Source organism: Cicer arietinum, chromosome 1 (genome assembly GCF_000331145.2).
Source record: "Cicer arietinum cultivar CDC Frontier isolate Library 1 chromosome 1, Cicar.CDCFrontier_v2.0, whole genome shotgun sequence".
NCBI lineage: Eukaryota > Viridiplantae > Streptophyta > Magnoliopsida > Fabales > Fabaceae > Cicer > Cicer arietinum.
The window spans coordinates 3,294,191-3,436,055 of NC_021160.2; the positions used below are offsets into that span (position 1 = coordinate 3,294,191).

The 141,865-nt window shown below is 29.6% G+C and overlaps 21 protein-coding genes across 28 annotated transcripts in view; 9 read left to right on the forward strand and 12 right to left on the reverse strand.

The window, feature by feature from the left end:
* The window catches only part of LOC101506021 (protein MALE DISCOVERER 2-like), a 5,935-nt gene extending 2,814 nt beyond the window's left edge, over nt 1-3,121 (forward strand). Inside the window, exons 7-14 of the mRNA XM_027330437.2 lie at nt 165-266; nt 378-421; nt 499-933; nt 1,035-1,225; nt 1,324-1,456; nt 1,548-1,705; nt 1,856-2,038; nt 2,551-3,121. Coding sequence (XP_027186238.1) covers nt 165-266; nt 378-421; nt 499-933; nt 1,035-1,225; nt 1,324-1,456; nt 1,548-1,705; nt 1,856-2,038; nt 2,551-2,811 — 1,507 coding nt within the window. The 3' untranslated portion in view covers nt 2,812-3,121. The remainder of the gene's footprint in view (nt 1-164; nt 267-377; nt 422-498; nt 934-1,034; nt 1,226-1,323; nt 1,457-1,547; nt 1,706-1,855; nt 2,039-2,550) is intronic.
* Nucleotides 3,122-3,960: 839 nt separating this feature from the next.
* LOC101514386 (protein DOG1-like 4) lies at nt 3,961-5,171 on the reverse strand. The gene has a single exon (XM_004486217.4). It carries the CDS (start codon nt 4,916-4,918, stop codon nt 4,214-4,216), a length of 705 nt encoding a protein of 234 aa, XP_004486274.1. The 5' UTR covers nt 4,919-5,171; the 3' UTR covers nt 3,961-4,213.
* A 1,314-nt stretch (nt 5,172-6,485) lies between these two features.
* LOC101506337 (uncharacterized) lies at nt 6,486-11,702 on the forward strand. 2 transcript variants are annotated; one of them, XR_012163317.1, is made up of 10 exons: nt 6,486-6,679; nt 7,390-7,753; nt 7,845-8,089; nt 8,692-8,776; nt 8,889-9,074; nt 9,155-9,322; nt 9,431-9,649; nt 10,099-10,164; nt 10,560-10,731; nt 10,827-10,998. XR_012163317.1 is itself a non-coding variant. In XM_004485848.4 (10 exons), the coding sequence occupies exons 2-10, from the start codon at nt 7,418-7,420 to the stop codon at nt 11,175-11,177; spliced, it is 1,677 nt and encodes a 558-aa protein (XP_004485905.1). In that variant the 5' UTR covers nt 6,489-6,679; nt 7,390-7,417; the 3' UTR covers nt 11,178-11,702. The 2 variants fall into 2 exon arrangements, 1 of the variants encoding a protein (XP_004485905.1); XM_004485848.4 differs by lacking the exon at nt 10,099-10,164 and adding an exon at nt 11,084-11,702 and having other exon boundaries at nt 6,489-6,679.
* A 1,989-nt stretch (nt 11,703-13,691) lies between these two features.
* Nucleotides 13,692-15,498, forward strand: LOC101506991 (CBL-interacting serine/threonine-protein kinase 20). The gene has a single exon (XM_012712535.3). The coding sequence runs from the start codon at nt 13,990-13,992 to the stop codon at nt 15,349-15,351; it is 1,362 nt and encodes a 453-aa protein (XP_012567989.1). The 5' UTR covers nt 13,692-13,989; the 3' UTR covers nt 15,352-15,498.
* A 5,192-nt stretch (nt 15,499-20,690) lies between these two features.
* On the reverse strand, nt 20,691-23,325 carry LOC101506657 (CBL-interacting serine/threonine-protein kinase 12-like). Its single transcript, XM_073369329.1, has 2 exons — nt 21,629-23,325; nt 20,691-21,161 (listed from the first exon to the last, which is right to left on the reverse strand). The coding sequence occupies exon 1, from the start codon at nt 23,159-23,161 to the stop codon at nt 21,650-21,652; it is 1,512 nt and encodes a 503-aa protein (XP_073225430.1). The 5' UTR covers nt 23,162-23,325; the 3' UTR covers nt 20,691-21,161; nt 21,629-21,649.
* Nucleotides 23,326-41,883: 18,558 nt separating this feature from the next.
* LOC101507319 (calmodulin-binding receptor kinase CaMRLK) lies at nt 41,884-45,830 on the forward strand. The gene is made up of 2 exons (XM_004485851.4): nt 41,884-43,572; nt 44,709-45,830. The coding sequence occupies exons 1-2, from the start codon at nt 42,174-42,176 to the stop codon at nt 45,347-45,349; spliced, it is 2,040 nt and encodes a 679-aa protein (XP_004485908.1). The 5' UTR covers nt 41,884-42,173; the 3' UTR covers nt 45,350-45,830.
* A 4,963-nt stretch (nt 45,831-50,793) lies between these two features.
* Nucleotides 50,794-55,211, forward strand: LOC101508159 (nucleobase-ascorbate transporter 2-like). Its single transcript, XM_004485854.4, has 13 exons — nt 50,794-51,223; nt 51,515-51,612; nt 51,756-51,932; nt 52,179-52,279; nt 52,543-52,618; nt 52,695-52,754; nt 52,961-53,145; nt 53,262-53,358; nt 53,614-53,759; nt 53,837-53,928; nt 54,025-54,102; nt 54,189-54,349; nt 54,849-55,211. The coding sequence occupies exons 1-13, from the start codon at nt 51,133-51,135 to the stop codon at nt 55,059-55,061; spliced, it is 1,575 nt and encodes a 524-aa protein (XP_004485911.1). The 5' UTR covers nt 50,794-51,132; the 3' UTR covers nt 55,062-55,211.
* A 227-nt stretch (nt 55,212-55,438) lies between these two features.
* Nucleotides 55,439-59,514, reverse strand: LOC101507624 (O-fucosyltransferase 8). Of its 2 annotated transcripts, XM_004485853.4 has the most exons (11): nt 59,174-59,514; nt 58,731-59,100; nt 58,401-58,487; nt 58,189-58,288; nt 57,958-58,028; nt 57,703-57,791; nt 57,454-57,574; nt 57,217-57,360; nt 56,460-56,788; nt 56,104-56,344; nt 55,439-55,844 (listed from the first exon to the last, which is right to left on the reverse strand). In XM_004485853.4, exons 2-11 carry the CDS (start codon nt 59,043-59,045, stop codon nt 55,536-55,538), a joined length of 1,806 nt encoding a protein of 601 aa, XP_004485910.1. In that variant the 5' UTR covers nt 59,046-59,100; nt 59,174-59,514; the 3' UTR covers nt 55,439-55,535. The 2 variants fall into 2 exon arrangements, with proteins under 2 accessions (XP_004485910.1, XP_004485909.1); XM_004485852.4 differs by having other exon boundaries at nt 58,731-59,514.
* Nucleotides 59,515-62,782: 3,268 nt separating this feature from the next.
* LOC101508483 (shaggy-related protein kinase eta) lies at nt 62,783-66,894 on the forward strand. The gene is made up of 12 exons (XM_004485855.4): nt 62,783-62,972; nt 63,990-64,082; nt 64,219-64,278; nt 64,362-64,634; nt 64,719-64,793; nt 64,877-64,933; nt 65,165-65,305; nt 65,422-65,472; nt 65,559-65,654; nt 65,766-65,849; nt 65,933-66,034; nt 66,271-66,894. Exons 1-12 carry the CDS (start codon nt 62,958-62,960, stop codon nt 66,361-66,363), a joined length of 1,140 nt encoding a protein of 379 aa, XP_004485912.1. The 5' UTR covers nt 62,783-62,957; the 3' UTR covers nt 66,364-66,894.
* A 664-nt stretch (nt 66,895-67,558) lies between these two features.
* LOC101508790 (probable LRR receptor-like serine/threonine-protein kinase At5g45780) lies at nt 67,559-72,621 on the forward strand. Its single transcript, XM_004485856.4, has 11 exons — nt 67,559-68,201; nt 68,281-68,413; nt 68,637-68,708; nt 69,513-69,656; nt 69,765-69,836; nt 69,930-69,989; nt 70,102-70,172; nt 70,253-70,399; nt 70,484-70,822; nt 71,186-71,577; nt 72,203-72,621. Exons 1-11 carry the CDS (start codon nt 68,018-68,020, stop codon nt 72,521-72,523), a joined length of 1,935 nt encoding a protein of 644 aa, XP_004485913.1. The 5' UTR covers nt 67,559-68,017; the 3' UTR covers nt 72,524-72,621.
* Nucleotides 72,622-76,156: 3,535 nt separating this feature from the next.
* LOC101509109 (uncharacterized) lies at nt 76,157-79,072 on the forward strand. Its single transcript, XM_004485857.4, has 2 exons — nt 76,157-77,436; nt 78,563-79,072. Exons 1-2 carry the CDS (start codon nt 76,772-76,774, stop codon nt 78,780-78,782), a joined length of 885 nt encoding a protein of 294 aa, XP_004485914.1. The 5' UTR covers nt 76,157-76,771; the 3' UTR covers nt 78,783-79,072.
* Nucleotides 79,073-79,466: 394 nt separating this feature from the next.
* Nucleotides 79,467-86,288, reverse strand: LOC101514714 (uncharacterized). 2 transcript variants are annotated; one of them, XM_012716176.3, is made up of 5 exons: nt 85,511-86,288; nt 84,947-85,309; nt 84,443-84,658; nt 80,115-82,103; nt 79,467-79,988 (listed from the first exon to the last, which is right to left on the reverse strand). In XM_012716176.3, the coding sequence occupies exons 1-5, from the start codon at nt 86,205-86,207 to the stop codon at nt 79,651-79,653; spliced, it is 3,603 nt and encodes a 1,200-aa protein (XP_012571630.1). In that variant the 5' UTR covers nt 86,208-86,288; the 3' UTR covers nt 79,467-79,650. The 2 variants fall into 2 exon arrangements, with proteins under 2 accessions (XP_012571630.1, XP_073226066.1); XM_073369965.1 differs by lacking the exon at nt 84,947-85,309.
* A 6,810-nt stretch (nt 86,289-93,098) lies between these two features.
* On the reverse strand, nt 93,099-101,734 carry LOC101509434 (uncharacterized). The gene is made up of 5 exons (XM_004485858.4): nt 100,990-101,734; nt 100,309-100,677; nt 98,333-98,551; nt 93,623-95,614; nt 93,099-93,496 (listed from the first exon to the last, which is right to left on the reverse strand). The coding sequence occupies exons 1-5, from the start codon at nt 101,711-101,713 to the stop codon at nt 93,156-93,158; spliced, it is 3,645 nt and encodes a 1,214-aa protein (XP_004485915.2). The 5' UTR covers nt 101,714-101,734; the 3' UTR covers nt 93,099-93,155.
* Nucleotides 96,445-97,736, reverse strand: LOC113784343 (uncharacterized). The gene is made up of 3 exons (XM_027330486.2): nt 97,671-97,736; nt 97,488-97,578; nt 96,445-97,395 (listed from the first exon to the last, which is right to left on the reverse strand). Exons 2-3 carry the CDS (start codon nt 97,500-97,502, stop codon nt 96,553-96,555), a joined length of 858 nt encoding a protein of 285 aa, XP_027186287.1. The 5' UTR covers nt 97,503-97,578; nt 97,671-97,736; the 3' UTR covers nt 96,445-96,552.
* Nucleotides 101,735-105,470: 3,736 nt separating the features above from the next.
* Nucleotides 105,471-107,059, reverse strand: LOC101509761 (receptor-like protein 51). The gene has a single exon (XM_004485859.4). It carries the CDS (start codon nt 106,870-106,872, stop codon nt 105,571-105,573), a length of 1,302 nt encoding a protein of 433 aa, XP_004485916.1. The 5' UTR covers nt 106,873-107,059; the 3' UTR covers nt 105,471-105,570.
* Nucleotides 107,060-107,605: 546 nt separating this feature from the next.
* LOC101510081 (cellulose synthase A catalytic subunit 8 [UDP-forming]-like) lies at nt 107,606-113,263 on the reverse strand. Of its 2 annotated transcripts, none has more exons than XM_004485861.4 (13): nt 112,970-113,263; nt 112,742-112,818; nt 112,200-112,251; nt 111,965-112,112; nt 111,475-111,750; nt 110,835-111,180; nt 110,601-110,738; nt 110,242-110,367; nt 109,944-110,156; nt 109,630-109,864; nt 109,329-109,528; nt 108,688-109,041; nt 107,606-108,463 (listed from the first exon to the last, which is right to left on the reverse strand). In XM_004485861.4, exons 1-13 carry the CDS (start codon nt 113,145-113,147, stop codon nt 107,876-107,878), a joined length of 2,931 nt encoding a protein of 976 aa, XP_004485918.1. In that variant the 5' UTR covers nt 113,148-113,263; the 3' UTR covers nt 107,606-107,875. The 2 variants fall into 2 exon arrangements, with proteins under 2 accessions (XP_004485918.1, XP_004485917.1); XM_004485860.4 differs by having other exon boundaries at nt 112,742-112,821; nt 112,970-113,260.
* A 2,259-nt stretch (nt 113,264-115,522) lies between these two features.
* On the reverse strand, nt 115,523-118,909 carry LOC101510620 (uncharacterized). Of its 2 annotated transcripts, none has more exons than XM_012714023.3 (5): nt 118,378-118,909; nt 116,502-117,568; nt 116,231-116,398; nt 115,961-116,134; nt 115,523-115,751 (listed from the first exon to the last, which is right to left on the reverse strand). In XM_012714023.3, the coding sequence occupies exons 1-5, from the start codon at nt 118,769-118,771 to the stop codon at nt 115,737-115,739; spliced, it is 1,818 nt and encodes a 605-aa protein (XP_012569477.1). In that variant the 5' UTR covers nt 118,772-118,909; the 3' UTR covers nt 115,523-115,736. The 2 variants fall into 2 exon arrangements, with proteins under 2 accessions (XP_012569477.1, XP_004485920.1); XM_004485863.4 differs by having other exon boundaries at nt 115,961-116,140.
* Nucleotides 118,910-125,716: 6,807 nt separating this feature from the next.
* LOC101511155 (uncharacterized) lies at nt 125,717-126,318 on the reverse strand. The gene has a single exon (XM_004485864.4). It carries the CDS (start codon nt 126,034-126,036, stop codon nt 125,860-125,862), a length of 177 nt encoding a protein of 58 aa, XP_004485921.1. The 5' UTR covers nt 126,037-126,318; the 3' UTR covers nt 125,717-125,859.
* Nucleotides 126,319-130,601: 4,283 nt separating this feature from the next.
* LOC101511467 (uncharacterized) lies at nt 130,602-131,405 on the forward strand. Its single transcript, XM_004485865.4, has one exon. It carries the CDS (start codon nt 130,689-130,691, stop codon nt 131,166-131,168), a length of 480 nt encoding a protein of 159 aa, XP_004485922.1. The 5' UTR covers nt 130,602-130,688; the 3' UTR covers nt 131,169-131,405.
* Nucleotides 131,406-131,530: 125 nt separating this feature from the next.
* LOC101511790 (target of rapamycin complex subunit LST8) lies at nt 131,531-136,742 on the reverse strand. Of its 3 annotated transcripts, none has more exons than XM_004485866.3 (11): nt 136,556-136,742; nt 136,287-136,457; nt 135,366-135,467; nt 135,173-135,285; nt 135,005-135,074; nt 134,517-134,594; nt 133,995-134,111; nt 133,814-133,908; nt 132,470-132,549; nt 132,311-132,370; nt 131,531-131,842 (listed from the first exon to the last, which is right to left on the reverse strand). In XM_004485866.3, exons 2-11 carry the CDS (start codon nt 136,392-136,394, stop codon nt 131,715-131,717), a joined length of 951 nt encoding a protein of 316 aa, XP_004485923.1. In that variant the 5' UTR covers nt 136,395-136,457; nt 136,556-136,742; the 3' UTR covers nt 131,531-131,714. The 3 variants fall into 3 exon arrangements, with proteins under 3 accessions (XP_004485923.1, XP_004485924.1, XP_073225818.1); XM_004485867.4 differs by having other exon boundaries at nt 136,287-136,452; nt 136,556-136,734; XM_073369717.1 differs by lacking the exons at nt 136,287-136,457; nt 136,556-136,742 and adding an exon at nt 135,799-135,948.
* Nucleotides 136,743-137,993: 1,251 nt separating this feature from the next.
* Nucleotides 137,994-141,737, reverse strand: LOC101512335 (WAT1-related protein At3g30340-like). The gene is made up of 6 exons (XM_004485868.4): nt 141,175-141,737; nt 140,937-140,999; nt 140,530-140,646; nt 139,911-140,310; nt 138,292-138,443; nt 137,994-138,216 (listed from the first exon to the last, which is right to left on the reverse strand). Exons 1-6 carry the CDS (start codon nt 141,354-141,356, stop codon nt 138,042-138,044), a joined length of 1,089 nt encoding a protein of 362 aa, XP_004485925.1. The 5' UTR covers nt 141,357-141,737; the 3' UTR covers nt 137,994-138,041.
* Nucleotides 141,738-141,865: the final 128 nt, after the last annotated feature.

The following is a 141,865-nucleotide window of genomic DNA, read 5'->3' on the forward strand; positions in this document are numbered from 1 at the left end:
AGTCATTGAGAGGCAAAAAATAAGCTAGCAGTGTGACAGTTTTCATCATAGCATATTGTGTGTGTGTCTTCAATTGTTGCATTTTTGTCTTGTTAACAAAGTATGCATATGACTATTAGTTTTGTAATCTCTTTCTTGTGTTTTTGGATGGATGGCATGTGCAGTGTGTGGCATAGCAACTTCAAGCAATGGAACAAACCAGATTCACTGATTATTCCAATTAAAGTAGCACTTCTGAAATGCCTCAATGCCTTTTCACTGCCACTGTGTGTGGATAATAACTTTTAACCTATTCTTAATCTCAATTTAAACACACATATGCATACATTTTCCTTTCATCATGCTCATCTTGTACTAAAGTTTTCTCTTTCTTGTAGGTTCAAACAAGGCCATGAAGAAAAATTTGGCGACCTTCAACCTCGTGAGTCACGATCCTTCGCTAAATTATGTTTTGTTGATAAAATAATTTTTTTGCTTCTAATCTCTTGCATCATGTAGGTGCTAATGAGGCAGAGATTACCATGAATGTGCCGAGCCTTATCAATTACGCACGTCGAAGGTTACTCGGTGAATCGAGTAACCTTGCAGCTGAACCTTATAGTGGTGGACCTATAACAGATTTCAGTTATGATCCAATTATCATTAGTAGTGGATCTATTCCAGCTGTTCCAGATGTAGATAAGAAACAAAATCAGTCACACTCACCTTTGCCTTCTCCTTCTGATTCTGCTTTTGATGGAAACCAAACAAATCAACAACATTCAGCTAATGGTGGTTCTGGAAAGTTGTGGAAATATATAATAATTATCATAGTTGTGGCTGTTTTGCTCATTGTCGTCGTAGTTCTTTCCATTTGGAGAAAAAGAGCAGCTAAAATAATTAAACCTTGGAAAACTGGTATAAGTGGACAGTTGCAAAGAGCTTTTATAACAGGTACTAGTTTCTCCAAATGAGCGAATGAAAAACTAGACCTTGTTTACTATTATTATTGTGTCGATAATAATATTATCATATTTTGTTATTATGTTATGAAGGGGTTCCTAAGTTGAATAGAGGAGAACTAGAGACAGCATGTGAGGATTTCAGCAATATTGTTATTAGATTTGAAGGATGCACTGTCTACAAAGGAACACTGTCTAGTGGAGTCGAAATCGCGGTTGTTTCTACTCTTATTGATTCCTCTCAAGAATGGTCTAAGAGCATGGAATTGAACTACAGGAAAAAGGTTTTTGTCCTCATCAATTCTATACAAATAAGATGATTATTGCATTTAACAATCTCAAAAATCTCTTTTGCTAATTTAGTTTCTGTTGTATGCTATAGATTGCGACATTGTCCCGCATAAACCATAAGAACTTTGTTAATCTTATTGGATACTGTGAGGAAGAAGAACCATTCACAAGGATGTTAATATTTGAATATGCTCCAAATGGAATCCTATTTGAGCACATACATGGTAATGCTCATTGTTTTTAGTCGTTATATTGCTTAGATATATCTAATAAAATTATGCCTTGTAATATATATTTTGTTTGTTGTATTTGCAGTTAGAGAAGTTGAACGTCTTGATTGGAGAGAAAGGGTGAGGATTATAATGGGAATTGCATATTGTCTTCAGTACATGCACCATGATCTAAATCCACCAGTAGCTCATAGCAAAGTTGCTTCAAATATGATCATGTTGACTGATGATTATGCTGCCAAGGTACATAATTCTATTCTCTCTTAATGTTTTCTTTTGTTATAATTCTTAGCTGAAACAATCTTTAATCAAACTTTACCTATCTTCCTAGCAAACTTCAGATTACTAGACTTCATTTTCCTTAGTTCTCTCTCTATTGTATTGATTTTTCAGCTTGCGGAGGTCACTTTTAGAAATATTGAAGCACCATCTAGGACATCTAGAGGGGATTCAAAGAAATCAGATTTGCGCCGTGCTGATCTTGATGACAATGTCTTTGACTTTGGAATATTGCTGCTAGAAATCATTTCTGGTAAATTGCCTCAATCGGAAGAACAGTGCAATCTTGTCAACTGGGTAAGTTTCAAACAAATATCCATCATTCTTCACATGAAAAAAAAAACATTTTCTGTTTTCATTTCATATTTTTACTTTTAATTGCAAAACTACAGCATTGTTTTCAGTTTCACTATGTTTCCATTTCCAAATATTAACGCATCAAACATTTGTTTTCATTACTTCCTTCCTATACTAACCAAACAACACCAAGCATGTGATTAATAACAAAAATATCAGTTTATTTCTTATATTCGAAAAAATTATAGAGAAAACAACTTATGTTTATGGAAACAGATTTGACACAGTATCTGCATCATCCAGTTTTCAATCTCAATTGTTTGATCTCAAATTAACAGTCGCGTTTAAAATTAATTTTGTGATTATATAATTTGAGTTGTCTGATCTCATTCTGCATGTAAACGCCTGTTTTTTCTACAACAAGGAATCGAAATCCTTTACATAAGTGCATCTTCCTTGTTTTATGTATACATATATGGCTGTGATAAACTAAATCCTGGTTAATTTTGTAGGCTACTGAGTGCTTAAACGACAAGAGAAGCATCAGCTATATGATTGATCCAAATCTGCAGTCTTTCAAGGACAATGAACTTGATGTAATTTGTGAAGTAATTCAAGATTGTATACAACCTGATTCAAAGTTAAGGCCTACAATGAGAGATATAACTTCAAAATTGAAGGAAGTTCTTAGTGTGACACCTGAGCAAGCTGTTCCAAGACTTTCTCCACTATGGTGGGCTGAATTGGAGATATTATCAGTGGAGACTACTTAACAAGTTTCAATCTCACTCTCTTCTCTGTGTTTTGAAAATCAACAAAGACTCTCTCTATCCTCTGCCAAGCTACTAGAGTGGTATATATTGATATTTGCTGCTAAAAACCATTTTCTTCCTTCAATCTCAATATTGTTCGTTTGTAAAAAGTCTTCATCATTATTAATACCTTAATTAGCTATAAATTAATGTCCAAATGAAAAGTGTGTTGTGTTGTTTTGCAAGATCCTTGATGTAAATTAATTGTATTTTTGTTGATGAAGTTTGGGATGTAAAAATTATGACTTAATGAACATGCAACTTTTATACAGATGATCTGTTGAATTATTAAGACTAGTATTTATTGAGAAATTACAGAAAACCATCTCACAATTGAAAACTATGCATTATTGAAGAAAATGCTCAAAGGAAGAGAGAATAATAAATTAAGGAAAACTATGAGGCTTGAGAAAGTATATTTTGATTGCCAAAGTTTTTCTTGAGAATCATTCATTCGACGGCCTTTTTCAACAAATGTTTTATTTTTATTTTTTTTATATATAAAACACAAAAAATTATAGATCAGACAAACTCACTTTCAAATAAAAAATTATAAATCAGACGAACTATGAATGAATTACTAAGACTCGTTCTCTTAAAATTAAAAATTAAAGGTAAAATAAAAGTATTTTTATCAATTGTTTGAGACTCTCTAGTGACATGTTGCAAAATTTCACAACTTTTGCCTATTCTATATTTTGAATTATTATTCTATTTTTTCCTGACAGTTAATTAAAGACTTAACGACGTCACATGCCACATCATTTTCTTGGGAAATCCTTTTAGACGTCAGCTTGTGAGTCCTACAAGAGTAAGCATGACATCAACAACATTTCTTCCTCTTGAATTTCATCAACACCTGCTTGTTGCGTGTGAGATGAAATAATCACTTACCCTTCTCTTTTGCCATGTTTTCTTAGTACTGCTTATGTTTGCATGTACGTGGCTCTTAAAACATGTACCATCTTTACACATACACAAACATATTTTGTGACTATACAGAAGAAATTGATGATGTAATGCACCGGCACTATGGCTTCTTCCATACTTTTCATGCTTCCTAAGAACACTTACATTTTTATTGACTTTCTCCTTTTGCTATCATAACAGTTAAAAATAATCTTAGTTATATGTCTTTGAAATTAAAGGAACGAAAACATATCATATATACTCATCTACGTACTAGCAATTTCTTTCCTTTTTCATACATTAATTGAAAACTTCTAAACCCAAAGCAATAACAACACTACTACTAGTACTTGATAAACTAGACAATTTTTCATTTTTGAGAGCTAGTTAATGAAGGAGTACTAGTACAACTTAATTAATAATAAGCCTAAATTAAACGTACAAAACTCACTACTCAAATTTCTTCATTTAATATGCATCCAGCTGCTAAATCTCTCTTCATTCCAAATTTCCTCAACCTTAACTGTATACCAATATTTGCAGCCAAAAACTCCACACACTGAATTGGAGTAAGAACATCCAAAACCCCTTTAAGTGTCTTAAGTCTAACACAATCAGAAGTTTTCATAACTTTTTCCAAACCACCAAACACAGCCTTCAAAGCAACACCAACCAACCCATCAACTCTTGCATCACCTTTCCTTGCTCTGCATGAAAGCTTCGCAAGCTCCACCATCTTTAAATCCGCCATAGCCACTTGTTGTCTCTCCATCTCTCTCTCCACTTTCTCTTCCTCAATCCTTACCCTCACTCTCAGTTCATCAATCTTCTTCTTCTGTTCCTCTGTCATATCAAACGCTGCGTTTAAACCGTCGAGGATTCGAAAGACTGTTGAGGGTTTCCAACCAGTTACCCAAAGGTGAGCATTTTCTAAAGGACTAAGCCATGTTGGTGTGAAAAAGATAACAACATCTTCATGTGCTGCACCCCATTTAACAGTGTAGTATTCTTTCAAATGGGTTGTGACTTTTGAAACTAGTGATTGTATCTCTTGTTCTTCGGTTTTGGAAACTTGAAGAAGTTGATGAAGAATCTCTTCAAGCTTAAAAATCCATTTTTGGTAGAATTCAGAGAACTTCTCAACGACTGTGTTCTTCATTGATTAATGTGAATGAATGGTTTTGGAAAAGAAAAAGTAGAGTCTGAATTTGTGTGTGTTGGGAATGTGTGTTTTAAAGAATAAAAGGATGGGAAGGAAGATGAACAGATGGAAAAAGGAGGGAAAGACACGGAAGTGAAATAGTGTAGTGAGCAATGCATTTGCATGGATTAGTAGCAGCAAAATTGGTACAAGTGTGTTTGATACATTGCAAGAAGAGAGAGAGATATATACGTGAGCGTATCATAGTGTAGAATTGAATAGAATTGGAATTAGCAGCTTTATTTGTATAATGGTCTTTTGACTGTGTTGAAAGGGTGTGACGAGGGTAGAAAAGTAAATTAGGAATTAACATGAATGAATGTAAAAGCAATTTTGGAGTTATGTGTGTTGGGAAGAGAGGTACGTGTCATTGTGTCAGGAAATTGGGATTCCACGTGGAGGGTGATTAGGCAGACTGAGTGGGTCATTGCAACTTGCAAGGGCCGATCCACCTCCTTCGGCCAAACCCATGACACTACTTAACATTATTATTTACTCATACTATTAAGGAAATAGCCGACTATCATGCTGTGCAACAACACCTATCATGGTTTTTTTTTTAGAATATTAAAGCTTAAAAATATCTGCATGTCTCTAAAAATTTAATGTTTTTTTTTAAATATTAAAAGTTTAATTTTTATAATAAAAATTAGAGTCTTTAAAATAGTTGAATTGACCATCATAAAGTAATAATTATGTTATTTTTGGATTTAAATTAAGGATCTCGATATTTAAACTCTTTCAATATTTTTTAACTTACCAATTGAAATATTTATAGGCATATATATCGACTTTAAGTATGAGGTGATATACAATATAATTTTTAGATATATTAAAATTTAAAGAAGAAGCATTTTTAATTGTGTTTTTAATTAGTGATTTTAATATTTAAATACATTTTTATTTTTTTTAGTCTTCAAATATATTTTAATTATAAAATTATTAATAAAAACACTTAAAAATGTATTTATAATTTATAAAAAGACTATACATATATTTAAAATAAGGTTTGTAATTAATTTCTCGTATTCTCATATATTTTAGCCGTGATTGAAAAGAATTTATTATATATAAAATTTGAATGGATATTAATATAATTGTATATTTTTTTTATAAACACACTGTATTAATGAAACTATATCACAAATTTTAAAACCAAAATAGATATTCACTCTTTTTATAAAATCATATCACTAATTTTAGAACCAAAATAATTATTTACTTTTTCTAATGTAATTGTTTTTGCTGTAAAACAAATTAAGTTCTCATAGTTTTTATTTTAAAATTTAATGTTCTAAAAAAACATCTCATCAAGTTTGCTTTGTACGAAAAAATAAATAATTTTATAGAAATGTGGGATAGAAATATAATAGAAGGGATATGAAGTTAAGTTTATTGTTAATCTGATGACAAAAAATTCTTTATTTTTGTTCTGATTTAATTCGTTTTTTAGGTGTATTTTTTAACTTTCTTTAAAAAAAAGTTATTTTAGTTCTAAAAATAAAGCAAAAAGATATTTAGAAAATAATAATATAATCTGCGTCCTCCCTCGATTCTCACAACTCTCAACGTCCTTCTCCCCCTCCGTGCTCACTCCGTTTGTCAGTCGTCTGTTTCCCTCTCTACGCGCCGGCTGTTCTCTCTGCCCGCCGCTCCGTTCGCCTTAAACTGCCCAGTTCCGTTCGCCTCCCTGCACGCTGTTGTATTTCCGTTCGCACAGTAAGCAAGCAGTTACTTGATTTTGATTTCGTTCCGTTGCTTGTTGATTTAATTTTGTAGTTTGTTGATTTCGTTCTCTTGCTTGCTGATTCACTACATTCGCTTCTGATTTTATTGTTTGATTTTCGTCCTGTTGTTGATTTCTTGTTGATTTTGTCCTGTTGGCTTGTTTGATTTTCGTTATTATCTGTTTTACTTGCTGATTTTTGCTGTAATTTGTTGCTGATTAACTACCGATGCTTCATTGTATTTTGGAGTGATTTTTCTCTATTTGTTTTCTAGCTTTGGTCTTGTGCAAAGTATTAGCCCTAGGTCTACCTAAAACTAAAATAGCGAACAAACCCTACTCGCCTCAATATTTAGGAAATGGATTTGGTGCAGTAACTGTGTGACTCAGTTACTGCTGTGAACTGTCCGATCTAAATTACATGATCGATATAAGTTATTGTTAGTTTTATTATTATGTAATTTGAACCATCCAATCTCGAATTTACGGTCAAGATCATTTACTGTGTGAAACTGTGTGCAGTTTCAACCGCAGGCAATTCGTGTCCCAATTTTTAGCCAACCAATAGTGAGCCATCACATGCTGGTTACTTGGTTTACATTGACAGTACAGTCGTGTATTTTTAGCACAGCGTCTCTTTGCTAGTTTCACAATCCTTTTTGTTACAAAAGAGACTAATGATATAACGTTGTTGTATTTGTAGCTGATTTTAAAGTGTTTTAGCAAAGAACATGACTTCAAAAAGGGAAAGGGTAGAGAAGGAAGGTCTCGATTCTGAATCGAAAAGGCAAAGAGTGGATGAGGAGTCTTCCCCCTCTCCTCCTCCTGTCAACATTGCAAATCCTCTTTCTGGATTGGCCAATAATTATGCTGATGTTGATGAGGAGGAAGATTATTACCGAAGCGACATTAGGAATGATAAGCCTAAGCATAATGGGCATAAATATGACGCGGATGATGATAGTGATGAAGAAGATGATTCACAGGAACAACTATTTGGGGGAAGAAATAGTCGCCAGGTGGAGGTTCGGAAGGATTGTCCATATCTTGATACTGTTAATAGACAGGTATTTGATTTATTTGGTCCATTGTGGAATGTGTATTTTGCTAGTTTCCATATGTAGTATGTATTTTATTTTTGTATGATTTTGTGTGCAGGTTTTGGATTTCGACTTTGAGAAGTTCTGTTCTGTCTCTTTGTCAAATTTAAATGTGTATGCATGTTTGGTTTGTGGTAAGTATTACCAAGGGAGGGGGAAGAGGTCTCATGCGTATACGCATAGTTTGGAAGCTGGCCACCATGTTTATATCAATCTCCGGACTGAAAAAGTCTACTGTCTTCCCGATAGCTATGAAATTAATGATCCTTCATTGGATGACATTCGGCATGTCTTGAACCCAAGGTGTGTCTAATTTTTTCATTTGGCTTTGCTTGCTGTGCACAATTTTGCAAAATCATATTGCCCAGTAACTATAATGTTTTTATCTTTGGTGCAATTTATTTATCATTGTATCTGCTTTTGGCCTTGGCCCTAGACAGTGTTGTCCTTTTGTCTATGTTGTCAATCGCAGATCACATAAAATATTGATTAGTTCAAATTCCGCTATGCTATGGTGCTATAGCGCGTCACTATAGCTGCTATTTGACAACATTTCATTTTATGCTTGTTTCGTAGGTCATTAATAATAATTTTTCTCTTCATTATATATTGAATAGATAAGAGAATGTTTTTTTATAGGTTTTGGTCATTCTGTCAAATATGTCATAATTTTTTGCTCAATGAATTCAGTTACCCTTACCCACTTAGATTTGTTATGCATTTTATCACTTTCAGTCATCCTAAAAGATTTTTTTCCCCTTAATTCAAAATTGCATAGAAACCTTTAAATCTCTACCATTAATTAAACTATTTTTTAGGTTATCACTTACGTTTCCATGCTCACTTTACCATGTCATTTTGTTGACTTAACTTAAAGATTAACTCTAGGATGTACCTATCTGCAGGTTTACTGCGAAGGATGTGGAACAACTTGACAAAAATAAGCAGTGGTCTAGGGCACTTGATGGTTCTAGTTATCTTCCTGGAATGGTATATTTCTTCTTTCTTATGGAAAATGAAATTTTGCTTATTGTTGATTGGCAGTTTCTTCAAGCTTGATGCTTTATGGCTTATTTTTATCTATTATATAAAAATATTTCAGGTGGGACTTAATAATATTAAGGAGACTGATTTTGTGAATGTAACAATTCAATCCTTAATGAGAGTTACCCCCTTGAGGAATTTTTTTCTTATCCCTGAAAACTATCAACACTGCAAATCTCCACTTGTTCATCGATTTGGTGAACTCACTAGGAAGATCTGGCATGCAAGGAACTTTAAAGGACAGGTCTGTTTCTGATGCTGTCATTGTAAATATACATACATTTTTAGAATTTTGGTATGTATCTTTGATATGCATGTCAACAGGTCAGCCCCCATGAGTTTCTCCAAGCAGTGATGAAAGCTAGTAAAAAACGGTTTCGGATAGGTGCGCAGTCTGACCCAGTTGAGTTCATTTCGTGGCTTCTTAATACGCTGCATGCTGATCTTAAAACTTCCAAGAAGAATATGAGCATAATTTATGAATGTTTTCAGGTTCTTCTTTTCACACTAATTTCTTTTTTTGTTGATATATTATTGCTGGTTGGAAGTTGTAACTAGTTACTTGAGTCGTGTTTTTTATTAAATTTACGGTGTTTGCAGGGTGAACTTGAGGTTGTAAAAGAGATTCCTAACAAAAGGATCACTGAAAAGAAAGAAAATATTGAGGACCAAAACAACAATGAGAAACTTTTGGATGGGGGAACTGGGCGATATGCATCTGTCAAAGAAACTTCGAAAATGCCATTTCTAATGTTAGGGTTGGACTTGCCCCCGCCACCTCTTTTCAAGGATGTGATGGAGAAAAATATAATACCCCAGGTACTTCCTCACTCAATGTCATTTTGCTTGTTAAATACAGGCATGCCAACGTGGCCTGAACCTGTGAGTACTCGCCCAAACCCGCCCCAATTTCGACAGAGAAAAATGTTTAAGCGGGTTTGATTTTTTCCTCGATTTCCAAAATCAGGGTTGAACTCAAAAACCTCCCTGTTACGTTGAAGCTTGATTCTTGTTAGTTTGGCTGTTATATCAAAGGGATACATCATCATACTATAAATTAGAAAAATGTGGATATGAACATCAAGAAGAATGTTGTAAAACCAAGACTGGTAACTTATTGTCACTTTAAAACCATTATTAAAAAACTATTACTTTGTTAAGTAAATGTTTTGATTATGGTTGTTTTGCATGCTAGATGGGATGCATCTTGTCTGCTATTTTACTATCTTATCTTTGAACATTATTTTTTGGTTTCAACTTTCATGCAGTCTGTGTGTATCAAGACACTCCACAGTTCACATAGATTTGCATAGCTCTTAGCTTCCATGAAGCTGGTAAAACAACTTATTTTATTGAGCATAGTCATGACTTATATGGTTTGTTTTGTTGCATTCATTTAATTTTTTGTAAATACCATGTCAATGTCAATGTCAATCATTACTTTACCTAGAGGACTAGCGTCAGTGCTATCTCATTTTTGCTTGGCCGTTGGACATTTTAGTGTTGCCTAAGTAGATGTTTTATTTGAATCCTCTGCCTTGAATATGCCATGAGGTAAATGCTTCATAAAAAAATAGTAGCATTTCCACTGAAGCAAGGATGATTAGTTCTTTTTGCAATTCTATGATGAAGTCCCTTCTATTTTGTTTTGCTGTTTTCAATTCATTTTAGTTTTAAATGTAGAGGTTTTATCTATCCCTCTTGCTTGCTGATAAGGTTTGGTTTCCAGGTTCCACTCTTTAACATACTAAAAAAGTTTGACGGCGAGACTATTACAGAGGTGGTCCGTCCTCATATAGCAAGGATGCAGTATCGTGTTACCAGATTGCCTAAGTATATGATTCTTCACATGCGGCGATTTACTAAGAACAATTTTTGTGTGGAAAAGAATCCTACTTTAGGTAGGAATTTAATTGAAATGAACCAAAATTTATTCAAGTTAATATCAGCCTACTTATTTCTAAGTTCACCTTAATCCAATGAATGTTTATTTCAGTCAACTTTCCTGTGAAGAACCTGGAGTTGAAGGATTACATTCCCTTACCAACACCAAAAGAAAATGAGAAATTGCGCACTAAATATGATTTGATTGCAAATATTGTTCATGATGGAAAACCTGGTGAAGGGTCCTATAGGGCGTTTGTGCAACGAAAATCAGAAGAACTATGGTAAGCTATATTTCCGATAAGATAAAAATGTATAAATCGAATGTGTGTTTAACATTTTTTAAGGCCTAACACTTTGATTTTCTAGGTATGAGATGCAGGATTTGCACGTTTCAGAAACACTTCCTCATTTGGTTGCGCTTTCAGAAACTTACATGCAAATATACGAGCAGCAGCAGTGAAAGACCAAGTTCAAATCCTTTTCTCGGATCACTTTAACCTGAAAGCAAGTGTTGGGTAGGATTTAGATTATGAGACATGAAATTTGGTTAACAGGCAGTGGGGTAGATGCTTTTGGGGAAATATAATGTGCGATTATTGAATCTGAGTGACTCATAATATTCAGACATATTGCATAGCCTTGAGGGACTCGGTTGATATATCTTTTTTTTTTGTACTTGATCTGGTAGTTCGCTTGAGTAACTCATGGAATGTGAGGTGTCCACTAAGCTAATCCAGATTACATTGCATTGCTTAACATTTTCCATTCTCATTGATGAGGCGGCATAGAATATACTGATGAGGTTAAGATACATTTGGTCTTTGAATCTTCAAATTGCATGATGCATAATGTTTCTTTCAACAATGTATTATTTAATTACATATTTTTGGTTCACGCTGTAAAACTGCATACAAAAGTTGATGTTATTGTGCTAGTGGATTATCATAAATTTAACTTAATGCAATAATAGCAATCCTTATATTTATTTGCTTGGGTGCAGTATACAACGACTTTGTGTCTTGATTTGGTTTTATGTTACCTTATATTTATCTCTCAGCAGATTATGGTTATGTTACCTTAAAGTTATCTCTCAGCTGATTAACCATATTCATTCTTACCGGCCTCAACCCTTCCGAAGGGCATGTGGTTCCATCACCTAGCTTCCCATGCCTTCATGTTTTCTATGCTTCTCATGGTTACTGTTCAAATGAACCCGCACCCATGTTATCATGATGTTAAATACTTTTTTGTCTCGTTAATAAAAGTATCCTAAAAGTGATTATATTATTGATTTGTTATTCTTTAAATCCTGTTAAGAGAGCATGTTAAACTCTAATGTTTTATATCAATTGCTTATATTATGATATTTGATTCGAAAACATTTTGAGCTAAATACTTAGCAATTTATTTCATATCTTACTGATTAGTGATGATAAGATCAGAGACAATGTTTTCTGCATACATAAGTTTTATAATTAGATAATGTTAATGTGTTGTACTAATTTATTGAGTGATCTAGACCTTACTTATAGATGCTTTTATCTCTGGTTGAAAAAACATTGATGTTATCAAAACACCTTACATATAGATGTTTGTGTTCTACGCTGAACAGTCTCAGATCCACATCTACAATGGTCAATCATGATTTTTTGAATTTAGAAGATGTTTGTGTCTTCTCTGAAAACACAATTGGTTCACCCAGAAATCGATATCGATTCCAGTCGAAGCAACTTTCCCTAGCTTCTACGTCTGGCTGAAATAGATTCATATGCAAGTCGCGTGTGATTTCTCAACATTGTCCTTTAAAAAAAAGGCCGTAGCAATAGGGTTACAGAAGATAAAAAGATTCATCTACATACATTTGTCTATTACATTTTTGGAATATATAACAGGGGAGGAGAGATATTTTAATAAAGGGGACGAGAAATATTTTAATTAAATATATATTTAGTTCAAAAGAGAGAAATGAAAAAAATTTAATTAAATATATGTTTAGTCCAGAAGAGAGAAATGAAGAGATTTTACTTAAATATACGTTTGATTCACAAGAAAATGGTTCGTTTAGTTTGAGGTATTTGAAGAAGAGAGGAGAGAATATTTACAATCAAATTGGTTCAATTTTTTAGGAGAGAGATCAAAATTCTTTATAGAGTATTTTTTTTGTTCTTCAAAGTTGGTGGATTTGGAGTAGAGGAGAGAGATATTAAAAGACAATTTTATAATGTTGACAAAATTACTCTCAATTTTTTATTAAAATCGTAAGTTATCCTTATTGGTGGAATATTTAGTAACTTAGGTTATTTTTTGCTCATTCTTTTTCTTACATAGGAGCTTTGGTCTGCTGCAAGTCTGTGCTGACTGCTATGCTTGGGCCTCTATTGCCTGCTTGGTGTATTCAGTTTGATTTTGTCATCTGTGGGTTTGATTTTACAGATAATTTCATGATTTTTTTGTTTTAATTGATTTTTTTTCTTCTAATTTAGATCATATAATTTAATCAATGACTAACAATTAGTGATCTCATTTTCTCGATATAAAAATTGTCTCATTTGATGTGTTCCATATATATACAAGTAAATATCGGACAGTAGATCTGATTTCCGCTAGTGTTATTTTTTAGAATGTAAATGTAAATCTCTTTATAAGTGTTCAATAAATTTTAAAGTTTTTTCTACCTTAAGAAAATTGAGATATCATCTACTCACCTTAAATTTTTTAGAGCAACAAAAAATAAATAAATTTATTGTAGATTTTTTTTATACAGTCAAATAAATTTATTTACTTTTTTAGCTCTATTTATTTGCTTAACTTAGTTCAGTGAAAGGGAAGAACAATAATATTGATCACAAATTCAGATAAATGCATTCCATATTCACTATTTTTATACATTACAGTTATCTTGATTTGGTGTTCTGTTACCTTAAATTTCTCTCTAAACGAATTAGCCATAATTAACCATATTTACCAAAAGCCTTTATTATTGTTGAGCAAGAGGAATACCCTTTTGCCTCAACCCTTCCAAAGGGCTTGTGGTTTCATCACCCAGCTTCCCATGCCTTCATGTTTTCTATGCTTCTCTAAGAGTTCCATCTCCACATTAACACAATGGAGAGCATAAAAACATGGGTTGCCTTTTTGTTTCTCTCATGCTTAAACCTCATCAATGTTTTTACTTAGCGATTGTTGTTTTGGTATACCAAAATAGTTATTGTTCTGGTACACCAAAATAGTTCTACATTACTTAGAAATCGAGGTAAAAAGAAACTAGAAAAATGGATAAGAAAGCAACAATTCTAATGCAAAAATATGAAATAGGACGCATGCTTGGCCAAGGAAACTTCGCCAAAGTGTACCATGCAAGAAACTTGAAAACAGGACAAAGTGTTGCCATCAAGGTGTTTAACAAAGAAATGATCATGAGAGTAGGTTTGAAGGAACAAGTAAAGCGCGAAATCTCGGGGATGCGTCTCGTTAGACATCCCAACATTGTGGAACTCTATGAGGTCATGGCAAGTAAAACAAAGATATATTTTGCAATGGAATACGTGAAAGGTGGCGAACTTTTCGACAAAGTGTCGAAAGGTAAGCTAAGGGAAGATGTGGCTAGGAAATATTTTCAACAGCTTATTGAAGCTGTTAATCATTGTCACAAGAGAGGGGTTTATCATCGTGACCTTAAACTAGAAAATCTTCTCCTTGATGAAAATGGTGACCTCAAAGTTTCAGATTTTGGTCTAAGTGCATTATTGGAATCAAAGAAAAAAGATGGTCTTTTACACACAACATGTGGTACTCCAGCTTATGTAGCACCTGAAGTTATAAGGAAAAAAGGTTATGATGGAGATAAAGCTGATATTTGGTCTTGTGGAGTTGTTCTCTATGTTCTATTAGCTGGTTTTCTTCCTTTCAATGAGAAAAATCTAATGGAAATGTATAAGAAGATTACAAAAGCTGATTTCAAGTTTCCGCAATGGTTTCGTTCCGATGTTAAAAGGCTTCTCTATAGAATTCTTGATCCTAATCCAAGAACAAGAATTAGTATTGACAAAATCATGCAAAATAGTTGGTTTTTAAAAGGTTATAACCAAATTGAAGCACCTAAATTACCGCCTTTATCGCCTACACGCGGCGATATCTGGGATGTTCATAATGTATTTGATTTTGATTTATTATCATCACCATCAAGTAGTTCATATGGAACTCCAAGTCCAATGTGTGTTATTAACGATGATGAATGCAACATGAAGCCTTATTGTTTCAATGCATTTGATCTAATATCACTCTCTTCAGGATTCAATCTTTCAGGCTTGTTTGAGAAAGATATGAATGAAAGAGAGAATGCAAGATTTGCTACAAAAAGACCACCTTCAATAGTTGTGTCAAAACTTGAAGAGATAGCACAAATAGATGGTAGATTTAAGGTTATGAAGAAAAATGGGATCATTAGATTGGAAGGAACTGAGACAGGGCTAAATGATCAACTAAGTATAGATACAGAAATTTTTGAAGTTACATCATCATTTTATATTGTTGAGATCAATAAAATTGCTGGTGAGACATTGGAATATAGGAAATTCTGGGATCATTATTTAAAGCCTTCCCTAAATGAAATAGTTTGGGTTTGGCAAGGATAAGAACAGTATAATCAATAGTAGCTTCAAAAATATGTTTATAGGCTCCTCTCTTTTTTGATAGAAGGTGCTCTTATATCAAATTGTGTTACCATCTTGTTGCAACTTTCTTCTCAATTCTACTTCTTTCATATAATTTTTCTTCATATATGAAGGTGAAATTTCTATGTATAGAAATGTGCTTACTATTTCTCTTGGATTTCATTATTTTTCACACCAGAAGAAATATCAGAATAACAAGAATCAAAGTTAGCTCCTATAATTCTATATATATATATATAGCTAGAATTACATTTTAGCTCAAGACAAATTAAAAAAAAAAAGTCAGCACTTAATTAAATCTAAAAGAACTTCAAGGGAGTTATTGTTAAAAATATACACAACTTTGAGGCTTGCATTGCAATTTGAACTGTCAAAATGAACAACATTTTAGAATTAAAATCATACATTAAATTTAAAGGTACTTACAGGGCTAATAGGATATCAACCAATGTAATAAATTACAGAAATTTAATTGTTATTTACAAAGTTTTCACATTGATAAATATATTTACTGTGATTTCTATATCAAAATATCTGATTTATTTTTCCAAAATTAATTTGTAAAGTAAAATGTGTCTCTCTTTGTAAATTAAACTTTTGTTTGACTTATTTGATGTGTTTGAAAACTGAATTTACTACGTCCAAAGAGAAGATCTTTTTTGGAACTTTATATATCTGTACATTCAATAATCTTTCATTGGAATTTCAAACACTATATTAATCTTTTTTTTATGTAGAACACTTTCAATTTACAAATTAATTTTGTAAAAATGAGGTAGTTAATATAGTACGAGACAATATCAATTCCTGCCACCAAACATTTATGTGATCGATTTGAGTGTAAAAAAACCAAAGGAGAAAGCTTTCCAAAATTGTAGAGGATATGGTTCAAGCATATCAGTGATTTAACTATTTAACAAGGTGTGCATCAAAAAGTCCAAACTATTATTTATCTTTTTAGATTGAAATAATTCCAAAAAATAAAGGTTCCAGTGAACACACGGAAAATCAAAGAGTCAATATCATGTTATCCACATTAGTGGCCAAACAGTCAGCGTGTAACCTAATCTGGTACACACACCTTTTTAGATAATTTAGTATAATATATAGTAGTACTAATTGATGTCTAAACTTCATCAGTTACTTGTGTTACTCATATATGGTAGCACGGTGCTTAATCCTTGTCCCACCTAATTTGAGTATAAAAATAAGTTATTTGTTAATTAAGTAAATCAAACAAGAGGACTCTCTATATAACAGAATTATTTTTTACATTAAAATATTTAATAAAAATTATATTGTTGCATTTAAATAAAAATATTATATTACTAAGGATCATATTCAAATATTAATGTGAATGAATGTTTTTGTTATTACTATATATTCGAATTAATATAAAATATGTAAAACTAACTTTGTTATAATTTTTTTCAATACTTATGTAATATTTAGTTTTTAATTATGTTGAATACTATCTATATTTGATAATCAAAAAAAAAAAAATATATATATATATAACTCTAAATTTATGACTTGCACTTAACACTTAAAATTTCATGAATGATAACAAAAAAAAAATCTTACTTATGTAGTATATTTACTAAATTTTATAACTACATCCCAAATTCTTGGTTGTTTAAAGTTTTGGCATATAGATTAATAAATAATTAATGATTTAAATCAAATACGCTTATGTGTCTCTTGACGGTGGGTGGATTACCGTGTCTCTTGATGATGGATGTTTTTTTTAACAAGCAAAATATAACTAACTTGAATAAAATACTAAGGAGAATTCTCGTACAAAAATATACTATTTCGGTTTCTACATGTATGACTCGTTTATAAAAATTTAAAATAAAATAATTTTCATATTAAATTTTTTAATGATTTTTTTTTCAAAATTATATTTTAATTATTGAAAAGAAGTAATTTATCTTTTAATTTGTTGTATTACTTAAAGATATATTTGTTAAATTAATTAATATTTTTTGATAAAGACAGGACATGTTTTTTTTACAAAAGAATCCTCCGTATAGAAAATGAGGTAGTAGTATCTAAAGATATGGAGGAATATGTCACCAAATAAAAAAAAAAAGATACGGAGGAGTAAAATAATATTTTCCAGATAACATTAAAATTGTTTTGGCATATGGAGTGCAAGATTAGTTTATCGTGAAATGCTTGTGATAAGTGTAAGGGATTTTAATTTATGACTTTGAAAATTATTGTGCAGCGAATCCTGGAAGGACAGGCTTGACTTAAGATTAGCTTATCTTCTTATAAAGTTCCATTTTGATTTGTCCTTTTATTATAACCACTTATCATCCACAATTAAAGTTTGTTTACCTAACACCTCTTTTGCTTTTAATATTCCAATAATACCTCATATACTCACTTAAACGAATGATGTCAACAATAATCATCTCTCTCTTTCCTTCTCTTTAATATTCTAATAACACTCTTTTTCCAAACATAGTCTTGTAAAGGATTTTGGAATACTTACGTAAATTCTTTAAATTATTTTCACCTCCTTATAATAATATCTAAAAACTATATTATAAAGAGATAAAATAAATTTTTAAATTCTACTTCAATTAAAAAATATTATATTGTTAGGTCGACTATCGTGTTCCGATTTTAAATTCAAAAATTTACAATTTTGTATGTGAATTTGTTATTATCGTTCCGTTCAGCTATATACAGCAATAAAAAATATTAAAAATAATTTGAAAAATTTATCTAACTTCCCAAATAACACATATTTAATTTTAGTGTTTTCACTAGTTTATTGTATTTTTTATAATATTATTATTATTATTATTATTATATAGATTTTTTAAGATGTTACAAGTAACATTTTAGTTTATAATTTATATTATATATTTTTTCCTCATTTTTATTCTCAATATCGATTAAAAATATATTTTTACGGTTTTTTTATATCTATTGTATATTTATCTACTATCAACTATCTTATTTATAATTCACTATATTTTTAAACATATAGTATATATTAATGTTTTTAAAATTATATAATAGAATAAATAAAGAGGATGAAAATGAAGATAATTTATTTTTTTAATTAAGAGCTTCATCTCGTCCCTCGTTTCACTTTTGTTTTTCCTTTTTCCTGTGGTAAGGTCAGTTCCCTCAAATTCTAGTGTTTTTTATAATCTACTTTATTAGCTTTAGAAAAGAATTATCCCCTTTTGCCTGGCTTGTATAGAATTTTATATGGAAACGGAAAAACGAATAACATTTCAATTACAAAATTTTAAGATTTTTAAAATTAAAAATAAAATAATATGATATTATCATCATGCATCTTTTTATTTTATTTTAATATTCTATCATTTAACCAATATAAAAAAAAACTAATTATCAATTATTTCAAATCCTCTATTGAAATTTATTTATATTTTGTCAAATATAACTTTTACTATTTACTTTATATTAGTAAGAGATTTCAGTCAAATGGAGAAATAAACAATAAAAGGTATAACAATAATATTACTCACTGTGGAAGAAAATATATTATTAATATTATTGCTATAAAATTAGTAATATTACCTAAAGTATAAAATAATGATAATAATAATAAAAATAATACCTCAAATGGAGAATTTTTTTTGTCTTCCATTGAAATATTCCTTTTGTTCTATATATTCTAATATTATTTGTCCACACTTCCTCTCATTTATGGATTTGACTTCTTTAAAATAAATAAATCACTTGTTATTATTATAATCATTCATACATAATTTAATCATACATGTGAATGTGAATGTAATAAGAGACATATAAGGTCTAACGCCTGAGTGCAAAAATCCTCCTTGTGATAAATAAAATATCAAATTAAACCATGATAAATTTTTTGACAAGAAAATAAAATATTAAATCATATATGATTTATAGTTTTTTTAAGATTTTTCTGAGACAACAATCAATATTAATAATTAATATTGTTGGTATTTTGTGAAAAAACAAATATCTAACTCACAATCTTGTTATTATTACAGCCATCAAATGGACTGGGAACCCCTAACTTTATGGATGGAAAAGTTGAGTGATTTTAGATAGTGTATTAGAGAAGTCAAAAGAAGCTATTGCAATTTGCCAAACATTGATTTTGCTAATAATATGGATAGCTTTTGGAGTTGCAAGTTAGCTGCATTCAAGGAATAAGCAACATTTTTGGGAATTATTCACATGAATGATTGAAAGGCATTGCAAGGGAATGGACCACTTTCTTTTACATTCACAATCACATTCACTTCACGCGATGTTCTGTTGCTTCAAATAATTACTTATAAAGTCCTACTTTGTTTTCATTGTTGCTTCCATACTTATAATAAATTCATTCGTCTTCTCATTGTTAACCAAATTTGTAAGGAATTCATTTTGGATTGTATAAAATTTGGACAGCAACCGTTGTCGTAGTAGTTGAAAATTGAGTATTTATTTTAACTATAAAATGTAAATAAAATATAGAACATTCAACATATAAAATTAAGATATCAATATAATTTTTTTTAAATTAAAATATAGAATAAAAAAAATTAGAATCCTACCTAATTGATATGCAGCCCTGCAACTAATATACATTTTGCTCTAATAATAATAAAAAAAATTAACAGACAGTTTAATAAATTATAGGTCCGTTTGTTAAGGCTTTTTTTCGATCACTTTTAAAAGTTTTCATTCGTTTTACTACAGTTTTTCAAAAAAAATAAAAATCCAAAAATAATCTAAAAATTGTTTAAAATAAAAAACTTTGTTTTTCAAAATAAATCATTTTTTATAACTGATTTTAAAAATTAAAAAAAAAATGATTTTCAGTGCAATAAAGAAACAAAATAGTTTATGTTTTTCTTAAAAATCTCTAAAAATAATTTTTAAATTATTGAATAGTAAAATATTTATAAAAAAAATCTATAACAAACTGACCCAATATCTCACCAATGATAAATATTTTTTGACCGATTGGAGCATTGTTATATTACAACAATCAAACAGTAATAAAATGATTACATTTCAATGTTAGACAACAAAAAATTTCAATCACAGCTCAATTTTCAAAATAAATTGATTGTTCATTTGTATGAAACAATGGCTTATATAGTGTATGCAACTCAATGTTGGATCCGGATTTCCTGTAGTTAGGAAATCTTAAATTCACACAATCAAGCTATTTTGAGTCAGAAAAACGATTCCATAGTTGACAGTTAAACTTCAAGATCTAAACCTTTAAAATTTCTCAAGGCAATTTAAATCAAAATGAATATGTTGACAACTTGAGATAACCCACAATTTCTCAGCCTTAAAACTGAACTTTATTCTTGAAAATAGTTACTTTGTAAGAATTAAACAACAATCCACAAATATAACCAACTACCTATGTATATAACCAAACCAGGTTTTGATCTATTTCATGGGCTAATTCCACAGAAAACCAATACTTGAAAAATTGTCTGAAATTACAAGGGTGACTAATGTCGGTTCTCAGACATAGAAGTTTAAGATCCTCCTTATCGGAACGTCTGATATAGTGACTTAATCAATGTCAACTCAACAAAAACAAGAGAAAACAAATTACGACTTTAAAACTTAGTTCATATTGCTTTCTTTTATTTTTTGTCAAAACAAACACTGCAATTAGGTCATCATCTCAATCGTGAGGGCCAAGAAGACTGTGAGTTTCTGCTTCTAAAAGGCGGCGTCAATCATCGTTGATATTGAGTAATTTTCAGGAACCGGTCCAAGGTGGTCCACTGTAGAAATATGAAGCAGGGAGACATGAATCACATATTAAACTGGTAGTACACAAGAAGAGACCTCTATTATTGTTCCCATATAGCCTTAAAGATTTTTTCCTCCATCAATCTCAAACTTCTAAAATTAATATGTACTATGTAGCAAGCACTAAAACAAAAAACATTTGTAATGCTTCATGCACTAGCACTAAACTGTTTTTGCTATTTTCTCACTACTTGCTATGCTCTAAGAAGCAAAAGTAATATACAAATACGGAACAATACACCAAAGAAAAACATAGAAAAATATCCTCCATTATTAGCTAAATTTCAATTAGCCTTTCTTTGTATAGGAATTGGATTTGGACATACAAAATACATTAGCATCTAATGCTCAAGTCAAGGAGCAAATCTAAAAGGAGGACCATCATGATGGAACAAAAAAATTATCATACACAATCTATAAAGAACAAACATAAAAGAACCTTAATTTTCTCTTCTCTATCTCACTCTTCAGGTAAATAATGTGGAGATTCATCAATATCCGAAGTTATGCTGTGATGAACTGGTTCAGAAAGCACACGTAGTAAAGTCGGTTCGGTACGTGGTGACAATGCTGAAGAAGTTGCTGATTCCTCTGCCATCAAATTCTGCAATCCAGGTTTCAATTCGTCGTTACAGAACCTCTCGTATTCAGCTCTGTCCCCTCCTTTTTTCTTCACCTCAACAACAACCAAAGAAGGTGTAAGTTCAAATATCTCAGCAGCAATAGTCAATGGTCCTGTCACACCTTCTCTTGTACCTTCCAAACTCACCCTACAATCCTTCTTCCTCACAGAAAAACTAACCAACTGAGCTATCTCTTCCAGTTTGTTGATGATCTTGGAAACCGGCGCAGCTGTCACAAACCTATTCTCGTCGCCTTTTTCCTCAAAAAGTCCAGAAAGATCAAAACCAGGTGAGAATGAAATAATGTCAAAAGCATTCAAACTAGCAGGTCTAGGCAAAGGAGCATTCCTCCTTCTAGTCTCAAACTCAGAATCCGATTCCGAAACCGAGTAATCAGAAAAAGATGCTATAGAAGCTGTATCATCTTCATTGTCAATAAAATTATTATTATCATCAACACTACAAAGCCTATCATCCTCAACATAAAACTTAATTTGTTTGAAGCCTTTTTTAAACCACCTATTCTCCATGATTTCAGGAATAGCAATCCTAGTTTCAGGCTTTGTATCAAGAAGCTTAATGAGAAGTTTAGACAAATCAGGTGAAAACCACCTGGGACACCTAAACTCGCCTTTATAAATCTTCTTATACATTGCCATAACATTTTGATCATGAAAAGGTAAATAACCAGCCATCAAAACAAACAAAACAACACCACAAGACCAAAGATCAACTTTAGCACCATCATAACCTTTCCTAGCCAAAACCTCAGGAGCAACATAAGCAGGTGTGCCACAAAAAGTATGAAACAAACCATCTTGTCGAATTTGATCAGAAACAGCACTTAAACCAAAATCAGATACTTTTAAATTACCATTCTCATCAAGCAACAAATTTTCAGGCTTTAGATCTCTATGGTAAACCCCTCTAGCATGACAAAAACCAACGGCTGAGATCAATTGTTGAAAATACTTTCTAGCAACCTCTTCTTTCAATCTACCCTTTGCAACCTTATTGAAAAGTTCACCCCCACGAACATATTCCATTACAAAATAGATCTTTGTTTTTGTAGCCATTACCTCAAACAGTTGGACGATGTTAGGGTGACGAACACGGCGAAGAATTGAGATCTCGCGTTTTATGTGTGCAACCAAACCACCCTTTAGGATTTTCTCTTTGTCGATTACTTTTATAGCTACACCTTCACCGGTTTTGATGTTTCTAGCGTAGTAAACCTTCGCAAAGGTTCCATGGCCAAGGAGCTTCCCAATTTCGAATCGACCAAGTAAAAGACTCGATGTTTCTTTCTTTGATGGTGTTTTTGCCTTTTGAGAAAGCACGTCCGCCATCGATGAATGAAAAAACGAAAATGGAGGTGTTTTGTTTTGTTTTGGTTGATGGAGGAGAAGGGTGTGGTTTTAATTGGTTTGATGTTTTCTATGTAAGAGAGAGTGTCTCTTTTGTTTTTGTGCTTAAACAAATTCTCATGTACATTTGGCTCATATTAAGAGAGAGAATGTGTAACATAGATGCTTTTATAAGGTATAGTATATGCCACCATTAACTTTTTTCTATTTTTTATTTATTACTACAGATTCTTACTCGTTTTTATTTTTATAATTACTTAGTAGATGCCACGTAACCATCGCTCTTGTTCCCTTTTCAATTTACTTGATTTTTTTCTCTAATTGTTTTATTTTCTTGCCGTTGCTGACGTGAAGCTTGCGAGTCGCAACCATCCATTCATTCATTTTCGCATAATGGAATTATTATTATTAATATTAACCACCTGGCATATATATAGCTTGGAGGACAAAAAAGTAGTAATTGAATTCAATTTGCCTGCATTATAAGATTCTCCAATCATGAGTTACGAATCCAGTTGTCGCTACTCAATTGTGTTTATTACGCTTTTAAATTTGTCCCAATGGATCCGTAAAATATCGCATACACCTTTATGCTTTGTTTGGTGTCAAAAACAAAAGTAGAGGAAAGGAAACGAAGGGAGAACAAGAGAAAAGTAATACAAAATCGAATAAATTAGATTGGTAAACTATTTTTTATTTACAGACTAACTTCAACATCTTATAGGAAAAAATCATTATTATAAATGTGTGCAAAATTTATTGCTTACAGATGCAATTATTTATGAAACCAAAAAAATGTACGATTACTTATTTAAACTAGGGTATTATTGTAACTTGGATTAATTATATCATTTTTCAAGCTTTTCTTCACAAATTGGCTAGAAAAGTTTTTGTCTCGGGAACTGTGAATTTTTTTCATTTCCCTTGTTTGTCAATGCTATTCAAGACGAGAAGTAATTTAGAAGCATGTGTTTCATTCTATTCCTTTGTTTTATCTTCTGGTAATAGTTGGTTCAAACACAGTGTTAATTTTGATGAAAATAGGTTAAATAAGAAAGTATAAAATCCATAAAATATGAGATGTAGATTTTCAATAAAAGAATATGAATAAATTATATACAATTAATTAAAATTAATCACGTATATTCTATTAACTATATTAAATTTAAAATTTTATATTTTATATTTTATATTTTTTTTTATGAAATACGTGTAGATGCTTTTAATTAATTGTAGGTAATTTATTTGTAATTTTTCAGAAACAACCTACAATTTATTTTCATAAAAGTATGAAATTTCATTGACTAGATTTTAATTGATTATAGACAGAGTAATAGTCGTAAGTATTATATAGTATTCGTAGTATTCTTGCTTATTTCGTGAAATATTTATCTTAATAATAAATATTTTTTCAAGTAAAATGTAAGAATAATTATTAAACTAAAATGTAAGAATAATTAAATATTTTGTGAATTGTAGGATCTATTTTGAGTATGATAAATCAAGTTATCCCATAAGTAAATTTCATCAAAGTTAGACTTAATAATACATTATTAAGATATCATTTTATTTATTATTTGAACTATCACCTACCTTACCGTGTATGTCTCAAATAGTTCATAACTTCCTAAGCTCCAAATCAAGAAAGCGAAAGAGTTCAATGCAATGTAGGTTCGACCTAAAATATTTCAAATAATTTAAAGTAGCATTTTTTTTTTCAAATTGCATGGAACTTCATACAAATGTATTAATTTTCAATGAGAAATTATTTTGAATTGTTTTTTTTTTTTATGAATTACCGTAATTGTGGTAATAGACATTTCACAACTATGACTATTTGGACTGACTATAAAATTATTGAATACAAATTTCATTTAAATGGTTAAACAAGAATACTAATCGTTGATATAAATTGTTATTGAAATATTCTTGTTTTTTTATTTAAAAAAATAATATTCTAGTTTAGATTTGGGAACACTCACACAGAGAACATGAACTTCATCTATTCAACACACATGTGTCTATTGCTGCTGAGGTGTAGCATGTTGCATATGCAAGTAAACTTAAAGTCGGTTTGAAAATTTCAAATGAAGTAGCTCCCTATTTTTTGGGATCTAGAAACACACGTACATCTTAGAATGTTAATAAGTGTGATTCTCTCACGTTTGATACAGAAAATGTGAATGCTCTTAGCTGTTCGCCAGGTGGAATTTAACTAGTCCATTCAAAAAAAACTGAAGCCGTGAAATGTATTCGGGTCAAATGTGTAATTGTACTCAATTTATAAAAGTATTTTATTAAAAACACATCTCCTTAACTGTATGCTGTATAGGCAGTGACGTCTTTCAAAGAATATTTCATACATCCTTCTCTACTACACTTAACGTGTCTAAATATACTGTTAGATTTGTTGTAAGAAAAAAGAATCGTAGATAATGGCCTTCGTGTGTGTATATATATATTTTGTTTCAAGAGATACAGTAAATATCAAATTCGAATATAGAATATAACATTCAACAAATTTTGATAATATTTATATTTTTTAGTTAAATTATAATTTAATTAAGGCTATTTTTTTTTTTTAAATATGTATGGGATATTCATAAGTACTAATCCTTCATATTTGATAAATAAAATTTAAATATATTTTTAATTTTTTTATTTAAACTAAATTTTAATTCTTTAATTTTTAAATACATATTTGGTTGAGTGGTGAAAAACTGTCATCAACAGTAAATTTAAAATGATCTCAATGTGATTTTTAGATGCTACAGTATATATTTTTAATTCAGTTTACCACGATTTTTGGTGTTTTCTAACCACATACTAAATCTAGGATTTTCTTCTCTATTTAAAAAGAAAAATTAACCGAAGTTCATCTTATGCTCTATATATATATTTTCAAAGATGAGGGAATTCCAAAGTTGTGGGAAAGTGGACAATTTAAGATGAAAAGACAAAATTGTATAGTTTACCCAAAAAGAAAGTGCAACGTGAGAGCATACTAGCTAGTAGCTAGTATCAGTTGTCTTCATGGGTAACAAACAAGAGTAGTTGATTGGTGGGTAGAGATGGTAGGTGCACTACTCAAACGACTAATATAGATAACGAATTAAATGGATCCACGCCATCACTCACATCACAATGAAAAATACACTTATATTATATTATATCAACTTTTTCGGTTATAAAATAAAAAATATTTTCAATTTAACGTATATATCGACCTCTTACTATATCTAAAAAAAATTATTCACTTGATCGCAGGCACAATATGCAATTTAATATTTTAATTACAATGTAAGATAATTTGGTGTAGAATTTAAAAAAATGATATTAATATAAAAATCCTATTTTAAAAATGTCCAAAGTCAGGTTAGAACATTCAATATACATGTGTTATATTTTTAATGTATTCTCTCAGTTATAAATATAAATTAAAATTAAAATATATTTAATTAATTTAAATTTTGAATCTAATATAAACATTTATAACAGAAATAAGTTCACATGTCATTTTAACGTCAAATACTAATAATAACAATATTATATTAAGGGTGGAGACTCAACTTTCATTTTTTTTTTTGTTAGTTGAGATTTTCATTATCCACTTTTAAATTCATCTCAATCACTAATTAATTTGACTTCATATTTTTTAATGGCAGATATTAGCATGTTTTTCGTGTTACATAAATATTTTTATGACATGGAATTTGACACATTGTATATTTTATTCTCTGCTCGAGTATTAATTTGTAATTCTCGCACCTTGAGCTCCATGTTTATAGCACTCATTAATTTGTATACACTATTGAGATAAGGTGTAAAAGATTGTATGTCCAAATAAATCAGCTAAAAGATTGTATGTCCAAATAAAAGATTGTTATATATTAGTAGTGAAATATTATATGTTTGTTAAAGTACGTGGCTGAAATTAAACAAAATAATTAAGTTCAAAATAAAAACCATGACCGATCATGAAGGTCAATAAATAATACTTAAATCCTATCACAATGCAAAGTCGGTCAAGTTGTTGAGATTAGCAACTTTGAAAGTCAACTTTATGGTCGGTGACGATGAAGTGATCACACGCAATAATAATAATAATAATAATAATAATACAAGAATTTATTAGGACTTCAATTTTCGCTGAAGAGACTTGAATGCGATTTTGTGAATATGCACCCTTATGTCCTGCAAACATTTAAATAAATACTAGTATCTTGAATAAAATTAACAATAACTTCAAAATCATGACATGCATGTGAAAACGTCGTTGATAGTTATCCATGGAAACATCAACAGAAAACGTGGTGAAACCAAAAACATGCATTAAAAAATTCAAGCATAAGGTACAAATAATTATTTTCTTTTAAGAAAATCATACTAATACTTAAAATGGTGATCTCTGGAAACATTTTTTTTAATTGACGAGGATTGCACAAGCAATGGAGTATATAATTTAATTCGACATAATTTGAAAGTAAAAGAAAAATTTAGTAAAACTAAAGTTTATACGGTAGAATTGTTTTCTTAACTTATAAATTAATGATATTTTTTTAATCAAATAATTATTTGTAAAATATTGTATTTTAAGTAAAATTATTTCATAGAAAAAATATTTTACTATTTATAAGTATTTTATTAAATATTTATATTTAAAAAAATTCAACATCCATTTTTATTAAATGTTATTTTACTGAAATTTTTTATGAATATTTATTTATTATAATTTTTTAATTAATATTAGATAACAACTCATTTAATTATTGATTCAAATATCAAAGTGCAAGTACGGGTTGAATTAACACATGAAAGGTAAAAATCCTCAAATGTAATTTAACTTGTAAAGGTATATATATTTTGAGTGTCTCTATTTTATTAACACAAGTAGGAAGACCAAGGCTAGCTCGAAAGTCTCTCTATTTGTGCTTATTTTGAATCATCATTATTTATATGATTAATTATTTGAAAGTCTCATTGATTCTAAAGACTTCGTCTAAATAATCTGTAGCTATAGATGTGAGATTTTTCAAGCATTATATGAGAATCCTGTTAGGGTGTGGATTGAAAGTCTAAGTCGGTAAAGTAAGGACTTTAGGTTTTATATTTCTTTTATCGTGTGAATTTAATTAGGCTTTAAAGTTTCCTTTGCTATGAATTATAGAATATATATAAAATGAGATATAAAGCACCACAAGAATACGATAGAATAGTGATAAATAGAGCGGTACATGGTTGGTTTTTAAAAAAAATTAAATTATATTTATTTTAAAATCAATATATGAATTTAGATTTATAATCAAATTTATTATTTTGTTTGAAAACGATTATAAAACCAATTGAAAAATTGGTTATCGTTAAATAACTTGTTTCTAATTAAGTAACCGGCTTCGAAAAATTTAATTTTAAAATTAATTTTTTTTTTCAAAACCGGTTAAAATTTAATTATTTTTTAATATTTTATTTAAATAATTTATTCATAGTTTAAAAATTGGTTATTTAAAAAAAATCAATTTTTTTGATAAGTTTTCTTAAAAATTTTCTCACCAAATTTTTTGAGAAAAAATTCGATTAAAAATTTTTCTGAGAAAAAAATAATAATTTTTTTCCTATATTTTTTCAAAAAAAAAAATTAAAAATTTTTCAAGAAAAAAAAAACTCAAAACTAACAAAATAATAGAGGTCTATGAGCCTCATCCTTTAAGCCCACAAAAAATAATGAAATAATGAGTCGGGACTTTAAAAAAATTATTTTAATAGGGGACCTAATATTAGGAGTTTAGTAAAAAAAAATTAAATGAGGCTTTGGAGTTTGAGGTTTTTTTGACAGCTCTAGTAATAAGCAATTGATTAAATGAAGTAAGTAATATCTCAATGAAGTTAGTAATAAATTGTCGAAAAACGCTGCCAAAAGGTGCAATGTCGATGGGGTGATGGCAAAATCAGAATCGGTTTAGAGTTTTGGGGATTTAGGATTTCTAGGGGTTGAGTGGATAACAACCGGATAAAAACCAAATCCAAAATATAAAACATAAGTGGGTATTCAACCGGTTCATAAATAAACCGGATTATAACCATACGATTTTAACCGGATATTTAAGATGAATTTGGATTCGATTTTGAATTTGGGCCTTATAACAAGATTTTTTGCACAACCCTAGTGATAAGTGTTTAATTTATCATATATTTGATATTTGTTAAAATACTTATTACCTTAATTTGATAGAAAACATGTTATTTTACTCTAATCCTTGTAAATATTTAGTTATTCATGTTTGAGATATAAGAAATGATAATATGCTGTATATTTATTTGTATTATTAGGTAAAATGAAAGTAAGTATTTAAAGAGAGGAGCAACCAAGATCATTTGAGTCAAGATTTGATGAAGGCAAATAGAAGTAGTTGAGCAAGCACTCTTTTGGTTAAGCGAATTCAAGGCAGTGAGTATGTTAAATTTTGCAAAGCTAATCTCAATAAGCAAATGATAATCTTGTTGAGCAAAATTAAAGACGATTTCACAATTGGAATTTGTTTCACCATAAAGTATACTCACTCGCTAAACGAATTAAATGTTCTCTAAACGAAATGTCAATTATTAAAAAACTATTTAAAGTTGAAGCATATGTTATTTAAAAAGAATTGGAGAGAGAGAGATAAAAATCATTAGAGAAAAAGGTGGGAAACCATAATTGAATACCAATTTCTCCTCTTTTCATCTTGATCTTGTTACTAGTAAATTCAAAATCTGGAGTTGGTTTGGGAGATTTGGCGAAGGAACCAATTCTCATATTACACCAGCTCAATTGCACATGTTATCATTATTTATGCATTCTTCCCACTATGATTTGAACCATTGGACAGAAACTAGCACTCATTTTCTGAACAACAAAATCTACAAGCTACACTTGCCACATGCATATGCATGTATCAAAACATGACAAAAACACTTATCCAACAAAACACATATTGTACACTACATAAAACAAACCTATTATGCAGATAAAAATCACAATTATCTCATGAAGCATTTAGAACACAATTAATAAAAAAGACTATAATTTAGATATAAAATCATAAATATATCATATATTATCTCTTATTATCTCCATCAAATATTCCTAAATGTTTTTTAAAATTGTATAACAAGTAACATATCTCATATTGTATTGTATAAAATAAAAATCTCATATTGATATCTCTTTTATTATCTTATAGTAATCAATTAAAATATTTTGATTTTTATATCAAAAAGTAAGAAAAAGTATAATTCAAATAAGATTATTGCAAGTATTATTATTAGCGTTAAAAAAACCTATATCATTTTTGTCAAGACTTCATTTTAGAGTTTGTTTAAAATCTCAATGATTGTTGATCTCATGTTGCCCCTTCTATCCATAATATAGATTTGATTTAAACGCACTTTTGATCCTTTTGATTTATTTAAAATGAATTTTTAACCCTCATTTTTAAAATTGAGGTTTTAGTCTCCTATTATTTAATTCTTGGGATTTTTGGGTCCTGTTGACTTTATATTTAGATACATTTGTGTGTGTTGGATAAAAAATTTCATGTCATTATTTTTCATTATATAATTAATTTTATTTATTTATGTTAAATATTAAAAATCAAATTATTTTATTTATATATTAAAATATATAAATTTAAAATATTTAAAATCATTGATTTTTGTTTAACTTTTTTTAAAATAATTTAAAATATTTATATAAATATTTTAAAAAAATTATCCAACAATATTTTAAAATATTTAGATAAATAATTTAAAATTTCAATTATTTTATTTTTAATATATAAATAAAATAAATAATAAAATTAAGTACAACATTAATGACATGAAAATTATTTTATCGAATTTACAAATATCACTTAAGTGGTGCATCGTTAATGAGACTTTCACATAATAAAAAACAGTGGACATCAAAACAATTCCAAAAATTAGTTAATAGGACAACGAAAAAGTCACTTAATTTTAAAAACAAAGAGACAAAAATTAATTTTTTAACAAAAGAGAAAAATTAAAAATACACTTAAGTTAATAGATTTCTAACATGTGAAAGTGGCTTTGGCTGGGCATTGTTGCTAGTAAAACAATTATTATGGACCATCTATGTTTTCTCAAAGTCAAGTAAACAGAACATCTTTTTTTATAATCATTTTTTGTACATATTTAGATGGGTGCTGAAATAGCCATAGGCTAACAAAATTACGTTTTATAGTTTCAACAAAATTAGGTTGTTATTATAATTTTCACAAACTCAAAATATTTTTAGAAAATTTTTACTAATACTTTTATATTTATACTCTTACTTTTATATTTTATACAAAGTGTTTATTTTACTTTTTTATTTTTATAAAAAAATTATTTTTTCTACTTCACTAAATTCAATTTGAATTTCGAAAAAATAAAGAAAAGAAAATTGAAATACATTTATTTCAAAAAATTTGAATTCGATTTGGTACATAATTGTATTTTAGAAAATTTAAATTTTGTATACTGAATTTTTTTTTTAAATTCCGAAACACATTTATGTAATGGAAAAATTTAAAGTTTTTTTTCTTCAGAATACAAATGTGTTATAGAATATATTTTTTTCTAAAATACAAACATGTACTACAAACCAACATATAATTTGTCGTTTTATCTATAAAAAAGGTAAAATTGGTTTTTTTTTATTGAAATGTAGTTTAGGAGTATAAATTTGGAAGCATTAGTTAAAATTTTCTATTTCTAAACATACATTTAGTGCAACAAAACTCACAATTTACTTAACCAAAAAAACAGGGAAAACAAATTCTACTTAGACAAAACAAATGTGTACATATTGCTAATGTTTATGGCAAAAGCCAAAGATCCTTAAAGAAAGCCACACGTACAATAATATTTTTACTACTAAATAGTAGTCTATGCTTTAGCAAGTAAAAAGGAACGAAAAAAAAAAACATAACACAGTTAAATCAGGTAAAGAGTAGTTGTGTAAACCTTGTCATCCGAAACACATGGAGTTGAGGGATATCTAAATAACATTTGTTGCATTTCTGATATCATATGGCATATTTGTATTCATTTGTCCTTTACACTTGTTGTTTGTTTGCTGAATAAATTAAGTAGAACTTGTAGAAGACATTCTCCATGTGTTCATTCAAAAAAAAAAACTTGCACAATTGATTAATCGTGACCGACCCTTGTGTGGCAAAAATCCAAAGAATCATCTATCTACCATATTTGTCCTTATTATTAAATGTGATGTTCTTTGTTGGTAAAACTCAAGTTGGTTTTGGAAAATTGTGGTAATTTATTTCTCATCCAATAAAAATTAGTAAATACGTAAGTAGTATCTATAAATTTATTTGTATTCCATTTATAAATGTATTTATGTGATATATTTTTATTGAATCTTATATAAATTGCTCGCAATTTTGCAAATGCAACCTAAAAAAGAATCTTTTTATTTATGTTTTAATTTTTTTGAAGTTGTGGTATTAAAATTTTCTGGACACCAAAACAAAACTGTAAGCTACTTAATTAAACTATAAGCCCCTTAGTATGTTTTTGTTTCAAATTTCATAAGCTATACACTTTGAAACTCCAACCAAATCAACTATATTTCCAAAATTTTGGTAACGACAAAAAATTGAGAATGTGAGAAATAGGAAGATCTTAACTCTGAATAAATACTTAATATTTAATACGAGCCATAATTTGCTCACAAAAAATCAACTAATAACCACTTTCACAATTCATGTTCTCCAAAGCACCCGTACAAACATTTTTACTTCAAGGTATAAGTGAATTATTTTTAAAAGTATATCCGTCCTAATATTTAAGTTTAATAGTAGTTTTCATCTTTTGATTTTCTTTTATTTTTAGAAATTGATTTTCTTATTTTAAAATATTTTAATTTTAGTTTAATCTATAAATTTTTGGATTAAATATCACAATGCAATATAATTATTTGAAATGATTAACATTTATCATATTGTAAGAAAATTCTATAAAAAAATCATTTTCAAATTATAAAATATTTTTTGAATTTATTTTTATAATTTAATTAATTAAAAACAAACAATTAATTTATCTAAATAATTTTATATTAACAAATTGTATATCATATCAATTAAAAATATATCATATTAGTATTTTTACATCCAAAAATTTGAATAAAAATCAAAATCGATAAATTTTAAAGTGTGAAACCCGATTTAAAAAATAAATTAAAATAAGAAATCAAAACTATAATTAAATTTAATATTTATTACTTACTTATTCATAATTACTTAAAAAATATAAAATAATTAGGGATGTTTTGATTAAAAAAAATAGTTTATACACTTGCAAATTTAAAGAGAGACCTATTAAAAAGGAACAACTAAAATGTTCAAGTGGATCCTATTTTTAATGACGTCATAGTATTATTTAAAAAAATTATGATATTATGTGAATATATTTCCATATTTTATAAAGATGGAAATAAATTGGGCCGAGTTAGGCATTGTCTTAGTCTAGCCTATAAAAACATTCAAGGTCTATACCTGGTATCTAATATTTCATAGAATTACTTTATAGATTTAAGTCTCACTTTAATAGAAGTGATGTGTTAGTCTACTTAAAAACCTATTTAATTTTTGATATTTTTGAATAAGTAATCAAATATATCTATTAATAGATTAACGAATTAATATCTCAATGAAATTAAGTTCTATTTTGATATTTAACATCACATTTTGAAAAATATGACTTTATATACATTATATTTAAATTATATTTTATAATAATACATTTAAATATATCAAAACTAAGTAAGGTTAATATGTGTAAATTACTAAAAGTTGAATATATATATATATATATATATATATAGCAAAAAGATCAACTAAAAAGGCTTATTATGTAGCATGTAGTCTGACATTTTTAACTAAATAATTTTTTTTAGAAGGATTAACCTCATCTGTTTAGAAAAAAAATTTGGTCTGATATGGATTTGACATAGACTAAGCTCTAATTATTCTCATCTCAATTACTCTACATCAATTATAGTATTATTCTCTTGTGTATCTCAAAAAATAAACTTTACTTGTAAAAAAGTTAATGTATATTGTGTGTCAAACGAGCAAATAATACTCTTTAGCCCACCTTCACTGTCACCCAAAATGCCCCTCATTGTATTTTTTATACATAATTGGATCGTTTTATTTTAGACTTAATTGCAGTTTTAGTTTCTCTGTTTTTATTGATTTTCAAAATTGGTCCATCTATTTTAAAAGTCGACAGTTTTAGTCCCTCCCTCTAATTTCTTAACTAAAAAATGATGATGTGATATGATTTAAATAATGTCACATATGATACAACGAAGTAGAATGATTATCACTGATGAAATTGAAATAAAATCCCGTAAAAACTTAGATTTCAACTTCAGAAATTTTTCATATTTTTAATTTAATTAATAACATATGAATAACTAATGCATCTAGATGATTTTATATCATTTAATTGTATGTCACATCATTAAAAATATGTCAAATCATTTTTTTTAGTTCAAAAATTTAAGTGAGGGACCAAAACCATATTGACTTTTAAAATAGGAGGATCAATTTCATGAATTTATAAAAATAGGGAGACTAAAACTGCAATTAAGATTTTATTTTATTATTATTTTTTACTTACAAGTGATTTTATTGTTAGTCTTCTAAATTCACATTCGAGATGAAGCGTACATAATTAATGACATAAATTATCATATTGGTCTTTTTTTTTTAAGCAAAACTATTTTTTTTTATTCTTTAAGATTAGCTTAATTTTTGTTTAGATATATTAATTTTTTTTTATTTGATTCTTTAAAATACATTCATTTGGATCAATAACTTTTAAGATATATTAAATTATGCTTGTAGTTTTTTAACTTTGAAAATTTTATTGAATTACTATCATGAAATGTTAAGATCTAATTGAAATATCGCAATAAATTGATTATTCAAACTACTTTGTATGTGAATGAAGTTAAATACGTTAATTATGTAGATAGACCTTTATTACCATCTTAAAGGATATTTATGAGTTTAAATTGTTGTTGAAATAATCAAAAAATATATACATTTTATAAGATTTGATTAATGTTTTCATACGCATTACTACAAGAGATGTGTTATTGAAATATTTCGTAAAGTTTCAAATGATAAAAAACATTTAATTGAACTAATTATTATTAAAATTAAAATAAAAAACCAACGGTGTAAAAATAATATAACTTAAAAAAAAATAACTTAAATAACATAAACAATACAGATATCATTGAACTATTCATAAAATAAAATAAAAATATGGTTGAACTATGATATCGTAGTGCACATTTTTCTGGGAGAGATCATTGTACCATTCTTTAGACCCAGACAGATTCGGTGTAGATCATTTTATGTTCAGCCCAATGAACCCATTAATGAAAAGGCTTTAATGGGCTTTAAAAGGCCTTGGTTAAACAAAATTTAGAAAGTTCTCCTTATACCTCCAGATTGTTCCTTTTACCCCGTCCCTCGACAAATTATATAAAATATTGAAGCTATCCTTTTTGGTTTTTTTTACTCCTTCCAACAAATTTAAATTTAACTTTTCTGGAACGTATTTTTTCCAAAAAAACTTGAATTTTGAGTTTGCCACAACTTCTAAATTCAAATTTTCCTAAGTTAGTTATCCAGTACTTAGGGATATAAATTTGAAAGTTCAAGGACTTAGGGATATAAATTTGAAAGTTAGTTAGTTTGTCAAAACTTCATTACGTGTATATATATATAAATAAAGTATTCATGTTTTATGTTTTTCCTTTTATTAATATATAATTTAGTTTAATTTGTTTGGATGAGGGATTAAAAATGCAAGAGAGATTAAGGACAAAATTCCTAATAAAAGAAATCACAACAAAAAAAAAGTTTGCATTGTTTTAAGTAAAGAAAAATTCTTTGGAAAATATTGTGTAATTTTCTTTATGATATTAGTCTTATTAACATTTTAATTTCTATAAACAAAAATTATGGATGGTTAAGTACAATTCAATTTTTAAATTAATTGACCTTTTAGCTTTTGTCTTATGTTGGTTAAGTAATTTATAATCGATGTATTTTTGACATTTCATTTCTTGATATTTTTGAAGTTGAAAATGAAATAGTGGTGATGATTGAATTTGCAACCTCTTTATCATTCCACTTTCTAACTTTTCCACTTCAGTCACCAAATCAATCTTATATCCTCAAATTTTTGATAGTGTTAGTGCTATATGTAGAACATATCATATATTCATTGTGTATATTTTCTCATTTTATTAATATATAATCTATTTTTATTTTTATTATTTCTTTCTCTTCAGTGATTTCTACTAAAATAATTGTGTTTTTTGTTTTTAAAACAATATCAGAATTGTATGTTGATATTGATATGCAATAAGTGAAAAATATGATTCCACCGTATTAAATTAAATTTTGGTTGCAGAGGCATATTGTTAGATAATATTATTATATATTAGTAGTAAGGGTATTTTAGACAATTCTAGACAATTCTATTTTCTTATATATATACTCAGTGTAACCCTATTAACTTCAGTTTTGGTTTATTATATGATATGAAACCCTAGAGTGGTTGTTTTCTCTTCTTCCTCTTTCTTCCTCTTTTCATTGTTAACATGGTATCTAGAGCCTATTTCGATCCTCATTGTCTACCGTAGAGAAGAGAGAGACTATTTTGATAGGAAAGACAACCACCAAAAGAGAAAAGAGAAGAGTAACCCTATTCCCGATTTTGTTAAATCAGTCTCAGAAAAACATCGATTGCGCATTCGTTAACCGTTGGATCGGGCTGATTTTTGGACAGCAGGTTCGCAACATATAGGTCTTCGTCTTCAACGGTCGGATCGACGAAACGACGTCTGGAGAGGGAGAAATCGTGCTCGCACAGCACCAGGTTATTCTTAATTTATTTTCTCTCAGTGATTGTGTTTGTCGTATTTTTCTGTCATTATTTGTTATGGCTGGTGTTAAGGATGATTCTCTTCAAGCTGTTAGTGTTCACCTCAATGGACAAAATTACTCTTATTGGAGTTATGTGATGAAAAATTTTTTGATTGGAAAAGATATGTGGGGTTTTGTTGATGGAACTTCTGTTAAGCCTACAGATAAAAAGGATGAAACTCAATATGCAAAAGATCTGAAAACATGGAATGTTAGTAATTCAAAAATTATTACTTGGATTAATAATTCTGTTGAGTTGTCTATAGGAGTACAACTAGCAAAATATGATACTGCTAAAGAGATTTGGGATCACTTGAAACGTTTGTATGTTCAGTCTAACTTTGCAAAACGTTATCAGTTAGAAAGTGATATTAGAGCCCTTAAGCAGAGCAGTATGACCATTCAGGAATTCTATTCGGCAATGACTAATCTGTGGGATCAATTGGCTCTTATGGAATCACCTGAGTTGAAAGCTGTCAAAGCATACATTGATCAAAGAGAGGAGCAACGTCTGGTTTGGTTTCTAATGGCTCTTCGTGATGATTTTGAGGGCCTTCGTGGGGGTATTTTGCATCGTTCCCCCCTTCCTAATGTTGAATCAGTAGTTAGTGAATTGTTGGCAGAAGAAATCAGACTTAAGACTCATTCTGGTATGTTAAATAAGGAAATTCTCTCAGCTCCTCCATCTGTTTTTGTTGCTCCTGTTCAAAAAAAAACATCTCAAGGGAGAGTTGGGCTTGGTAATGATGAATGTGCATTCTGCAAAGAAAAAGGTCATTGGAAAGCACGTTGTCCGAAATTGGGGAGAACACATAAGAAGAATTTTAGGGGGCCATCGTCCAATGTTGTTGCTTCTGCTCCTCCTACCATTGACTCTAGTTCTGGTTCTGTATACTCATCTGAGAGTGCTTCCCAAATATCTGATATTGCAGAACAACTTCAAAGACTTCTTGCCACTCAATCACATGCCATGTCTGCCACCTCTTCTAAAGGTTTGAACTCCTCTGGTATGTCAGGTATATCTCCTTCCATATGGATTCTTGATTCTGGAGCATCTCATCATATGACATACGATGATAAATCTTTTGTGTCTGTGAAACCTGCCTCGTCTGTGTCGGTTATAACTCCTATGCCACTAGCAGGCATTGGTTCTGTCTCCACACCTAACTTGTCTCTTTCTAATGTTTATTATATTCCTAATCTTACTTTGAGTCTTGCTTCTGTTTGTTTGGTTTTGGTTTCGTGGTGCTACTTCTTTGGTGGTTCCTATCTGTTGATTTTGATATGGTTGTTGCTCCTTGGTTTGTTTGGATTTGGTTTCGTGGTGCTACTTCTTTGGTTGTTCCTATCTGTTGATTTTGATATGGTTGTTGCTCCTTTTTTGATCGCTTCTTTTTCGGTTTGATTTTTTTGTTGGCTTGGTTCTTCTCTTTGATTGTTGCTTCTTCTTTGGTGACATCCCTCTTGTCCCCCCGGCTGTCCAACCACCTCCTGCGATTGTTGATCCTCCTCGTTACCCCTCTCGTCATCATCTTCAGCATAGAATCATTATTCTACTGTTTGTCTCTTCTTCTTTACAGATTGCTGATTTGTTCACAAAGATGCATTCCATTAAACGTTTTCGTTTTTTTTAGTTGACAAACTCTCGATGCTCTATGTTAATGCATCGTGAGTTTGAGGGGAGATGTTAGATAATATTATTATATATTAGTAGTAAGGGTATTTTAGACAATTCTAGACAATTCTATTTTCTTATATATATACTCAGTGTAACCCTATTAACTTCAGTTTTGGTTTATTATATGATATGAAACCCTAGAGTGGTTGTTTTCTCTTCTTCCTCTTTCTTCCTCTTTTCATTGTTAACACATATAACATTAACAACCTCAGCTGATACAGACATACACTAACATAAATTACATATTGTTTTGTAATTAATTCCCCACAAGTAAAAACCATATTGATATTGGTGTACCAGCTTTCAGGTATGTAAGTAGTTCCACTATTTATTTTATAATGACCTCAAATCTCAGTCTCTGAGTTCTCAATACTATACTATATCCTAAAATATGAGCTGTCATTCATTCTCTTGGAATATTTGTTCGGATTGTTGTGGATTAGGCGATACCAAACCACATAATTTGTTCTACATAATAACTGTTCCTAACATAATTTATTCACCAAAATTTAATCGACATATATAAAATGGCAAATGAGATAAGCCAAAACCACGTGGATGAGCAGGTGAGACAGCCACTAGTATCTGGAATTTGTGGAACAAGCTAGCTACTTGACAACTTCCATATCCACCACAATGTTATTTTGAACCATTTTATGGTATGCATATGTTCTTTTCTTTGTCTCGGTTTGACCATTCTACCATTTTCATCTTATTTGTCTTTTTGTCAAATGGGAATATATAATTTAAATTGTAATTGATTTTAATAATTTACTTTAATAATTAATATATTTTATTTAAATTAAATTATAGTAATTGATCTGAGGTGGATCTCGAACAATGAATAGAAATATCATTGTATACTTGCAAATACTCCAACACTCAAGTAAGTGAATAACGTCAATTTTGTTATTGGAGGAATAAAATCTCTTATTTAGTAGTATTAATAAGGTAGATCGGCAAGAAAATTTATAAAATTTACTACGATTATAGATTAATGTTTGAATTAGACCACATCATTCTTTTACGTTGAACTAATTTTATATTTATTTTTCTTTGTGCGTGTAGGGTAGAACCCGGATTTAATTTTAGGTAGGTGTTTTTTTGCCATTTTTTCACACTTACAGGCACATATTTAAATATATAGGTGAATTTTACAGGGAGGGACCAAAAACAAAATTGTTGACTGATGAGAAGTAAGTGGAAGACTAGCTATGCATTATTTGGTCAAGGTCTTTTATAATTTGCATGTGATTTGTTTTTGTCCTAGCAGTTGGATGATGATAAAGAGGAAATGTCCCAGTTAATGGAGCTTGACTCTTCCGCAAATTTGCCAATTCAATTTTGTACTATTGTTTACTATTATTATTCAGCAATATCAATCAATTGGTTTCTATTTGTTTTTGTCTAATAGCTCTCTAGCAATCAATTAATTAGAGATAGTTTAAACCAGCAAAATTTGGCTTAGTCAAAAAAAAAATTAAGCAAATTGACTCTATAATTGGTCTTTCATAATTGATCTTAGATCCATTTCATCAACAGTTACTTAAAATAAAATGTAACTTTTCATTTATGAGAATTGAATGCTGGAGGTTGGCCTTGAAAGAGGTTTGCATTTTGAAAGAAAATTGGTACATTTAATTAGAATATTAATATTAATATAATTCATAGCATAGATTGCTTGTTGAATGAATGAGCTACTATTAGCTAGGATGGTTTGTCAAGAAAATAGTAGAAAAATAAACAAATACATTGCCAATTTCTTCTGGCTCTGTCATTGGAATAATTTCTTTTCTAACCCAAAAAGAAATTTTAGCCCATCCTTTGAATTCTGCACTCTGCAAATTTTGCAATATTTAGTCAATTTGCAGCAAAATTCAAAGGGTATATATGGAAACAGCTAAAACAAAATAAAATACTAGTATTTTTTCTATTTGCAAACATCTAGGCATACATAAATAGCTACAATCGTATAAATCTTTCTCAAGATTTCATATATGTCAACCAGTGATGACAGCAACTTAAAATTTTGACTTGTACTTAAACTATCTCTTTTGCTGTATTGGTATTTTGTTTTGGCTACATTTAAAATATTCAAACACAAGACTTCAAGTTATTTTAGTTGAATCATTGTGTTTTGTAAGTAGAATTTAAGTAGACCTAATAGGTAATATACTGTTAATTACCTTGTAATATCATAATTTCGATAATATAGGTATTTTGCTTAGTTGTCTGTCTATTTATGATTACAAAATTAATCATTTTTTTATTATACAAAAAGTTTTTAACTAGTGCTCCAGTAAGTTGCTAAAACTGCATTTGGAGTAATTTGACCAATTAAAAGACACATACATCACATATCTTTTAAATTGGTGATTGTAGTTTTTGGATATTGGACTCATAAGATCTTAATATAGTAGTTGAAATATTAGCTAAAATTATCACGATATACATTGTAAATCATAAATAAAAAATAGTTGAAATATTTTAATTAATTGATTAATATGCAAAATGTGTAGTATATTTGATGTTAATGTATCAATAGTGTTTATTTTATATAGACCGTAAAGTGTAAACATCAAAGACTAAATTTAAATAAACATTTATTTATTTCCCTGGTTTTGATCATAAATGAAAATAAACGCATAAGCAAGTTCCCCCCACAACCAAAACCTTGTGATAGTGTTTGAAGCACTCTCCGAAAGAGTTGGTAGAATTAAGCAGTATAGGAGGTGTTGTCAACTGCGGTTTGGGATTGGAGAATTTATTGCTTTCCGATCTGAACAACTTTAGCTATACCATTACATCATATGCCCTTTTTAAACTCTCTGAATCCCAAATTAAAGAATTGGGACCCCATCTCTTTCATTCACCTTAAAATATACATTAATTCAGGACCATAGTATAGTATAGTATGTATATTTGAATCTCACTCCATTCCAATTTCCAAAAGCATTGTCTCATTCTCAGTAAATTTCAAAGTGGAGAAATTATTATCTATGTTATGAAAAATAAAAGCCTCATTGAGTGACATCACTATTCACTAGTACTAATTACATGAGGTAGATCAAGCAGTCAACGCCCATTGTACCAATTTCATTAAATACTCATTCAACCATATAGAGTAACCATACTCACGTGCCGTTAACTTCTCCGTTATAAAAAACACATGAGATAACGCCGTTCCGTCCTTCCCACTTCACTATTAACTAACAGCAAACAGTCCCACTATACCAAACCAACAACAACCTCTGTCTCTTTTCTTTCATTCCCTTCAGGTATAATACTACATGAGATTGAGACTATGCATCTAAGAAATAAAATGAAACCCTTTTTTAACTTCTTGATTCTCCTATCTCTAATTTCACTCGCAGAATCTTCATGCAACATTGAAAACCAGAACCTAGTATCAAAGGCTTTTCAATTTGTTTCTGGATTCAACACTTCGTTGTTCCAAACAAAAAGCTTCAACTGTTCAAATGGGGAGATTAAGATCATAGAACTTCCATCCAAAAACTTAAGCGGAAATATCTCATGGAGATATCTAAGGAACATGAGCAAGTTAGAAATTCTTGATCTTTCAGGGAATTTTCTACAAGGTCAAGTCCCAAACTGGTTTTGGGGAAGTTCAAGTTTATTGATAGTGAATCTCTCCAATAACAGATTCGGAGGAAGCATTTCATTGAAACCCATTTCAATTTCATCGCTACAAAATCTCAATCTTTCACACAACAGGTTCACAAATCAAGTTCAACTTTCATTTTTTCATAACCTTAAAATCATTGACCTTTCATACAACAATCTCAACACTTTACCTTCCGGATTTCAAAACCTCACCAACCTTAACCACCTTGATCTCTCAAACTGTAACATCAAAGGTAACATAAAACCCATTTCTTATCTTACTTCACTTTCTTACCTAAACCTTTCAAACAACACTTTGAACGGTAGTTTCCCTTCTGAATTCCCTCCTCTAAACAACATAAAATTCCTCAACATCTCACACAACAACTTCAAATCCTCCACTACTTTAGAAAAATTCAAAAAATTCGGAAAATCGTCGTTCATTCATGCAGGCAACAACTTCAATTTCAAAAACTACAACGCTTCAAAAACACAAAAGATTCATTCAAGTTCAAATTTGAAAAAGACAAAAGCAATTCACAGGGAGAAGAAAAAAAAGTCAAAACAAAAAAACATGATTGTTGTGGCAGCGTCCTCGGCGTCAGCGCTTGTTTTTGTCGTGTTGTGTGGTTGTGCAGTGTATATTTGTTACAGAAGAAAAAGGCAATTGAGGAAAAATAAGAAGTGGGCAATAGCGATATCGAAACCGATGATGCAATTAACGGTAAAGATGGAGAAATCTGGACCGTTCGAATTCGAAACAGAATCGGGAACATCGTGGGTGGCTGATCTGAAAGAACCGTCAACAGCAGCGGTAGTGATGTTTGAGAAGCCATTGATGAATATCACGTTCGTAGATTTAATGGCTGCCACGTCACACTTTGGGAAAGAATCTCAACTTGCGGAAGGTAGGTGTGGGCCCGTATATCGTGCTGTATTACCTGGTGATATACACGTGGCAATCAAGGTGCTTGAGAATGCCAGAGACGTTGATCATGATGACGCTGTTACAACTTTCGTTGACTTATCACAACTTAAGCATCCAAATCTGTTGCCTCTCTCCGGTTACTGTATTGCAGGTATAGTACTCTCCACTCTTTGCGCTTTTTTTTTGCTTTTTTTTCTTTCAAATGCTTCCAAAATTTTGTAGCAGTGTCCTTTTGGTTTGAACCTGCTCTCATTAAATGACTTTCACGGGGTCTTAAATTTCCTAACGTGGAACCATTTTTACTCACCTAAATCTACTCATAAGTTATCATTACGTTTGGAAGTACTACTTTCCAGTTCTTAGCTTTTTATTTTTTTATTTTTTCTAATTTCCAAATATCAATTAAATTACGCTCATTTTTTCTTAAATTTTTAGCAAAACATATAGCAGAGACTTGAAAGTGATGTACATTTTACTTGAGGACCACATCACAACTAAAATAATTATAAAAAAATAATTAGTTTTAATGATCAAACAATAATTATTATATTATAAGCTCAATTCTACATTAAATATTAAAATGAAAGAAGTATATACATGAACAATTACAGAGATTTACAAACTATAATTTCAATATAAAATGATTTTATTTATCGTCGAAAAAATATTTTAAAAAAATACAAATGATTTTATAATGGAGTACATACTATTACTAGTAAAACAAATACGTACACTTGGCACAAAAAAATAACAAATACACTCATATACTTGCACTACTAGTACTAGTGGTTGCTTTAGAGCATTTATGTACATAAATAATTTCTACTCATATGTATTATGTTTTGGTAAAAGTTATTTATCAGCGACGTTATGTTTCATCTTAATCTTATATAGATAATAAACAAAATTAACATGGCATGTTTATGAAAATTAATGATAATAACATTACTTTTTTATTCATTTTACTTGAATTTATGAGATTGGATAAGATTTAAAATTTTATATTCGTATAATCTAAGTCAACTTAAAAATTAGAAATTTTACAATAATGAAATTCTTTATTATTTCATCTACTAACTAAAAACAAATAGAAATGTTTAGTACTAAAATACTAGTACAACTACTACATGAATTTGCGAATAATAAAATGAAGCATTACATTGAGTTAAAAGAAATGGAGCACTACAATTGTAAATTTATTCATGTATGTCCGATATATATATATTGGCTGACTTAATATTGTGGTTTGTATTATTTATTTATTATTTTTTGAAATTGAAATTTCAGGGAAGGAAAAGCTAGTGTTATACGAGTTTATGTCAAACGGTGATTTAGGGAGGTGGCTACACGAGCTACCAACGGGTGAGACTAACGTGGAAGATTGGAGTAGCGACACGTGGGAGATTCAAAACGGCGTCGGTTCACGTGCCACGTCACCAGAAAAAATGGGTTGGCCGACACGACACCGTATTGCTGTGGGTGTGGCGCGTGGACTAGCTTTTCTCCACCACGCGGGATCCAAGCCCGTCGTTCACGGCCATCTTGTGACATCAAACGTCCTCCTCGCCGATGATTTCGAACCACGAATCGCCGATTTCGGATTTCGAAAATTTGGACAACAATGTCCTCCGAATTGCAGCACCGAAACAGACGTTTACTGCTTCGGTGCTGTTCTTATGGAGCTTTTAACGGGGAAGCCCGGTACGGCGGAGACGGTGGTTTGGGTTAGGAAGCTTGTGAGAGAGGGTCATGGAGTGAGAGCGCTTGATGAAAGGCTTAAACTCGGTGGTGGTGACTCAGAGAGTCAGATGGTTGAGAGTCTCCGAGTTGCGTATCTTTGTACGGCTGAGTCGCCAGGGAAGAGGCCCACTATGCAGCAAGTTTTGGGCCTTCTCAAAGATATTCATCTCAGAGTTGTACTCGATTGAGTTGACTCGTTCATTTTATTTTATTTTATTTTATACTACTCGGTTCTTTTTTAATAATTGGCAATTTAGTCAACAACAAAAATTGTTGTAATTAGTCTGTATTATCAAATACATCGACTTGTCTATTATAAAAAAGAATTGAGGAAGTATTTTTTTTTTTAGTGTTCAAGGTCCACAAGATTCTTAAAGGGTTTGAGGTTTAACCTAGATGGAGCCTTGGTTTTGGAATTGTACCATGTTTTATTTTTTGTTTTTCTTTTTTAATATTTATGATGACTATGATTGCAATGTGTATATACCAAAAAGTTTAGGAGAAAAAGGAAAAAGAAAAAGAAGTGGGGTATGAACCATATAGTAAGGGAAAAGCTTGGTAATTAATGAATGAAGGGGGAGTGTTGTGTAATTTTCGGGTGATCGAGCATGCAAAGAGTAGAGATTCTCACTTACTATTATTTCTCTCTTCTAAAAGGGGCTTCCATCATTTTATTTTTCCTTTTTTTATATTACTTTTGTTTTAAGTATTTTCTTTTTTATCCTTTTGATTTTGTCTTACTCTCTTTCACTTTGTTTTCTTTTACTTTATTCCCGGGTTTAATTTATTTTTATCTCTAGCAAATAATATTCTTCCCAAAAGAAACAAATTGAGAGAGTTGGATGAGAGATAAATAAACCTATCAGCACCTATGTCTTTATTTGCATGTCAATTTACGTGCTTGTTTTATCGAAACAACAAAAGGGCCACATATTTGCCGTGTTTGAGAATCATTCATGGGGTCATGACTCTTCGAGTGTATGTTTATCCCTTTTGGTAAGTTAAGTTGATCTTGGTTTGTCAATATTGTACGCTAAATATTATGGTCATGTGGGGCAGATTATGGTCAACAAGTAGCTTTCAAAAGTTGCGTAGTTGTTTTTGCATGATTAAGAGGTCAAATCTTTTAAATGATTTCAATCAATGAAATACTACTACTTCACTAATTAAGGGAATTATTATACGTATATGAATATGAACATGAGAAAATAATAGTATGTCTACCAACTAAGAAAGTTCCACGACTGAATGTGAAAACATTACTCCTACGTATATGTTAATTGCAATCATGTTTTGCATTTCAATTCTAGGCGATATTTTTAATTTAGCAATCATGATTAGCGTTGAACTATTATATCTAGTTGTATTTAGTGGTTTATTTAAAATTAATTTTACTTTAGCTAGTGACGATGCAATGACATATATTTGTATAATACCTTGCGTTATTGACTATATACAATAAATATACAAAGACTAATTAACACTTGTTGTAATACATTGTTACAATAGTCTCTTAAAGTCACTTGAGCAAATTTAGTAAAAGTCACTCAAGAAGGGACGGAGGAAGAGGAAGTAGTGATGGTGGTTCTAGAGGAAATTGAGGTCTAGGTTGTCAATCTCTTAGGAAAGACCTTGTGTATTTTTATAAGAGGAAGTAAACTGAGTCATTATCAAAATGAATGTTTCAATTAAGAAGAGAAGAAGCCCAACTATGCTACATTTAATGAGGAGAAATTAATGTTAATAATGGCTTCTTAAGATAGTTAAAAATTCAAGAGTGGAAAATGATTGGTGTAACACCTAAAATATCGTAAGAAACTATAAGCACTACATAAATGCATATTAGAGACCCAATCATTATCTTAAAGCCCTTTTTTTCAAACTCCCACTATTTATTTTACACTATAAATCAAATAAGTTGGGTATAATCAATTAATAGAAGAAATTCCGTAAAAATTGGAGTTTTTATCAGATGGGTCTTAATTAAATATGTAAATTCATTAATCGATTAACTGTTATACAGTTGGATCGGGTTAATTCATTTCAAAATCAAATCAATTGTGTTTGTACAATCCAACGAACTGAATTATGCACTTTTATCCCATATAATCGGTGAATATGTTATATAGCCTTTTGGAAAACAAAGGGGCCAAACTTTTGGAGACACAACCTAAGTCAATCATATATAATCACTGAATAAGCTAATATGATTGTATATCTAATATAGACAATCGTATCTTAATCTTGCTCTAAATTACTTATAACATTTTAGATTATATTGCACCTCTTATCCATGCACCTATTATCTATTATGAATTGAAATAGTTTTACGTATGTAAATAAAGAATCATACATATGTAAATAAAGGATAATTTAGATAATCTCAATCTAAATCTCGGTCAATCTCTTTCAATTTTTTTTATTTGGATTGAAATTTTATATGATATAAGTAATGTACGTAAAATTTAACACAAATATAAAATCATTTGATATATTATTGAGACTTATAAAGATTAACGATGTTCAATAAAAGTGAATAAAACGTTTACTTTTATGTATTTTAATAATATATCAAATGATTTTGTATTTGTGTAAAATTTTACATAAATAATCTATATCATATAAGCTTTCAATACAAATCGTGAAAAATTAAAGAAAAAAAAGTAAAATTATGAGAAATAAAGAGGATTTTAAGAGATGAAGAGAAATTTAGATTGAGAGAAACAAAAGACTTCAGCAAAATTGATTTTAAGATTTTAAACTTAGTTTTGTTAATTGCATTCTGAATTATGAAAAAAAAATAACAGTAAAAAATAAGGTAAAAAAATAATTATTGGGTCTTTGAATCACTGTCACAATAATTTTTGAATGTATAAAAAATTTGTTAATTATTTTCGTCAATTAATTTAGTCATTAAAAATATTTCTTTTATTAATAAATTTAATTTATAAATTACTAACAAAATAAACATTCGTGATATATTTATAATTTTAATATATTTCAAAATTATAGAAATAATACATTAGTTGTTTACTTCTTTGATACTAAAATAATTATTTACCCTAAAAAATAGCATTGTGTTACATGTACCTTGTTTCACCTTTTCAGGCTTTTTTCAAAGCACTTTGTATTTTTAGCCTTGTTTCTTCTGTCTTTCCCAAGGTTGAATGAGAAGGTAAAATTCGAGAAACCTTTTTTTCATCAAAATTCCTAACTAATTCACATTGACTGCTTTCCCAGCTGGTTAATATGTCGACATATTTTCTCAAATAATAACGCATTTCCCTAGCGATGAGAAAATATTTCCGTAAAAAAAATCTTCACATAACTACTTACTCCGGTGTCAAACATGAACGATAATGAGTAATATATATATATATTTGATTCAAAATTTCTGTTAAATACATCAACTCTTTTTTAGTTTGTTTTTGTTTATATCGTATACCATATGATTAATATTATAAATTCTCTACTACCAGCTTGATTATAAGTACTGGTTTCCACAATTGCCAAAACAATGGTGCAGTAATAAAAAGTCAATTTTTTTAATCACAAATAAGATTATGAATAGCAGTGCTTCTAAATCCTTTACATGACACTCTCATATATGATACATTAATTAAAGTGGAATGGTTCAGTTTTGAAGCTCTTTTGCCTTTTGCTTTATTTACATAATGTTGCCAAGTATATGCTACAAATCAATTCGAGTGATTATTGTGAGTATGTTATATTTATTTTCTGAAAGATTTTCATGGGCAGAGTTGCTTTTAACCTTTCCAATTGAGAATTAAATCAGTCATCGGTTTTTTTTTTACCAAAGTTTGTTCCATAGATAAGAGTAAGATTTAGTTCGACTCCGTCCTAATCAGTTGTGTGGGGTTATAACTCTTTACGTTTGAGATATGTTTCTTTTTTGGTTTAGGATTTAGGAAACATAAAGCCCAAATCATGGATCAATCTACTATGCACAAACAGTTAGGGGGGAGGTGCACATCAGCAACAACAAACTTGTACTCGTTCATCAAAGACAAATGTTATTTGGAAAATAATTTGTTTTACGAAATTGGCATAATAGTATATTTACGATTCGGTTGTTTGCAATCAGATTTGGATAAATAAACACTTATAAAAAAAATTTATATTTGTCTTTTTTTAATAATATATATTTTTTATTTATAAAATAGATTGTATAATTACCATCAGAAACTCACAGAAAATATTAATATTATATTTCGATATTTGTCAGATGAACTAAAATGTAAATACAAATATATTTATATTTATTAGTGTCATCCATTTATAAACATCATATTATAATTTGTCAAAAAAAAAACATCATATACTATAGACAGCTTTCAAATATTTTTAAAAAATTGAGCGTGTAAGGTCTCTAGAATCTAGTATGCGGAGAACTCGAATAGATTAATAAATTAATGTAATTTTTTGTTAGATTAATTCAAAAGCATATTTGCATGTATTTGAAAATATTAAGAGTAAAAGGAAAAATATCCAAATTAATCGGCAGCTTATAATAAATTTGGGCAAGCCCATTCCAATGTTGGACTTTACAGACCGGCTGGAATGAGCGAGGCTGAGTTCAATCCACACCTCTACTCATTACTACTGTATTAAACAGTTAACCCAATTAGATGGAAAAAAAAATACTAATAATGTTATTTGCACTTTAATTTGTGGACATCACACGATTTTTATTTTCAAAGCTAGAGTAATTTTTATAGAATTGAACTCAGTCCAATTTCAATAAAAAATAGTTGTAGCAGTTGCCCCGTTAAAACCCCTAGTTACTATAATTCAGCATGAATTTATGGTACATATAACTAGGAAAAAACATTGTACATAGATCGAGGATTACTTTACTAAAATGAAAAGGCATTATCATAGAAGATATACCATAGAAATTTATCATCCATCCCTCTATTTTCACTTTCCACCGCACAAGTAGATGAAAAAAATTATTTTATTCTTCTTTTATCTTCACATTCCTCTATTTTGATTTTTGTTTTTTAAATTTCACATTCAACAATTGTGATTATTTTATAAAATGTAATATTGAAAAAAATTAAAAATCAAACAGAGTAAATATCCTAAAAATAATTATTTAAAAAAAGTGATTACTTTAAAAATTAAAGTCCTATTTGTCATAATTTAAAAAATTGTTATTTAACAATTTAGAGGGAGAAAATTATTATAAATTCATATCAAATTTTACATATATGATAACTTATACGACAATCTATCTAACAAGTGATTTTGAAAAAATATTTACCATGTAGAATGCTATTGAATGAATGTTGAAGTCTACCGTCTAACTATTTTCTACTACAGAGTATATAAGATGGACTTAAACGGTGGCAGTTAAATGCAATGTGCCCGCGGTTGTAATTTTAGCAGCAAACCTTAAAATAAAGGACTAAGTCAGGAAAAAAAAAATAAAAGATTAAAACGTTACTTGAAATTAAGTAAACGTTACTTGAAATTAAGTTAAGGGACGACATATGTAATTTAACCTAGAAATTATTTAGTAATAATTAATTCAAACATGTAATATATGAAGCATCCAATATCAAATAAACGGAGGAAATTAAAAAGTGTGTGAAATGTGGGCATGTTGTAGAGCAGGGATCCCTGGATTGCTCTGTTCTCACACATCCACACCATTTCTTACTTGTAGTGCCTTATATTTTATCAAATATATAAATAAAATCTTCAACTGTGTTTTCTTTCTCTAAATTTGCATTCACTTTTTAGTATTTTTATAATCTGTCATTGTTTCTCTCTCTCTCTTGCTTCCATCATTGTATTGACCTTTCCATTCTCTTTTTGACTCCAAACTTACTTTGCCCTTCCCTCCAAACCTTCTTTCTTTTCATCCACCTTTTTCTCTCAACCCTTTTTTTTTGGTTCATCTTTCATAGACATTATATTTTAGTAACAAAGTGTGGCAGAAATCATGGAAGCTCCAAAGACAGAGGAAATAAGCCACCCACCAATGGACCAACTTCATGGCTTAGAGTACTGTATTGATTCAAACCCATCTTGGGGTTAGTTTTAATCCTTCCCTCTCATCTACATTTTCAGATTATAAATAAAAACTGAAGTTTTTGTGCTAGATAGTTAGTTCATGATATATAAATATAATGGTACTTATGCAGTGTCTATGCATTAAGCTCAAATTACTCTTGCTGCTAGTTAAGATGTGTTCATGTGTTTTGTCCTAAGTGTTTTAGACTTTTGAAATATTTGGTTCATGACATTCAGTTTTATTGATATAACTTTTTTTATATTTTGGTTTCACTAAGAGTGTTGTTGTTTATGTTTTAAACTATTAACAGTGGAATCAGTAGTTTTGGGTTTCCAGCATTACATTTTGGCTTTAGGAACTGCAGTGATGATTCCTTCATTTCTTGTGCCTTTGATGGGTGGAACTGATGTAAGTCATTCCAATTTTCTAAACTTCTAGTCCTTTTGTTTCAATAGTTAAATTCCTATGTTGTTATTATTTTGCATTGTCCTAGATAGAGAATTTGATATGTATTGGTAATAATAATATATTGATTGAATGAATGATTTCAGGGTGATAAAGTGAGGGTGGTACAGATTCTGCTTTTTGTAGAAGGAATTAATACACTCTTGCAAACACTCTTTGGAACTCGGTTACCAACAGTGATGGGAGGGTCTTATGCATTCATGGTCCCCATTATATCCATTATTCATGACTCCTCATTGGCCTCTATACAGGACCCTCATTTGGTTAGTACATTTCTCTAATCTATGGTTAGTACATTTCAATTTTAAGAATATGATTGTAGTATTATAGTATTGTGAACAATTAAGTTACTCAATAAGTCCAAAATCAAAATTATTGAACATTTGCATACACTTTACTCGTCATTTATTCAATGAATAATAGCTGTGACCTAGTTTATAGAATATGTGAGTTCAGACACTTAATTTTATTTTCAGATATTGAACTAATGCTCTTCCATTTATATCCAGAGATTTGTTAACACTATGAGAGCAGTTCAAGGTGCAATGATAGTGGCATCAAGCATACAAATTATTTTGGGATTTAGTCAATTATGGGCCATTTGTTCGAGGTAAGCTATTCAATGTGAGAAAATGCAAAGATTCTATGAAGCACTGATATAGATATGGAAACTGGACACAATATTGACACATGGATACAATAATAATTTATGGGAGTGATTGAGCAATAACCAAATGTATCGGTGTCGTGTCAGTGTCAGACACTAACACGTGTTGGACACCAGACATGTCTTCTATCTGAAGTGTTGTTGCTATATCAATATATATATATCAACATCAAATAATTTGTCTTCTTCCTATTATTGTTGTTCAGGTTTTTCAGCCCACTTGGAATGGTTCCAGTAATTGCACTAGCTGGTTTTGGGTTATTTGATCGAGGGTTTCCTGTGGTATAACAATAGTTCACATGTCAATAATACAATTTCTTAAATTCACCTCTTGCTCAATTTAAGCATTTTTTTTCAGGTTGGACATTGTGTTGAAATTGGAATTCCCATGTTAATTCTATTTGTAGCCTTCTCTCAGGTACTTACCAACTTCACTTTTATGATGTCAAATAAGCTAATCAAATCAGCCTGTGACTCCCCAAAATGAAGTGAATATTTTTAAAATATTTAAACTAAACTTTTGTTTTGATGCTTCACTATTAATCAGAAGTGTTCTTAAGTTAAATTTCTTCGTATTTAAAATATTATTATAATTGTGTTACATATTTGTTGTGTTGTATGCAGTACTTAAAAAACTTCAATGCAAGACAACTACCAATATTAGAGAGATTTGCTCTGCTTATATCAACCACAGTGATATGGTCCTATGCACATCTCTTAACAGCCAGTGGAACATACAAACACAGGCCAGAATTAACCCAACATAATTGCAGAACAGACAGGGCCAACCTCATTTCTTCTGCTCCATGGTTAATACCAAAAGCATTTCTATAATAGTTTAATGTTTTTCTTCATATTTTGAACTTTAGAAAAATTCTTCTGCTCAGTTATTGTTGTAAATGTCTCTTGAATATGTTGTCTGCAGGATAATGATTCCATACCCTTTTGAGTGGGGTGTTCCTACATTTGATGTTGGTCATGCTTTTACCATGATGGCTGCTGTTTTGGTCTCCTTAATTGAGGTACTATACATACACAAGATGACCATACGGCTCAAGAGTAAACTTCTAATAGTATTTAAACAATGCATTGTACAATCACGTAACCCTAAACATTGAATAATCGAAAAATTACAGCAGTCTCTATTGTCGGAGACATATGCACAATTAGCCGAACCACATAATCAATAGTTTGCATTCTTGTCTGCGTTTTTACATCTGTTTTCTTTAGAGCCGAATTTGCTATTCTAACATTTTCCAAAAAAAAAAATCTGACAGTCAACTGGGGCATACAAAGCTGCATCAAGACTAGCAAGTGCAACACCACCTCCTCCTCATGTTCTGAGCCGTGGTGTTGGCTGGCAGGGAATTGGAATCTTGTTGAATGGACTATTTGGAACACTGACTGGTTCAACAGTTTCTGTGTAAGTTCTATTTTCAATATTGTTCATAGTTTTCACTTTAAGTGGGATGCAAATTGATTCTTATAGGACCATGACAGAGAGAATGTTGGACTACTAGGAAGCACTCGTGTTGGAAGTCGAAGAGTCGTTCAAATTTCAGCTGGCTTTATGATATGCTTCTCAATGTTAGGTGAGTGGTAAATTATGCTGTATATCAAAGATCTTTATTTCATAATTTTCACATACAAGGAACCATAATTCATGAATAATCCATGTTTTTCTTCAGGAAAATTTGGGGCATTTTTTGCATCAATACCCTTCCCGATTTTTGCTGCTATGTACTGTGTCCTGTTTGGCCTTGTGGGTGAGTTTCAATCAAAATTTCACATTTGACTTTGAGAATTTCCTTGGTTCCTCTCTTTTTATGACATAATTATTTTTGGTTTTCAGCTTCTGTTGGGCTATCATTTTTGCAGTTTACTAACATGAACTCAATGAGGAACCTCTTTATTACTGGTGTTGCCCTTTTCTTGGGTTTTTCTATTCCTGAGTATTTCAGAGAATACACTGCCAAGGCTCTTCATGGTCCTACTCATACAAGTGCTAGATGGGTGAGTTAGTTGTTTTATTATGTTTCAATTATTTGGGAAGTCAACTCAAATGCACAATGCATGCACATGTCTTAGGAAAAATATCAGAAGGGTAAGGCTATTAAAGTCCTAGCTTTAAGTTTACCAACAAAAATTTATTTGTCATTAGTTTTTACAAACAAAAAGACCACACTGACTATTGTGAATTATTGGGTCTACACTGAATTTCAGATTCATAAATTATAGGGCTTGAATATTATAGGTATTGCATGATATTTTATTAAAACCAATAGCTACTACTCACTATCTCAAAATGCATGTACTGATTTGTACATCTCATTATTGTGATTTCCTCATCTAGTCATTTGTGTCATATTCATCCTCAGAAAAATGACAGAACAATTATGCATCATCTGTTTCTATTTGTGATCGTTTCCATTTGATGCAATCTGCATGCAAAGCATTTAATTCTCTTTAAGAAGATATTAATTTTCTTTCTTTTTGATATTTCTCTTTTCAGTTCAATGACTTTCTCAATACTATCTTCTTCTCATCCTCAACTGTTGCATTTATTGTTGCTGTGTTCTTGGACAACACTCTTGATTACAAGGATAGCTCCAAAGATAGGGGAATGCCATGGTGGGTCAAGTTTAGAACTTTTAATGGAGATACCAGGAATGAAGAGTTCTACACCCTCCCTTTCAACCTCAACCGGTTTTTTCCTCCATCTTAACAAAGAAAGTTATGGTTCATACAGAAAGATGTTAAGAGGAAAAATCTCGTTTCCAGATAAGGATTATATTTTCTTGGTAAGAGAGTGAGGAAGAGTGATAACTGTGTAACATATTGGTGAAATGTTAATGAAGAAAATTATCATAGTTTAACATAGACTTCGTGTTTGTTTGTAAAGCACCAAAATTGTCGTGGCAAAATCACGGTAGACCACAAGCTACATATTAAAGCTTCTAATAACACAGTGGAATAGCTCTAAACTAACGGTGGCAGTTGCACACTACTCCACCAAACACGGTCTCGGGGAAGAAAATTATCAATTTTAGTATTTGTATACAAGATAGTGAATAATATCATGATCATATGAAGCCAAAAAAATGACAGGAAAACATCAATATGCTGTTAGTCAAATTCAATCTCAAAATGTGTTATTTATTAACAAGTGTTCAGGTTTGTTAATGCATGAACTAGCTTGCTAATGGTGTTTGCACATGCACTCTGAACACCTAGGATATCTATATATGCTTCTTCCATAACTCCTTATGGCAGCTTTCTGACCTTCCAGAATCATCTTCTTGACTCGGACTTCAAAACCATTCCATCCTATGGTGCCATTCTCGGTCAAAATTGTAGCTAGCCTTGTCTTGTTCGGCCGTAAGGTAGGAGCATGACCGCCACCGTAGTAGGTTCTGAATCCAGATACCAATGATGAAAGTTGGCTACCAGAGTCAGTCATGGCAAATACATCGGCACTTGCACATGCAATAAAATCCAAAGCAGCCAGCTGCATTCACATCAATTCTATATTGTTATTGATTATAATTAATAGTAATATGGAAATTAATTAAGGGTACATAAGTGAATTTTTTTAGTCTTTCAATGACATCTAGCATGATATTGTCAAGAACATGACGCACATTTGGAGGCAAAAACACAAGCTCAGCTTATGTTAGAATCAATTAAACTTGAGAACACTAAAACATGTCGGAATAAGTTTTATAACAAAAGTGAATTCAAAGATGCACTAAATCTAGTGGCCATACCTGAGATGAAAAATTCCTGAAAGGTGCTAGTTCAGTGGTTGTAAGCAGCTTTTCCTTTGTGATCACATTGGGATAGAGTCTATTGAAGGCCTCCAATCTTGAGTTCCCCCCATATATTTGAGATCCAGCCAAATAAATGTAAGTTCCTTGTTTGAAACCAAGACCTGCTAGAACAAGTGCTGCTTCTTCCGGTGTCAATGGACATCTTCCCTTTGTTCTCAAATTCATTGGAGAAATAGATCTAAAAACAATCAACATACCACAAAAAATATATTAAAAAATAATGTAAAATAACAAAGATATGTATCACTCAAAAACCTTGTGCTGATAACATATAGCTGAAGAAACATGCATACGTTGAATTCTTCAAGCGCTCAAGAAAGAGAGGGAAATGTCTTTCTCTGTAGGCTTGAAGTTCCTTTCTCTCATTTTCACCTCCTCCAAATTCACACAAGGAATATGCCACCATATCTATTTCAAATCTTAAGTGTAAAGCAAGATATTTTGTTGAGCTTTTTGTTGCTTCATGATCTTCCTTGTTGTGGATGAACTTCCCCAGCAACTGGGTGTCTAACATGCTTTGTGAAGCACTAGATTTTCTAATCCTTTTGATCAATAGAGAGGCTACTTGTTGAATTTTTGGGACAAATTTCAAGGCATGGAAATTGCATTTGCATCTTAATCTCTGCAATCATTTCAAAACATATATAAATGTATCCTAATTGCTGTTGAGATCTAAAATACATAGTATTAAGAAATAGAGAGCAAAAATGAGAAGCAAGTAACACTTAACTATTTTAGTGTCTATATTGACTACTAAACTAGTAATAGTAAAGTAGTACTTATATTAACCTATATAGCACTGAAACTTCAGATTAAAAGCATGTCTATATTCAACATGTGTCGGTGGTTGACACTAATATATATGATTACATTCAATTACTTTAGTTTTTTTAAATTATTACTAATGTCTATATTCAATTTCAATATAAGTGTTATCTCAGGTGTCCCTGTCTTTATAGAATTTCATAGATATAGACAATTGAATGTAAAGAAAACTTCTAATAAAGTAGTAGCATATTTAAAATTTGACTAATGAGGTAAATTTGTGACCTGAATATCAGAAGGCATAGGATCAAAACCAAGTCGATTTCCATATCCTAGGAAATGAACAACTCTATTTTTCAAAAGAAGAGGAAGCACAATTTTAATATAGTCAGCAACGGTGGCCTCCTTTGCAAGTTCTGCATCTGTAATCTAAAATACAAGGTGTTTAATAACTGATATTGTTTATAACAAAGTGCAATTTGTGTTCTCAAGTACATTGAATTTGAATATAAGATTATTAACCTGGCTACCAATTGCTTCTGCATCCAGATATTTTATATCAGGTGGAAGTTCCTTCACAACATCGATATCGTCCTTCAGGATATTTATGAAATATTCTTCCTGATATATGTCACCAAACTGGCTGCAATTTTGTTAATTAAGCATCTAAATCAACTGTCATCATTGAAATGAAATAAACACAACTATTAAAAACTAAATGAAAATGTGATAACACATTAGAAAACATAATGTAACTTGAGATTTTGATACCTTGGATCCTTCCATACATTGCTGTAAAGAAATTTTGGAATAACAAGAGTTGCATTTAGGACATATGCTACAGCCACAGCATTGCAAATCTGTAATCACTACAGTAGTCTCGTCACTTCCATTATTGTAAAATGTTCAAAACAAGTAGTAATGGAAATGAAAATTGTAGGTTTATTTGAATTATAATTATTGTAATAAAGTCCAAAGTGGATAACTTAATATGAGAAATGATGTAAATTAATTTCCAATACTTACAGCAACTCGCTGTTGATTAAGACCACCATTTGCACTGACTAAGATGTAGCCATTACTTTTCACAGACTTCCCTGTCACAAATTGTAAAACTTGGGCAAATAAGTAATTATAATAAGATACACTTTAAACTTCATATTATTTTTTACATAATAGTATAAGAAATTAATACATATTTGAAATCATTAATAAGTTTTATAATACCAACTAAATGCATAAGAAAATTTTATATACCATGATTGGTTTGAACTTTTCTTTGTGCACAAGGTTTCCATAAAGATGCATGCCTATATGGTTCCATCCATAATTTGGATGATTCTTGCTTGAACTCCTTCTGTAATAACAAAAGCTAAATAGTTAGATTAGACAGGAATTAACTTCAAATATATAGTATAGTATCTAAAGATGATTTAAAAACATGCATCAATCTGCAAATTTGTTCATACCTCTGCAAGAGCGCTCGAAGCCAAGTTTAGTAGCCGATCGTACATATATATAGGCAACCGTTGCTCGTTGATGTACGAATCTCTACCCTTCTCATTAAAAAATACATGTTAGTTATATTATAGAAATAGTTTATGCAAAGCTTATGTAGAGTTTCACCTCATTTTCTCATTCATTGTAGAAACACTTATACAGAAGCACTTATACAATAAAAGTTTATTGTATAAGAAATTCTTTGGTGAACATATATATATACACACATAATCTAAAATACTATGCAGATATAAATTCCTAGGGTGGTAATAAGCATTGAGATGGTGTACTAATTATACCTGAAGTTCACTTGAATTATTTGAGGCTGTACTTTGTTGAAGATTTGCAAACTCAAAAAAAGAGATGAGAAGAGAATCAAGAAGGAAAAGGCAACCCAACAATCCAAACATGACAACAATAGTTTTGATGTTCTTTTTCCCAATCCTAATAGAATTGTATTTTGAAGAATCATTTTTAAGTCCATGTAGCAACAATGTTTTGGAATGCCAACGACAATCATTGCTTGTTATCTTGTAATCTTTCATTCCTAAGATTGCTCTAGCAGCACCCTGAAAATCAGGACGTGGATTTCTTGGAGACACTTGTTTTCCCATTATACTATCATCAATCAACGAGCTCAAAGTAACTTCAACTGCTTAACGAGCTTCACTGTAGACCAAATCAATTATATTATTCGAATTTCAACCCGACTGAAACAAATTTTTTGTCAGACTTTACTTACCTTCTAATCGAACTCTAGATTATAGATTACGAAAATCTCTTTATTTTCCCTTGAAATTCGGAGGGTTATAACAAAGTAAAATGAAATTGAAAGTGAATAAAACAATTCAAGTTTGCATGATCTATCTCTTTGATATTTAGAATTGAAGTTTGGTGAGAAAAGAGTAGAGCTTTGTTGTATGAATTCAAAGTGAAGCGAAGAAGTAGGTGATGGAGATATGTAACTAAGAAAGTTGATGAATGAATGAGTAAAATCCAAGCAAAAGATGGAAACTGAACCATTGTCTTATGAAAGAAGAATGAGCAGATATTGAACAACAACAACTTGTCACCAAACAGAACAGTGTGTTTATAATTCAATGTTTGAAAATCAAAGAAGTGGAGTGAATGACAACATCTTCTTCTCTGTGTTCTATTGGTTTCTATTATAATACTATTCTTTTATGTTAGTTGTATAATTTGGCGGGTATATAAAAGTTACACCTTTGGTTCTCAACTACTTATATCCTTTTCCTTTTTTTAAAATGTTATTATACTTTATTTTTGTAAAATTATATATCTTTTTTATGGAAAGGAATTTTTTTCTTCTTAATATTCTGATTTATAAATAAATTCTAAAGAAACGATTCGTCAAATGAAACTCATTAAGTAGTTATATTAAGTTGCATATACTATTACTATATTAAACTACACTTTTTTGTTTAGAAAATTTATTGGATACCTATATACCTTTTTGAGACACCTTAAAAGAAAAAAAGTTGAAAGAATTATGTTTTGTTGTTTTATTTAAAGTAGAACGTGTGTTCTTGATTTTATATAACAATTTTTATTTATTTGATTGTTTATTTAATTTTAAGTAATGATTTTATTTTTTATGTCTTAAAATATCTACAATATCATCATTTTTTTTTTATAAAAATTTATAAAATTCAGATCTTCAAATAAAATTCAAAAAATTAATTATCAATTTTAAGAAGATTCATATAATCATCAAATTTATAACTCAAATCTTCAAATAAACACAACTTACGCTATAAGATTTGATTTTCAAATCATCAAATCAATATTTTCTTCTTTCTACCATTTTCTTAATCAAATCTATAACCTAAATCTTAAATGTGAATTCTTTGTTTGATAGGTTTTATATTGTTCTAGATAAAAATATGAGTTATGAATTTGATAAAATTTGTTGAAGATAATTATTAATTTTTTAAATTTTATTTGAAGATGGTAATAAATTTGCTAAATTTAAAAAAAAAATAAAACAATATTATTTACATTTTAAAATATAAAAAATCATATCAAATTACTGAAAAAAATTAAATTTTTATATAAAATTAAGTTAAAAAACCTCGCTATTAAATATTTTCTATCAAATACATGATATGTTTTTGTAAAAAAACGTTTACTTCCTTTAAAAAATCAAATATATTTTAATATTTATTAAAATGATCCATATCTTAATATACTCGTTACAATGTTCTTTTTTGTAATAAATACTCGTTACAATGGTCTAAACAAAGACTTTGTGAGATTTATTAGAAGTTACGTGGAGTGATAGAGTCGTTAGGTGCTTAATTGAAGTTAATACTATTTTCTCCGTTGACGTCAAAGTTGCAGTTTTCATATTGGAAGTGGTTGTGTAATTGAAACTTTGATCTATGAATACTATTGCCTATTGGTGCTCGTAAGAAAATTTTGAATTAAAATATTTAGAGTTTGAGAAGTACTGTGCATAAAGGCAATATATATGCTGTAAAATTTTACTAGTTTTGGTTCCTTGTGATCTTATTTTCACAAGAACAAAATATATTGGTCTATTCTATTCTGTCTTGATTGTATGTATACCTGGAGTAAGTTAGTTCATGTTGCATAAATTGAGGTTTTTTGTTCTCTTTCTAAAATAGAGTTTTCTTAGGAGAGCATGTATTATGAGATAAAAAATGTTTATAATTTTTGGTGCATTCTGATTTCTACTGTTGTATGAAGACAATAACTGTTGGGGTAGGGCAAACTGGAACCACAAATGGAAGGTGAAATTTTGAGATATTATATATATATATATATATATATATATATATATATATATATTATATGTATATATTAATAATAATAATAATATAATTTTTGAATTTATTAAAATTGTAAATATATTTATTACTAATAATTTATAAATTAAAGTGACTAATAAATAATGAAGATTAAGTTAATTAATTAAAAACAAATTTTAAGTCTAAAACGATTAATAAAAAGCACATTTAAATTTATCTTTATAATTTTAGTATATTTAAAGATGATAATAACAATATTTACATATTTATTTTTTAAAAAATAAAAATATAACAGAGACATAATCTATAACATAAAAGACTTTCTTTATGTATAATTTTTTTAATAGTGTATCAAGTACTAAAAATATTTATACTTTAAAACTAAATGCAAGCTATTATCCGTGCTAACCTCTGAATAGATTTGTCCTACCTTAAAACTTTTATTAATGACCAAGACAGTTTTTGGTTTAACACTTGAAGAAGTATCCGAGAAGATTGATAAAGTAAGAATATTTTTTGTAATTAATTACATGCATGTTTTTAGATGTAAAATATTTTTGCATGCTCTTAAAAATGAAAGATCTGAAGTGGCTACAAAGAGTGAGCAATGTCACTTCATTAACTATTACTTAGTTATAATTGAGTACATGTTTTATGATTCTATTGTGAATAAATTTATTGAGTTAGTAGAAAATTAGTGAGTAAAAGAGAACAATTGAAATAGGCTTCAAACCTATTTATCAAATCACATATTTTGCCACTTTGTTACTCTATTTTCCAAATATTCACAAGAATCTATATGTTAGATGTGATCGAGTGTATTAATAAAGAGGTCTTACATATAAAACAAACAAAAAAAAATTTATATTTACTCTTTATATAAATTAAATCTTTTTTTTTTTCAACATGTATAAAATTATTAAATACTTTGTTTAAAATGAAATATAAATATATTTTTTTTAAAAAGTTGATACACCATAATTAAAATTTAAATCAAATAAATTTATATTTCGTTTTCTTTGAATTCGAAATTTTAAATAGTAGACAGCATAAATCACAAGATAAATTTTTTAAATTTAAATCGTTGATATGTGCTATTGAAACAGAGTTTCATTCTTTTACTTCCTCTATTTTCGATATTTAATTATATAAGTATTTTACTTTTGTTCAAAAATTTTAATTATTTTTTAAAATCAAAATTTAGATATTTCTTCTTTTGTACCTTCAAAAAATAAAATATACAGTTAGTTGAATTTAAATTTTATTTAATAAATAAAGAACAAATAAAAATTAGATTTAATTAAATATATTATTTTTTAATATATATATACATACAGAACTAAAGTTGATAGGAGCAAATATTTGAAAACACAAGTTGGGATGAATATTAAATGAATTGGAAAGACAAATTTTTTTGACCGACACATTAAATTAAGCACCCTAATGATTGTAATTAACAGCAAGGTCTTCCTAATCTGCAAAGTGGGTCAAGGAAAATAGGAAAAGTCCAAAAGAAAATAAAATGAAAAATAAAAGAAAATAAAATAAAAGAAAGGGTAGACAGAAAAGAAAGGAGAGAGGGAAAAGGAGAGCTGTAATCACATGGACTTGTCTTTCTCTTGCTGGCTCTTCCATTTCCTTCATACTTTCTCTTTCACCATTCTCTTCTTCTTCCTATTCTTCTTCACCCTTTCTTAGCTTTTTCTTCTTTCTTCTTCTCCTCCTTCTTTCCTCATGGCTGAGGATAAGGTACTTTTCTTAGCAAAAAAATCACTTTTTTTTTTTAACTTTTTTGATGTTTTAATTGTTTGGTTGGTGAGAAAGCTGAGTGATAATTTAAAAAGTCTTGTTATTTTTGTTTGAGTATGAAGCTAAAATGATCTGGGGTGTGTGATTTTTGTTTAATTTTTCATCTTTTTTTTTGTCAGCTAACTAAGGGAAAGTTAGGGTTTGTTATTTTGGGGGAAATTCGCTTCCTTGCTAAAAATTTGGTCTTTGAGCTTAAAATAGAAGACCCATTTTGCTCTATTTTTAGTTGATCTATGGTTTTCTCCGAAGTTTCTTTCTTAGTTTTCTGGACAGAAGTTCTGAACTGGGTTTTGTGTCTTTTTGAAGATTTTTTTTTGTTGCCGACACTTATGTTATAACCAGATCATGGTTTTTATATGAAGTTGGACTTATAACGGTTTGTTTTGTTTGTTTGTCATGAACATGTGATTGTTTTCTAGATATTCACCGCATCTTGCTTGCTTTCTGTGTACTTCATCACTTTGATTTGTGATTCTGATGAACATATTTTTATTCTAATTGTTGTCTTCTGTTGCTAGCTGTTGCATTGCTTTAAAATTTTAATATATTTTAGCAACATAATTTGTTGTGTTCCCTTTATTTTTTACTTCAATTTTTTCAATAAAAAGTTTATCCTCTTGATTGAGTGCTGCTAGCAGCTTATTTCCTTCATTGGATTTCTGCATCATCATCATCATGTGTTGCTTTCCAGTTTTTCTTCTTCTTCATGTTATATCGTTCAGAAACTTACCTTTTGAGGTTATTGTGTATGCTGTTGATATGTGATGGTTTAATTTTTTATCTGGTTCTTCATGGTAGTCTTTACTTGTTATATTTCATATATGTTCACCAATTGGTTAATCATATTATTTCTACTTTTAGTTTCATTCTGAAACTAAATCATTTATAGATATTTTGCGATAAATTCTGAATTCTAATGTTCCTTATACCATGTGATAAACGTGACAATTTCAACAGGAGATGTCTACCTCGGTTATCAATGGGAATGATTCTCTCACGGGTCACATAATATCTACAACAATTGGAGGCAAAAATGGAGAGCCCAAACAGGTATTATCTTCTGTAAATCCCGATCCACTCATAACATTACAATTTTGAGTTAGAGTGATTTGCCGAGTTGTTAACAATTCTATTTGACATTTATCATGGATTGCTAGTTTGACATCTTGCACAATGATTCTTGTAGACTATAAGTTACATGGCAGAGCGTGTTGTAGGAACTGGATCATTTGGAATTGTTTTCCAGGTGTGCTATAGATTCATAAATGTTTCTCTCTCCACCTAGTTTTTTTTTTTGCCACATGCTGAATTTTTTTTTTTTTTGCGTAGGCAAAATGCTTGGAAACTGGGGAAGCAGTGGCCATTAAGAAGGTTTTACAAGACCGAAGATATAAGAACCGTGAGCTACAGTTGATGCGTGTGATGGATCATCCAAATGTGGTCACTCTGAAGCATTGTTTCTTTTCAACTACAAGTACAGATGAACTTTTTCTGAATTTGGTGATGGAATATGTTCCAGAGTCCATGTATCGGGTCTTAAAGCACTATAACAATGCTAGTCAGAGAATACCAATCACCTATGTAAAACTTTATATGTACCAGGTATGCCATCGACTTTCGGTTGATTATAAAAAACTTATCTGATTTATTCACTCTTTGCCTGATAAAAATGTGGCGGGCATGCAGATATTCAGGGGGTTGGCTTATATCCACACTGTTCCTGGAGTTTGCCACCGAGATTTGAAGCCTCAAAATATACTGGTTTGTTAATATGCTGTTGCTCAGAATTCTTTTGCAAAAGTAGTAATTACTTTTAGCCTGATGTCACTCTTTGTATTCTCCAGGTTGATCCTCTTACACATCAAGTTAAGCTTTGTGATTTTGGAAGTGCAAAAATGCTGGTATGTTACCTACTCATCTTATTTTAATATGCTTTGTTTTCTTTCTTTGGTGTGCACCTTCTGTGGAAACCACCATTATAATGGTTTTATGATGGTCTTTTCATGCTGTGTATGCATCCAACTCATTGAGGGTTCATACTATATTCAGAATAATTTTTCCCGATTTAATTCACTTCTCTTTTTTCCCCAATGGAATGTTTGTAGTACTGACCTTGTGTTTCGTCTGGTTAGGTCCACGGCGAAGCTAATATCTCATATATATGTTCACGATTCTATCGAGCTCCAGAACTTATATTTGGTGCCACAGAGTATACTACTTCAATTGACATTTGGTCAGCTGGCTGTGTCCTTGCTGAACTGCTTTTGGGCCAGGTTTGTGTCATTTTTTGTTTGTTTTCATTGTCGTCTTCATAATGTACTTCAAAAGAATGTATTTTTATTAGTATTTGCTACCGATATGTTGTCTTATACAATTTGATCTTTTGCAGCCATTATTCCCTGGTGAAAATGCGGTGGACCAGCTCGTACATATCATTAAGGTGCAATTGGGGTCAGCAAGTTTTAAATCATGCCATGCCTGTTATGAACTTATGATTAATCAGATCTTTGGAACTCTGTGTTACAGGTGCTCGGAACACCCACCCGGGAGGAAGTACGCTGCATGAATCCCAATTACAATGACTTTAGGTTTCCGCAAATAAAAGCACACCCATGGCACAAGGTCTGCATCTTTATCTCTTTTCTGGCTGTTGACTTTTCAGTTGATCAAAGTTTCAGTTGCCGGAAGATATTCTTGCATACTGATATATTCTCAAACTTCTAAATTGTTCAGATCTTCCACAAAAAGATGCCTCCAGAAGCTATTGATCTTGCTTCTCGGCTTTTGCAGTACTCCCCAAGTCTGCGTTGCACTGCGGTGAGTGGAATTTGATCAATCAATGAATATTTTTTTTATAGAAAAACTAGCTTAGCAGTTTGTGAACCTATTTTGTTATGCAGCTTGAAGCATGTGCACATCCCTTCTTTGATGAACTTCGTGAACCCAATGCTCGCCTGCCAAATGGTCGTCCATTTCCCCCTCTTTTCAACTTCAAACAGGAAGTAAGTCCTTAAATTATCTTTCTTGGTCAGATTTTAGCTCCTGCACTAAATTATCTGTACACAGTTTCAAAGCCAAAAATGAAATTTATAGTATAGACAAGATTCATTTTGGTTCTTACACAGCTATGCGATGAAAAAAAAAATCTACGCACCATGTTATCATTTTGTGATCCCAATCAAAATCCTAGCTAAACATAAATGATGGTAAACTATAATGCAACTCTCCCTGTTTACAGTTATCAGGAGCATCTCCAGAACTTGTTAATAAGTTGATACCCGACCACGTAAAGCGGCAAATAGGTCTACAATTTGTTCAACCGGCTGGATGATGATGATAAGCATAGGGAACAGTGTATACTAGTTGATAAGTCAAAACAAAAGTGGCACCATTATTTTTGTCTAAGTTATATCATGTTCTGTGGCCTTGCCAGTATATGCTGAACCTGGACTGAGACATGGGGTGCTGGATGGATGGCTGCAGTTGATCTTGATCCCTCAGTATATGTGTATACCTTTTGACTCTCTCTATTGCTGCTTCTGGGGAATCTTTATTTCCTCAAAAGAATAGCCTTTTACCTTTCAATGTTTATTGTAAACTTCTACATGTCATGGTATAGTTGTTCTTGAATTAGTCAGAATGGTTTTGTGAGGGGAAAACCAAGCCCTTAGCTGGATGGTGGGTCCAAAAAAACAAGATGGGTCCTTTTGATGGGCTATGTTGGTTGTTGGGTTTGGTTTTCTCAACTCTATCCATGTTAATATGTGCCTGATTTATTTATTTGCAAAACGAAATTACTTTCCTTGTCAAATGTAATATGTGATACCTGTTTCTCTTCAATGCTACTATCTACTTTCAACTCTTTCACCTTTCTTTTTACTATTTAGTTAAATTCTTAAATTTTATATCTTTTAACTATAACTTTACAACTTCAGTTGAACTCTAAATATGTTCTAATCAATAGTAGTATTAAGTGACACTCACCTGTTTCATCCCTCATGTTATGTGTCTCATATGACATGCATATTTAAGAAAATGATCATTTATACCAATTTTCAATGTAAAAATGTATTGGTAATGTAAACTTACAAATAATCTAACACTTAACACCCAAAAAAAAATGATAAATAAGACATTTAAAAGAGACTTAAAATGAGAAGGACAGAATAATTATTTGATAATTACACAAATTTAGAAGTCTCTTTTGTATTTTCACTATACCTCAATTGTTTTTGCATACAGTAATATAACTCCTTTTTCCTGAAATTTTCATGTTATTCCATTGTGTCTAATATAATAATAATAATAAATACTAACAAATGTTCTATATACATTATTTAAAATAAAAAATTGTAAAAAAATAAAATAGTAAATTTTCATTAAAAATGGTGTACTTAACGCAATGAAAATTAAAATGTGTGACTTGGAGTTGCATCCAATCACCACAATATTCTATTCTAATGCCAATATGATATGTATTTATTTTGTGAAGTATTTATTAAACTAAGAATTGAATCGAATTTGGTAGGATTACCAAAGGCGACTGATTACAACTCTACCCTATTACTAAATACTAACTATGCATTCCATAGTCAAAGCTAAAAGAGTTTGAAGAAGAGTTTCTTCCTCGAGCTCCGAGACATGCAATTCCCAAATTGTCCAAAGACCAAATTATAAAATTTCGCGCCTCGAGTGTTCTGTTCACTACCATACCCACACTCGCAATACAAAAACAACAAACTGCATCTACACCGTCCATTCACAATCAACAGTTTTAAGTGACAGTTCCAGATCATAAGAATCACGTGAACACTTCCACTGAACCATGCGATGTCATGTTCCCAAATCACGAGCTCTCTAATTCAATTCAATTCATTTTCTTTTTTATTTTTTTTATTTTTCTTTGTCCTTTTCAACTTCCCTTCTCTCGAGGCAACAAATAAAATAAATTAATTTCCCACAAAGATAAGGGGTTCTGCGTTTTTATGAGCTTTTACCAAAAGCTCATAATCTTTCTTGTTTCCCACTTCTTGAACCAGTTTTATTGTTTCATGGAAGGTGTTAAAGTGGTTGCTTTGTTTGTTTCCTTTATGCTGTTGCATTTGGTGGCAATGATTGTTGTTGAGGGCACTGAAAGTCTTCTCTCTCCAAAGGGTGTTAACTATGAAGGTTTTGAAATTTCCACCATTTCTTCCTTTTCCTTTTTGTTGTTTGTAGTAATAACTTGGTTTCATACATGTTTGTTTAGTGGCTGCTTTGATGTCCATGAAGAGTAAGATGAATGACGGGTTGCATGTTATGGATGGTTGGGATATTAATTCTGTTGACCCTTGTACTTGGTACATGGTTGCTTGTTCTGCTCAGGGTTATGTGATTTCTCTGTAAGTGTTTTCTTATACTTTGTTTCTATTTACTTGAGCTTAATTATTCCTTTCTTTTTTGGCTGTGAGGATTAGGAATGTAATTTTATACTTTACCATTGTCATCTATAGGAAAGACTACTGTTTTTCTGATACTATCAATTGTTAGATTTGAGGTGTTAGTGTTTTTAGTGGCATTTCTTTTTCAACCTGTAAAGATATTGATTTGCATTCTGGTTGTCAGGGAAATGGCTAGTGCTGGATTATCTGGAACGATTTCCTCCGGAATTGGAAATTTGAGCCACCTCCAAACATTGTGAGTTGCAACTTGAATGCTCTATACAACTCTATCTATACTTATTTTATCTACAGTTTTCTTAGCAAAAGTGGAAAGTTTTCATTGGAAAGTTTTTTCTTAGTATCAGATTGTAATAAATGTTTTTTTCCAATAAAAACTTCTCATTTTGTAGCTTACTTATAAGAATATAGAATTGGTGTAAACACAACTGTTTTATTTATTCAAATGTGCAACCGAGTAAGGGGAGTAACTACGTTGTTGGACAAGTGATTAATGAGCTTCAGTTAAAGTCGAATTGCTCAAAGTCGAATTGCTCGGGAGAACTTGAGTTTGAATCCTAACCGGAACAATGCTTGACCATACTGTAGTTGCCTCCCGACTGAACTCCAGATTATTAGGATCCATTTCCCTTGAAAAGTGGAGGGTTAAGACCAAGAAATGTGCAACCGAGTTCCCATGTTGACTCATCTTGTGATGCTATTAGTGCATATCTCAGAATATAGGTTGGAGAATGTGTTATTTGAGTTTTGACTGCCCCGTTGATCACTATTAGCGAACCATCAATATTTACAAACACAGTTCATACTTTTACTTGTTTTGAATACTCATATAGTAGATTGTTTTTTCAAATTCATGTTTAGATGTCAACAAATTCTTGAAATCTCATGCTGACAAATGTTATAACTTATCGCTGTCTAGGATTTTATATTAGCTATCATATGATGCTAGGAGGAACATGCAATAAACTCAAAAATTAAATTGACCTTTATTCCCATTATCCAGCTTTTCTGATCACTGAGTTTTTCCATCGTACTATCTCAGGTTATTGCAGAACAATCGGTTATCTGGTCCTATCCCGGCTGAGATAGGAAACCTGTTAGAGCTTCAAACCCTCGATCTTTCCGGTAACCAGCTTGTTGGGAACATTCCTAGTTCTTTGGGTTTTTTGACTCATCTTAGTTACTTGTGAGTGTGGCTTGACAAATAGATTTTGTGCCGCTGATTCTTTTGCTATAACCCATTAGCCTTTCTCTAACTGTTTACTTTCTAATTTATTCATGCCAAGTATTTCAGGCGGCTTAGCAAAAATAAACTGTCTGGACAGATCCCTCAACTTGTTGCTAATCTCACAGGACTTTCGTTCTTGTATGCACGCTCTGTCACAGTTCTTTTATGTTTTTGTTTATTTCCCTCTTAGATACTAAAAATTTAGTTTAATAGCCCTTTCACATGTTGTAGGGATTTGTCATTCAACAATCTCAGTGGTCCTACTCCAAAAATTTTAGCAAAAGGTTATAGGTAAGTTTTTTTAATGGTGTAAGAGTTGGTCTCATATTTACTATGTGAATTCTAACATTCTTATCAGAAAATAACTTGCAGTTCTTGACATTTTACTATTTTTTGTTTGTAGTATTTCAGGAAACAACTTCCTCTGTACATCATCCTCACAAATTTGTATGGGTGCTTCGAAGCCAGTAAATGGTATATACATTAACTTGCATCTATCAAAACCCTAATAGATTAGTAAGTTGAAGTACCAATGAAAGATAGTTCACTTACAGATACAGGGTCATCTCGGACAGTCAGCAGTCATCGCCATACGGTGCTTTCGGTTGTTATTGGTTTTAGTTGTTCATTTGTAATTTCAGTGGTGCTGCTCGTCTATTGGTTGCACTGGTACAAATCACGCATCCTCTATTCATCCTACGGTACTTCCTAAAATGAACTTCATTACCTTTTTCCTCCCTTCAAAACATGCTCATATTCTAACATGTACTTATTGACATTTGAAGTGGAGCAAGATTGTGAATTTGGTATTGGTCATTTGAAGAGGTTCTCCATCCGTGAATTGCAAATTGCTACTGGAAATTTCAGTTCAAAAAATATTATAGGACAAGGTGGTTTTGGTGTTGTATACAAAGGATGCCTTGCAAACAAAATGTTGGTGGCAGTTAAGAGGCTGAAAGATCCCAATTATACCGGAGAAATGCAGTTTCAAACCGAGGTTGAGATGATTGGCTTGGCTGTACATCGTAACCTCTTGCGTCTTTATGGATTTTGTATGACACCAGATGAAAGGTTACTCATTTATCCTTTCATGCCCAATGGCAGCGTTGCTGATCGCTTGAGAGGTTTGTTTTGTATTATTCATGTCTATGCTTTCCTTTGCGACATGCGACTATAGAACAAACACGCCTTCTTACATTTGAAATTATAATAAAACTGTGTTTTCAAATCAAGATATTTGGTGATTCTATTTATTATTTGAGGATGACGTAAAATAATTATTTGTCCGTGAAGTCCATCACTTTCAAGTGGAAGCATATATCTGTAATAATTATTAAAATGTTTATCTAGTAATCTATTTTAAAGAAAACATCTTTTGGTACCTCCAAAATACATGCAGATTATTTATGAAATACATTTTTCCCTCCACATTGATATATTGTCTCTAGAATTTAACAGATTTTCTGTTTTCTCCTATTCCTAAGCAGAGACTTTCCGTGGAAAGCCGTGTTTGGATTGGAATAGGCGAATGCACATTGCTGTTGGGGCTGCACGTGGGCTTCTGTATTTGCACGAACAATGCAATCCTAAAATAATCCACAGGGATGTTAAGGCTGCGAACATTTTGTTAGATGAAAGTTTTGAAGCTGTGGTGGGAGATTTTGGTCTTGCTAAGCTCTTAGATCAAAGGGATTCACATGTAACTACAGCAGTACGGGGTACCGTAGGACACATTGCCCCGGAATATCTTTCGACCGGACAGTCTTCCGAAAAAACAGATGTTTTTGGATTTGGCATATTACTTTTGGAGCTCATTACAGGACAAAAAGCACTGGATGCTGGAAACGTTCAGGTCCAAAAGGGAATGATTCTTGATTGGGTAAGCAGCTTTTCAATTTTTTCGAAAGCTCACCTTTCTATATCATATGCCTTTGTTTGTTCCTTTGATCTTTACATCAGAGCCGGCCCAAGAGTTAGTGAAGCCTAAAACAAAGTTTGAAAATGAATTTTTCGGGTATATATATATATATATTTTCAAATTTTCGTTGGCGGAGTGGTAAGACTGTATATTAAAAGAGACAACACTTGGGTTCAATACCTACAATTTTTGTTGTATATTTGTATTCAATGTACTGCACAAAATCAGTTCAAAAAACTAACAAATGACATTTTGTGAAATCGAACCTAGTTTATCCTAGTTTAGGAAGAAAACTATACCACCAAGCCACAATGTTGTTTCTAAACTTTATATTGTTCTAATTTATTTTTTTGGGGCCTAAAGCAAGGGCTTTAGTGGCCTATGGTTTGGGCCGGTCCTTTACATGATGGCTGTAATAACCTTTGACTTAAACTATATTGTGGTTTTTAATTAAGATAGCATAAAGACTAGTTTGCCGAAATCGAAGATTCACTTGTTTTACCCTTGCTGTGCATCTTGCTCAAAATATAGTTTCATGAAAATTCATGGTTTTTGAGTAAATTGCTTAAATCGGTTAATCTTGCAGGCTAGAACTTTATTTGAGGAAAAGCGGCTGGAAGTGTTAGTTGATAGGGATCTAAAGGGATGTTTCGATCCGGTAGAGTTAGAAAAAGCAGTGGAGTTATCTTTGCAATGTACTCAATCTCTTCCTAGTTTGAGGCCAAAAATGTCAGAAGTTTTGAAGATTCTTGAAGGCCTTGTTGGTTTGTCATTGAGGCCAGAAGAGTCACAAGGAGGGGCTAACTTATATGATGAAAGGACTTGCAGTTTCTCTCAAAATTATAGTGATGTTCATGAACAACCTTCCTTTATTATTGAAGCCATTGAACTTTCTGGACCTAGGTGACAATAGTTATAGTCTTGTCCAACTTCTCAACTCTACATGTACATGAATTTTGTATCTTATCAATATATAGATAACATATAAGAATACCTTTATTTTCCCTTCCTTTATCCTTTAGGTTTGTTCTGAATATTTAGTTCTAAATATAACATATTCAATAGAATATTTAGGCATTTTTTCAGATAGAACATAATCATGATTTGTTTTTCCCTTTTAAATGTTTATTTCTAATTTATGAATCTAACATAAATCTATTATCAAATTGGACAAAAGAATTTCATAACAATTTCTTAAACTTCTTTTTCATGATTTAAGACTATTTTACTTGTACGAGTTTTGGACACATGAAAAACGGAGCTTGTGCATGATAGGAAACACTATGACTTATAATATTGGTAATAATAATTGAACACTATTCAACTAGCACATGGCATTGCCTTTTGGTTTCAAATCTCAAGCCAATATGTTTTAGATATCATAAATAGCTGGAAACGTGCATGCCCTTCTAACACTAATAATCATTGTATGTGTACACTCCACTTTTCCATATGTCATAATTATTTTTGTTCACGCATTGATTTTTCCGGGGGAACCATTGGTTAATCATCATGCACCGTTTTTCTAAATTCACTTGAATACTCTTTTTATATACAAATAAATCACGTCTTCCCTAATTGTATTTGAATTAAATATCTGTCTTTTTGACAATTTGGTTAGAGATTTGTTTCACGTATGTATAGAAAAGTATATATTGAAAGATGTCAATATCTTAATATATTTTTAATATATTTAGATAACAATTTCTATAATTGTGCAAGGAAGTGCTATATATTTAGAATCACAAAAACATATTTATAATACACTCACATAAATATATATGTTTTACGAGGGTTTATTTGTAATTTTATTAGGGATGAGACTCTATGAGACATAGGGTAGCGATGAAACAAATTTTTACTTGGTAAAGATGTAAAGTGTCTAATGAGCTATTGAGAGTTAGTTTTAATTTCACATGTTTCTAAAAATATTACATCCCTCCCTATCAAGTAGATATTTAAAAGACAGTTAAAGTTGTATTTTTGTTAGAAATAATAATAAACGCATATCAATTATCTTCATCTCTTTATATTATATAGCGGTGATTTATGATTATTTTTTAATTTAAAATAATTTCTTTAAATCATTTTTTTAAATAATTGACTTTCATACAAATTGAATTTTTCTTTTTAAGATTTTCAATATTTATTTTAGTTTATATTTATAAAGTAACTTTGATCTCATATACATATGTATTCTGAATACTTAAATTTTATCATATATCATATTTGTAGAGTATTTTATCATATATCATATTTGTAGAGTGATTCATCTTTTATATTTTAGCAAAATTAAGTTTGTATTGTATTCTACAATAAATTCATTTACTTCAATTGGACCATTTAGAATTTTGCACCTTTTCTGCCGTGGAATACTAATCTTGATTTGGAATATTAATTTGTTTTATATTTTATTGAAAGAGACTAATAACACACTTTAAAACAAATACATTTTTAACACACTGTTTTTATTGATTAAAATATAAATGAATCTCATCAAATTTATATATTTTAATAAAATTTATATAAATTTTAATCAATTAAATAAATAAAGTATATTGTGAAGTATTTGTTAAAGAGTTTATTCTAGTTTTCCTCGTATTTATTTGTACAATCTCTTTAATTATAAAGTTGTAGAACTCACGTAAGCTTATTCACGTCCCAATTAAAGGATTCATAACTTAATTTCAAAACAAACACATTAGTTAAGAATGAGTTGGATTGAAAATCTGTTTTAAAATTAAAACTTGATGTATACAAATAAAATAGGCATTCGCCTATCCTACAGCAAAAGAGCAAAGGCCACAAAGTGACAAAAGATAGCATTGCCAACAAACAAATTATTAGATTTTTTATGTTAACTAAGTAACTCAATGTGTACAAATATAATATAAAATGTTTAGACATTATTTTTATTTTATGTGGAGTTTGAATTTTTTTGGATATAAATATTGATTTTATTTGATAATGAGTGATCTATTTAAAAAGAATCATCTTAAAATAAATGTTCATTTCATTTTGCAATGTATAATTAATTACTTTTTAAAAAATATATCTCCTAATTAATATTAAATGCATCACTTTTAGTTTATTATATTTTAATTTATATTAATAGTAATTGTGAAAATATCAAACTTTTGTTTTTATTTTTTTATTTTTAAAGAAATAATAAATATTATTATAATTAATTTTTACAACTGCGAGAATTTAAATTCGAATTCAAAATGTCAAAATTAATAAAACCTAAATATATTAACAAAAATAATTTAATAAATACATTATTCTCTTTATTTTATTTATATATTTCTTAAGTATTAGCTCAAATAAATGATTTATTATAAGGCAAAAGAGTACTTCTAACAAAAATACAAGAACCAAATTAATAGCAAACACACAAATTAACAAGATACATAAGATGAGAAAAGAAGAAGAAAACAAATTAATAGATAATATTTCTAGGTCACACTATAGAAGTCACTAAAAAAAGCTACATAAAATCCAAAGACATAAAATCCTTGTTAGTTACCGCCTTAAAATAAAAACAATTTTTATGGTCCATGAAAATTTCTCAAACTACACCACAGCCATAGGAGGTTGTGACCTTTACATAGTTGGCTGTTATGGTTACAAGTAGACACGCATGCACACTTGCATCCACTTGCTCACAAATAAGCTCTTGCTTCGGATGATATTATTATTCAACCACAAAATTTTGAAACTTCGGCAGATAAATTAGCATACTTCCTCGTTGTCTCATATAACTGTCGCTTAAGACCATACATCTTTTGTTTTTTAATATATTAATTTTCAAGATAAAACAATGGGTAAAATGATCGATCCATTTAATACTTGTAATTATTATCATTATTCATGCCTGCAATACAAGTGTTTTAATAAATAAAGAAAATATTATAAAAATAAGCAATACCTTTTAAAATAACAAAAAATTTAAAAAATATTTTTTCTTCAAATAATTTAGTATAAGATAAAGAGGATAATAATAGGATCTTCCACAAAAAATTCAATCGATATATTATGTGTTGTGCATAAATTATATTTTAAATACTCGTTAATATTGGTAGTTCTATATGCCCTTTCACAATGACGTGTTTCTCTTAATCTAATTTCTTTTTTATAAAATAATAATAGGCAATGCTAACTTCTTCCCTAAATATAATCATTAAGAGAAAAAATCATTTATTTTTAATCTTCTTCATTTAATTAAGAATATTTTTATAATAATTTAAAAATTAGTATTTTATAAAAAATGAGTAAGTAAATATTAACAAATTAATAGAGTTCACTAATTTTTTAATATAAATTTAATATCCTTTGTTTAAATTTTGTTGGATGTCCTTTTAAGTGAGCAAACAATCTACTCGGATAAGACAATGGGTATTTTATTTAGAAGCCCTACGTGTATGAAGAGAGGTAGAGGTAGTACTATTCTTTCATTAATGTTAAAAATATATATTTTGATATATAAATATTGAATTGATAATTTCGGACTCTCCGTAAAAAGGTTATATATAAACTGTCCAATAACGACAAGACAAAGGGTTGTATTATAATCCTTTGCTTTCTTCACTAACGTATGTCTTCAAATCATTCAATTGCACTCATTCTCCTTCTCTCCATTTTTTTACTGTTTTTCACAGTTCCTTTCTTCACCTAACCCCTCTCCTATGTTTTCTTAATCAAATTAATTAATATTTTCTTCCACAAGCTCCATTGAAGCTTAAACCACGCAGGTTTTACCTGGCGTCGGTTGGATTCAACCATACCCACATAGTTTTAACTTGTTTGGAGAATTTTGTGTTTTCATTTTAACATTAATATTTTCAATTTTTAACCATTTGGAGATTCATTTCATCAGTATCATAGCTGACATGACATCCTAAGTTTTAACTTTTTCTTCTTCTCGCATTTTAAACTTTGTAATATTTATCTGAGATTTTGTCTCAAAATCAACAAGTGGGGTTATTGAATTATATCATTTTTTATTTTCAATTTTCATTTGTTCACATTATATAGTTCTCTGTAATTATTAAAAAAAGTTTATTTATTTTTTCTTAATTCTTTAGTGGGTTTTGTACTGTGGCATGTATGTGTGGTTAGGAGTTTCTTTAAGGTTTGAGAGTTGAAAAAAATTGCAATGGGTCGAGATGGGGGCAAAGGTAGTGTTGAGGTATTTGATTCTGTTCATGAAGTGATGAATGAGAATTTAAGTGATTTCGTTGAAGGGGTTGGAGAAGTTGGAACTTCAAGAGAGATGGGTAAGGATTCAATCAATTTAGGATCCAATAAGGAGTTAAAGGAGGAGTGTGAGGAAGTTAAGGATCAAGAAAAGTGTGACGAAGAAAATATATGTGATGTATTGCATGAGGTTGATCAAGGAACTAGTTATAGTTCAAGCAGTTTGGTTAATGAGGAAGTGGTTGAGACGGTGGTTGTAATAGAGTCTGTTCTGAGCGAGTATATCAATGGAGAGGATAGGAAATTGGAAGAAAAAGTTGATGAATCAGGAGGGCTTAGCTTGGTTTCCATGAAAGAACCAAAAGGGGTGTCTGAAACTGATAATGATTCATGTGTGATTGATATGAAGTGCAGCAGCCACAAAGGGTTTTACGAGAATTCACAAGGTGAAAGGATTTGTAGGATTTGTCAACTGACTTCTGTGCAGGCGTCCGATGCAACAACAGTCGGAAATGCTAGTGATACAAGTGGAGATTTTATTCAACTTGGTTGTGCGTGTAAAGACGAGCTTGGCATTGCACACGTTCATTGTGCTGAGATGTGGTTTAAGCTCAAGGGAAACAGGTATATGTTCTGGCCAAATTTCAGTTTGATTTTGATTTATATAGATCAACGATAAGATTGACATGTTTTTTGAGGTTTTGGATTACAATGATTACATTTCTGATGTTGTCAACTTGTTTTTGAAGTGCTAAGGCTGTAGGGATTCGTCAGTTATTGTTACTTAATTATGCTTGAGTTTTTCCTTAATTAGATACTCAGCTTCTGCAATTGAGTTTGTTACCATTATCATTAATGAATTGGTTAGTATTGCTCATTTTTACTGGCTTTCGACTGGTAGGTTCGTTAGTTGGAGAACTTCTATCGTCATTACTGCTCTTAGATATAGCTCTAACTTGTATTTAGTAGCCATCAGACTAATTATAGTTCCTATACTTAATATGATTCTATGCAAGGATAGTTGGAAAATGTATCTGGACACCCAATTGGGTTTCCCTTTTCAGGGTGTAGGATTATGGATTAGACAAACATTATTAGAAAATTGGTTCTGGTGTGTGTGAGCTGTTAATTTACATCCATGACATCATGCCATCATATTCCAGTTTGGCATCTAGCAAACTATTGCATTTAATTGCCATGTTCATGTTTGTCCATATATTATTTGAAAACATGCTCTTGTGGTTGTCCTAGGAAAGATTATTTTGGATCTATTCATATGATATATGGGCCATGACTTGGAAAGTGGATTTGGATTCCTTGCAGTCAGAGAATCTGGATCCCTCGGAATACTAAGTATATACTTGATTTTTTGTTTAAAAAAGCAAAGCTTTTATAGATACAATAGATAATTAACAATCTTCTTCATTCCCTTTTTTCCCATGACTGAAATGTGTACTAATTTTTACTTAACAATCCTGAGGTTCCTTTGTTCCATATCGGTTCTTTTGGTTAAGGCTAAATACAGAAATTGCTTCCATGTCAAGTCTACTATAAACTAATTATTGTGTGGCTTAATTCTTGTATCGCATATAAATTAGTTTTTCATTGAATAATCACGAGTTTCCTTTCTCTTATGTTCGTTATGTTGCTAAGTTCCAAATTTTGAAAATGGTCACATATCAAGTGAGTAGCTTTGTGTTATAATCTGTTATCAAATAGATTATTCATTAACGACATTTTTTAACAACAGATTATGCGAAATATGTGGTGAGACTGCAAAAAATGTTTCGAGTGTTGCTAATACTGGATTTATGGAAGAGTGGAATGATAGAAGATTCATGGACAACAACATTAACTCACCCCCCAGGTTTGGTGGATGGTGGCGACGACAGCCGTTTTGTAATTTCTTGATGGTGTGCCTGGTAATAGCTTTTGTTCTGCCATGGTTTTTTCGTGTAAATATGTTCTAGCTTGGGAATCAAACACTATAATTCTTCCCTTTTCAATTCTTCATATACCTAGCTACTAATATATTGAGTGAATGAGTGGTTCTTGGCATAAACAGAGTGACACATCATAAAGTTTTAGTGGGAATATAGGGTGATAATTCTTCTCAGGGTGTGTGCCCTGAAGATGTGAAGTTTGCTTCCATTTTTTGGAATATGTGTATATGTTGGTCTAAGGTAAATATTGTATCTGGTTTTTTATTTTGAAAAAACAAATAGATAACATATTTTAAATTTGGTGGAGTTAGATCTTACCTGTGAATTTTCAAATTACAATGCAAATAGTATAGTTTGGTTTTAATTATTCTCAAGTTTAGTCAATGTTGATTGGCTACATGTATGTTCTCGTAAGCTTTGTAACTGTGATATGAAATTAATATGGTTAAAATTGAGTGTGATGTGAAATTAAATTTTATTGTGTCCATACATGAAAAAGAACAAGATCCATGTCAAAAGCCACCAAGTCTGCTCAGAAAATACCAAAACAACAACTTACATTAACAAACTCATAAACTCTATTACTAAACAACTGAGTCATTTAAATAAATTTAACAGTAAAATAAAGAAGTTCTTCCAACAACATGACTTATATGTTATATAAGATGTTCCATAACAAATTAATTCATAATAATTATGAAAAGAAGAAAATTAAAGAAGTACAATATATAAGGTTGGAGAGAATAAGAATTACTTATTTATTATTTTATATTACAATCAGATTCAAACACCATAGGGAAGTTAAAGGACAAGGGAGGTTTCAAAATACAGGCTCATGTGCTACTGCTAATCACAAATTCACAAGGATATTTTGATATTATCATTTCCTTTATCATTAGACGAATAAGGTCTTGATTTTGATCAATGATGCCGTAACATCTTTCATGTTAGTTCGCGCTTCAGGTGAATCTGCGCAACAACTCAAGCTCAAAGCCAAAATTGATGATATATGAGACACAATTTCGTCAATTCTTTTTCCATGTTGTTGGACTAAATTTGAATCCACAACTTCCATAACTGAATTTGGCATTGATTCACTAATCCAAGTTTTCAAAGTTAATTCTTCTGCAAACATTTCATCTGTTGGCCTCTTTCTTGTGAACATCTCCATAAGCATAATCCCATAACTATACACATCTCCTTTAATAGAAACTATACCCTTAGAACCATACTCTGCAATTTAATATTAGTTTACTAATTATCAAATCAAATATTCTCAAGCATAATAAAAATGACTATATTAAGAACTACTAAAATGTAGAAATTGAAAATGAAAGGAGATAAAAGAGAATAAATGACCTGGTGCAACATAGCCAAGAGTAGCCAAAGTCTTAGTATGAGTTTTAGACTGTCCTTCATCCAAGAGTTTAGAAATGCCAAAATCAGTGACATGTGCAACCATGTCTTCATCAAGTAACACATTACTAGGCTTCAAATCACAATGAACAACTGGTATTGAAGAACCATGATGAAGATACTCCAATGCAGATGCCACATCTATCATTATATTCAACCTTTGCAAGAAATCTAAACAATAGTTATAAGAATATAACCATTTCTCCACACTTCCATTTGACATAAACTCCATCACTAGAGATTTGAAATCAGCATTTGAACAACTATTGATAATCTGAACAAGATTTCGATGTCGAAGATTGCGCATTGCATTGCATTCTGCATCGAAACTCTTTGATGTTGCTTCGGAGTTTAAATCAATTACTTTAATTGCAACTGTTTCCCCACTCAAAAGCACCCCTTGATACACAGATCCAAAGCTTCCCTTTCCTAGTAAATTACTCTCATCAAATCCATTAGTTGCTTGGACAAGTTCATAATAAGAAATCCTTTTTGGAACCCCTAAATTAGTTGAACCATTTTCAAGTGGACTTTCAACTTTTTTCCTTTTATGCAGCCAAACTGTTGTGCATGCAACAACCAAAATGACTAACACAATTATTGGAACTATGCATTTGATTAATAACATCTTTGTCCTTGACTTTTTTCTAATTTGTTTATCACATGGAGGTACTTGCAAGCGAGGATTGCCACAAAGTGCTTCATTATGCAAGAATGATTGAGCTGCAAATTTTCTGAAAGGTCCTCCATCAGGAATCTCTCCTTGCAATCTATTGTATGAAAAATTTATGTATTTAAGATAAGAAAGTGACTCTAAGGATTTTGGAATGACACCTGTTATAAGATTTTGAGATAAGTCCAAGAAGCTCAAGCTTACCATTTCACCAATTGATGTTGGGATAGTTCCTTTCAATTTGTTATTTGCTAAGGAGAGAGTTTCTAAAGTTGTCAAGAAACTTATGGCTGAAGGAATGTTGCTTGAAATTTGATTTCTTGACAAATCTAATAGTACAAGAGCTCTCAAATTCTTAATCTCAGGTGGAATATTTCCAATGAAAGCATTAGAAGATAAGTTTACCTCTAAAATATCTTTGAGATACCAAAAGGATAAAGGTATCCTAGAGGTTAACCTATTAGATCCTATGTCAAACTTTCTAATAGAAGTCATATTTCCCAAACATGTTGGCAACACTCCTGAAAACATATTGTTTGTTAAATCCAATTCATTCAAATTCCTAATTTCACAAACCTCATTAACAATGGATCCCTGCAATGCATTGTAGCTAAGATTTAAAGACTGAAGTTTATGTAACCCTTTGATCGTGCTAGGGATTGATCCATTTAAATTATTCATACTCAGAGATAACCGAACCAGGCTGCTCATGTTTCCAATTTGTAGTGGAATATTGCCCTTAATTCCACAAGAATCCGCCCAAAAGTGTCCTATTGTTAAGTTTCCAATGGAGTTGGGCAGTTTTGATAGTAAACTATTCTCTGATACTTGAAGATATATGAGATATCTGCAACTTGTCAGTGAAGTAAAGAAGTTGATTTCAAGAGAATCATCTGTTGTCAAATTATTTCCAGCTACGTTGAGTAACATGAGGAATCTTAAATCTCCAAAAGAATTTGGTATAATCCCACTAAATTCATTCTCACTCAAGTCAAATTTAACAAGATTTGAAGCATTGGATATAGTATTTGGAATTCTTCCAACAAAGTTGTTTGCATACAAGTGTAGTTCTTGAAGGTTAGGAAGGCCAGATCCCATATTTGATGGAAGAATGCCTGAGAAAGAATTTAGTTGAAGAAGCAAGTATTCCAATGTTGAAATGTTGAAGAGTTTTGAAGGAATAGGTCCACTCAACCTGTTATTTCCCAGTTGTAGAACTTCAAGTTGGTCGAGATAGCTAATCTCATTTGGTATCGAACCTAAAATTAACATGATTTTTAAATTATATTTTATTATTATTTTATATTCACTAATATATTAAATTATAACGCGTAATGTATAGATTAATCTCCAGTTTAATTAAATCTTTCACGGGTGAACCACTTTTATAAATAGATAGATATTTATTTTGATGGCTTCGGATTTAGAATTTTTTTGGGAGGCAAGTAGAACTATTATAAAGATTTGGAAAATACCAATGGATAGCCTTTACACGAAATTAAAAGGAATTGATTCCATCATTTATTGTGAGAAGAGTCAGTGTTGGTGAATTTTATAACTACTCTAAATTCGAAGAGATAATGGGAGGAAGAGACACAAATGAAGAACCGTGAAAGAAAAATAAATGTGCAAGAAGTAGAGGGAGAGTGAGAGAGAACTTAAATCCGATGTGGTTAAAACTAATTAGATCATGTACACTTATTTAATTGAACGGTTAAATTAAATGCTACACCCTTGAGGGCCTTAATTAAGCTATCGCCTTTGTAGCCATCATATCATGTATAAGGAACTTTTATTCTGAACTTTTTAGGTTGAGTTACTTACTGGAATATTTATCGTATCTTTTAAATAAAAAAATTTAAATAATATAATTTTTTTTTGAAATAATATCTTTACAAATTCTAAAAATATTTTAAATAGAATTTCAAATATATATAAATTGAATTTAAATACACAGCATGTTTCTGCAATTAAATTTCACTTTAATTTTAGTCTTTTTAAAAAATTGTCTTCATTTAACATTACAACTTCAAAATAATTTTAATTTTGTCCATAAACATAATTTAAAAAATTGTTTTAATTTAACATTACAACTTCAAAACAATTTTAATTTTGTCCATAAATATAATTTTTAGCTAAAGTATATATAAATTGATGACGCTACAAACTTGACTAGAATTTTTTTAGCACAATTGTAATATTAGTTTTCCTATTTTTATTAAATCATAAAATTGATACTTTTATTTTAAAAATCGACAATTTTGATTTATTAATTTGATTTTTTAACTAAAAAAATGACGTGAAATATTTTAAATAACGTCACATATAATAAGATCATGTAGAATGATTAACGTCAATGAAATTGAAATAAAACACTGTAAAAATTTAATTTTTTTTATATTTTCAATTTAATTAATAATATATAAATAATTAATAAATATAAATAATTTTATATCGTAAAATTAAATGTCAAATCATTTAAAATATATTTATTTTTTAATTTAAAAATTTGAAAAAGAGATAAAAGATGTTGACTTTTAAAATAGAAGATCAATTCTATATCAAGAGAGTAAATCAGTAATTAAACTAATTTTTGCAAAATCTGTAAGCATTGGACTCTGCAAAATTCAAAACAAAAATCTCCAAAATCTCAAACAATGGGGTTATCAATCAAATAGAACAAAGCGGAATCGGCGTATGGTGGTGGCTCCCACTCTTGCAAGTGGTGTTGATATTGCAAGTGGTGTATGAGACAACCCAACGTTTACTAATTTCTTTTATTAAAAAAACTAGTAAAGTACCCGTGTTTTATACGTCATGGGTGTAATTTTCTTTTCGATAATACATAAAAAAAAAATCAATTAAAAAAATAATCTCTTATTTATATTATAAATGAATAATTTAATTTATTATAATTAATAATAAATAAATAAAATTGAAATTGAACATAAATTATAATACTTTATTTTTTTTTTCATTTTCAAACAAAATATATTTGATGAAAAATACAATAAATATTATAATTAATAAATTGTAAATATCTCGTATATTATTAATGATAAATATTTGTGTCGTGTTTTTTATATATCATATATAAATATATGTCTCGTGTTTTTTATGTATCAGTAGAATTTTTTTGTTGTTGTGCTTTTTAATATTTATCAATGATAAATATGTGTCCCGTGTTTTTTAATATACACCGGTCATAAAAAATTTGTCTTGTATTTTTTAGGTATGATTGACAAATATTTATTCTATTATTGTTACATGGCATGAAAGGCTATTGTAATCGAGAGTTTGTTAGAAAGGTACATAAAATCTAGTCAAAAAATTATTCTTTAATTAAAATCAAATTGTTTTTGCTTTTCTGAATGATTCGATTTTAATTAAAGTTGATTAATTATTTGAACTCGAATATTATTAGTCTAACTCTTCATTTTATTTATTATAATTTTTTTAGTACAACATTTTATCTATTACTTTAGTGATCTGAAACATCTTTATTTCACATTTTATACTCAGATATCAAATAGTAGTTGAGGTGAATGTATGTAAATTTTTAGCTAAATATAATGATGATAGAAATTTGAGTATATACCTGTAAAAAAGTTATCCGTTAAACTTAAATATTGTAATGTGCAGTTGCCAATGGATCGTGGAATGATTCCTTCAAAATGATTAGCATGTACAGAAAATATTGCAAGTTGAGGAAGTTGATGACACATCTCTTGTGGGAGACTTCCATTCAAATTGTTTTTGTCAAGGTCGACCACTATCAAAGATGAGATATTGAAGAGGGAAAATGGAATTTCACCTGTATATATATATATATATATATGTAATGTAAGATAATATATGATAGTATTTTCTTTGCCCCACAATAATAGAACTTGTTAAAAAAAGCTGTAAAAAAAAATTATGATAAAAATTGTCCTAAAAAAATTGATACATTTAATTTTATGGTGAAAATATTAATTATAAATGTTCTAACACGTAACTAATACTACCTACAATTGAATCAATAAAATTGATGTATTTGGCTTATATTATAACCTAAAATAGTAGATTTGGATGAAGAATTAAAAAACACTCAGTGTCTTACCTTCCAAGTTGTTGCCATAAAGATACAAATACTGAAGCTTAGTCAAGTTACCAATATCAGCTGGCAATGGTCCTTTGTCAAAATTATTGGAAGATAGTTCTAAATCTTCCAACTCTTTACAATTACGCCAAACAGTTGGTATCCGACCAGAAAGATCATTAGCAAAAAGATAGAGAAATCTAAGATTTGGAAGCCCTTCACAAACATTTGATGGAAGAATGCCAGACAGATTATTAAAACCAACATCTATTACTTGCAACGATGAGTTGTTGAACATTGATGATATGTTGCCAAATAGCATATTATATTCAAGGTTCGCTATTCTCAATTGTGTAAGACCACCAATTTCTTTCGGAATTTCTCCTATAGTTCAACATACACATAATTAATTCATATGCTTACTTTTTATATAAGATAATGTTTTTAGATTTTTTTTGTCCTTATTATAAATTAAGTCACATTTTAAGATTATATTAATTACTTATTTTATATTTATACTCCTATTCAATGTTCAATAAAATATATGTATTCCATGTAATGGTGTGACTTGTGAGTATATCATACCTGATAAGGAGTTATTAGATAAATGAATTTCTTCAAGTGAAGACATGTTGGAAATTGTTTTTGGTATGATTCCAGACAGCTTGTTATTTCTAATATCCAAAATCCTCAATTGATGAAGTTGACCAATAACATGTGGGATGGTTCCTTTGATTAAATTTGAACTCCAATCTAGGTACTCTAATATTGACAAATTGGATATTGATTGAGGAATAAATCCAACAATATTATTATGACCAATATCCAAATGTTGAAGTTTTGATAAATCCCCTATCCTTGAAGGAATTTCTCCAACAAAATCATTGTAGCTCAAGTTCAAAAACTTGAGTCTATGCAATTGAAGTAACTCTCGTGGCAACTCACCATGAAAATTATTGGCATGTAAATCAAGAACAACAAGGAAAGAAAGATTCCCTAGTTGAGGAGAAATAGTACCTTCAAGTCCCATGTTACTAAGATTCAATGCATTTACTCTACCATGATGTTCATCACAAGTGACACCAACCCAATTGCATGAAGAAGAAGAGATTGACCAATTACTAAGAATATGATAAGGGTCTAAGGTAATTGAGGATTTCAATGCAAGAAGCGAAAATTCATCGGTAGTGATGTTTTTGTGACTACTCAAAGCTACTAAGAAAGTGGAGAAGTAAAACAGTGAGACAGAGAGAATAGAGAGACAAGAATATAGTTTGGCCATTTTTAGTCTAAGAATCGGCGAGGATGTTATATATTATATTATATTATAGGATTAACTACTCTCCGAATCCTTGAACAACTTTTAAATAGCTCATTAAACTAAAAAAGAGGTATAATCAAGTCCTTGAACTAATATAACTTTTTATATTAGATCCTTTCGTTAATTTATCATTACTTAACGCACTTAACATTGTTATGTGTGATATGTCATTCACTTAATTTTTAAATAATTGTTATTGAATTTAGAAATATAACTATAACTATAACTTAATTGAAAAAGTTATATTAGTTTAGGACTTATTACAACATTTTTTAGTTTAAGTATTTAAAAATTCTAAAATAGTTCAGAGATTTATAGAATAATTAAACCTATATTATATTATATATGTATATATTTTTTATGCGTTGATGTGTATTTTAGAATAAACTACCATTTTTTTAGACAAAATTGATGTATTGTAAAATATATTAAAAAAAAAACTTCTTAACAAAACAAGACTATATTTCGATGTAGCTTAAAAAAATAATAAATCAACTTATATAATTTTTGTAAATATGATATCAAAAGAAAACATTTAAACAAAGGTGAAACAGATATAGCATAAGCCAAATTACAAAGACAATTTATTAAACGTCTAATCTTACTAGTGATGGTTAGTTTATGTCACTACTAATAGTTATTTTAGTTTATTTTCAACCACGACTTGTCTCGTGTATAATTATTTAATTTTATTAGTGAAAATTTATCTTATATATAATAGTTATTTTAAAAAAATTATGAGTGATAATTTGTCACATGCATTATAATTATTTTATAATTTTTTGTGATAATTTGTATTATGTTTGATAATTTAATTTCATCTATGACAAATTGACAATTTGGTTTGTACACGATAGTTATTTGAAAATGTTTATTAGTGTCAACTTGTTTAATTTCATTAATGACAACTTGTCATTTGTATAGTCACTATTTTATAATTTTGATTGGTCATTATATGTCTCATATATGATAGTTCAATCTTATCGAAAATAACTTATCAAGTGAATGATAGTTATTTTATAATTTTTTTAGTGTTAACTTGTCATGTGAATGATAGTTACCGTAAAAATTTATCTGCGATAATTTGTCTCGTATATGTTAATTCAATTTTATCATTGATAACTATTTATCCTGTTTATGATAATTATTTTAAAATTTTTATCAATGACAACTTCTTCCTCAAATGATAATTTAATCTCGTTAGTGACAACTTGTCTTGTATATGATAAGTATTTCTAAATTTTTAGAAACAACTTGTCTCTTATTTGATAATTCAATTTCATGAGCGGAAAATTATCCCAAATATATTAGTTATTTTAAAATATTTATATGTAATAATTTAGCCCAAATATGATATTTCAATTTCATTTAGTATAACTTATTATGTATATGATAGTGTTTATGTATAGATATTTTATAATTAATTGTTGTTGCTGGATAGCAAGAAAATAAATTTAATAGTAAATAAAGAAATTAGTATAATTTAATAGTAAACAAATAAATTTATTTATTTTTACTTTAAAGAAATAAGTTGATGTTAGATTAATTTTTTCTTTTGTTGGAAAAAAAACCTTTTCATCTTTATTTGACAAAAAAAAAATCATTTTTATAATTTTTTTCTCTGACTTTCTACTAAGTAATAATTACCCCCTATCTCTCTCTCTCTTTTCAAACGAAGATTTTTTCTCTTATCTTCTCCCAACCCCACTACCATGCCACCTTCTCCTTTCATTTTCGGTCAACTCAGGTTATCCCACACTAATATAAATCATCATTTTTACTTTCTCTCTTTTACATAACATACCAATTTATTTTTAAATTGGATAAATTTAAATTTTGAGATCCCCATCTTCTTTCTTATTTTTCGATCACCGTAACTTCATTTGTAGAAACTAAATCATTTTTTTGTAACCCACTTTTTTTTTCCATTTTATTAATAGCAATTTATTTTCCTTGATTTGTAACTTGGCAGTGTCTTTGATTCTATTGTTAAATTGTAGTTACCCTTTTTTTCTTTGTGTTAGCAATAATTTATCTTGGTTTGTGTTACTCATCAAGTTCTAATTTTTTTTTTAGCATATTTTGTTGATTGTGAGCAGCTTTATTTCCTATCAGCAATTTTATAATAAAAAAATTAAAAAAATGTATAAGTTAATTTAGATTAAAATATTTTAAAATTGATGAATTGTATAAGGACAATTATATATTTCAAACATCATGTTATTTATTATTATTAAGTAGTTAGATTAAATTGATGTGTTGACTAAAGTGAATGATATATTTCAAACATGTTATTTATTATTAAGTAGATTTTTCTTCAATCTACAAGAGTCAAAATAATTTTTCTTTCGTTGACGTTAAGAGTCAAGAGAAGTTAACTATTAAATTACGCGAGTCTTTCCGCGTTGTTGCTAGAAAACTTAGTTAAATGATAGTTTTTCAGGACACGTTTTAAGATTCATATCATAATAATATAGTACTCTGATTTATTGATGTGAGTTGGGAGTGATTTAAAAAAAAAAGGTTAGTTTTATTGATTATAATAATAAAATTAATTTTATTTAAATAATAATACATTAGTATAAAAAATATTTAATGTTGTACTACTATTATAAAATGATAAATAATTTGAGACTTAAAAAATGAAAAATAAAATATTTAAAATAAAATAGAGAGTAATATAATAATAAAAGAATATTAAAAATTTATGTGTTTCGCGTTTCAAAGTTTGGATTGTTGAGCGTGAAAGATCAAGGGTTTGGACCGGTGGTTTGCATTTTCGAATTTATAGTGGTGGTTTGCGTTTTTGAGTGAGGAAGATGAAAGTTTTTGGATTCGTGGTTTGCGTTTTCGAGTTTCTGGTGGTGATTTGTGTTTCTGAGCAAGGAAGATGAAGACTTTAGCTAGAAGAAGAATGGAAAAAAGATTTTTTAGGCGCAGTTTCGCTATATCTCGTTTTTTAAATTTTATAATTTTTTTTATAGACTATTGTTAAGAAAAACATTATCTAAGATACTCCAATTATTTTATTAAGACCTTAGACACCGCTTTTTAGAAAAATATTGTCTAAAGTTTATCAATTTTTTTTATAAGATCTTAGACACCACTTGATAAGAAAAACGTTCTCTAAATTATACCAATTTTTTTTAATAAGACATTCCACAAAGTTTAAAAAAAATCTTATATAAGATTCACCTATTTTTTATTATGAAATATAGGAAATCGCTTATCATGTTTACGGAGCTATATAAAAGTTCCAACATACAACAACAACTCTTTTTAAAAAAACCACCATAAATTGTATTTCAATTTTCTTTAAAGGCACTTTTGAAGGTGGGGGTTCAATGCATGAAATTAGAATAGCCTCAAGAACTCTTGGAAAATTTATATCCTATTTCAAGGATGGGATCAAAAGCAGTGAGGGAACTTCTTCCCTAATTAGGGAATATAAGGCCATGAATAATTCAAAGAAAAATCAAGAATTCTTTGCAACCATTTGGACATAGTTGTTGGTGGGATGTGGCCAAGTCCTAAAATTATTTGGTGTGTTATCATTTTTAAAACAAGAGCAAGATATAAGAAGACCATGTGATTTGTAAGGAGCTACCTTCTTCAAAAAACGATCACCATCCCATACAATAGAAGTAGAGGGATGAAGAGAAGTGACATTCCACGACATAATTAAGGTTTATGTTACTAAGACTGCTAGGATGAAGAAGAGAATGAGAAAGTAGTGAGTAATTGTTTTTTTTTTATTTTTTTTATTAAGAAGCAAAGAATAATTCAAAGAAAAATCCAGAATTCAGATAATATGGAAGAGCAAGGAGAGCAAGGTAAATTGATTGTTTCTATTTATGAGGAAAATATGAGTTGATAAGATTAGAAACCATAGTTTAAAGGTTTTGGGATTTACGGTTGAGTAAATTGCTTGTCGCTCAAATTATAACTGGTTAGTAATTGGCTCGCGCCACATCATCTCATGTGTATGAATCTATTAATGTGACGCATAAGACATTTGTTTACGTCTTAAAATATTTTTAATTAGTTAGCTGAAAAACGACAAGCGAGTCTAATTGGAAACAATTGAAGCAATTGTGCAGTAAATGGAAATTAATCAAGGAAAAATGAGTCAAGTCTTACTTAGTTTTACCAAGTATTATTTGATTTACTTAATCAATTTTAGTTCAAATTTGGTGTGAACCTATAATTTGCCTCGTTAGCAACCAATTTCACTAAATTTGTTAAGAAATATCAAGCGAGAGACAAATAAATGAGAATGAGACGACTATTTTCTAGGAATCGTGATAAGGAGAAAGACAATAATGCAAGACAATATACCAAGTCATACAACGTGGAAATTGCATTGCAAACAACAACAATAAACACCACACAAAATAGTCGATTAATGCATTTAAGGTACCATCTTTAGTTGGTCAAGAGTCGTGGCTTATAGAATTTAGATTTTGACATTTAATTTATAAATACCGATTATATTAATCATTTTAGAAAGTTATCAATCAATCAATCAAAATCTATCTTTTATTTGCAATTTATCTTTACTTTACACAGATTATGTTTTATGGTACCTGGAGGATAAATATCGCCTTCACATAGTCTCATTATCAATTGAGCCTTTAACCGGTTAATATATTGGTCATTTTAAATGCTTCTCAAGAAATATATAAATGACAACAATTTATAGAACATCTAAAGTGTTTTCTTTCATCCTCATTGTCTCACCCTCCTTATTATTCAACTTCTAATTTGTTTTAACACACATTTTACTACTATTATTATTACTATTTAGCCAGCATACTCTCATCCTCCCTCACCCATGCTCCTTATTATTCCACTTCTAATTTGTTTTAACACACATTTTACTATTATTATTACTATTTAACATCTAATATTATGTATAACTATTCATGTGCCATGAGTTACAAATTAAAGTAAATTAATATTAGTTAATCGACACTCATTGCTCTTCCATAATTATTGGTAATAATTTTACTATGGTTTTAACTCCAATTAAAATATTGGTCTTTTTAAATGCTTATCAAGAAATATATAAATGACAACCATTTGTGGAAGTTATTTTGTATCATGTATTGCTTATGCTTATTTTGAAATTGAAAGATAATGACACATACACTTTAGTATCTATGCAACTTTTCTATTATAATTTGTGTTAGATTGATTGTCGATAATTGTGTAATTGTTTGCATCTAATTTGTGGTTCTTTGTATGTTTGTGTTACATGCTTTTAGATAAGCAAAACGTGTAAGAATTTATGGTGCAGATACATCAATGTTTTTGATAGATATATTTCATTTCGGAGTATGTTGTGTCATCAAATATATTTTTCAGATATACCTAATGCACCTATTAAATTTTAGTGATATAATGGATAAGTTATATAATATTATATGATGACAACTATACTATCTTTCTCACATCATCTTTAGACACACAAAGTCAAATAGTATAACACATACCTCTCTAGATGTAACACATAACTCTCAAAGTTTACTCGGATGAAGAATAATAAATAATTAATATTATCTCACATTTTTTTTCTACAATTTTTTAATGTCCTCCAACTAAATATTTCACAGTATCATCATGGTGAAAAAAAAAATCATTTTTTTAATAAAAAAGTAGTTCATTTTTAATGAGGTCTATAAAATATTTTATAATTATCTTTTAAAATGTTTATATGCAATTTTATTAAAAAAAACCACAAGCTAGGATGATGCTATCTCACTATTAATTTTGCTATATAAGTTTTCTTTTGACAAATCTATGCTATTCTATTTCTTCAAACAATATCTGTTAGTGGGTGGTCAATATCTCTACAATCAGTGCTTTATTAAAAACAAAATTGAAACTTCAATATTTAATTTGCCGTTATATTTTTTTTAATAAATATTATTATTGCATTGCTTGTGTTTCCTCTAATTCTTTCACAACCCCACTTTTTCCTCTATACAATCCAATTATTTTCAAATAAGTAGATAGAGTTGGAAAATTAGTATTTTGAACATATTCTACCCATTTTCTTAGTTTTCTCAAAACATTGATTGTTGTTCGTTATAATATTATTTTTACAAGTATATTTGATCTCATCTACGACATGAATGTATAGTGGCCTTCCCAAAAAAAAAAATTATACATATTCAACTTGTGTTATTATTGTGTATTCAAGAAATTTAGAAATATGTGTCGTTTAATAGATAAAAGAATAATGTTTAACATTTAGATTCAAAAATTATTTGTTGATTTTTTTAAATAGATATTTTATGTTGTCAAAATTTTAAAAAATATTACCTATTTTAACTATTTAGAATGTATAGTGGCCTTCCAAAAGACAAAAAAAAAAATTATACATATTCAACTTCATAGTAGTGTTATTATTGTGTATTCAAGAAATTTAAAAATATGTGTCGTTTAATAGTTTAAAGAATAATGTTTAACATTTAGATTAAAAAATTATTTGTTGATTTTTTTAAATAGATATTTTATGTTGTCAAAATTTTAAAAAATATTACCTATTTGAACTATTTAGAAGTCTAATAATCAAAATGAATATCAAAAGACAAAATTATAAAAATATGACAATAAATTTAGATTTGTTGTAGAGGTAACTGCTTCTAGAGGTATATCTTTGCTTTACTTAATATATTTTACTTGGCATTATTATATTTGTGAATGAATTATTAGAAGAACATAGAACAAAATCAAGAAAAAGAATTAGACGATTGCCAAGAAGAAGATAAATATCCAATTTTGAGAAGTTCAAACTTTATCTTCTAAATATCCAAATATCATTGGCAATAAAGGACCAAGAAGAGGTTTCAAAGTACTATTATGGTAATGTGCGATTTATTATTCACTTGGTAATTTTATTTCTCACCGTACGAATAAGGTCTTGATTTTGATTAAAGATGTCATTACATCTTTCATATTAATTCGTGCTTCAGGTGAATCTTCACAACACCTTAATGCTAAACCCAAAATAGATGTTACATGAACTGAAATTTCGTCAATTCTTTTTCCATGTTGTTGGACTAAATTTGAATCCACAACTTCCACAACTGAATTTGGCATTGATTCACTAATCCAAGTTTTCAAAGTTAATTCTTCTGCAAACATTTCATCTGTTGGTCTCTTTCTTGTGAACATCTCCATAAGCATAATCCCATAACTATAAACATCTCCTTTAATAGAAACTATACCCTTAGAACCATACTCTGCAATTTAATATTAGTTTACTAATTATCAAATCAAATATTCTCAAACATAATAAAAATGACTATATTAAGAACTACTAAAATGTAGAAATTGAAAATGAAAGGAGATAAAAGAGAATAAATGACCTGGTGCAACATAGCCAAGAGTAGCCAAAGTCTTAGTATGAGTTTTAGACTGTCCTTCATCCAAGAGTTTAGAAATGCCAAAATCAGTGACATGTGCAACCATGTCTTCATCAAGTAACACATTACTAGGCTTCAAATCACAATGAACAACTGGTATTGAAGAACCATGATGAAGATACTCCAATGCAGATGCCACATCTATCATTATATTCAACCTTTGCAAGAAATCTAAACAATAGTTATAAGAGTATAACCATTTCTCCACACTTCCATTTGACATAAACTCCATCACAAGAGATTTGAAATCAGCATTTGAACAACTATTGATAATTTGAACAAGATTTCGATGTCGAAGATTGCGCATTGCATCGCATTCTGCATCGAAACTCTTTGATGTTGCTTCAGAGTTTAAATTAATTACTTTAATTGCAACTGTTTCCCCACTCGAAAGCACACCTTGATACACAGATCCAAAGCCTCCCTTTCCAAGTAAATTACTCTCATCAAATCCATTGGTTGCTTGCACAAGTTCATAATAGGAAATCCTTTTTGGAACCCCTAGATTAGTTGATAAATCACTTTCAATTGGATTTTCAACTTTTTTCCTTTTATGCAGCCAAACTTTTATGCATACAACAATCAAAATGGGCAACATAATTATAGGCAATAAGCATAAGATTAATTTCTTTGACATTGACTTTTTCTTAGTTTGTTTATCACATGGAGGTACTTGTAATTTTGGACTTCCACAAAGGGCTTCATTATGCATAAAAGATTGAGCTGTGAAATTTATGAAAGGTCCTCCATCAGGAATCTCTCCTTGCAATCTATTGTATGAAAAATTGACGTGTTTAAGATAAGAAAGTGACTCTAAGGATTTTGGAATGACACCTGTTATAAGATTTTGAGATAAGTCCAAGAAGCTCAAGCTTACCATTTCACCAATTGATGTTGGGATAGTTCCTTGCAATTTGTTATTTGCTAAGGAGAGAGTTTCTAAAGTTGTCAAGAAACTTATGGTTGAAGGAATGTTGCTTGAAATTTGATTTCTTGATAAATCTAATAGTACAAGAGCTCTCAAATTATTGACCTCAGGTGGAAGATTTCCAATGAAAGTATTGGAGGATAAGTTTACCTCTAAAATATCTCTGAGATACCAAAAGGAGGAAGGTATCTTAGAGGTTAACCTATTAGATCCTATGTCAAGCTTTCTAAGAGAAGTCATATTTCCCAAACATGTTGGTAACACTCCTGAAAACTTATTGTTTGTTAAATTCAATTCACTCAAAATCCTAATTTCACAAACCTCATCAATGATGGATCCTTGCAGTTCATTGTAGTCAAGATCCAAAGACTGAAGTTTATCTAATCCTTTAATTGTGCTAGGGATTGGTCCATTTAAATGATTCCTACTCAGAGATAATTGAATCAAGTTGCTCATGTTTCCGATTTCAAGTGGAATGTTTCCTTTAATTCCACAAGAATTTGCCCAAAAGTATTCTAAAGTTAAGTTTCCAATGGACTTGGGAAGTTTTGATGGCAAACTATTCTCTGACACTTCAAGATATGTGAGATATCTGCATCTTGTCATTGAAGTGAGAAAATTGAATTCAAGAGAATCGTCTATTAATGTCAAATTATTGCCACCTAAGATGAGTGATTCAAGGAAACTTAAATCTCCAAAAGCATTTGGTATAATCCCATTGAATTGATTGACACTCAAGTCAATTATAAGAAGATTTGAAGCATTGGATATAGTATTTGGAATTCTTCCAACAAAGTTGTTTGCATACATATGTAGTTCTTGAAGGTTAGGAAGACCAAATCCCATATTTGATGGAAGCATCCCTGAGAGAGAATTTAGTTCAAGATGCAAGTATTCCAATGTTGAAATGTTGAAGAGTTTTGAAGGAATAGGTCCACTCAAACTGTTATTTCCCAATTGTAGAAGCTCAAGTTGATTGAGATTGCCAATATTCATTGGTATCAAACCTAAAAGCATATATCATGGAGAAAGTAAGTATATGATGAAACATGGCGGCAAATGAAATAGGATTTGAATTGCATGCGGTCAAAAGTGAATGAATTATAAAATTAATAAAAACTATAAAATTTGGGATTTTGATGCATATATCCTCTTTTTTTTTTTTTTATTCCCTATCTACCCTACTTTGAAACAATATTCCTGAAATGCCCTACTTTTTCGTTCCTTCAGGAACTCGTTCCCTGGGGAAGCGACCTCTTGAAGAGGAAATTTTGCAATGTTAACAGGGGGTCGTTTCCTGGGGAAGCGACCTCCCACTGGATTTTTTTTTTTTTTTTTGTTATATTTTAAAGTTACTTTATTATTAAAATTATTAATTTAATTATTTAAAAAATAAAATACTAATATTAAATTACAATAAAATATAGTAATAAATTATAAATAAAATTTATATTTTAATTATTATTATTATTATTATTATTATTATCATTATTATTATTATAATAAATAATTATTATAGGTATAATTAAAAATTATTATAATTAAAGTGATTAAATAAATAAATTAAATGATAATAAAAATTAAATAATGATAACAATTAAATGAAAAGAAATTTATATTGATAACATGAAAATAAAATGAAATACATTAAATTATTAATTTAATTATTTAAAAAATAAAAATACTAATAATTAATTAAAAATACGTTAATAATTAATTATTAATAAATGTTATATTTTAATTATTGTTATTATTATAATAAATAACTATTATACTTTTAATTAAAAATTATTATACTTAAAATGATATTAAAAATTAAATAATAATAACAATTAAATGAAAAGAAATTGATATTGATAACTTGAAAACGAAATGAAATACATTAAATTAATAATAAAAAAGTACATCAATCAAATTTGAAAAAACAAAATACATTAAATTTATATCAATGATGTCCACCTAAATGACCCCCAATCCCACATGTACGATGTCGCCGAACTCGTCTAGCTCTCTGAACAAGTTGCGGTTCTTCCGGTTCATCGTCATTTTGATCATTTTCTTCAATGTAAGCTGTAGATGGATTAGAACCACTGCCACCTGGTTCCATTACATTTTGGGATTGTTGATTATACATTGAATCAAATACAGCATATGCCGACTCAGGAGTTGTGCACTGAGTTCCAAACAAATTATAGAGAAGCCCATCTTCTGTCGGATAACCGGGTGTTGGTATTTCTGGCACCGACGGAACGTAATACTGAGATGGTGGTGGATCATAAAATGGAACTTCAGTAGCGACGTGTATATGAGGTGATGATGAAGACGGTCCTGCTGTGTATTGGTGTTGTGGGGTTGATTGGGAGGTCGATTGCACACGAGGATATGACGGCGGTTGTAAACGGGGATCACGAAGATATTGTTCTACAGATATAAACAATTTGGTGTGTTGTCTAAACCAAATCATATATTCTGTGCTATGACATAAAACACCTTGTACGATGTTACCTTGCAACACGTAATTATGGCGCTCATTCCAATGGTTTATTTCTTCCCTCCAAACCCAAGTCCAATTATCATCAATCCCACGCCTCATGTCGACCTCGTGATACGATTTCATGTCCTCTGGTGGTTGTGGTATTTGTTGATGTAAACCAAACTGGAGTGTGACCCTATCTGTATGATGTTTTTCAACAATATGATAACAGAGTAGATAAGTACATGCACTCCAAGTGGCCCTATCTTCTTCTGAAACTTCATGTTGGAACCCGAGATAAGGTCTCCAATAAAACTGACATGTAAAAAATAAGCTAAAGTAATTATAACAAGTATAAATAATAAAATATTTAAAAAAATTCAAATAAATGTGATTTAATATATTACTTCCTCAACCATCATGTGATCAATTGTTTTTCGATATCCTTCTACGTCGTTATGAGGAACTTTAGCAAAATTTAGACCACCAGAATTAAACCTGTCGAATATAATAAAAATAAAAATGTAATAAAATTATTAATATGGTAAGCAATTGGTTTTTTAAAAAAAATATAAAAATAATATAGTTACCTCTGTGCAAGTGGAAATATCCATGGTTTGGGAGATTCAGGAGCGACACAAGACAAACGATACCATGCCCAGTTTTATTTAATCACTTTAATTATAATAATTTTTAATTATACCTATAATAATTATTTATTATAATAATAATAATAATAATAATAATGATAATAATAATAATAATAATAATAATAATTAAAATATAAATTTTATTTATAATTTATTACTATATTTTATTGTAATTTAATATTAGTATTTTATTTTTTAAATAATTAAATTAATAATTTTAATAATAAAGTAACTTTAAAATATAACAAAAAAAAAAAATAAAACCCAGTGGGAGGTCGCTTCCCCAGGAAACGACCCCCTGTTAACATTGCAAAATTTCCTCTTCAAGAGGTCGCTTCCCCAGGGAACGACTTCCTGAAGGAACGAAAAAGTAGGGCATTTCAGGAATATTGTTTCAAAGTAGGGTAGATAGAGAATAAAAAAAAAAAAAGAGGATATATGCATCAAAATCCCATAAAATTTATTTGAAACTTTTTATTTTATTTATTGATAGTCCACATGAAACTTTTTTGTTTCACATTACACATTTGGATATCTAAAGTAGTTAGGTGAATGTGTAATTTTCCAAGTAAATATATGAAGATAGAAAATTGAGGGTATACCTGTAAAAAAGTTGTTTTGTAAATTTAATATAAGTAGTGATGTGCAGTTGCCAATAGATTGTGGAATGCTTCCACCAAAATGATTAAGGAATAGAGAAAACGATTCAAGTTGAGGAAGTTGATGACACATCTCATTTGGGAGACTTCCGTTTAAATTATTTGCATCAAGGTTGATCTCTCTCAAAGAAGAGATGCTGAAGAGTGAAGATGGAATTTCACCTGTAATATGTAACATAAATATAAAATGAGAATTCTTTAATATCAATTAAAAAAATACTTGGTAACGATATTTATAAGACAAAATAAAACAAAATTGAAGTCACTTAATAAATTAATATATAAATAGATGTGAAAAAATAATGTAACTTCAATTGTAAAAACAAAAAAATTGCAAATGGGAGAGAGGACAATGTTATTTACGAAGCACTAGACTCCTAGTATACACATTTTCGTTTTGTCCGTTAGCTTTCAATTTCCACTCTCAATTAATAGTGATAGTGACAATGCTAAATTTTTTTCTTTTCCAAAACTTATTATGACTCAAACATTGGTAAGTACTAACTTATTCAATTAATATAAGAAGATAATATATAAAAATGTTTTATATATAAAAAATACGAGAATTTTTTTAATTTATGTGAATATTATTTATATTGTATAAAATATTTTTTAAAATATTATTTAACTCAAAACGGTCCAATCCCGATTCAATCTCAATCAAACCATTTAACTTTAAAAAGGTTATTTTCATCGATCCAATGACCAGTCGCATTTTAATTATCTTATCCTATACTATGCGCCTTTAAAATATTTTTTATACTGTACCCAGTTCCGAAGTTAGTTAAAATCATTCATCATTGCAACGCAAGTGTGGGACCTCAAAGCAATGATTTTTCTCTTTAATTTTCCAAGTTTATTTTTCTAGTATTTTTTTTCTTCAAATATTTTACCCAATCTCATAAAAAATGTTATTTTAGAAAAAAGTATTTATAAATAAATTTCATTATGATACTATTTTAAATTTTTATATAAATGTTCAATAATTATGATATAACAACTTATAAAATATTATTACATATATTAATAATAAAGAGTTGGAAAAATTGATAGTTTAATAAAATATTTTTTATTTTAATTATTATATTTTTTTTAATTATGCGAATTTTTTTAAACGAATTCATTGTAATATATGGAAGAAGTACTTATATATTTGTTTATGCTTATGATTTCCTTTAAGCTTATTAATTCTTTAATTCTTCGCAAATCCTTTTTTTTTTGTAAGCAGATATATTCTTATTTATTGTTGAGTTTGATAGAAAATAATACCATTATTAAATTATTACTACAATATACTTACTATACAAATTCATAATCAATTAAATGACATCCACAAAATTTATTAGCAATATTTACGACACTAACACATTGATAATATAATATTTTAAAAAATATATAAATGATTAAATATAAATATGTTTCAGTATTAAAACTTGAACATACTTTGAATGTAAAATGTCAAATATTATAAATAAAAAAATAAACAAAAATCAAATATCACATAAATAATAGAAATTAAAACTATTAGAGTTTTGGAGAAGGGGACGAGCTAGAACCCACCCTTAATACTTTTAATTTCATCTCTTACTCTTTCTTTAAATATAACTTTACTTGAAAAAATAATTTCTTAGCTCTCACTTGAAACTTTTTTTATCCCTTAATATAAATTTATTTTTAAATTACTATATTGTTAATTACTTTATACAAAAAATAAACCTAATTAATTTTTTTAGTGTCATTATTTAATTAAAATATGAAATAAATGATGAAAAAAATGTTAACAGACTAATTAATTTATTAATATATGTAAAAGTGTTAAATAGTAATTATAATTTATTTGATGCAAAAAAGAATAAAAATAGATGTGGCATTGAAAAAGAAAAACAACAATAATTATTGTGATGGAGAAAATATCTTACCTTCCAAGTTGATGGTAGAAAGATACAAAGATTGAAGATTGGTCAAGTTTCCAATGTCAGCTGGCAACGGTCCTTTGTCAAAATTATTGAAAGATAGTTCTAAATCTTCCAACTCTTTACAATTACGCCAAACAGTTGGCATCTCACCAGAAATATCATTTCTATAAAGATATAGTACTCTAAGCTTTGGAACCCCTTCACATACATTTCTTGGAAGTTTTCCTGTTAGATTATTAAAACCAAGCGCCAACTTTTGCAACGATGAGCTGTTCAACATTAATGTCGACATTATGTTGCCATATAGTACATTATATTGAAGGTTCACTATTCTCAATTCTGTGAGATCACCTATTCCTTTTGGAATTTCTCCTTCAAATCAACAACAAACCACATTTAGTTACCATGTAATAAAGTAAATAGAATACATTTATACTTTTAGTTTTATACTGATATTCAATTAATACATTTTTAGAATAGTTGTTTAATAATTTTGTAAGAATTAGAAAAAATTGATTTGATTTACTGAAATTAAAAATAAAATTACAAAATTTTATAGGACTAAAAATTTATTTAATATTTGGTATATATTGTGGACCCTAGCATGAAAGAGACCTAAAGAAAAGTTAACCAAACTCAATCACAAGCATGTTGTGGTGTAAATATATGTAATGGTGTTCATACCTGATAAGGAGTTATTAGATAAATGAATTTCTTCAAGTGAAGACATGTTGGAAATTGTTTTTGGTATGATTCCAGACAGCTTGTTATTTCTAATATCCAAAATCCTCAATTGATGAAGTTGACCAATAACATGTGGGATGGTTCCTTTGATTAAATTTGAACTCCAATCTAGGTACTCTAATATTGACAAATTGGATATTGATTGAGGAATAAATCCAACAATATTATTATGACCAATATCCAAATGTTGAAGTTTTGATAAATCCCCTATCCTTGAAGGAATTTCTCCAACAAAATCATTGTAGCTCAAGTTCAAAAACTTGAGTCTATGCAATTGAAGTAACTCTCGTGGCAACTCACCATGAAAATTATTGGCATGTAAATCAAGAACAACAAGGAAAGAAAGATTCCCTAGTTGAGGAGAAATAGTACCTTCAAGTCCCATGTTACTAAGATTCAATGCATTTACTCTACCATGATGTTCATCACAAGTGACACCAACCCAATTGCATGAAGAAGAAGAGATTGACCAATTACTAAGAATATGATAAGGGTCTAAGGTAATTGAGGATTTCAATGCAAGAAGTGAAAATTCATCGGTTATGTTATTAGTACTACCTATAGCTACTAAGCAAGTGAGGAAGTAAAATAGAGAAAGAGAGAGAATACAGAGACAAGAGTCACGAGAGTATAGTTTGGCCATTTTCAACACGAGTCTAAGCATCACCAAGGATATAATATAATATTAATATTAATACTATATTTATAAGCTTACGTTTTCTTTCTTTTTTCCTTTACAATTAAATTTTTTTAATTTATTATTTCTATTTACAAGAAGACTCTTTATTTTTTCAATGACTATTTACAAGAGTCAAGAGAATATGACTTTTTTAACTATGCGTGTGTGATATGTATTTCCGCGTTGTTGTAGTTGAAAACTTTAGTCAAATAATGCTGCTATTATAATGATAGTATTTTAATTAATTATTTACTAGTGAAGTGACATTATTTAGTTACTAACTACTTAACTGTTTTATGTTGTGAATGCTATATTAATCCTTGTCCTTTATTTATCTGAAAATGTGCTGCTGTAGCTAAATCGAAGAACTTTAGAAGCAGCAAAACAAGTTCGAAGACAAGATGAAAAAAAAACGTTTTTCTTAAAATTTAGGTCACCATTTAACTCAATCTTATAAAATTGATTTGTAAAATGAGTACTAGTAATTATAGATATAGGTAAATTTATAAACTCAGTCACTTAAATCAATCTAATTTGTATTTTAATTCAACCCATTTAAATTTAGATCGAAGAAAAATAACACATTTTAAATTGTGAAGGAAATAAAAAATATAATAAAATCAATTCATTGATGTGAATATATATATATATATATATATATATATATATATATATATCTTTATTTATTTACTATTGATATATAGGTAAAATTCAGTTGCTAGACTATATTTGAGAATTTGTTGTTAATTTAATTAATTTAAGTGTTTGTTGTATTTTAAATATTAAATGATACGTTGTGATATAGTTTTATTATTTTTTAGATGTTTAAGTATTTAAATTTAATTATACTTTTTTAAAATAAAAAAAAAAATTATTTTTTTATTACTCTTCATTTGAACTCAATCTACTCGTAATCAAATTGATTTGGTTCGAGTTTAATGAAAAAAATCATAAATTAACCGTTCAACCAACTCATATAAAAAGGATATATTTAAATATTAGATTTGGCAACAAAAAAAAAAATCCAATTCAACCGTATACACTCCCAAAAGTGAATATTGCATTTGCATCCACTTTTTTTCTATGGAAATATTGCACCTACTTTTAGAAACAATTTTAAGATATTTTATTCAATCTAAAACTCTTACCAGTTTTATTTTCATAAATAATAATTTTTTTAAATGTTGTCAAACTATGTTAAAACACATTAGCAATATTTTAGAATATACCGCTGATAAAATAAAATAAAAAAGTTAAATTTATAACATTTTAAAAAAATTGTTACTAATCTCCATAAACAACAAGAAATATGTGCATTTTTCTTTTACAAAAAGAAATACTATGTGAACTATGTTAACATATTTTAATTTGATTTAGTAGTGAAAAGATAGATATTATATTTAACGGTTTTTAAATTAATTTTCACTAATACTATTAAAAAAAATAATTAAAAATTCATTTGTAAGCGTTGAATGAATCATAAGATATATCTTATTATTGGATTGAATCTCTTCAACCTAAATTTACATTACAATAAAAAATGTTATGTATTCATATGTAACTAATTAATTTGTAATATAAATTAAAAAAAAAATAGTAATAAATTAGGGATCAGGGAAACAAAGTTGTTAATTGTCTAACCTATATGTCGGCAACCTTCCAAGTAATAAAATACTAAAATGCAGATATTGGAAGTCAAATTTATAATCAACTATTTCAAGTCTAAGTGAAGTCGTTGAAATCCAAATCAATCAAATCTAACAAGAAAATCTAAAATTGAAAACTTTCATTCCCATTCCCATTTAGTGATGACATTTCTTCTTTGTTTTTGTTGTAATATAAGCTTTGGTTACCTCAATTTTTGAAACAATATGCAATTCCATATCAATTTGAGTACACTTGTTATGGTCTCATCATGTGTGGAAGCAATAGAAACTATTGCTTTGGAGAATGGAGGTCTAGTACAATTTGTCAACCAATTTCATCACAATTCACACATGTAACCACTTTTTAGCAACAAAATATACGAAAAAACAACGGAAATGTGAATAAAACAATTTGCACAAAATATTTATATTTAGTATTTACAACCAAGTTTAGGTGATCAATAATATAATTTTTCACCTTACTTTTAAACTCGGTTTGTGCTATGAAAGTTAGAGACTAATCTCTTACTTTTAAACTCGATTTGTGCTCCGAAAATTAAAGGCTAATAATCTATTGAAATACAAAAATTCATTTACATATTTAAATAGATGCTATTTCACAAGTACTATCCTAAAATCGAATATGCTACAAGATGATCGAGATACCTAATTATCTACCAACCATGTAGCGTGCTTGCTTGGTTCCATGTGGGAACACTCAAACTTGAGTTTGCAATGGTCAAATATGATTTTGACCATGCTTAATGATGTTTGGTTCCCTAATCAATTCTAAGCTAAAGCAACTATTTGTAGCTTTCGCTTTGAGTTTGAATCGATTTTTACTTTTTGTAAAAAAAATTCTACATGTTGATTTTTTTTTTTATAATTATATACTTAAATATCCAAACAACATGAATGAATGAAAACCATTTTTACACGAATAAATTTAAATATAAACCATTTTACATTCAATTTATTATTATCCTAAATTAATACATTCAAAATCAATTTTCATCGTCATAAACCACCAAACACAAATGAATCATCTCCTTCCTCCTGAACAAGAATAATTAAGAAAGAATGATGTTTGAATTTAAGTGTGAGTGGATAGGATTCTTATATATAAAACATATGACTCATACTTAATAATTTAATGTCAGATGTGATGTTCAGGTCTCTCGAAGGTCCTCATCACTAGTCTGTCGTCACTCCCTAATAAATGGAGAAAAGTAGAGAGATTGATGTGGAGGGAATTCAAGTTTGTGACATTACTTTGGTAGTGATTCTCAAAACATGAACAAATTGATCAGTATAAAACACACAAAGAGCTATTGTAAGAGGACATCAAGCAAGCACATGATGAAAGAAAAAACACAGTAAGCTGGCATATGATGAAGGTAGGACACAGCTCATACCCAATCACCTAAGAGTAGCACATGCCATAAAATTGGACCAAAGCCAGATATCTATAATCATACATTATTATACTCCACTCAACAAATCATCATACTACAAATCATCATGATCCACCTGGGCTAATATCCATCTCCTAATCAACAAGCTAAACAAATTTTGTTCTCCAAAGGTTGTGCCCACAAAATAGTAGAATCACAATTTTAGCCAAATGCAGTTGAACATGAAATAAGTGTCATCATATTCAACAACTATTTTGGCCCCAAAATGATTCACAAAATGTCATGTCAAACAATCCTCCTGAAGACAGTTTTCAGAATTTAAAAGTATAAATGAGTTTTAGGGAAATTTAGAAGGTAAAAAAATATTCCTATGTTTGTATCTTGACTTAAATATCAAAATTGATTAACAACACACACGTAAAAGAAAGCTTCAAATGAAATTGGATGGTACATTGGTAGTAAACTAGACCTAAGCAACTAAACACAAACAAGGTTGATAATAATGCAACATAATTAACTCAATGTACTGCACAAAGAAATTATTCAATGACTTGGTTCTTCATTTTTCTCCTCCTTTTAGTGGACACATTTTACATAAATAAATTCCTATCCAAATATAACAATTCCTTTTTAGTTTGTTTGTGTTTTCCATCTTTGTTATCTGTAATAATAATTGTATAATAATCAATAAATATTAAATATATATTAAACAAGCCCTTTCAACTCAACACAAGTAATCAATTTTCCTAATCCTAAAAAAAAATAATAATCAAAATTTTCTTCAACGACAGCATTTTGAGCATACAATTAAAAAAACAATGAGAAAAACAATGGAAGAAAGTGCTATTGCCACACCAAGAACAAACTTATTTGGTCCATGATGATGATCCTTCTTGTGGCTGCTACTATCATCATCACTGTCATCATAATCCGAATCACTGCTATCATCTGCAGAAGAATCCTTTGAAGGTGGAGGAGACAAAGGCATTCCATGTTTATCACAAGGAGAAATCCCAAGTTTCAATTTTGAAGACACAACCGAATGATTATAACACAAATTACTATTCCCACCAACCTTAAACACTTCCAATCTCTTAATAAAAGTAAGGTTAAAAGGAACAACACCATGAAGATTATTGTTAGCTAGATTCAAGTACTTTAAACTCTTCATTTGATTTATGAACTTTGGAATAGACCCATTGAGCTGATTTGAACTCAGATCCAAATGAACCAAACCAGGAACAGCAGAAATTGAATCTGGGATAGACCCAGAAAACGAATTTGAAGCCAAAGATAGATTTTTTAGAGAAATCAAGTCACCAATGGAAGAGGGTATTTCACCAGTGAGTACATTTGAAGAAAGATTCAAACTTTCAAGGCTATCAAGCATTGTAATTGAAAAGGGTATATTTCCTTTGAGTTGATTACCTGAAAAATCAATGTGGGTAAGGTTGGAATGAATGTGACCAGGTAAAAAACCAGTGAGATTAGCATGTGAAATTGTTATAGAGTTGAGATTCTTCATGTGACTAAGAATGACATAAGGACCAGAAGCTTTGACTTGAACATTGGAGACAGTGAGATCGGTGAGATTCTGAAGCTGAGAGAGCCAAACACCAGAGACTTTGCGGAGGCTGTTGATGCAAGTGAATGATTTGAGAGAGGTGATGAGTTGAGGAGGGAAGTGGATAGGTGCAACTGGGCAGTTGAATAGGGTGAGAGTGTGGAGAGATGAGAGTGATTTGAGGGCTGTGAAAGAGAGAGAAAGGTAGGAGGAACAGTTGGAGAGGGTTAGAGATATGAGGTGGCGGAAGGGTTTGGAAGAATCACAGAGTGTGGCATTGTGGAAGGAGGGTTGAGAACATGGGTCTTTTGAGGTGGGGATGTTGAGGGATTGTAAGGCTGTGATTTGTTTTGGGTCTAGAGTTGAGGTGGAAGTGGAAGGTGAGGATGGTTTTGAGGATGATGATGATGGAGGTGAGGTAGGAGATGGAGTTGGTGGGAGAGGAAGAGAGGGAGATGGAGTTGTAATGGTGGGGAAGAGGATGAAAATGAAGAGAGTGAAGAGAAGTGGTGGTGTCATGGTGGCTTAGAAAGACATGTGCTTCTCATATGCACAAAGGAGTGTATGTGAAAGAAGATAATGAGTATGATTAATGTTGTAGTCTCTTTCTTCTCTCTACTTGCTAATTAGAGTGACCTGTTCACAGTTGGGTTGGGTTGGGAGTGAAGTTACAGAATTGCACATGTCATTTCAGTGTTTTTAAAGAATAAAAACACTCTTCCCAATTTATAAACGACAGGAAGGATGTCAAATATTTTTAAATATTAAATACTGCTCGTAAGTGGTAGGAAATGGATTCCTACAAAGTTATGGTCCTCAGCCGTCCCTAGGTGATAATCAACGGACGAAATTGTTTTAATGCGTTTGAAATTTGAATTGTTTAACTCAAAATTAATGGTTAATATTCAATAGTGTGATTTACTGTTGTAGTGAATCTGGATACTATGTAGTAGGGGTGTGGGAGATCCTCTCTCATGTGCAATAATTTTTATACAAAAGAGTAAGTGTGATATCTTGTCACCACATGATAATTTGATGATTTTTATGTCAAAAGTACATATGAGATAATCTATTTCTATGGAGGTGTACATCCAAATACAAAAGAAAGTTTTTTCCTTCGATTTCACGTTGCTAAAACTTAATACTTTTTGCGTCCATTTTTAATATGTTAGTAAATTTAATGTATTCATTTTATACCAATATCTTTTTAAAATACCTTTTATATATAAATGTGCTAAACTTTTAGGAAAAATTAAGAAAAGCACTATTTTTACATTGATATATAACCAATCAATTCATGGTCTCTTTACACAGAAAATTTGTCAAAAGCATGGAAGAGAAGTACACAACCTTACTTCAAAATGCTTACACATTTCAACAAAAAGAACTACTACTGATGACTTGCACACCTTGCAGATTGAATCATCATCACCACCACCATCATCATCATCATATATTTCCATATCTTTTAACATATGGTCAAAACTTTGGCAACCATCATTATTGATGTTGTGAGGCTTAATCAACAATCAATAGAAATACAAGTCTGAGAAATGGTTGAACTATCAACTTTACTCACAAATGGATTGATCTGGACCCAAACAAGTGAGAAAACAGAAGCCAACAGCACTGACCAAAGAATAACAATAGTTGGAGTACGGTTCTGGCGACCCATTAGACCCTTAAGGAATGGATAGAGATGAAAAATGACCCAAAATGCAAAGAAAACTTTTCCAATGAGTGGTCCCCAAGATTCATATCCACCATTAAGTGCATCAGAGAAACCAGCAACAACACCAACCAAATTAATAATGATAAGGCTTGTTGGAGGAATTAAGAGTGTTGTCCACTTGATGATGTATAAGTCACCAAACTCTGCATCATCAGCAGCTTTGGCTGTCACAGTGAAATTTGTATCAACACCTGCTAACATCTTTAGGAATCCTTGGAACACAGCAAACAGATGAGCTGAAACACCTCCAATCACCCAGAATTGCTCGTTACGCCATAAATCTTCGATGGTAACACCGCTCCACCTTAGCTCAAGTACACTTGTCAATATAATGGAGATGAAAAGTCCAAGAAAGAGTGCACTTGCAAGGTTTGATAGCTGCATCAAATTAGCAACAACAATCTCATGTAAGAACTTATTGTCATTAATCACCTTATATTATATAATGATATAATGTTACAATTTGTTTTCATTAGTTCTAGGAAGACACTCTATGACACTATATTTCCAACACATGGTCTCTTATTGACTTAAAAAATAAAGGACAGACAGAATACATCATGTGGTCCTTTAAGTTATTTATTTAATGATGAGGAAATTACCGTTGGTATGATGAATTTTCCTGTGAGCAGACAAATTGCAGGCAAAGTACAATAAGCAATGAGAGGAAGGGATGTGAAAGGGTAGACAATGGTGTTTATATAAGCCAATCTCTGCAGAATTTTGAGACGACCACCAGCAAAACCATACCATAGGGGACAATGTCTACTTAGGAAAATTTCAACTGATCCAAGCGCCCATCGAAGAACTTGGTGCAAACGATCAGAAAGATTGATTGGCGCTGACCCTTTGAATGCAGGCCTTATGGGCATGCAGTAAATTGACCTCCATCCACGACATTGCATCTTGAACCCCGTTAAGATATCCTCAGTCACTGAACCATATATCCAACCAATCTGAATACACAGGAAAGTATTTGATTACTTAAACTACAAGTAACAAATAAAATTAAATGAATTTAGCTAGTTTGAAATTTTATTTGGTATAGGGACAACAATAGAATGATCATATCATTAGAGAAGAGAAAAGGAAACCAAGATTCTCAAGATGCACTTGCATTGTTCTTGATACTCTCTCTGTTTCTTTTTAATTGTCTAAATTTTATAAAATGGTTACCGTACAAAAATCTTAAGACATTTGAAAAGGAATAGAAAACGTATATACAATAACATGAATGCCTAACCTCTTTTCCCCATGCTGTCTTTTCTTCATAGGCACAACCAATTACATGAATGGCCTCCTTGATCAGCATTGAGGGATCAGAAGATTCAGCCACCCCTCCATTCTCCATTAGTGTAGATTCAATGAAAACAGTGGACAAACCAAATGTTTTTTCAAAGCTCAGTTGTGAAATAAGCATTGACCTCTCATACTCATCATAATCTGTAACAAAGAAAAGAAACCAAAAGATATATTCCTAATTGAGGAGCCTGTTTATGTGTGTAAATAAAACTGTTTGACAAAAAAAGTTTTATTGTGCTTACTCTCAATCTCCCTCAGATTAAAAATGGCAGCATCAAGCTCTTCCCTTTTTGCATCTCTATAAAGCTCGGAGACATCTTTGGTTTGCTTCTTTGAAGGACAGCAACAACAAGATGAAGATTTTGGTAACTTGGGCATAGAAGGTGGACTATAGCCATAAAGTGCTTGTCTATTGAAAACACATCCAGTTCCCACATATACAGGTCCTTGAATTCCATCAAGTCCTTTCATGTTAACCTGCAAAGGATCAAGGTTAGAAATTGAATAAAGAATTTTGTCCATGATGGTAAAACACTTCATTTTCATTTAAACTTACATCGAAGAAAACTGTGTTTCGATTGGCATATCGATCACTACGATCAATACCATCAAATCTCTGGGGAAACTGAACATAACACACATCTCTACCAACCTCTGGATCCATCAGAAAACACATCGCTTCTCGAACAGCCTTACTATTGTTAACATAATGATCACAATCAAGATTGAGAATGTAGGGAGCATTTGTGAGAACTGCAGACACCCTCACCTGTATAAAAATCCAAATAAGCATCATGTACTGCAAAATCTTGATGAGCTTATATAAAATTTTAATCTTAAGTATCATTCCTTACCAGTGCATTTTCAGCACCAGCCTTTTTGTGGTGTTGGTAACCTGGCCTTTTCTCTCTGGAAACATAGACCAACCTTGGAAGTTCATTTCCTTCGATGTCGTGAGCACCGCTGTGTCCCAGGAAAACCTGGCAATGATAAATACAAAGGAACACCTGTTATATGCTGAATCGGTGAAGAATTGCTTCTGCACAAAGTATATGCAATTAGCTCTACAAAACCAAATAATTATAATGCTGTCACATGCTTCCACAATATTTGATCCTTTCAATAATTCTGTAGCCAAGTTGCAGAAACTAGGAACCTATCTGACTATGCCTCTCAACAATGAGATTTGATTAGACAAAATGAATGGATATACCTGAATCATGCCAGGATGATCGCGCGAATTATTTCCTGGCCAAGAGGTTCCATCTTGCATAGTCCATCCTTCATCTGGAGTTTTCTGAGCCTTTGCTACCAAAGCATTAATTCTGACTTTATACTCTTCATAGTCTCTCTGAAAGAAACAAAAGATAGTCATTGAGATATTTCTATAAATACTCTAAGAGGGTCATGTCTTTGAAGTCACAAATTGGAAGGTTCAGATGCTTACCTTCATTGCTCTACGTTCCTTCACAAAAGAAGGCTGTACTTTGTCCTTCAAGTAATCAATTTTCTGAGAGAAGTAAAACTCCGGTGCCCGTGGTTCGATCGAAAACTTTTTGCAAAATGGAACCCACTTTCTTGCAAAGTCAGCTGTCTCCACAAGGGACTCAAATGACAGCATTGCAGCACCATCATCTGAAACATAACATGATACTTTATCCACAGGATAGTCCACAGCAAGGATTGAAAGAACTGTGTTAGCTGTGATCAGGGGCGGTTCTTTCAACGGATCAACCGTACTGACAAAGAAATCCACAGCAGCAAGCTGAGAAGGTTCACCCTCTCTTTCAAACCTGAGATGGCAATAGAGAAAGTTAGCCCTCACAATCCAAAGTACATACAAGTATACTACATATTAAAGATCTGTCACAATCCACATAGATTCAGCTCTAGTTACTTCGATTAGTTTATTCGAAAGTACCCAAAAAAATATTACTTCTCACATTCCAATTAGATATTACTTTACTATATATAATCCATTCACATATTCTGAATTGTGAACAAGAAAAGAAACAACTATTGCAACATGTTTATTAAGCTTGAAGTACAAGGAACAAATTTTCAAAATACTTATAGCTTCCAATTACCTTGCAGAGAGCCTGTCAGTAAAAGTAATCCTATTGATGGGCGACCATTTAGGGAACTGATCTAACACCCAAGAAAATGCAAACCAGATCTCACAGATGATAGATGTCAACCACAGACCAAAAGCACTATCAACTGGGTGTGTAACTCTATAATGGAAAAAGAGACCCAAGATTATGAGTCGCATGATTATCACAGATCTGTATGGTCCAAGCTTCGATTTCGAGATTGGAACAATCATTGAAAGTGGCTCAGCAGCAGCAGCCTCTGAAGAAGGCCTGCAAAACATAGCATGCAGCAATGTACATCAGAATACATATGTGAATATGTGATACATTTTAAACCAATGGAGCAAGGCCAACAAAAATAATAAACACATGAAAAATATTCATTATCAAATTGATTCTTGCAGTTACAACCACATGATCCATTTCAGTATGCATTTTATATAATGTTCTTTAAGGAAAATGTTTAATTTCTCATTGATCTTACTGCATTTCTTCCATCTGCTGTTCTTGTGGAACTGGAGTCTCATTTTCAGCCTTAGGTGCTGCCTTTTTCTTCTTGTTCTTTTTGTCCTTTTCCTTCCAACTTTCCACTCTATTTTTCCATATAGGATTCCCAGATTCATCATTTAATTCTACAAAACAAATCAAGTTATGACTATCAGTTTGCATTTCTAAAGATATTGTTACAAGAAATGTGGGCTAAAGTCTCTTTTCTTTACCGCTGTCAACCGTGGACACAGTACTGATATGCCTAGCATGGAGTCCAACATCCTACATAATGCAGCCACAGGTTGTAAGTGCAGATTTGAACAACCAGACAATATTATTGGAAAAAGTATAGATAAACAAAAAGTTCCTATTATCCCTCAAAATTCATGTTGTTCCCGAAAACCAGATCTCTCAACCGTTTGATGAAGATTAGATGACTCATACTCGACTTCACCAAACTTTGACATATGTGACCATTGAAATTGTGATCATAGAGAATCCAAATCTCAAAACTAAGGCTAACCACTATGAGTTTAATGGCCTTAAATCGTTTGTGTAAGTTAGATTTACACTGACATCTAACACAAACCTTCAATTTTGCTATGTCATATCTTCAATTTTAAAATATAGTTATAAGAGCGGGGTAACATGAAAAACAATAGATTTTCATAGGATGTCAGGGTTAAACTAGTTTATACTAACGACACTGCAGTTCCTTTAAATCCAATTATTATTTGTACCTATTATAATAATGTTAATGTAAATTAGTTACCTGAGAAACATTGATCTGTGCAGCCATTGTGGATTGATTTCCAGGAACTTTGGTGCCATCATTACTTCTTGTTTTATCTACTAAATAAATATGCAAAAGGAAACAAACATTAGGATATTTCACATAAAAAGGTCATGTGATGAACAAGTAAACAAGCCACTTTTCGATAAATATATTAAATTTGTAATATATATAAATGGTAGTAGTGAAGTATGTTACTATATATACCAGCATAGGGATTGCCACATCTCAAACAAACACTACGTCCCTCACTGATTTCATAATGAACACAAGCCTTGCAAATTGGGAAATAGCATTCATGACAAGCCACAAACACCTCTCCATTACCATCAAAACCAACTTGTTCACCACAAGAGTTACAAAAGCTAACACCAGATTCCATCATTTTTGTTTTATGTCTCTCTGACCCTTAGCTTCTCAATGTATGATGTTTTATATGAAAGAGCATAAGGGTGATTGTTGGTTCATTTTCAAGAGGTTAAGTGGTTGGTGTCATTTCATATATACATTGTTTTGCTCACACACTAAGTCACTAGTTATTTTTACAAAAGGCACATTCAACGTGTGTTGTGTTATTGATGTGAAAGGGATAAACATTTGAATTTATTGCTGGAAGTATAAGGAAGGATTCGGTTGGAGTATGTACGTCTTTTAACTAACAAGTAACAACAATGCTTCAACTACAAGTTCGTCACCACACTCTATTCAACCAAACTAATACTACAAAATATTACAATAGCGACGCTTTTCAATGAACAAAATTGAATACAAAAATATCATTTCAACTAGGGTCAGCAAATATTCATCTTCATACTCTATATTACCCACAATTTCACTATGAAAACACAATAAATAAATAAAAATATCAAAATTTAATTATCTCAAAAGATCTTTCAAATCAACTCGTAAAATATTATAAATAATAATGTTTAGTCAAATCAATGCATACAAAATATCAAAAACAATTATACATTACAATTAACATAAAAATAAAATAAAATAAAATCTTAAAGATATTTATATATAGAGAGAGAGGTGAAGTATGGGGTGGACACTAAAGTGTATGTATTGGTGTCTATACCTACTCAATTTTGTGCATAATTACTAAAGTTTATATTCATATTTATAATACCAATTTTTACTTTATCAATTACAGATTTTTTGTGGGTAGTCTAGAGTTTGGGTCCAATTGTTATTCCTAATTTTAATTTCTTAGAATTTAGAATTTAGGTTAGACTTTACACAAACTCAACTAAATTGATTTGTAGGATAAAGACTATCAACTACTTATTTCATCCAATGTAAAAGACTCTTAATGACCTCAAAATATTTTTTCTTGAACTGAATTTCTAAAGTTGATTCAAAATTAAAACATCTAATTAAGTTGGAAGAGGTCCAAACCATCTCATTGATATATAGAAGTAATCAAATTGTAAACACAAAATATAATAAATATTTTAGAATAAGAGAGTGTATCAATAAATAAAAAATATATGAAAAAGTAGAGTTGAATGGAGGAGTAGGCCTGAACAGATGATGAATTGTGATATTTGACCGTTTACTGACAAGGTTTCGTGTATCTCATTCTCCTTACCAAATTTAGCTAAAATGTTAACATTTATTTATTATTGATATCAGTTGGTTTACAACTTTCTATTCCAAGTTGTTCCAACGTCAATTTATGTTCTCAACCTTTTTATTTATTTATTTATAAAAAAAACCACAGTAATTTAGCGTATTTGATACTGCATTAGTTCCAAAGAATATTATATATTCAAGCTTGGTCCGTGGAATCGATAATGGAATTAATCTCCGATCTGGCGTTAAAGTTTTTTGTCTCTAAGAGCATGTTATGTCTAGATCGAACCGTGGTCCTCTACATAAGTTCAATGTCATTAGATTATGTCAACAACTATTACTAAACTCAAATCACATCTTTTTATGTGTGTCTATACAATATATGTCATTTATGGAATGGCCCCAACGTATACAATCTATGATTTAATCTCTAGAAACAGTAAAATTTATTTAAAAAATTGACATCTTCTAATAGATTTTTTTTTATATGCACTGCGAATCAAACTCATGACAACATTATTTAAACGACTAAGGTATCTATCAACTGTGTCATATCATATTAATTGTTCTCATTGTAAAGAATCCTGTTAAAATTTTACATCAACTTATGATATAGAAGGTGAAATACATGAAGAAGGGAACACATTTTCACATGATTAAATCAAGTGAAATTTAAGATGAGAACTGCATTTCTTATTTTCCTTTTTCTCATACTTCAGGAGATCAGACAAAAGAAATAGGCAATTTAACAAAAATGTTGATAAAAACAAAAGAAGTAAATAAACCTAATTATCCAGATAAGAATATAAGATCAACACACACATATTATCTATATATATATATATGAAAGTTTTTAACATAGAAATATTAGATTTGTTTTGCTTTCTGCAAAATTTAAGCAATATTTCAAAAATCAACCGGTCTGTTTCAACAAATTGAACCAAGAACTAACTAATTCATCAGTTGGTTTGATTGCAGTTATATCATAGTATAATTGAACTTTATTGAATCGTAGCTGGTTCAATCAGTTCTTAATGTTTACATTTTTTATTTTATTTTTGATACTTTTTTATTTATTCATTTGTCGTCTAGTTCTTCTATAATTAAACCAATTGAACCATGATCCTAAAGTCTCTCCAATTTGAAAACCTCGTTTTAAAAAACTTGTATTTAAGACAAATCAAAAGAAGAAAATAAATTAACTGGAAACTTGTACAATGCTGTTTTCCTCTTGATAGCAGTTCAGATCCATGGGATTCACATGAATCATTTACATTTATACAAGTATAAATTCACCCAATAGTTAGTTGATAATGAATATGTATGATATCTCCAGTGTATACAGCTTTAGTTATGTCTCTTGCCAAATCTACAAACTTCTAAGCAATGTCACGTGTCACCTCCACAACTCCTGAAAATCGAAATAAACAATCGATGCATCATACATGTTAGTATGCAAATTACAACAACAGCTGTTAAGAGGTTTTAAGAGCAGCAATGCCAATTTCCTTCAAATTCAATTAATACATGATTATCAACAACAACAAAATCAATGAATACATGCATATATATATGCCCATATGCATGTATGTAAAAGATTTTTAGGCAAGAGGAAAATACCGCAACATTTTTGCAATTTACATCGACGCCAGCTTCCATAAGCCAATGATAAGTTTTAAATTTCCTATAGCAACGCTCTGCTTCAGAATCAAGCCATAAATTCCAAAACAACAATGCTTCTGGGTTCATTTGTTTGTCAAAATCCAGATTTTTCCCTAGACTTCTCCGAATGACCTGAAGCTACAAGAATTCAGACATTTATTTCAGATTTTAGAAAGAAAAAAAAAGCCAGATTTGATTCTAGTTAACATCACAGCCATATGGAGGTACCTGACTAATTTCATTGCCTTTATTGGTGCCTCCGTCACTGCTAGATGCAGAAGAACTCGGTCCACTCTGACGAATCACATTAGAAACTGTATTTTTTCCAATACTATCATTTTGCAGATAGAGCTGGTGTGGAACGGTAAGGGTCTCTACACTTTCCATTTCAAGTCCCTTGAATGTTGAAAAGTGTGCATCTCAGTTTCAAGTACAATAAACATTGAGCAGAGAATGAAAATAAAAGGGCACCACTAAGAAAGTATAGATTCATGCATACCTTGGTAAGTTCTGCTGACCTATCAGAACAAAGAGGACTATTTGCACTAGCTGAGTCAAGAGTTGAAATCCTTTTGCTGCATACTTTTGTTTTAAAATCATTCAGATTATTGATTATTTGTGGGATTGTAATCATAATAAGATCATGTTCGTTATAAGAATCTACTCCGTCCACACAAGTTTGTGCAAGCAATTCTGAAAGAACATGCATTGCGCCAAGCACTATCTTAACATCCGGTTTTGGAGATTCGATTAAAGACTTGGAGAAACCTTCAAATGTTTTTAGAAGATCAGTAAAAACATTGAGTTGAGATGATGATGTTGGAGAATGAACTTTGGCAGGGAAAACCTCACTCATTGACCTACTTCTAGCCCTGGGATTTTCAGTTCCCTTTACAAATTCATCAACATCACCTATAGTTACAAGTTTTCCTTTTGAAGTTGTGAATTTGTCTTTAGAAGAAGACTGAGTCATCGTACAATGTGAATTTAACAGAGGATCCACAGAGCTACTTCTTGGATCATTAACCATATTAGATGCTGTTTCTATTCCGTTTATGAAAGTAGAATACGGAAGCTCTTCCTTATTGAACTCTACTACGGATTCTGCCATGACAGTTTCCATGAGTATGTCCTCTCCTGACAACAAATTAGTACTTACCGGCAAACTAGAGTTTGAAGACATGAAATCATCCTGAACATATCCAATACCAGGAAAGAACTGTGGAGCCCGAGGATTCAAAGTGTTGTGTTTTTCTGTTGCTTTCTCAACATGATGAAGTTTTACAGATTGTGGAATTTCTGATGGAACTAAACTAAATGTCATGGTTCCCTTCCAACAAGGAGAATCCACATCAGTGTCACAATCACCCAAATTATTGGAGAACTGATTTTCAGTATTGCTTCTAGCAGAAGACATATCGGTCGATATCTTGAGCGGGGCAATCTTACATCTTGTGTCTTCAGAATTCGATAGAATGTCTTTTCCCAAAACTTTACCAGTGCTCTTTTCGAAAATGCCGTCAGATACTGTTAGACAGGGATTCAACCCATCAACAGCAGGCGTAACTGTACATATCATTCGATAATAATAACACACATGAATATAGTTAATCTTCAAAATAGTTTCAAGAGTAGGAACCAATACAAGAGATATTTTTTTTTCATCTTAGATGTCTGTGACAACATAGAGTGAAATAAATTATTAACTTTCTTATCTTTCAAGTAACCTACTTTAAGACGCAGTGAAGCACAGATGCTAGGGGAGAAAACTACATTAACTTATCTGGACCACCTCCAAAATTCAGATTTGCAAATAAGTGAATAGAGGTTATTTTGTTTTCTGAAGACAACTAAGCCTAAATAATATCTGTAAAGCATTCCTGAACTCTTTAAGCATGGATTTTATTGCTGAAAGGTTTCTACAATTCATGGCTGAACCATCACATTATTGAGATTCCAATGTAATAATGAAACTAACATAACAAAACAAAAATATGTAGTGATGTCCTGCTTATGATTATATGTATCAGCATCTGATGAAGTAGAGGTCCTATATAAAGTTATCTGCTTTTTCTAATTGAGAAAACTAGTTTGTGACTTCAAATTAACAAGAACAAATTTTTGAACAATGAATTATAAGTTACTAAAAGAAAGCAATGTGAATGTTTATTCTTTCATTGTTGGGGGAGGGATTAAGGAAGACAAATAATAGTAAGTGATACCAAAAATATAAATTTCAGCCCTAAGTTTAGACTCAAACATCCAATTGAGGACTCAATAAGGCTTAAGTAAGGACATGAAAATCAACAAGACAAGTATATCAAATTAAAATTACTGAAAGAAAAAAAAAATTAAGCAAGCCACAAAAAAACAACCTTTCCGGAGCATGCTGACATCACCAACTGAATTGGCAAAATCAAAGTGTGACCCATTAAGCCCATCATGAAAGTGACGATTTTTAGCCAATTCCAGAAAAGGGTTATCTTGAACAAGGGAAGTTTCATGGGTCAGAGAAGCAGCTTCAAGTGGCAAAGTTGTAATTTTGACAGTGTCATTCAAAGAGACAGAGTGAGCCTTTGAAGTGAGGTTAGTTTTTCGAAAAGAATCAAGTAAAGAACTAAAAGGGTCATTATGATTATGATCAGAATTGAGAGAGGGTTGTGGTGATAGTGAATAGGAAGAGCGATTGAGAGTGAAGGGTTTAGCGAGTGGTGACAAACGAGACGTGATTAATGAAGAAGCTACTTGCTTAATCTCATTCTCATTCATCTTTCTGCTTCCTTTTACAAAAGTTGATAATAAAAAACTAACTTGCTTTGATTTGATAATCGTAAACGAAATAGCTTCCAAGGTCAAAAGTAGACTTTGCAGCTTCCTCGCTAATTTCTCGGTTTATGGTTGGAAATAGTTGCTTTTTTTTTTTATATACATGGGAAATAGTTTATTACTAGATTTACGCGCGCCATATAGATATGTATATTTTTTATATCATATCTTTTATATATTTATATTTCTAATTATTGTATTCTCAATATATTATTTTGTATATATGAAAAATAAAAGAAGATTTTTTTATATAAACTTTTTTTTTATTTGTATGTATCATTATTGCTACGCTGCAATTAACAATAATTATTTGTGTTTGAAGGATTTCTGAACATTTATATGTAATAATTTTATATTGTTATTTGATGTAATATAATCAAATGAATTGACAACATAAAATTAAAGAGTTAAGATAAAAAATAATTATCACAGGTTGGAGAAATATTTATTTATATGTTTATATTGTTAAAATGAGATTATAGTAAAAATAATAAGAGATTGAATTATTATAATATTTTTTATTTATAATTAATTAATTTGTAAGTTTTTCTTTGAAAATATGTTAGTACACCACCCATATTAATCAAACATTATTAATTTTAATTGTAAAAATAGAAATATGTTTGAATAATGTATATTGCCTTGATGTGAATATATGAGTTTATGATTTATTAAAAGAAGTAGATGTCATAGATTATGTTAGTTTTTAGGATTTGAACTTTAGAGAATAGACCTTTTATTAGCACTTTTTTTGTTTTATTTCTATGGGCTTTTAGACATGCATGTGAATTTATTAATGTTGTCAATTATTGGATTGTTATAACTTTTAGTATTTTTTTTTATAAAATCTTAACATTCGATAAACTCTAATATTTGATATAAATTTATTGGTATTTTTTATGTAGTATTAATAATAATAATGTACATGTAATGATTATTTTGTGAAAGATAATTAAAAGTAACATATCAACTTTAAGTTTTATCAATAAATAAATAAAATAATAGCCTTTAAGAGTAATCAGTTCTTAAAATTACATATAGAATTAATATTATATATGTATTTATTTGTTGCAATGCAATATTAATTAATTAATTTATTTATTGGGTTTTTTTATATATATCATATAAATAGATATAATCGATATTTGATTATTTTATTTAAAATAATGTTTCTTTAATTTATAACTTATTTTTTAATATTATATTATTGAATTGCCTCAAAAAAAATATATAATATATTATGACTGTCAAACTCAATAATTTAATAGTTGGACTTAACCGATCTACCATATGATCTTAATTATATCAAAAATTAATTGAAATGAGGTTAATTCAACTAATTTTTATTTATTTATCTCATTAATTTAAGTATTTTTTAATTTATTTATTATTTATTACTTTTAAATTTTGTATTTATTTATTTTTAATTTAAATTTTGGTATATCAATATTCTTATATTAATTAACGGATTAGTTATTTCTTATGATTCAATTAATTTAATACGAAGATACCACCATTTCGATCTCCTACAAAAACGATGGATACAAAACTAACCAAAATAAATAAAGGATCAACTATCGTGAAACATTTTTTAACTTTAAAGTAGTCTAATAATATATTTGCAACAAAAAATACATCACGAATAATTCATGAATCTATTGTATCCTACTAGCTAGCATGCAGTCGACACTTCTATAATTATTTATTTGTTTTTTTTTATTGCGTTAATGTGTTTATATATGTTATAGTTTTGATTACATCATTACAATTCATAAGTTATTTATATATGGAATATATTTTTATCCATTTATCAAGAAATATAAAGAAATAGAAAAAGATAAAGTGATTATTTTTTTGGAAAAATATAAGAACGATATTTTTTTAGAAAAGTTAAAAAAATCGAAAGAAAAGAGAAATTAGAAAGGATAATTTAGGTGGGAAATAAGATATACCAAAAAAAGGTATGTCTTTTATATATAGTTACAAATTTCGATAAAAGTGAGATATTTATAAATTAAAAAGAAAAAAGTGATATATATAGTTTTTTATTTGTATTTGACAAAGGATAAAACTTCCGTTCTATGTTCCTATTGAAAATAGACTATATCGGACTACTTTATATCTTGTTCAAAAAAATTGCCTTATTATGTGTACAATGTCGTATTTTGTGAGAGGAATAGTTGAAAATGCATAGAGCATTGTATGTAGGTGTTCTCCATTGACAAATATACAAGCTTTAATAACATTTTAAAAATACAATCAATTAATTATTATTCAATTATATCACTATATAGATCAATACAGCCGCCTCTTCCAAAAACATAGCATACTTAATTTTTTTTATATCTATCATAGAATTAACTCACTATAATATTATTTTTAGAATTATAACTTTAATTATTTTATTCTCTCATTTTATCTATATAAATAATTTTCATATAAAATTAATTTTTTTTATTTTTTCTATGATGTTGTTGAGCATGACGTTGGATCGAATCTTAGTTTAAATAATCTATTGATTTATTTGTCTTTAATCTATGTGTGAAACATTTTTTATGATTGTATTGTAAGAGATAGATTTTAGTTGAATTTAGTCCATTGTCTCGTTATTTATGTAATAATATCATATATTTTTTTCTTCATAAATTCCTTCTATGGTAACTAATCTTATTTAAGGTACATTGTGTTGTAAATACATCTTCAGTTCAAACGGAGATTTAAATTCAAATTCACTGTATAATTATAATAAAGATATTTTAAAAATTAATATAATAATATAACATAATTGTGTGAGATATGATTGCTTGTAAACGTGACACAAACAAAAAGTTAGACTAAGTCATGGTCTATGTCCCTCTCTTAAAAGATGTTTTGCAACTCTATTTAAATTGGACAACAATATACAACCTCGCTAGTCCTTTAAAATTGAGACAGAACATTCTTTATACAATAGAGAACTGAACAAATCAACACACTGTAATCGCTAGTTGGTTTGATCCTAATTATACCACATACTAATACTAATTGAATTGACTTGAACTGGAATCAAATCGGATAAAGTTAAATGACTCAATTGGTATTTTATTTCACTTATTTAATATTTTTTTATTTTATATTTATTATTTAATTCTTTTTAATAATATATTTATTTATTTCTTTACATCTAGTTCAATTATGATTAAATTGATTGAATGAATTGAATTAAGTTATTAAAATCTCACTATTTTGATATCTTACAAGAACCTTGGTCAAAATTGACCAAAAAATAAACAATCTACTGGGAATACTTGTAAATTTTTTCTTTTTTAAACAGTATCAAAATGAATTTCATTAAGCAGTTAAATTGAATTAATTAAAAGAGACAATATAAGAAAGATAATCCTCAATTCAAATTGAGTAAATTAAAATCTAAAACAAAACGAGTTAAATTATGTGTACAAACATTATCAGTTTGTTTAATATAATATAAAGAAAAATCAATGAAATAACTAATTTTTTGACAATTAACACCAAACTAAAATAAGAAAAATCTTGGAATTTTACATATATTCCTCAAATACATTAAAAGAGACTCCTTTAAAGAGAACTTGCTTTGAATTCCAAATCTAAATTAAAGGGTTAGTTTCAAATCTATTGTTTCTACAAGAGAATCGACAAATGTCTCAAAACACCAAGTGGTCGCAATTGTCCCCAAGTCATTACCATTACAAAAAACTATGTCAACACCTCATTTATTATTAATCGGTCCAACTACATCTACATTAATTTTATAAAAATGCCTTGTAGTGGAGACCAAGAAGATGATGAAATTGAAATATGTGTGTAATGATTTAAAGTTTGTGTTCAACATATTATTGTGGTCCTCGATGACATTCTAAGTTTTATGAATTCTTTCAGACATAAAAGTGTTTTTCCTTCAAAATTGGCTACCTTTCTAGCATACCAAATACCATTACATAAAGATAAGATAAAACATGTTTCATGTTTTCTTCACCTCAGTCATGGTTTGAGTCATGGTTGATCATATTTTCATCTTAGTGAATGAAAGAAATTTGGCAGCCTTCAAAGCAAACATTCAAAGGAGATTGGAACCATACTTGTTTTGATCAAATTCAATTCTTAAAAAGATGGTCTATATTTCCCTCAATCAAACCACATCTAGGAAAAAAGCTTCGACGTCAAGACATAAAACCATATAATTTTCATAATTAATTATGTGTTGGCTAATTGTTGGTATTAGATATCATTAAATGCAAGTAAATGTTTTTCTTTTACTAAAAAAATGATGATATTCATTCAAATCGGTAAAATACATTGATACAACACAAATTCAAATTTGTTAGCAATTTGTTTAAAAAATAATTATCTTTTTAGGTTCAAAATTTCACGAGTTAATGTTTTAAAAAATTCAAAATGTTACAATGTCTTTATGGAAGAGTTTCTTTGTTATTGAAAGACTATATTTTAAAATCCGTCAAGCTAGATGAACATGTTTTGGAATAGTTTATAGCTTCTATAGCTTTAACTAAACTTTTGATTGAGCTTGTTAATTAAAGCCCTTGTGTAGTTCATCCTCTTCCTATTGCCTAATAGCATTATTCACACATTTTTAACAGATATAAAGTTCTTCTTGTGAGGGCTACAAAACAGTGTTCATTTGATTTGAATTAGAGATAAATAACTGAATGATCTGAACGAAATATTCTAAACTTCAATATTATATAGAATGAGTTGAGATACATGTGTGAGATTTAATGTATGAGGATTATGTGATCAAATCTTGTAACCATTTTGAAGATGCAATGTGTGTATATATTTTACTATGTTTTTTTGTTGTTGTAATTTTTAATCATGATTTATAAGTTATTTATATCTTATATATATTTTTATACATTTGTAAGAAATGTAGTAGAATTTGTTGTATACATAAATATAAAGAAGTATGAAAAGATAAAGTAAATTTTTTTAGTAAAAATCGAGAAAAAACTTTGTTAGAAAAAAATAAAGGATAATTTAAAAAAAAAAGTTAGACTATGTACAAAAAATAGTATATACCCTTTATAAATAGTTATATATTTCAATAAAAGTGAGATATTTTATAAATAAATAAAAAGTAAGATAATATAATTAAGAGTTGGAATAACATAGGTCGAACTACATTTTGTAAGGTATGAATTTGATCTGTCAAATTATTTAAGATTTAATTATGACATGTGCTCTATCATAGCTTATATTTTAGGTCTGAGTAATCTTGATGAAAATCTGATATGACCTATTAGTTTATTTAAAAGTCTATTTTATTTTAAAATATTTAAATAAATAATTAAATATATCATTAAATAAACTAATAAATTAATATGTCAATTAAATTAAATTTTAAATTTTAACATAACATTTTTAATAATATAATATTATATAAAAAATGCTAATATATTTATCAAAAGTTTAATATTTAATAATACGTTTAAAATTTAATATGATAACTATAATAACAATAATAATAAAAAAGTTACAATTATAGTAGCTATGAAAAAATGCTATTCATATTTATTTAAGTAGTCCTGCAGAGTAGACTTAAAAAGTATATATTTTATGTAACATGTAACTTTATCCACTTAAAAAAGGCATGATGTTACCTAAATATGACGTATTATATGTCGTTGACTCCTATTAATTAGTAAATTTAATATATTCTCACTCTTAAATGTAGTACACCAACTCTTAATTTTTTATTTTAGTGCTTGGTAACTAAACAAACTTTAATAGCATTTAAAAAATACAATCTATTATGAAGATATGCACAAATAATATAAATAGTTTACGTAATATTCAACTATATCTCATCAGATCATATAGATAATTATGAAGATATTTTAATAATTAATATAACAATACGATATAACATTGAGAATTGATTACTTATGTGTGCTGATTGTATAGTCTAATAGTAGGAGAATAATAACAAACACTCTTAAAATACTTGTTAAAAAATTAAAGATAAAAATAGTGAAATAAAAATTATTAAATATTGTATTTTTAGATTTTTATAAACTTAAAATTTAATTTTTTCAATACATAACTTTTTTTTTAGTTTATTAATAAGTGACTTTAGAAGCACAATATCATCGAACATAAATAGAAAATTATTGAGTCATTGTTTATGCTACTCTCTTAAATATGTTTGAAGCTGTGTCTAAATTAGGTGGCAGTATAGAGTCTCGCTAGCCCTTTAAAATTGAGACAGAACACTCTTTATACAAAAGAGAACCCAACAAATCAATACCTCAATATTTCCAAAATCTTTCGGGAACTTAGAAAAGAGAAAAAAAAACAAATCATTGAAATCACCCTCAATATTTTTTTTTAACATTCTGGGAACTTAGAAAAGAGGAAAAACTAAAACATTGAAATCACGTTATTTTTGTCAATCAATTATTTCTCTTTTAATTTATTTTCTACTCTCAATTGATTTTTTTAAAATTTGGGATTCTTCATATCATATTTGAGTGAATAGACTAGTTAATCATTGAATTTATAATCATTGATCAACTTAATTCATAAATTTTACAAAATAGTTAAATAGTCTCTTAATTTGTAGTCATTTTCATCCCTCTATTACGATCAAACGTTATTTAAGATATGCACAACGTTAATCGATGATATTGCCGTCTATTTCCAATTTTAAACTAATATGACATTAAAAATTTGCTTAATTACTTTTGTAATCTTCGTTTTGTTCCTCAAATATTAATTTTATAAACCCTAAATACGTGAAATCCTAAAATGTGAAATCACAAAGGTAGAGATTTTACACAAACTAACACACAATGGATGGATTATGTTATTACTTAGCATAATAAAAATTCTAAAATTTCTGAGGGTTTTAAGTCAAAGAGAATACTATTATACCATTAATAAAAAAAAAAGTACTATTTTATCATCTGCGGTTACAGAAAACACCCAAAATTTACACGAAGTAGGGTATGGAACAAAGGCACGCAAAATTGAAAAATGAAAACAAAAAAAAGGAACTAATGGGATTGAATTTGAATCCTCCTAGGTTGATTCGAAACAAAGGGAAGGCTACGGAGGATTAGAAAACGAACCCTTCGAGGTACAGGGGCAGAACGGAACACCTGCTCCACCACTCTTGACAACAACGCCGTGTACTCCTCCAGCACCTCCGCTACGATCGCCACTAATATCATCTTTCAATTCGGTAACAATGATACAATGTCGGGTCGGGTTGTATTCGGATCCGAATAAAAAATAAGACTATAATTGAAGGAATATGAGTTAAGTGAATGATTTAGGTTTTCAATATTTATTTATTTATATTTATAGAGTAAGGAGAGTGGCAGTGGGTGACCTGTTTAGCTGGTAATTTTTGCAGATTAGTTTGAATGCGATAACAACGGCGCCACCGTTATTTGAGAGTCACCAGCCGGTTTCCAGTTTTGGGGTTTGATTTCAGTGTGCTCTTTTACTTTATTATGGCTAGTTGTGTTGTGGTTCCCAATCTTATCCTCTTCCATAACTTTAGTATTAGATTTATTTATTCATTCATTCTGCGCTTACTTGTTTCTTGTCCTTTTCATTTCATACAATAGAGAGAGAGAGAATGAGACATGTGACTGATCATGGCATGTCATGATACAATTGCCACTTTTGTATTGTTACACGGCAACGGCTAATAATTGACCAAAATTATACTTAATTCATTTACAAAACTACTGATATAGTAGTATTAAATTAATTAATAGTCGACATTATTTTTATCATTTTATTCTTTAAAAGGAATAAATATATTTGCCTTGTAAATGTGTTTTATTATTAATTAAATTTTAATCATTAATTTTAATTTAATAATTATTTTTAAAACTCTCATTTTTTACCATAATAAAGAGTTTCTCTGTAATACCTTGTGGGTTTGTAATTAGTGACATTGGTAATTTAAACAATTTTTTTTATATATAAAAAGATGGTATAAGAAAATTTAATTACGTTGACTTTATTTAACAGTGACATTCTTAAAATATTCATCAACTAATATAAGTTTTACTTTTAAACCACTTTTGATTTTTATTGAATAAATTCTTACAAATGACACTTTTATAATGCATTTATTTATTTTTAGATTTCGAAAAATTGATTACATTTCAGTATCTTTTTTAATAAATAGAAGTATGTTACTTTGGTTTGTGTTCGAGATTAGAGGTAGCAGTATATTTGCCTTTATTAAATGGTTATAGTTGCTCATTTCACATCCTAAGAAGAAAAAACGGATTCTTTCATCCAGATTGATTTCATGTTTATACAAGTTATTTGGTCATTTCAAGAGAGAATGTCAATCCTCAATAAAAGAAGGACTATGTTAACAAATATTTTTATAAGTATTTTAAAGATATCTATTAAGAAATCAAAAATAATAATTTTATTTTAAAAAAAGCAAAATTTGAATATTTAAAACTTTGAAAACATAATTTTTAATATACTATTAATAATAATTTTTTATATTTATAATATTAACTGATAAATAACTCGTAAGTCTGCACAGATATGAGTTGGTTTATATAATTTATTGAATAATATATTAAAATGTGGTTGTTGATGTTGTAGTATGCAATTGTTTATTTGTAAGTTTATATAATAATTACATTAATATATCAAATATAGTGAAAGCTGTATGAATACAAAAATAGCAATAGATAAATTAGATCATATTTTTGTTGTTGATATATTCAAAATAACGTAAATAAATGAGATAATAGAAATAATCAAAATACCAACAAATATTAACTTTATAAATAATATCAAACAAATATAATAATGGAAAATTAATTAGATTCAAATGAATATTAAATGTTTGAGAATAGCCTTAAATTTAAAAGTGGAGTGATTTAATCCAAAAGATAAAAGTGTGATAAATATTGCAATGCATTTATCGGAAAAAGAAGAAGAAATAAATGGTGCAATCAACATTCTTCTATATGTCTTAGTGAAGTTTGAAATAAAAGCTTTTTATTTTATATTTCAATGATAAATAGTTATCTTCGAATTTAGTTTATATAATAAACTATAATTAATTTATCATAAATTTAATCATAGTTTTATATAAAAAATATTCAAGACACATACTGGTAATTAAATAAGTATTTATTTTTAATTAATTGACACGTGAAATATATTTTTTTAGTAAATGACGAGTGATAATTATACCTTGTTTATAAGATATTCAAGAGACAAGTTATAAACAAGTAAATATTTCGCATTTGATTAATAGTTAAATAAACTATTAGTTCCTATAAAATTACAATCTTTTAAATTTAATCTCTAAAAAGATATTGATTTTTGTTTCCTCTTTTGATTTTATAGAGATTAAAAAAATTATTTTTTTATTAAAAAAATGATTTTTTTTATTAAAAAAATCATTTTTTTTATTAAAAAAATTCAAAATAGAAACTAGAAGTGATTACTTTTTTTAAGAAATAAAAAATTAAGAATTTTCTATATGAACTAAAATCTTATTTAACCATCTAATTAATTAACACTTGAAAGACAAATTTTTAACTAATTAAATTGCGACAAATATATGTCCGATGTATGTTTGTACCGTAAATTATAGTTAGTGATTATAATTTTTTTTATACGTTTTTATCAAATAGACAATCAAACCACATTGTATTAATCAATCACTGATTTATCATCTTTTAACTAATAGAACATGATAAATATTTAATAAGTATATGATTTGTATATTAAATTATAGTCAATTAATAAAATAGAATTATATATTTTATTAATAATGTGTCTTTTAAATATCTTCTAAATAAATTTTTTTAAAAAATTATATCACACTAATTATAATTTACTACATAAATTATAATATTTTCACTAATAATTTACTATATACCCATTACATGGTGCTTTCTTTGCTCATTTACAACTTCATATAATTTTGGACGAAGCATCTCCCTACCAAATCATATATTAAATCATTAATAAGAACATCATCATATAGTTAGATAGAAAAGTTACCAATCCTCGTATAGCCAACATGTACCTCTCAAATAACTGTGATCTAAGTGTTTCAAACATGATGAAAAGTACATAAACCTCTCAAATAACTATGATCTAAGTGTTTTAACTAATGGAACATGATAAATTTTTTAAATTAACTTATTATATTTTAAATATTATAAATTAACAAAAAAATTAAATAAGTAATGAAATAATTTTATATTAAAACTATCCTTTGATACTACTAAATAAACAAATAATTTTTAAAAATAAAATCATGAATAACTAAATAATTATATTTTATTTGTTAGAATGTAAATAAAGATATGATATATATTATATGTAAATGACAATAATATCTTGTAAACAAATTATATTTATTTTAAAGTTTCAATTAACTTTCATATTTTTATAATTGTGAATATTAATTTATTAAATTATATAAAAAGACAAAACTACCCTTTGTGTAAAATCATAACCATTTTTTAAATTAATTATTAATATTTTATTTTTAAGTTTAATATAAATTTTATTAATTATTTTTCTATTTGATTAGATTTACATTTTTATATTTTAAATTATATTTTATAAATTGTTTTTATACTTATATTTTATTATGTTTTAATTTATATTTTATAAAAGTAATTGAATAAACTATTGTTTTTATCCTATTCTGCTGGTTTGTAACCTAGTTAATATTTATGATAGAAATTTCAACTAGAGAGACAAGATAAAATATAATTCTAGATTAACTTATTATATCATGTTGGTTTATCAAACACTGAATTGAAATATGATATGATAACTTATTCCTATTTTGTCTCTTATTATGTCAATCAAACGAGTCTTAAAGATATTTGTTAAAAAATCAAAAGTAATATTTTTATTTTAAAAAAGAAAATTTTGAACGTTTAAAACTTTAAAAAATAATTTTCAATGCACTTTTAATAAGAAGTTTATATATTTAAGAGAAAATTGAAGAAAGGAAATGTATATATATTCTTTCTCTTATTTGGTTGTGTAAACAGAGAAAGGGAAGAAATAAATAAAATTTACAAAATGACACAAATAACATTTAAAAAGGAAAAATAAAAAGGCACAAAAGAAACAAAGAAAAATTATTGTCTTTTTGCAACTTTTTCTCTCACATTCACCTTTTTTTTTTCTCAATTCAAAAAGATTTTAAATTTGTGCGTTTTTTTTCGTTTTCCTAAGTTTTCCAATCATTTCTCTTGTTCCAAACACAACACAAGTCAATAATAACATTGAATTTAAGTGAACTATTTTAAGTATTAGCTTTTTTGTATAGGCACAAACTCATGAGAGTCTAATATCTAAAAAAAGTTACAATTTGACACGCCGCCAGCCCCTCTAAAAAAATAAAAACCAATACATTTACATATTTGTATTGTATTTTTTTCATTGGTGGATTAACCTACCCTACTTTGGATGCGAAACAGGATATAAATTAGTCTGATTTGTCACCCCTAATTTCGTGTTTATGATAAAAAAAGTTTCCTCTACAAGGTAGTGATTTTTTATTCTTGGAAATGATTGTCAATAAGAAACATAAGAGTCACACAAGCATAAGATGTTAACCCATTATGAAGCAATCCTCAATTCCTCCTTTAGCTTTTTTTTTGCTGATATGAAATAAAGACATTGAAGATCCTCTTATTGTCTTCCAAGTCATTCCATCCACTTTATTCCCATAAGCTATTTAACCACAAGTATACTTCAGCTCTTGTAATATAAATAGACTCACATTCATATTCAGAACTATAACCTACACATATTTTACATTATTAAGGGGATAATTTCATCCAATTACCTCACAAACATGCATTCAGAATCAGTGAAATCAAGTCCATCTCCCCCTTCTGAAGGTCATAAGCATAAGAACCTGGATAGAGAAATCAGGGAGATGTTATCTGCCATCACTCATCGTGTCACTGATTTTCATAAACCGGGCTCCACCCACCATTTGGACAATGACGATGAACATGGCACTAGGATCATCACCCTCGCAGGAACCAACGATGGAGCTACCCTGCGAAGCGAATTGGATGAAAAATCAGGTAAATATTCTTCTGATGGTGAGCCTGAAGCATTGAGCACTTACGTTAACAGCAACTTTCAGGCCGTCAATAACTCCATCATGCTTGGTGGTAGTTACCATGCCAATGATCCTGGTGTGCACATGGACATTTCAGATTTCACTGAGCCTCCTCAAAGTCACCATAAAGCTGAGAAACTTGGGAAGAAGGAAAAGAAGAAAGGGAAAGAAGGTTCTAAAACTGAACATCATTCTGATTATTAAAGCTCCATATGTAGAGGTTATGATGAAAACTAAATATGATGGGGTGTCAAAGAATAAATGCAATCTACACCATTTTGGGACTAGAACTTCTTTGTGTCTATTGTTGAACTACTACGTAATGTATGCTTGAAATGACTATGTTTCCAATATTTATTTTTGTTTATTTTATTTTTAGGCTTTCGTGCTTGTTCTCTACTTGAGTTATTAATCAATCATCATGAGGAAAATTACCATTTCCATGCTAAGAAAGATTATATATATATATACCTCCTGTGTCGAGTTAAGCTTCCAAGAAAGGAACTCGCTTGCAATTACTATATTGATTCTTGGGTTTCGATCCACTATTAGAAAAGATACTCTAGTTGAGAAATTATCGACAAATAACATTAGAAATATTATAAAGTTAACGTCTTTCATCCCCTATGGGTTATCAAGTACATGAGCACACCCTCAAAGAACTAAAGTAAACTTCATAGAACAACGAGACAATAAATAATATTTACATAACAAGATGTATCGGACATAGAAAAATAACTCGTCACTATGTCAAGAAGTTGCAGGTTCAGCCCCATCATGCAAGGCACAACAAATTGTAGCTTTATGATGCCCTTGGTAAACCTTAATATCTTCACCAGTTGACATAGACCAAAGCCTAGCAGTTGAATCAGAGGAGGCTGCAATGACAAGGTTTATGTGCGTAAAAATTTGGATGAAGCAATAATTGATTACTAATAACAATGATCATATACCACCCAAATTCACATTTGATAATGCAAGGATTATTTTGCAAGGGATGAGTAAAAAACTAGCAAGAGTATAAAATCAGGCAAAAAGTAATATATTTTCAGTTACCGCCCATTATACAACTACAAAATCAATAGTCAAAACCAGATGCAGTTTGAGCATGTCACTCAAAATCACCACACCACACCACACCACTGTTTCAACTTCTACGTCTTTTCTTCACACACAACTTTTATACTGGTAGGTATTATCAAATCATTGCAGAAGTTAGAAAACCATAACTATTACCTTAAATTCAAAGTAATTTATATAGCTGTGTTAAAAATGAAACACATTTATATCCCAGTTTGTGGATGCTTATAGGAAGACAAATACCAAAAATATTACCAAGTTAGTACCTGTAATAAGGTAGGCACCATCCACTGAGAAGACACAGTCCCACACCCAACGTTGATGCCCTGGGATGTACAACCAAAAGCGTTTAAGGAGAATGAACTTTTGCGGAAAGTGGTAGAGAGTCAAAAAGCACTAAATTATCACATAATTTTATGAATTACCTATCAAAGTCTTCTCTAGTGTAAAACCATCAACATTCCATATCTTGACAGTATGATCAGAAGATGCAGTTGCCAAGTACCTAGAAATGATTATTATACCAAGAAATATTAAGTTAAGCTAGAGGTACATTAGTAATTTAAAGCTAGAGATAGTAACAGTGCCAGGCCTAGAATGACTAAAGTGATCCGGAACCAGCCAGAGTACCATCAATAAATTACCAGATGCTATGCCTAGAGGTAGTTATCCAGTCAAAGTGTTTTAGCTAAATTTTAAAGAGCTGGGAAGGTGCTCTATCAGATGCTTGATGCTTCCAGTTCAAAATGTTTTTTTTTAACAACTTGCATATTGCTAACTCAAACATGAAAAGTAATTTATATATTATAAACCACATTGAATAAGCAAATGAAGTACAGCTCCAGCTTCATGGAAATACTTCAAAAGATGAATATGACTGTAGAAGCACAAAGGAAACAAATTTTATTTTGATAAAAGGTGGCATAGTCTCCCATAGGATATATTCATATCAGTAACATAGCATGTGTGTGCATCTGAGAGCATATGTGCACAAGTATGTTGAAAGAGCTCATGCCCAAATTCAAGTAAAACCAATTAAGTAGAAATTCTATCTGATGTTTTTGTGTTGCTTGCAATGAACCTAGATACCCAGGTACCTTGATCATTGCTACTCGCTATAAATTTATAATCAACTCTAATAAAAACTAGTTTCTGTGAAAGGTATGCCATCTAAATTTTGTATTTATTAACAAAAGGAATTGTCATGGAAACACTTCCACATTTTGTAGTTGTTTACATTCATTTTAGGAATCTCTTCAGTTCCTAAGAAAAATGTTGTTTAGAAATTCAGTAAAGTGCTGAAATGATAAGATTAAACAAGGAAATATGTTTAGTAGGTTTGGTCGCATTTGCTTGATGCATGCTGAAAATTGAAGTAAAAATGCTTTGGAAACATTGGATCACATGAGAATTCACTTCATGCATTCATCCCAAGTCCAATGTAAATAGCTCCAGTTCACTTTTGTTTCAATGAAATTTCAACACTTAAATGATACATTTTTAAACAGTATAAATTAAATTCTTAAATTTTATCATTCTTTTTTCAATTCTGACTTCTGAGATTTCAGTTGTGTCAAACAGACTCTTAGTCTTTGACCCTTATTTAAAAAAAAAACTTCCATTTTTGTTTTAATTAACACAACTGATCATCTGATTACCCAAAAGCTTAACCATTGACCAGTTCACTTGACCACAACCTTTTCCATTTCCAAATTTAATAAGAGTAGGAATAAAATAAAAAGACAAATGACAAGCACATTCCATATGACCTGTGGGGTTCACAAAACTCGGGTGATAGAAGGCATTTGAGGATGTAGCCATCGTGTGCTTGCAGCTTATGAAGTGGCTCGAAGTTTGTCATTGTCTGCACACAAAAAATATTTCATTGGTACAAATAAGTAAAAATTGACATGAAGATGACATATTGTGATATTTTTATCAAGGCACAACCTGAGTCCCTCGCAACAAGCGCCACACATAACATGTCCCGTTATTATTTGCTGCTACTACCAAGCTGCCATCCCACATTACTGTCAGAGAGCGTACAGCCGTATCCACCTCTGGCACCTACATTTCTTCCACAGATTGAAATTAATGTTCCATCCATATTTTCTGTCAACGAATGGAGGCGAAAGAGGGGGGGAATACTGGTCAACCTTAGCCTTAGTGAATTGGGAACTGTTGTCCAAAGGACATAGATAAGAAAAATCATCTACATGTTGGAGAAGCATGGGTATTGAGTGCATATAGATTTAAAGTGCATGTCGGAAGTGAAAGAGAAAGAAGCACGTGTTTGCAAGATGAGTAACTAGGGTGTTACAACTTATAACTACAGGGCTTAATGGCCTATAATTCAAATATTTCACTTTTTCTAAATATTATTTTGGATTTATTTATTCTTTGCATAGAGAACACTGATATATCGATTCGAAACTGATATCAATAAGAATAAAAAGAGTTCATAACTCATACCAATTCACAACTGCATGAGTTTGCTGTCAAATCCCACACACGAATATTGCCATTTTGATCACCAGATATTAGTTCAGTCTGTTGGATTACATACAAAATCAGTGAGAATCTCAAAGCAAGAGCCTATACGAACAGAAATCTCATGTACTTGTATATTTCAAAGACTAAGGAACCATAGTGAACACAGAAAGGTATCGAGGACACATGCTTCAACTGAAACATAAAGAAAAGGAACATGTCCTTAATATTGAGCTATGACAGAATCCAGATCTAAACACCAATGGATAAACCAATAGTTTAATGAATCTCATAGAAGTGACAAGTAATTAAAATATATAAAACAATAATGGAAAGATAAAAGTCAGAATGCTGTAAGACCCATTCAGCCCTTGATATCTCTTCTGAATTTTTAATATCATCTTAATTAATGTGAACATAAGTCAGGGATAAATAAATTGTATAGCCCCCAAAAAATAGTGAAACATAACCTGGTTTGGGTGTAACACAACAGTGTTAACTGCTGCGCGACTTTCATATTCCCTTTGACAACCAGGTGCCCTGCAATTTTATCATCAAATAAGCAAAGTCTATTGGACAAAAATTTGAGGTCTTGAGTCATAATATAAAATTGTTATGCAACATGATAACTACTTCACCTCAAATCCCAGATCTTAACCGTGCCATCCTCCGAACCAGAATACATCCAGTTCCCATCACACTGGAATCCAACTGCCATTACATTATTGGTATGTGAATCATAGCTCATTACCTGCCACATATTTAGGATCATAAATTATTTGGAACCAGAAAAGGAACAATTTTTGTATGTAAGAGTATGAAAAGACATACCGGCTGAGGGCTATTTGAATTAACATCAAACAACCGTATGTGAGGATTTCCGGCTGCAGCTAGGAAGCGTTTATCCGGAGTTATCTCCAGCCGGTTTACTTGCTATACAAATTAGATACGGAAAAATCAGTACCACAATATGGAACCTAAAATCAATAGAAGCCATTCTCCATGATAAATTAGTGTCAATCTCTATCTAACAAAAGGCATATGTAGAAACAATGAAACAACTAAGCTACAAATTAGTAGCAGACAATCACAACTTCAAAAGAAATATTTAAGTATAACACATTCAACAGCAGAACAAATCATCTACAAATCCTATTGAAACTTAAAAACAGGAGAGCAGAAAGTTTATGCAAGCAATCTTTTATACTCAAAATTCACATAAATCATGTTTCTGATTAATTTCAATTTAAAAAATACAAGGTACCTTAAGATATTTGATTTTCAGACTATAGTATCGACATAGACACTGACACCAAACACGGCACCAAACACGGCACCGACAATAATTTGAAAAAGAAAAACAGAATGAATTGAATGTATCGACATTTGTTGGGATCATAATTGAATGCAGTCAAAAGCTGCGGTCAGGGCTTTTCTGGCTCAGACGGACCAGATTTAAAGCTCGTATTTTTAAATTTAATAAATCTACTTTAAATTTGGACCATCCAATCTTGATCAGCCTGCCAAAATAGTCCCAACTGCAGGAGTACTGCATGCAATCTGAATCCTATATGCCGGCGCATTGTTGATGCCTTACACCAACACATGTCAGGTACCACACACGTCTTCAATCTAAAGTGTCGTTCCTATACACAAGTTTCAACGACTAAAAAATGATATAAAACCTAAAAGTATCCCTAACAAATGCAAAGTTGAAAAAATGAAAAAGGAAAGAGAAGAAGGGAACCAAACCGAATCAGGATATTGTATGGTACGGTAGCAGCGACCACTCTTGGCCTCCCAAAATCGAATAGTGTGATCATAACTGGCAGTGGCAAGTATCACTGTTGGCTGACTCATTCTACAATACAAATATTCTTCTTCTTCTTGTTCTTCTTCTACTTTCAATATACATTTACTAATCTAACAACAAAAAATATAATGTGATTTGATCGATCAAAATCTATTAAATTAAATTGATTGATGATCACAATTTATTAGAGTGAGAGAATGAAGATAACCTGATTGATGACGTTACGGTGAGAGTAACCGCCGTCGGGAGATCGCGGTCTCCCGAGGTTTCAACCGCCGCTGACGACGGTGTCAGGAGACAGGTGTTGTAATAGTCAATTCACCAATTTTCATGACTCGCGTTCTTCGCTTTCCCAAACTTCTAAAAACCACGCCGTTTTCACCTAAGGGTTTGGGCTGAGTGATTTCATATCTTATTTTACTGTTTTGCCCTTTTTTTGTTCATGTTGAGCCTTCAGATATTCTTGTATCCAAAGAAACAACACAATAGTCCAACAGGTTTTTTTGTTTTTTTACTAACTAAATATTGGTTGCGTTTTTTAGGCAAAAATATTAGTTTTGAAAAAATTAATAATTCTAAAATATTATTTGATTTATGTGAGAATAATTTAATAAAATTATTATTCCCTTGCTTTTATTTATTATTTATTAGTGTGTGAAATTTTTTATATAATCAATATTTTATTAAAAAGAAATTTCATTACTCAATGAAATCAACTGTTATAAAAAAGTCAATACAAAACGATTATTTCTCATTTCAAATAGTATACTAAAAAAATTAAAATAAACTTGATTAAATTGTATGCAAATACATTAACAACTTTTTCACATGAGTTAGATTGAAAAATAAAAAACTGTTATCGACAACAATAAAACTTAAATAAAAAATTGTTTAAAGAAAAAGTATTAATAATTATAACAATATTTAGAGAGTCTTATTCAGTTATGATGCTGCGAAAAATTCAAACCAAAAACAAATTGAAACGTAAACAATAAACCCATAACTTCAATCACGCCCCTAATTTCTTATCATATCATACTTTTTCTACGTATCTTTCTCCAACATGAAAAGCTTTTACTACATACATCATTATCAACATTTCTATTTTTTTTTCTTTTTTCTTTTTTCTTTCTCTCTTTTCTTTTTCCCTCTTTCCTAACCACTCTTATAGAAATGGAATGTGAGAGAATTGTTATTCGTTAATCTTCTTTATCTTTATCCATATAAAGTGTGATTGATGGTGAGCCATCATTATTAAATTGAAAAAATAAAAAATAAATATGAAAATTACAATGAACCAATTTAATTTATAAAGATAAAGTTACAATGAATTGTTATTGTAATTATATCAAAAATTACAATTAGAAATAATTGTAATATGCAGATAATGTAAATTTACATGATCAAAGCATAATAATTAAATTATATTTTTAAGTCATTGTTTCATATACACCAAATATCTTTCTTTCTAACTTCACAATTATTTAATTTTCTTTTACTTTGCGTTTCATTTCACATATACTAGCTTTTCTACTTGTTATCTTGACAATATTTTGATTTGTTTAAATAAACAAAAGTATACTTGCTTTTTTTTCCAGAAGCCAGGTTGATCAAATCATAATATGTTATTTTACACATTTTTCTAGTGTATCGTTGAACTAAATACAAAGTGAATACAAAAGTGTGACTTGGTGTTAGTGACACCGTGAATCACAAGACACATTTAAGTGTTGTATTTGAGGTTGTGGTTCTTGTTCCTTGGTTTCTTCAGCTTCCTCAACTAACTTATTCAAACGATTCTTCATCTCTTTGCTCTTCCCCCATAGAAGAATGTATAGTCCAATCATCACCAAGATGGATCCCATCACACTGAAAATTGAGAAATTACATTAGTTTATCTGTTTCTCACATCTGATATATATATGAAAAATAAACGTAACATACTTTCCAAGATAGAGCTGCTCATGCAAGACAGGGATATCAATCATAGCTGCCATTATCTGAACAAAAGGGCTGAATGCTGCTGTAAAGACTGGACCCCTCTTCTTTACACACCATGACATCCCCACAAAACACAAACCTGATCCAATTATTCCCTGTAAACACAATCTTTCACTTTCTTATCATACACTGTACGTAATTCATAAAATACACTCCATTTCAAGTTTTTTATTTTTTGGTATAAAAAGCAAAGATTCCATTTTAAATTATTATTAGAACAAAATTATTATTCATTTAAATAATACTAATGAGCATTTGATAATTATTTTTAAAGAAATTTAAACTCTCTCTAAAATTATTAGTATTTGTTTTAGAGAATATGAGTGTACAAGTACTCTTCGTGAGAGATTAATAGAAATTTATGTGTTGTAACCATTTTTACAGTATTAATCTCTAGTATTAGAAAAATTTATTTTTTCTTTAATTTTAGAGTTTCCAAAATATATTATTGTTTTATTTAAATTTATCAATATTTATTTTTCTTATAAGTGGAGGAGCGTGAGTGACTCCTGGTATATTGAATATGTTAAAAACAATATTGAGATCTGCAATAAGGATTAACAAACAAAAAAAAAAAATTGCAGAAGAAAAACGATAACGGAGAACGTTCTGGACATAACTGAAATATCAGAAAACGGAGAACGTTCTTGGTTCTTCTTTTTGCAGTTTTGTAAATCAGTTTTCTCAATCAATATTAAACGAAAATTAAAGAAGGATAAGGGAAGAATAACACTCAGATTTACGTGTTCGGTCTTAATTGATCAGACCTACGTCACAAGCAAGCAAACAAGACTAATCCAGTAATGATTGAACTTTACAATATTAAGGTCTTCTCAAGATTGATTTCTTAGTGTCTATCACTGACCAACAATACTAATCTTTTCACTCAATCTTTCTTTTCTCCCTTAATCTTCTTTCTTTGAATTTTTATAAATCACGAATTGCATATGCCTCTCTTAGTTTTTCAGCTATTACTGCTACAATAACATACACCCATCTGCACAATATTACAACTGTATTTATAGTATACAAAAGCAAGTTAACTATAACCACCTATCATAACTAACTTGGCCAAATGTAGTTATAACAACTATTAAAGTTTAACCAACTTTAGTTAGATGATTTAAGATACATATTCACATAATCTCTGTATCGAAAGTGTTTCTGACGATGTAGTCAGAAGACGCTTTCTATTGATTGTAATGGATGCGTATAAGACTTATACTTGAGAAAGAGATTATTGAATTTAGATGTGAATGGTTAGTCGTATAACGACTATAAATGATTTAAATATGTAATATATAAACGAAGTGACTCTTATACCTAATTTCTTAAGATTTTAAGTAAAGATATAACGTCAAAGTCTCTTATAATCGTATAATATTTAATTAGTCGTTGCTTTCACATCTGATTTTCTCTCAATAATTCATTTTATAAGTCTTTTATTTACTAATTAGTAAATAAATTTAACACATTTTTTAAAATAAAAAATATTTTCACAAAACTAATCAAGCATTAGTTAGATCTCTCAAATGACACGAAAAATGAAAAAGTGAACTTACAGCATACAAAATAGCAATTATTTGTATCTTTCCTCTGAGAACCCAAATTGACAAGTTGTGGTCAATGAACAAGCAAATGACAGCTGATTGAATGGCTCCAAAGAAACTCATGATTGCTGTGCTAGAATATTGACATGGATATGTTTTGCTTATTTTAGATTGTAAAATGAACCAAAAAGACCAAAACAGGGTTCCCAAAATCAAAGCTATCACACCAATACTCCATTTCTCTGGTGTCCTAGTAGATGCTAGCTTCACTGATGAAGACTGATCATGCTGAGAAAAATTAAACAGACCCTTTCCTTTGTAAAGTGTCAACAACAATGCTCCAACTATACAGACCAATGTACCAACAATTTTGGCTCTACCACTATTGCATTTGATGTCCACAGTCTCTAATCTGTGGCAGAAACAAGAGGCTATATCAACTCATGGTAGCTTAGCACGCAAGAAACATAAATATTGATACGTAAATATCAATAATAATGTAACAATATATGTCAGTTTGATATTGATATTCCACATTTCCATGTGTTGATACTAAAAATATTTTTAATTTGAAGTGTTGGTTTTATATAAAAAAAAATTACATAAATAGCATAGCTTTGATGAGTCATACCCAAATGGCAATGCCAATAGGAAAGTGACCACAGGCACCATGTTGACAAAAGCACAAGCAAATGTAGCAGAAGTATTTTCGATCCCCAGAAGGAAAAAGTATTGAGTCACTGATGCTCTATAAAGAAAAAGTAGTATTTAATAAGTGTATCACTACAACCAACCATTATAACCACAAAACAAAACAAAACAAATACTCCCATCTCACTCTCATTTTATGAGATAATCAAGTTAATAAAATTTAATATATTTGATCTATATTAAATTTAATCTTTAATATAGATTAAATATATTAACTTTTATTGATCTATCTGTCTCTTATAAAAAAGATTAAAGGTAATAATTGAGAAGTAAAAAGAAAAGTACTAGTAAGAAAGAGATAACATCAAATGTGTTTTTATGACTAACCCAACAATGGCACTTAAGAAAAGGTAGCATAAAATTCTAAGTGTGAGCCTTGGTCTGCTATTTCTGCAATGAAAAAATATGATCATAACCAAAAGACCAGAGATTTCCTTCAAGTATATGAACTTAGATTTAGCATCTGCATGCTGATTACAATATCAAAGACTAGTACAAAAGAAATAACAAAAGGAAAAGGAGGAAGAAGAATACTATTGAATGAGGAGTTGAAGGTACCACCTACCTTTCCCTAAAGTAACCAATTGGAGCTACAAATATGGTAGCAATTGAGAGACGGTATGTGATAAAAACCAAATGGTTCATTCCTTCATCAAGGACTTTCTTGAGAAGAATATTCACAGCAGCAAAAGAAAAATCAATTGCTATCATTATCATAAAAGGTTTCCATTCATCACAACTCTTCATTTTCACCAATGCAATGCAAAGATGCAATTCTACTTAACTGCTATGTAATATAAATTAGAGCTTCCTGTTGATTTATATATAAATTAATATAATATTCTAGAATAAGTGGCACCAAAGCAAGATCAAATTCTATATAGTCACATCAAAAACTTTAAGTGACCAACTCACACCATAGTCATCCTTTTGCTTTCTTTTGACTGATCCTCTTCAAAAGAAATAAATTATTCCAGAATCATTTTAATGGCTACTACACAAAACATATAGACTGATTCATAATCTACGGTCATGATAATATAGACCATGAGTTTTTCATTTACATATTTATGTTTGTCCTTTTTTTTTCCTTGGTGGAGAATTGAACCTTCTATTCCATCATCATTGACAAACATATTTTGGGTAGAAGAAATGGTCCTTCTCCCTCTTTCATGTACATGGCATCTAGTACATTTTCTAAGCACCAACCAACGTTAGTAATTAATATTGTTAATATTATAAGTATTTTCTTTAAG

Bases quoted from the DNA above. Each gene is read 5' to 3' on its own strand.
- LOC101514386 (XM_004486217.4), bottom strand. From the start codon at position 4,918: ATGAAGAACACAGTCGTTGAGAAGTTCTCTGAATTCTACCAAAAATGG.
- LOC101506337 (XM_004485848.4), top strand. From the start codon at position 7,418: ATGACTTCAAAAAGGGAAAGGGTAGAGAAGGAAGGTCTCGATTCTGAA. The intron at 9,323-9,430 runs GTTCTTCTTTTC...CGGTGTTTGCAG, and splicing joins TAATTTATGAATGTTTTCAG to GGTGAACTTGAGGTTGTAAA. The intron at 9,650-10,559 runs GTACTTCCTCAC...TTTGGTTTCCAG, and splicing joins AGAAAAATATAATACCCCAG to GTTCCACTCTTTAACATACT.
- LOC101506991 (XM_012712535.3), top strand. From the start codon at position 13,990: ATGGATAAGAAAGCAACAATTCTAATGCAAAAATATGAAATAGGACGC.
- LOC101506657 (XM_073369329.1), bottom strand. From the start codon at position 23,161: ATGGCGGACGTGCTTTCTCAAAAGGCAAAAACACCATCAAAGAAAGAA.
- LOC101507319 (XM_004485851.4), top strand. From the start codon at position 42,174: ATGCATCTAAGAAATAAAATGAAACCCTTTTTTAACTTCTTGATTCTC. The intron at 43,573-44,708 runs GTATAGTACTCT...TTGAAATTTCAG, and splicing joins CTCCGGTTACTGTATTGCAG to GGAAGGAAAAGCTAGTGTTA.
- LOC101508159 (XM_004485854.4), top strand. From the start codon at position 51,133: ATGGAAGCTCCAAAGACAGAGGAAATAAGCCACCCACCAATGGACCAA. The intron at 54,103-54,188 runs GTGAGTTTCAAT...TTTGGTTTTCAG, and splicing joins TGTCCTGTTTGGCCTTGTGG to CTTCTGTTGGGCTATCATTT. The intron at 54,350-54,848 runs GTGAGTTAGTTG...TTCTCTTTTCAG, and splicing joins CTCATACAAGTGCTAGATGG to TTCAATGACTTTCTCAATAC.
- LOC101507624 (XM_004485853.4), bottom strand. From the start codon at position 59,045: ATGGGAAAACAAGTGTCTCCAAGAAATCCACGTCCTGATTTTCAGGGT. The intron at 57,361-57,453 runs GTTAATAATCTT...CTTGTATTTTAG, and splicing joins CAGAAGCAATTGGTAGCCAG to ATTACAGATGCAGAACTTGC. The intron at 56,345-56,459 runs GTATGCATGTTT...GATTGTTTTTAG, and splicing joins GAGCGCTTGAAGAATTCAAC to ATCTATTTCTCCAATGAATT.
- LOC101508483 (XM_004485855.4), top strand. The intron at 64,083-64,218 runs GTATTATCTTCT...TGATTCTTGTAG, and splicing joins AAAATGGAGAGCCCAAACAG to ACTATAAGTTACATGGCAGA. The intron at 66,035-66,270 runs GTAAGTCCTTAA...CCCTGTTTACAG, and splicing joins TTTTCAACTTCAAACAGGAA to TTATCAGGAGCATCTCCAGA.
- LOC101508790 (XM_004485856.4), top strand. From the start codon at position 68,018: ATGAGCTTTTACCAAAAGCTCATAATCTTTCTTGTTTCCCACTTCTTG. The intron at 69,990-70,101 runs GTAAGTTTTTTT...TTTTGTTTGTAG, and splicing joins ATTTTAGCAAAAGGTTATAG to TATTTCAGGAAACAACTTCC. The intron at 70,400-70,483 runs GTACTTCCTAAA...TGACATTTGAAG, and splicing joins CATCCTCTATTCATCCTACG to TGGAGCAAGATTGTGAATTT.
- LOC101509109 (XM_004485857.4), top strand. From the start codon at position 76,772: ATGGGTCGAGATGGGGGCAAAGGTAGTGTTGAGGTATTTGATTCTGTT. The intron at 77,437-78,562 runs GTATATGTTCTG...TTTTAACAACAG, and splicing joins TTTAAGCTCAAGGGAAACAG to ATTATGCGAAATATGTGGTG.
- LOC101514714 (XM_012716176.3), bottom strand. From the start codon at position 86,207: ATGGCCAAACTATATTCTTGTCTCTCTATTCTCTCTGTCTCACTGTTT. The intron at 84,659-84,946 runs GTAAGACACTGA...ATATATATACAG, and splicing joins TTATGGCAACAACTTGGAAG to GTGAAATTCCATTTTCCCTC. The intron at 79,989-80,114 runs GTCATTTATTCT...ATTAAATTGCAG, and splicing joins TCTTGGCTATGTTGCACCAG to AGTATGGTTCTAAGGGTATA.
- LOC101509434 (XM_004485858.4), bottom strand. From the start codon at position 101,713: ATGCTTAGACTCGTGTTGAAAATGGCCAAACTATACTCTCGTGACTCT. The intron at 100,678-100,989 runs GTATGAACACCA...GTTGATTTGAAG, and splicing joins ATCTAATAACTCCTTATCAG to GAGAAATTCCAAAAGGAATA. The intron at 95,615-98,332 runs GTATACCCTCAA...ATATGCTTTTAG, and splicing joins ACAAAACAACTTTTTTACAG to GTTTGATACCAATGAATATT.
- LOC101509761 (XM_004485859.4), bottom strand. From the start codon at position 106,872: ATGACACCACCACTTCTCTTCACTCTCTTCATTTTCATCCTCTTCCCC.
- LOC101510081 (XM_004485860.4), bottom strand. From the start codon at position 113,147: ATGATGGAATCTGGTGTTAGCTTTTGTAACTCTTGTGGTGAACAAGTT. The intron at 111,181-111,474 runs GTAATTGGAAGC...TTGCCATCTCAG, and splicing joins ACTGACAGGCTCTCTGCAAG to GTTTGAAAGAGAGGGTGAAC. The intron at 110,739-110,834 runs GTAAGCATCTGA...TGTTTCTTTCAG, and splicing joins AGGAACGTAGAGCAATGAAG to AGAGACTATGAAGAGTATAA.
- LOC101510620 (XM_004485863.4), bottom strand. From the start codon at position 118,771: ATGAATGAGAATGAGATTAAGCAAGTAGCTTCTTCATTAATCACGTCT. The intron at 116,399-116,501 runs GTATGCATGAAT...TCAACATTCAAG, and splicing joins GGTCAGCAGAACTTACCAAG to GGACTTGAAATGGAAAGTGT. The intron at 116,141-116,230 runs GTACCTCCATAT...GAATTCTTGTAG, and splicing joins AAGGCAATGAAATTAGTCAG to CTTCAGGTCATTCGGAGAAG.
- LOC101511155 (XM_004485864.4), bottom strand. From the start codon at position 126,036: ATGATATTAGTGGCGATCGTAGCGGAGGTGCTGGAGGAGTACACGGCG.
- LOC101511467 (XM_004485865.4), top strand. From the start codon at position 130,689: ATGCATTCAGAATCAGTGAAATCAAGTCCATCTCCCCCTTCTGAAGGT.
- LOC101511790 (XM_073369717.1), bottom strand. From the start codon at position 135,933: ATGATCCCAACAAATGTCGATACATTCAATTCATTCTGTTTTTCTTTT. The intron at 135,075-135,172 runs GTGAAGTAGTTA...ATAAAATTGCAG, and splicing joins GTTAAGATCTGGGATTTGAG to GGCACCTGGTTGTCAAAGGG. The intron at 134,112-134,516 runs GTATGAGTTATG...GAAGAAATGTAG, and splicing joins ACTCATGCAGTTGTGAATTG to GTGCCAGAGGTGGATACGGC.
- LOC101512335 (XM_004485868.4), bottom strand. From the start codon at position 141,356: ATGAAGAGTTGTGATGAATGGAAACCTTTTATGATAATGATAGCAATT. The intron at 141,000-141,174 runs GTAGGTGGTACC...TTTTCATTGCAG, and splicing joins ATTGGTTACTTTAGGGAAAG to AAATAGCAGACCAAGGCTCA. The intron at 140,647-140,936 runs GTTAGTCATAAA...TTTTCTTTATAG, and splicing joins TTCTTAAGTGCCATTGTTGG to AGCATCAGTGACTCAATACT.